The sequence below is a fragment of the Trematomus bernacchii genome, unplaced genomic scaffold (assembly GCF_902827165.1).
Source record: "Trematomus bernacchii unplaced genomic scaffold, fTreBer1.1, whole genome shotgun sequence".
Taxonomy (NCBI): domain Eukaryota; kingdom Metazoa; phylum Chordata; class Actinopteri; order Perciformes; family Nototheniidae; genus Trematomus; species Trematomus bernacchii.
The window spans coordinates 12312655-12456833 of NW_022987547.1; the positions used below are offsets into that span (position 1 = coordinate 12312655).

Consider the following 144179-nt stretch of genomic DNA (forward strand, 5'->3'; position numbering starts at 1 on the left):
GACCAAGAGCATCCTACTAAATGTTTCAGATTTTTTAAGTGCGATTTCTCAAAAATATGGGAGAATCATGTTTTTGTGTGGGTTTTGTTGTCAAATTCATCAGATCTTGTTTCCTAATGGGGGCTTTCAAATAATGTTGGTCATTAAATGTTAAAAATTGGACTAGGTGACCCTAATAAGGGGAAGATGTGTAAGTGTCATAACCGTGTGTTTGCCAGAGACTTAAACTGTTGCCGACACAGTATAGTTGGAATCATTTTGTTTACAGACACATTCCTCTTTTTATTCCTACTAACACACAATATCCTTGAATGAGAAGAGGTAACAAATATTGTATTCCAACGTTAAGGGCAACAGTGTGTTTTCTGCAATTTTTCAAGATCTGAAAATAAATTTTTGAGGGGGTCCGTGCGATGTTGACTTCTGGGTCTGCCTGGAAAAATATCTCTGTTTTATTTTTTACACCTCTATAACACTAACAATTGCGTAGATTTTTTTGTTATTGTCAATTTAAAAAAAAAAGGGACCACCAAACCCAAAGTGAGTGACTACCAACCCGGTAATTGGGAACTTGTCACAAGAGCACAAGACGGAAATTAAATGTATTTATTTATTAGTTAAATTAACAACAGTCAGGGACAGTGCACAGCCTTTCTGTGAATGTGAGTTATCTGTAGTCCCTATCAGATGTTGTAGTCACCTTAAAAACTAATTGTATCACAAAACTATATATTTTTTATAAAGTCTATTAGATCATGATTATTAGATTGGATGTACTTTACAGATCCCAAATTGGGAAATTGTTTAAATTAAAACAATGTTTGTATCCACTAGAAAACGCTTAAGGAGAATAAGGTTGCTCCACCCTTCACTTTAGGTCTCTGTTACACTTTGAAAGGGAATATTTTAAGGGAACACTATTATTATTAGCGTTTTATTATAGCACACAGTGTGTCGACCCACTCTGTTCTTCTGTCCCTAGGTAACTGAGTCTGTTTATATTTGCAGGACAGACCAAATCAAAGCAAAAGGAAGATGTGACAAACCCCACAAGTCTGAGAAATTCTAGCAGTGGAACTGTGAGAGTGTGTCTGTGTGCGTTGGCATGTTTATACACATGTTCTCATAAGTATCTCTGACTGTTTGTGTTAGTGAATCTCTTCCCTGAGCATCCTGGGTTGTGTTTGTGTGTGTGTCATGGGAAAAGACAAGAGAGAAAGAGTGAAGGTAGTGTGTTGTGTTTGTGTGTGTTGGCTAGTGTTTGTTAGTTTGACGGAGGTGTCGAACCACCCGGAGCTAATGGCGACACACAGCTGTGGCAATTTACCCAAACACCTCTCAGGAATTTAAAAGGGGGGATTACGAGGAAAGATGAAAGAAGAGGAGAACAACATCGTCAGAAAGGGAGATGTTCCGGGGTTCTTCAGCCTGTTTGTGCAACCTTTCTGTTCACATCATTTTCAGTCGCTCTCTTGTGTGTGGGTGTTTGTACCTCTGTGTGTGAGATGCTGCAGGTCATTATCATGTTCCTCCAACTCGTTTCAGGATGAACTTAAGGAATTCAGAGCTGAGGTGTGATATTTCGCCCAGCTGTGATAAACCAGCACAAAGTGATTCCCGTAACAGCTCAGAGAGGCTGTCTGTGATTGAACAGGGCTGCTGGTAAGTCTGTTATGTAGTGTTTAAAAAATAAGTTGTTTGACAATGCAAACATTTCATTGGTTTACAACACTGAGATTATTGAATGTTGTTGACAAATACATTATAATTTTTCTTTATTTAACCCTCAACATTTTATACTATCATCCTAAATAAATAGTTTGTGTCTTTCCTCCTGAGAGTTAGGTGAGAAGATCTTTTTCAATTATGATAATGTATAAATGCATAATCTGTAGGCAAAGGGAAAGGATTTCGGTAGCAGTAAAAGTCATACTTAATGCAAAAACATGAAAATCAAATCAACAAATACTGAATGATATGAAGTGCTTCTTTAATGTAAAATAACGTGTTTTTTTAAATTATAGGTTTCCTCAATTTTTTTAGCAATAAAATCTTCCATTACAACCTTAGTTTTGGCATAACTAGCACAACCTGGTATCACGGCAAGACGTGAACATGTGACGATCTACCATGCTGGGAGACGTGAAGATGTCACGATTTCGTCCCTTCAAACGTGACAGTTACACGGTATTGTTAACATGGCCCAACCAGTGGAGATATACCCGGAAATGCCAAGCAAATGCTACCTGACGGTCGGTTGTTATTGTCAATATTATATAATAATGATTTATTTTTTAAAAGTCACACTCGATTTCGCCGATTTTCTTGTTGCCCCAGCTGGTCGACACCTCTTTTAGCAGAAACAAAGGCTAATGTATTAAATCGATGTTAATCCATGTGTGTGGGTCATAGACTGTATATATAAAGGTGTAGATGTGGAATTAACGGACGTGACGTTGTGCGATTGCGTTGCCAGGCAAGAGCTTCGGTTCATGTTCATTTACAAACTCTTCAACTAGAACCGTAGTTATATTTAAAAACATTTTAGAAGGCCTCACGAAATACTTTAATGTACATTTAAATTTAAATGTGAAGGAATGTGTGTATAACAAAATACATCCGTCATAAAAAATACCGGAAACAGACGTAGGCAAGGTCCTCAGCTCGGTGATTCGATGGTTTATGGTGGGAAATGGTGTTTATGCAATGTGAAATCCGAAAACATTTTTTAAAAATAAAATAATACTTTATTCCGAGTGTGCTTGCTTTTCTCTTTGGAGGTCATCACATAACGGCATTGTAATACACGGTTCGGCTGCATTAAATATTACATATCTGCCGTAGTTCTGTATTTATAGAGCCCTGATGACAAGACTTCTGGACAAACAGGAAGCACTGCCGCCACAACTGAAAACGTGACGTGGATCATAAATACATCAGCAATTAAACAACATCTTAGATTTCTTTTCACACAATACGTCTCCTTGCAGTATCAATAGTAATTCGGCTGACTTTTATATTTGATCCATTTGGTAGATAGGCTGTATTTACACCATAACGGTGCACAGCTGATAGAAAGGCACATCTAGTGGTTAAAGCACGTTATTGAATTTTATTATTTTATTATTTTTCACAAAAATGAAACCATCAATAGCAAAAACAGAATTAACTGTCATTAGTTGGGCCCCATCCTTTTTCTACTGTACATACTGCCCCTAGGTTCAATTCTCACAAAACACAACATCCCCTTCCACTGCTACGCCGACGATGTACAGATCTATCTGCCACTCAATTCAAATGTTAACTCATTACAGCTATTGATGGACTGCTTAGCAGAGATCAAATCCTGGCTGAGCCAACATTTCCTCAACCTCAATGAGAGCAAGACTGAGGTTATCTTTTTTGGACCCCAACCTCTAGCCTCCCAGGTTGATATTCTGGGCTCCCTCAAAAATAATATCCTCCCCTCTGTCACGAACCTTGGAGTGACCTTCAATAGCGCTTTTAAATTCGATAAGCAGGTCAGCAGCGTAGTCAAAACCTGCTTTTTTCAAATACGACTATTGGCCAAGACTAAGTCGTTTTTATCGTTTGAGGACCTGGAAAGGGTTATTAATGCCTTTGTTACCTCGAGGTTGGACTACTGCAACGCTCTGTACGTGGGTATGGACCAGGCGTCAATTAAACGCCTGCAGCTAGTCCAAAACGCAGCTGCACGTCTACTCACTGGCCACAAAAAGCGTGACCACATCACCCCAATTCTGGCCTCACTACACTGGCTTCCAATTCGGTTCCGAATTGATTTTAAACTCCTTTTATTTGTTTTTAAAGCACTAAATGGGCTGGCTCCGGCCTATATAGCCGAACTCCTCTAGCGCTACACCCCAACAAGAGCTTTAAGGTCTGCTGACCAGCTGTTGCTGATAGTGCCCAAGACCAGGCTCAAAACCCGAGGGCACCGAGCCTTCGCAGCAGCTGGCCCGAGGCTCTGGAACACTCTGCCCCTCCATGTGAGGTCGGCCCAGACCCTAGGGGTTTTTAAATCTACTCTTAAGACACAATTCTTCTCCCTGGCCTTTTAGTCAGAGCGGAGCACGACTCCTGACTTTTCCCTGTGTTTTCTTTTTAAATATCTGTTGTAATTTATTGTCTTTTATTGTGATTATAGAAATGTGTTTTTATGTGATTGTAGTTATTACAATGTACATAACTACAGCACTTTGGCCCGACCAAAAATCGCTTTTAAATGTGCTTTATAAATAAACCTTGATTTGATTTTGATTTAGTAAACCACTCAAATAAAAAGATCATAAGTGGTTTTGTTTTACATATATTTTAAGGATAATAACAGCAATGTAACACTGTCTATGACACTTACTGTATAACACTGATTTGAAAAACATACAGAAAAAACTAATTCACTTCACCTTAATAAAGTATTTAAATATACATTTCAGGTGTGCTGTTTTGTTTAGATCATTAACATCTGGAGCTCTTTTAATGTCCTTTTTGATTATTGTTACACCAGGTCTTGTCAAAACCTTTATTCCATATTCAATATCCATTACTAAACAAAACAGCAATTCTACTCCACTACAATTCAGAGGTTAACCTGATATTTTTACTCCACTACATTTATTTTAGTTACTTTGCAGATTCTGATTAATGATGTGAAATATAAACAATCCTTAAATCAGGCTTTAGTTACACCTGAGTAAAATTCAGGGAAAGGTGATTGTCAAGTGCCAACAATCAGGAGAGATATTTGATAGTTGCTGCTTGAGAAGACTAAACATTTATCTGCAGATCCCTATAAAGTATATTCATTACTCGTTATTCTCTACTAATAGTTCATTAAAGACTGTATATAATAACTATTTTGCATATCCCTTTCAAGATTTCAAGATTTTCTAAGGTTCATTGACATATCATATACACAACTAATTCAATAACGTGCTTTAACCACTAGGCAGTGCACACAAGGTACACACAGCCATAATAACTTTGTATTATTAGTGTAGGACACTTGTGTATGTATAACATCTGAAGATGTGTAGTTTTATTCACGTTTTCACATAATTGTACAGGATATTGCTATATTATTTCACATGTTTTACTTCTAATATCTGATTTGTAAAACATCACAGACAGAAAGTTATATCCGTCATTTAACAGTAAGCTATTGAAATTCTGAATCCATAGATGTGTCTCCCATCACCCAAATCCCCTGACTATTCTCTCAACTCAGTATTTACATTCTTATATTCAAAGAAAATCAGTAATATCTTTAAAAACTACAAGTCCTTTTCTATCAGCTGTGCACCGTTATGGTGTAAATATAACCTATCTACCAATTGGATCAAATATAAAAGTCAGCCGAATTAGTATTGATACTGCAAGGAGACGTATTGTGTGAAAAGAAATGTAAGATGTTGTTTAATTGCTGATATATTTATGATCCACGTCACATTTTCAGTGCTTCCTGTTTGTCCAGAAGTCTTCTCATCAGGGCTCTATAAATAGAGAACTACGGCAGATATGTAATATTTAATGCAGCCGAACCGTGTATTACAATGCCGTTATGTGATGACTTTCAAAGAGAAAAGCAAGCACACTCGGAATAAAGTATTATTATTTTTTTTTTTAAATGTTTTCGGATTTCACATTAAACACCATTTCCCAACGTGCATTGCGGCTAAACCATCGAATCACCGAGCTGAGGACCTTGCCTACGTCTGTTTCCGGTATTTTTTATGACGGATGTATTTTGTCATACACACATTCCTTCACATTTAAATTTAAATGTACATTAAAGTATTTCGTGAGGCCTTCTAAAATGTTTTTAAATATAATAACGGTTCTAGTTGAAGAGTTTGTAAATTAACATGAACCGAAGCTGTTGCCTGGCAACGCAATCGCACAACGTCACGTCCGTTAATTCCACATCCACACACATGGATTAACATCGATTTAATACATTAGCCTTTGTTTCTGCTAAAAGAGGTGTCGACCAGCTGGGGCAACAAGAAAATCGGCGAAATCGAGTGTGACTATTACAAAATAAATCATTATTATATTAATATTGACAATAACAACCGACCGTCGGGGTAGCATTTGCTTGGCATTTCCGGGTATATCTCCACTGGTTGGGCCATGTTAACAATACCGTGTAACTGTCACGTTTGAAGGGACGAAATCGTGACATCTTCACGTCTCCCAGCATGGTAAATCGTCACATGTTCACGTCTTGCCGTGATACCGGGTTGAACTAGCAACACAGAAGAGAGATGGTGTGTGTGTGTGTGTGTGTGTGTGTGTGTGTGTGTGTGTGTGTGTGTGTGTGTGTGTGTGTCTGTGTGTGTGTGTGTGTGTGTGGTAGTAGCAGATTGATTGCATGAAAACAGGTGCCATTCCTCCCCTAACCCCACATTCACATTAACACTGATTGAAGTTTATTTTTCACCAAAGCTGCCTCTTCAAGGGGAAATATAGCCACAGGTATACTTGTGGGCAAGTGTTACTGGATTAGAGGGTGTTCAAGTGAACAAAGGAAAGAACAGGTAAGAGGATAATTAAAGTGCATAGAGAATTAACTTGAGGTCGGACTTCAACCACAAATGCGGCTCTCTCTTTAAGGTCAATGACAGATTAACTGTGATACGGCGATATCACAGGTATTCAGATATGGTGTTTAAAGGGTCTCATGAGTCAGCTTTGTGTTAGGAAACGTGAGTATTTACTGTAGAAAGGGTATTACTGTGTGCTCACTGCACTTGTACTAAAACCAACTCCCATTGTCATTGTATTTTGTTTAATTTTCCAATCACATAATTGATTGAACTAAGAACAATTAGCAGGGCCCAGCCGACCTCCCAAGCAGCCTCTGTGCCGCGGGTTTCACTAATGACTGTAATTTAAGTGGTATATAGGATAGGGTTTCATATTGGTGATGGATGGTGGTGTTTGGAGGCCTATTTTGTGTTGTGGTGGAGGTATATTAATCATTGTTAAAGACTGCTTAAATGCTTTCCCTATGCGCCCACGTGATTTAGACTCTTGGTGGACTGTGTGTGCAACACTGAGGAACCCACTGCTGCTGTACTCATAATGAAGCACCCACTCAACCTGCTGCCAAGAGATTTCAAGGTCACGGTGAGCTGTTATAGTCGGAGGGGGGGGTTACAAGCATACTGAAGGGCAAACTGAAGTACACACACATGCACATGCAGACACATGACAACACTGTGATATGGAGATGCCTCAGATGCATGTATTGTATCATTAAAAATCACAGAGCATTGGGCGATATGTCAAAATGTTGTTAAACTGCCAGTATATTTGGGTTGGTGTGAGTGCCGCGAGAAAATGCACAGTCGAGCCCCCACATGTCATTTTCCGCAAATGCAATTATAGAAGAGCTTGTTGATAAAAACAGCATAAAATCCCCTTTTTTACATTATTTATGTTTTAAACCGAATGTACCCATCAAGCCGTAGGATCTAAAATAAGCAAATTGTTGTTTTGGCAAATGTCTAACGAGGTAAGTGAAGATGTGTTCTTTAGTTCGCAGCCAGGAGAAAGTTAAAAAGGAGATGAATGGAGTCTCAAAAAGTTCAAATGAGTAATTTAATAAAGTATCGTTGTATTGGATCAAACAGACAAGTCAACAGCTGTGCACAGGGTGAAGAGACAGAGAGAGGGGGTGTTTCTCAATCGCGAGTATGCTTGCTTGGTAGCACATGTCTGTCGAGCATCTTGCTTCAGAAGCGAGGCAAGAATACTTCCTGGCATTCGGAAAACAAAGAGTGTTTCTCAATCGCGAGTAAAGCTGCTGCAGAGCCACTATTTCAAGCATACTACGTCATCGAGTGCCGCCGAAGTACTGTTCCAATCTCCAGCATACTTGGAAATCTACCGAGCCCGGCGTACTCCGTTTGGAGAAATATCGAGTCTGCACATGAGTAGACTCCGCGGTCTTAAAATCCCCACAATGCTTTGCGCACGGACCAATTTCCCCAAATCTGTGGCAGAAAATGTAAGGCGGGGCCTCTCATATGACGCACACCTGCACACTTGCTAGCGTGTTCCACTCTTTGTTTTCCGAATGGCAGGAAGTATTCTTGCCTCGCTTCTGAAGCAAGATGCTCGGCAGACATCTGCTACCAAGCAAGCGTACTCGCGATTGAGAAACACCCAAAGAGTGGAACAGGCTAGCAAGTGTGCAGGTGTGCGTCATATGAGAGGCCCCGCCTTACATTTTCCGTCACAGATTTGGGGAAATTGGTCCGTGCGCAAAGCATTGTGGGGATTTTAAGACCGCGGAGTCTACTCATGTGCAGCCTCGATATTTCTCCAAACGGAGTACGCCGGGCTCGGTAGATTTCCAAGTATGCTGGAGATTGGAACAGTACTTCAGCGGCACTCAATGACGTAGTATGCTTGAAATAGTGGCTCTGAAGCAGCTTTACGGTACGTCTACACAGCAGCGTTAAAAAAATCTTGGAGGTGGGCGTATCTGAAGCTTGGGGATTTTTGCGAACAACCAATCACATGAATCTCCCGCCCGCGACATACGAAGCAAAAAAGCCTGAAGTAAACTGGATATAAACTCCCCAAAACAGGCGAAAACCTACCACTGTCTCTGCCACCTCCCTCCATGCCTGGCTCCTCCGGTTTATATCCCGGTAGGTCTGGTCATAAAGCACCGGGTGATTGATTCGCTACCGCTAATTTCTCCTCCATTTTTTGGAATATGAGGAAATGACCTGCGGTATGTCTCTCCCAGCATACACGCCGTTTGATTGGCTAGAGCTTGAACTGTCAGATTTGCGTACACGGGATTTGATTGGCTGACGCTTCCACCTCAGCCTCAAAAGTTGAACATTGTTCAACTTTGAATCCTGAAAATCCTGAAAATCTCCGCTCGCCTGCCCACAATGCATTTCGGCGAAAAGTGAGGGAAAGTGACGTCACCCCATTCAAAGTGAATGGGCAGAAGCGTTTCAAGATTTTTTTAACGCTGCTGTGTAGACGCACCGTTACTCGCGATTGAGAAACACCCAGGATCTACGTGCATGCTGTGTATATCGAATTCCTTCCTCCTCTTCTCATTGGCTGTTTCGACGATGGGCGGATCTTCCTTCCGGCTTCATTCCTCTGTGATTAATATCGCATCAAATAAGGGGATTTAGACGTTGTGTGTTTGTTTTATAACTCCACAAGCCTTTTCTCCTCATATTCTCATTCATGACTTTTTATTTAATACATTCTAACAGCTGAAAACAAAGATATCGTAAAACCGGAAGTGACGTCATGTAAACAACCGAGTTTTCCTTCAAAATAAAGCTTTTCAAAATAAAACATTGCATTCATTTAATATTCCCGTATCATATTGATTTTAATTTCTTACATAAGATACTATAATACCACCGATTCACATTAACATGTGTGAATAAAAAACAAACAAGAACAGCAGCCCCTTCAACTTACAGTAAAAAAGCACCTGACCAAAATAAATATCAGAAAAAACAACAACAATAAATACTTTAAATTGCCCAACCCTAATGAGAACGCTGATTTTGGACAATTCCGCAAAACCCAAGAGATTGTCCAATGCCAATGTTTTGAAAGTTCTCCCCATGCAAGTATAAATATGGGAAACAGATATGGTAGAGTTAAGGCTAAAATGGTAAAAAAAAACTAAAAACTATTTGCTTCCAGTCTGAGGGTTTGAGGAGAAAACTGATAGCACCGGCTTCAGCTAGTTGACATTTAAAATAGTTTAGTTTACAGACTGTAAATGAACACATTAATTTGAGTTTGTTTAATAAGTACAAAACAATCAAAGAAATGGGATAATGTTCCAAACTATTTATTGTAGTTTTGCAATTTACCAGATTCCAATAAGAAATAATCTGGCACATAAATCAGGGTAAAACAGTTTATTGATGTTTTTACTTTGTATGGATTAAGCCATTGACAACAACCAATTCTTTTTTACCTTCAACCTCAGCGGATACCATGAAGCTGACTTCTTCCTGCCGTTGCACTGAATGCTGAAATTGCATGTAAATCTCTAAAAAGGTAATCCAGTTCTTAATATACAGGGCTCGAAGTATTTTTTGTTCTTGAAAATATCAAATACGCTCACAGATTGCGGTTGTTATCATTATTGTGCTTGTTTTTCGACATGAGGATTACAGAGAAGCACGCACAAAGCCTTCATATTCTTTACAGCATTCTGCAGCTCACAGATGGCAAATATAATCACTTTCATATACATACAGGCAGAGCGTGCAGAGAGAGAAAAGCAGTATTCCTTATTAAGAAAAATCTTCAAAGTGAGCATTCATAGAGAATGTCACTGTATTAGCTTTGCTCCAGCCGAGGCGCAGGTTTTTGTGCAGAACAGCTAGAAACATCATGAAAAAAAGCTGTTTGATTTGAACCCAATCAACAAACAACACGTCAGTGACTTCCTCCATCGCTTATGGTAAGCAGGAAGATGTGTGTTTGACTGGAAAAATGTAATTACCTAAACTTGAAAGGCAACATCAATCTGATCTCTTGTGCAGTGTGGGTTTGGTTTGCAATGCTAAAAAACACTGCAACACCTCTCCAAAATATCCTTAGTTACTTATTTCACACAAATAGATATGACAAACTTAGAGAAAAGGAGAAGACATATATAGTTTAACTATTCGGTGAAGACAACAATGCTTAGATCGAATGGTTGGATTAATGGTTGGTAGATGTTGAGCAACCAAAAATAAGATGCTACTATTGCATGCATATCACATAGTTAATCATACTGCACTGAGAATTCCTGCAGGCTGAAGAAACCTGTGTATTGTTGAAAGTTGTTGAATGGAAGAAGATTAAGATTAAGCGAAGAATACATAAAAAACAATTCTAGAAAAATGACAATGGAGGTTACAGTGTGGATGCCTGAATACTGTAATTAGCTATAAAGACAAACCACCCTGTTAAACAGTGTGCTGCATCATTTAAGTCAAGACAACAACACGTATGTAAACCAGAGGTTGGCCGTCTTCTGGCCTAAACACTATCAGAATCCCTGACTAACCTTTTAATATAGTTTTGTCATTAACAGGTATGAAATGATTTCTAATAGTCTATTCTTTTTTTATTTCATAGCATTTCTCTGTGTTGCGCTGCGTCCAGTAATGGTTGTTATTGTTGGAGCTTTTATCCAATCATATTTAAGTCAGAATGGGTTGCTAGGTCAAAGGAATCTGCCCTGAGGCCTTCAGAATCAAGACTGCAGGTGCTTGTAGTTTAAAATAAATGGAAATGAAACTGTTGCATTGACCAATAACATTTCGAGTTGGCAACACTGGGGCTATCTAGCAGGCGTAAGAGGACGTTGGCATTTTCACGTCTTTTGATTGGATTGTCAGCGCAAACAAAGCGTGTGTAGCGACCTGCTAGCAAACGGCATCTGTAGCGTCCTTAGCTGCCTGCACAAGGTAAAATATTTGCATTTAGTTTTTAAAGCATTATTTTCAACCAACAATGGCTGACAGGCAGCCAAGTTTTTTTTTCACAGATTTGGTGAAGCTAGCAAGCCTGTTGCAGCCGGGGAAAGGGTTTGTCCGACCACTTTCAATTCACGAGCGGTACTTTGGCTCAAAGCCTTCGAGGAGCACTGCTAACGCAATGCTTTTCACAATTGATGTTTGGAGCCACAGAGGGTTTGCAAACTTGAGTTGAGTCTAACCAAAACAGCAGCAAGACGCCAACACATGGCTGGACACTTACAAGCAACGGTGCTTTTAAAATCTTTTGGGGATACCAGAGTGGTTTTTGCTAGAAATATGACTGGACGGACTTTCAGCATTAGACTCCATTGTGATAGAACATTACTTATTATTGGAACTGAAGACTCTGATAATCTTAATCTGAGTAATTGAACTCTTCTCGAGGAAAGAAAGGAGGATGGATATGGTGTACAAATAATCAACTAATTGGTGAGTATAGGCTATAATGAACTCAATTTAAAATATGTTATATTTTATTAAAGGGGACATATCATGCTATATTTGAACAATATATTGTAGGGCCATACCTATATAAAGTATATAAATATAGTTTTTTTTTCAAAATACCAAACAGATCCTGCATTTTAGCCATGCCTCATTTCGCTCTATTTGCTCTTTCCAGCCCTGTTTTTGCAGGGGGCTGATTCTGTGAGCTGCAGCTGACCACGCCCCCCTGCAGGAGAGGGGAGCGTGCTTTGAGATCAGCTGCTGGGCTGTCAGAAGAGGGGGAGAAAAAGAGATCTCCGTCCTCCGTGTTTTATTCTTATATATGATTATATAGAGTCATTATTCATTTGTTTTAAAGCTCAATAAATAACAAAGAAGACCTTTGACCGGCACTTTTCTAATTTTGTCCGGAAGATTTAAACTTTAACGGACATGTTGACCGGCGAAAAAAAATCTAACTGAAACTCTGCCGCACGGTCCCCTCGTTCCTTGGAAGAGGCAGAGAGGTGGGTGTTTGTCATCTGCTGGTGGACTAACCGGAGAGAATTACAGTGATTGCATTGAATTACAGGAGCAAATGCTTGCCTCGGGGAGGGAGAAAAAGACCCACAGCGGAGAATAAACAGAAGGGCAACCATGGCAACCATGCGCGGGAAGTCTTCTTCGCTGCTTTTGTGGCAGACTACAGCGCCACTTACAGGCCTGGCATATGTACTACAGCGTCTCCAGCGCTTTCGAGCGGCAATGGCCGGCCGTGGCCCAACCCCACATTCCCCTGATAGGTGGAGAATTGACCACTAAGCGGAGCACCACTTCTGTGACGTAGAAAATAATTCAAATCTGGATCAGTCTGTATCAGATCCGTTGTAGCCCCGTTTTTAGAGATTTGGGTATGGAGGAAAAGAGAGAGGGTTGTGTTTCCTGACACTTGGTGAGTACCCTGGAGTACCCACCGGGGACACATATACTGCAAGGAGACGTATTTTGTGAAAATAAATGTAAGATGTTGTTTAATTGCTGATATATTTATGATTCACGTCACATATTCAGTTTCGGCGGCACTTCTTCCTGTTTGTCCAGAAGTCTTCTCATCAGGGCTCTATAAATAAAGAACTACGGCAGATGTGTAATATTTAATGCAGCCGAACCGTGTATTACAATGCCGTTATGTGATGACTTCCAAAGAGAAAAGCAAGAACACTCGGAATAAAGTATTATTTTTAAATGTTTTCGGATTTCACATTGCATTAACACCATATCTCAACGTGCATTGCGGCTAAACAATCCAATCACCGAGCTGAGGATCTTTCCTACGTCTGTTTCCGGTATTGTTCCTGTAATGAGAGATCACATTTATGCTACATTGAAGGGTGGAATTGACTACACATCTTCAGAAACATAATTTGCTTCAGATATAACTCATAGCAATATTGTAACCATTAAGAAAAGCCAACTGCATTAAAAACCCAGTTAACAAACACTAGGTAAAGTATTTTCCTTCAGTAATGAAGATGTAATTCCAATGTGGACACACCTGGGGTCGCTGTTCTGTCTGTTACGCTGAGCCATGCATTGTCTGGAACATAAAAGGGACGAAGAAGACGAAGTGAAGTGACGTACTTCCGGGTCAACATGAAAATATTCCAAGTTAAACATGCAAAAACAAATCGCTAAATAAAAAGATAGAACACTGGCATGTAATTTACGTTAGAATAAATAGAATGGTTTTGAATAATAGATGAGAGTAAAATCTACGTCACTTTACAGCCCCGCCCACTTTTGGGGAAACCAACGCTGTCATTTGAACGGCGATCAAGCCTGAAGCCACAGAGCTCTTCTGTTATTGTCCTTTCTTCTTAGAGGAAGTACAGAAACACGTAACTCTGGATTTGTTTTAATGTTTGAGGTGCAATAAACGACACAGCAGCTTTTTGGCATGCTACAACTATTATTTTCTGCCTCGCTCATGAGAGTAACAGCTGGCGAAATTACAGCCTCGCCTACTGATTTTAATTTAACCATATATCGAGCCCGATTGTCGATTTCAAATGTGTGCTCTAAAATTATAAGCAAGACAATAAATGGCAAAGATATGTAGAAAATAATCGTATTTGAGATACGTTCATAACAAACGTAACGTGGGAGAAAATACGTTGTTGAAAACGCTCCTGTGGGTCGTATTATGGGTCGGAACAATCGACCTATTTGGTCGTATTAGTTGGAGGACTTGTTGCCTCATCTCCACCGCTCCCATGTTTTCTTTTGTGTTGCCATAAGTTAGTCTCTCTGTGTTTGTGCGCTGGGCTAATGCTAATGCTAATAATGCTAATGCGAGGATAATAAAATGGCAGCTTCACAAAACCTTTTGGGAGTTTTACGGGGCGTGGTTTGCAATCCGCCCAGCCAATCAGAAATAGGAACCTTTTTCTCCCACGAAAGTCCCTGCTCTCTAGCAGGGACGGGAAAGGGGGTAAAAAGGTTCCTAAGGTAACTAATTTTAGTTCCGGATTTTGTTGGTGTGAACGCAACATTTCGGAACTATATCGGAACTAAAGTGGGAAAAGTACTGCGGTGTGAACCCGCCTTATGTGGTGAAAATAGACCCAGGGTGCACCTGCAGGCCACTTCACACTGCTATAAAGATGATGGAGACGTTTTCACAGTGAAACATCAGGTCATTCAAGTGTTTCTATGTAACATTCAATGTTTATGGCTAAATAAACATTGAATGTTAAAAACCTCTTTAGCTATTATTTATTAAGAGTCTACCGCTAAAAACTTGGTAAATTGAGTTATAAGTGACATTCATCCAAGAAGGATTGATCAGTTATGTATCACAGAGAAGATGCTTACTGCGTTGAATAAGTGCTACAGAGTGCACTTTTTGTTCAATCTTTCTCTCTTATGGGATGTATTTGTACACTGACCTCAGTCATCATCACGCAAAAAAAGAAAATCTTAAAAAGTGAAGTTAAAGTTAAGTGGATGCTCTCTTGGAAAAATGATGTGCGGGTTGAGCAGCATTGCTGAACGGTATTATAATCTGTATTTTTATAGACTCATATTCATTTGAAATTCAACTTAGGCGCTCCATAAAATCAGTATGAAGGTTATAAAAAACTATTTTTAAAGGTTGAAATGCAGTCACCAAAATCCCACACTTAATCTTCAAAATTGTAATATACAGGTAAAAATGAAATGTTTATTTAAAGTATGTAAATATGAGCACTTTGAGGTTCATCTGTTATTTCAAGTATAAATCAAAGCTACCGCTCTGTCAGCATCCCTGTGGCCCTCCATCCATCAGACCCAATAAGCTGCCCCCCCCCCCCCCCCAACGTACACAGTGTACCACCGCCTGCCTCCTGAAATGAATTACATTTCCTGATAAACAAAAGAGTCTCAACGTGGAGGATGGAAATAGCCTCTGAGTGCATAGCAACAGGGATGACAGGGAGACTGAAAAATAGCTGTTGCACGTACAACCATTTCTCAGTGATGGGGGTCAGAGGCTGAGACCCTAGTTAACACTGCCTGTAACACTGGGGTGCGCCAGACTCTCTTTTTAGATGGAAGGAAATAGAAACTGAGGGCTGATTGAAATGAGCATATACTCTAGATTGGATACTTATAAATAGAAAACCCTGGAAATGGACAACATCAGAACATAATGTAGTATTGATGTGTTCAAGTCATATGGGAGTTACCAAGAGGAAATTACGCCCGAAAAAAACCCGAAACTGATATCAAACTTGGCTTGGATCACGGATGCAAAGCAGCAGTGAGCTCACACTAAAGGCTAGCCCTTTTAAAGATATGGACAGAAAATATTGCTTAAAGGGTAGCACTCTGTAAGGTAAATTCTCACAGGTACAGCAAGCAACCAGACAACCCAAAAGTCTTCTTATTAATGGCATATCAAATATATTTAACTCTTTAGTAAATGATTTGTCAAAGAGGGCATGTTTGCTAATTTTCAGGTGTATATTTGTATTTTGTGCCTCTACTGTGAGATATTAACATGCTTTAATGTTCAGAAAGTGCAGCCCAGTCTTCTCTGATTGGTTAGCTGGCCAGCTATATTGTGATTGGTTAGCCACTTAGAGATGTCCCGCCCTTTAGCCTATAATTTGCAATGTGTTGAAGCACTAGCCAAGAAGCAAGATTGTTACATGGAAGTAAACAAAGGAGTCCAATGGAGGCGTTTCAGTGTGTGGGAGAGAAACTCCGTCTGGAGGGAACACAGGGATTTTAGCCTTTGCAGACCATTTACATGCACACAAACTATAACACACTACAAGGAAGGGAACACCCCCAAAACTATAATAAGGCCCCTTTAAACAGTTGTAAAATAAGTTTTCTTCCTTATACTACCTCCCATTCCACAATCCATCTGAAAAAACTACCCAACAGGTCAAACACTTCTACAGAAATTGGTAAAGATTGACTGCTCATGCGGCGCTCCTATATGTGCAGTGAGACGTTGTCATTTCAGGGTAAAAATAGCTCCAGGTCCCTGAAGCCTTGCTTCCACAAACCTTCAGAAATGGTTCCTAGAGTGCATATATATTTATTCATGGTGCCTGTCAAACAAAGAAGGTGAAAAGACCTGCTCTGCACTGACTGAACCAACCTCTCAAATGATACCACAAAGAAAATATATAAAGAGAGAGGAATGCAGCACAGCTTGAAGGTCACTCAGATCCAGCTGGCTCTCCTCCACTCCCGTCTGGACGTCGCCTCTGGAAAAGGTCATCCTCTTGTCTGAGCTTCCTTTGCTAGGTTTCGCTTTTCTCGCTTTTTTTGAATGACAATCCATTACACTCCTCTCTGCGGTCTTATCATAACCAGCTCAACCTTTGACCCTGGATTTCACAAGCTCCCCTGATACCGTGGTCACTCATGTGGAAAATACGGTTACCCGTCCAATATTTCAAGAGTTTCTGAGAAATGAAAGTGTGAAATAAGCTCAGAGTATGATTCATTTACCGAAGACTTGAGTGATTCACCCCGAGAGAGCTGATGGAGCGGGTGACATCATGAGCTGAACTGTCATTTCAAACTCCACGGTGATCGCTTGGCTTTGTTGTACAAGTGTGACAGTCTCATTGGGAACGCTTGACAGAGTTCTTTTAATAATTTAGCAGCAAATAAAAGCCATATTGCAGAAAATTGCCTTCACTGCACCATCAAGCCCTTACTGCTGGAATCTTGATAATGAAGTCATGGGTTAGATCAGTTTTAGAGAGCGTGACTTTAAAGAAAAACATTACATCATCAATTAAAGGGCTTGTGTTTCCTATTATAGACGTTTTCCATATAAATGCATTTGACTGGCTTCTGGCATAAACATGACAGCTCTAACATCACTTGTTTAATGTAATGGTGGCTGAATTCATAATTAGGACTCAAAGCATCCAAAACATTTCTTGGCGCTGTAAATGCAGAGGTCGGGAGGATTTATAGATGTTATTTCAACATAGCTTTCACAGTTTCACAGCATCCATTTTAAGATGTGTTCCTTGTGTGAAATGCACACAGGTTTTATTAGCGAACCACAATGACAAGCATGATAAATAAAAGAAACGACACTGCAGTCTGTTGCATCTGGAAAGACCTTCAGAAGAGAATGAGTCGTGCTTTCTGAGACCTCTGGCCAGACTACAGAATAGAGGTGTCAGGAGCTAATACAAAAGTAGAATTAAAAAGATAAATCTCTTGTCGCTGCCATTACGGATAGTCTGATGCTCCGAGCTGTGCTTTGGAGGTCGATAATAGCTTGAACTATTGTTGGGATACCTCTGCTCTATAGTGATTGTTGTATAAGATAACTCCTGTGATGTTTGAGAATGCATTGTGTCCATTTAAAAAGGTACAACATGTACCATTTGTGCATCAAAATGTCTTAAATCCAATACATGTATGTTCTATATTTTCTTCAGTTGTTTACTTACAATACCCAAAAGGTTTCCAACAATTTTCAAACCAATATAAATCATTCATTTTTAAACCAAGCCAATGGTCATGTGAATTTGACGCTCGAGTTGAAAAAATTGAACTCGAGCGTTTGATGCGGCACCGTTCAATCGCCTCAATCGCGTGATTCGCGGCGCGTCCACCGCTTCATGCTCGCCGTCGGAGCGAATTTGCGTCTGCCCGCGTCTCTGCATTGACTTTACATGTAATCGCGCCGCCCCCAAACATCGCATCGTGTCCGGTGTGAACGCAGCATTAGGCTCTTAGGCACAAAGGAGGGGTTCGGTCTGAGTGTCGCACCGCTCCGGTCACCCCGGATGTTTAAACAACTCGGGTGCACTGATAAAGCGGTTAACTCAGACACTCTTTTGGCTGACGTTAAAGTGGACCTATCATGCTATATTTAAATGATATATTGTAGGGCCATACCTATATAAGGTATATTTATACGTTTCTGTTTTCAAAATACCAAACAGATCATGCATTTTAGCCATGCCTCATTTCGCTCTATGTGCCGTTTGCTGTCTATGGGTCTGATTCTGTGAGCTGCAGCTGACCACGCCCCCTGCAGGAGAGGGGAGCCGTGCTCTGATGAAGGCAGAAGAGGGGGAGAAAAATAGATCTCCGTCCTCCGTGTTTTATTATATTGTTATAGGCCTATAGAGTCGTTATTCATTTGTTTTAAAGCTCAATAAATAACAAAGAAGACCTTTGTCCGGCACTTTTCTAATTTTGTCCGGAAGATTTAAACTTTAACGGACATCTTGACCGGCGAAAGAAAACCTAACTGAAACTCTGCCGCACGGTCCCCTTGTTCCTTGGAAGAGGCGGAGAGGTGGGTGTTTGTCATCTGCTGGTGGACTAACCGGAGAGAATTACAGTGCTTGCCTCGACGGGGAGGGATTGCATTGAATTAAAGCAGCGGGAGCAAACGCTTGCCTCGGGGAGGGAGAAAAAAAGCCACAGCGGAGAATAAACAGAAGGGTAACCATGGTAACCATGCGCGGGAAGTCTTCTTCGCTGCTTTTGTGGCAGACTACAGCGCCACTTACAGGCCTGGCATATGTACTACAGCGTCTCCAGCGCTTTCGAGCGGCAATGGCCGGCCTTGGCCCAACCCCACATTCCCCTGATAGGTGGAGAATTGACCACTAAGCGGAGCACCACTTCTGTGACGTAGAAAATAATTCAAATCTGGATCAGTCTGTATCAGATCCGTTCCAGCGCTTTCGAGCGGCAATGGCCAGCCGTTCCACTTTACTGACGTCAGTGAAGTGTTCAAATCTGGATCAGTTTTCATCAGATCCGTTGCAGCCCCTTTTTTAGAGATTTGGGTATGGAGGAAAATAGAGAGGGTTGTGTTTTCTGACACTTGGTGAGTTCCCTGGAACACCGGGGACACATATTCATGTATAAAAGACGTACAAAAGTGCATTTTGCATGATAGGTCCCCTTTAAGGCAAGTATATGCTGTCTTCCATGACAGTGCTTTCAGGGAAGAGAGCTCCAGAGGCTCAAATGGTCCTGTGACCAGAGCCTCGAGCACCAGCAGCAAGTCCCACTGCGGGGCAGAGGCGCGCACCACTGGGCGCAGCCTGCTGACCCCTCGCAAAAACCGCGACATCAGCGGCTGGGCAAAAACTGACCTGTCGCCAAATCCCTCATGGCAGGACGAGATGGCTGCATACACCTTCACTGTGGAATGAGCAAGCCCTCTGTCCACCAACAACTGTAAGTACGACAAAATAGATCCCAATTTACAAGATAGGGGCTCTATTTTTCGCTCCTCACACCATCGCAGGAATCCCAGCCACTTTGGCCTGTAACAGGCTGTGGTGGATCCCGCTCTAGCTGCCTGGATAGACTGAATCACACTATCAGACAATTCCTCCCGCCTCAGCCTGTCCCTCTCAGGAGCCAAGCTTGGAGAGGGTGGTCCAGAGTGGGTAACGCCCCGATTGCACCTGCCTCCTGAGAGATCGCCCCCCAACTTGGGGGAGCGCCCTGGTGCTACCAGGATGACTGACAGACGTTCCCGCCTCACTCTCCCCAGAAAAGCAGCTTCTCTGGCCACGGCTCGTGTGCAATGCGTCTACCCCCAAAGGCGGGTCATCGCTCAGAGCCATGGAACACCATAGTGCGCAGTGGGTGTTGCGCCGGCTGGCGAACAGATCCGCTTCACCACCTCCGGGTGAAGCGCCCACTCGCCTGGCAGGGGTCCGCCCCTCAGCATGAGGTCGGCCCCCCTGTTCTCCAGACCCGGAATGTGGAGGGCTCTCAGAGATAACACCACCTCTGCAGCCCATAACCACAATTTCCCCGCTGCCACTGTGGTGCCGTTGTCGCTCCTGATCATTACATGTTTTCCCTGGATTAAGGGTTTGAAATGTTGGAGGACTAATACTACTGCCCGCCGCTCTAGGAGGTCGCTGTGCCCTATAGCTTTCCCCAGGCAAAACGTAAATACTTTCTGTGTTTCAGAGCAATCTAAACATGAAAGTAAGCGTCCCTCAGGTCGATGGTTGTAACCCAATCGCCTGGCTGCACCAGTCCCAGTAACTGTTTTACAGTTAACCTCTGGAATTTTCTGCGTGCAATGTGGAGATTCAGACTGTGAATCCAGAAAAGGGCCTGAATCCGCCTGTCTTTTTGGGAACCAGGAAGTACAGGGAATAATGCCCCTCTGTCTTGCGTGCACACAGCAGACACTGCCTGTTTTTGCACCAAGGCCGGAACCTCTGCTGAGAGAAAACCTATCTCCCTCAGGATGATCGCTTTGCCTCTCTTATGCCTGCGAACGGAGGAGGGATGCTGCAAAACTAGAGTAAATAACTCAGTCTCAGCGTCCTATTCATCTACTCCTTTAACACGTAGCTGCGCCTCCATTGTGCGACCAGCTGTGAGGCCCCAGCGATAAAGCTGTGGTACTCTCTGGTGACCTCTCCCGCTGCAAAACCCCCCCCGCGAAGGGAAGCTCTGCCCATGGGGGGTCAACACAGAAAGGACCGACTCTCTACTGGGGTCCTTGAACGCACTGCGGCGCACTCTCACCCAAACCGTGAAATGCATCAAGCGGAGTTTTTACACTCGGCGTAAAATGTTTCCTAACCCTGCTACACCGGCCATAATGTCCCTGTACCCGCATAGTGTGGTTTATCACTCTCACCCGCGCATGCGCACTAGCTGCCTCCTTAACTGGAGTTACAACTTGGGCAGCGAGTGGGGAAACTGTACGATCAACATTATGTGGCTGTGTGGAAAGAAGAGACACTTAAAACTGGAATACATTTTATCTTTTTTTATTTTGAAAAGAAGACTTTGAAACCAGTGGGTCAAACAGGGAGGAGGCGGGATTCACCCTCACGTCCTGGCCGGAGAAATCACCTCTCTCCGCCGGGACGCTTCCTCCCACCGTCAGTCCACTCCTGGAGGACGGAGCTCCCCACCAGGTACCTCTTCGCTGCGGCGGAGCGGGGGTCGGAGCGGAAGCGCAGCAAAATACTTGAATATCTTATCCAGATATACAAGCCCTTCACGGTCACGCGACAGCGGGGGCAGGGGCCTTCTCCCCTCTGCCCACCCGGCTGTCTGCGGACTCTTTCCTTTTGTGTGGAAAGAAGAGACACTCAAAACTGGAATACATTTTATCTTTTTTATATTGAAAAGAAGATTTTGTAACCAATGGGTCAAACAGGGAGGAGGCGGAATTCGTCCTCGTGTCCTGGCCGGAGAAATCACCTCTCTCCGCCGGGACGCTTCCTCCCACCGTCAGTCCACTCCTGGAGGACAGAGCTCCCCACCCGGTACCCCTTCGCTGCGGCCGGGGTCGGAGGGGGTCGGAGCGGAAGCGTAGCAAAACACTTGAATATCTTATCCAGATATACAAGCCTCTCGCGGTCACGCGACAGCGGGGGCAGGGGCCTTCTCTCCTCTGCCCACCCGGCTGTCTGCGGAAGCAGATGGGCCGCTAGGCTATCCTCCAGCGGGGGCACACTGGGACACTCCGGGACACTCCGTGTCTGAGTGGCCCTCCACCTTGAGGATTCCTGCCAAAGTAGCCACCGTGGCCTTCATTTTCAGTGGCTGCCGCCACGTGGCTTCCACACACCGCCAGATGTCCGGCAGGGGGGGTGAAACGAAGGCCGGCTGTGCTGGACGGCCCGCGCCGTAGAAGCCCTGACGCAGGCGGCTCACCGGCGTCGGAGGTATCTGTGGGGGAAGTGGCAAGCCTGCACGCTCCGCCGCCCTAGCCATCACCGCCGAGAAGTCCTGACGAGCCGGCCTCTGCTGATGGCCTTCCAGGCGGTCAGCGGAAATCCCGGACGACGAGGTGTCATCATCGTCGTCCTCCTCTCTGCTGGGATGGCGAAGACGAAGGGCACTCCCTGCACGAGGTCCTCCATCTCCACCACGTCGAGCTCTGGGTCCTCCACTGGCGAGACGTAACACCCCTCGAACACCGCCACTCTGTGCAGGCGGCTGGATCGGGTCAATAGCCGACAGGCGCTGCAGACTGCCGATGGAGGCAGGTTAGCCGCCGCGTGGTCAGACCCCAGACACTCGATACACCGAGTATGGGGATCATCACTTCCGATAGAACCCGGACACGAAGGACACGGGCGCTCCTCAGGTGAGTCCATATTCGATTGTCCGAAGAAAACTTTTCCTTGTTCTTTTCTATCCTGTTATATATATCTCACTCAGTTACTCAAATAGCTGCTTAGCTGAAAGAGAAAGGGATAGCAGTGAGCGGGCGAGGCCGCCTCTTATGCAGTGGATGCGCACACATTCAGGTAGGCCCGCCCAGGGGGCCGGCTACGGGTATGAGTCTCAGGCGCTGTTTACACAAGGAGAAAACTGCTTGTATCTGCATAGTTTCGCGTGCGTATAGCCCTATTATTTACACGAGGCCGATAGAAACTGACCCCACAAACGATAACGGGTCCCAAGGTGGATAGATTTGCAAACGAAACGCTCTGGGGGGTCAACCGAGTCCGTGTAATCACCTCTATACGAATATTTCCTGAAAAAATAGCGATAGCCCCACCTCTCCTGCTCACTGCTGTAGCAACTATCAAAAATAGCTGTGTTAATTAAACGCACAAGGGGTTCTTGAATGAAATAATATTATAAAAGGCAAACCAGAATTGTTAACGCCCAATATACTCCTTAAACAAAATAAACAGAGTCAGATTTCATGCATTGATCCATTATATTGACAAAGGTGCGATCTCACCCGGTGTTTGTAGAGAATATCTCTCTTTCTGAGCCGTCCTCTCCACAGAGACGTGCCACACACTTCCTCCTGTCAGTAGCTACTGCTAGTGCTACTGCTACTGACCATGCTACAGATATTAGTGCAAAATCTACAGCTCCTCTACCACACCCATCAGCAACAAGTGGACATGGAGAATTACATGAACTACATGTTGCTAAATCCACCGCGGGGCATAAACAGAAGGGTAGCCATGGCAACATTGCAGCGGGGCTGCTCGGGCTGCTCTTCTTCGCGGCTTTTGGTGTATTTTGTTACAGCGCCACTTACAGTCCCGGCATATGTACTACAGCGTTTCCAGCGGCCTCGTTTGAACAGACACGTTAAATGAAACAAATGCATGTGAACGGAAGACTTTTTTGAATACGCATACTGTGCATAAACGCAAACGGTCCCGTGTGAGCGGGGCCTCAGTGAAAGAATGCGTGCATAGATAGGATCGAGGGGAGTACCCATAGAGTCCAGTCGAGGGCGGAGCCTGTGAGAGATATAACCACTTTGACCAGTGTGCTAGTGTTCTCTGCCAAAGTTTTATCTAGTGTCCAGCCACATTTTTACGATACGCCTTTAAGATCTTGACGTTTATATTTTATCCAAATGAGGGATTTTATTCTTTGGACTTCTGAATCTTAGGTTATCAGAAACACAAGCTGTGTAAACTTTAGTGATGTTTCGATCACCAGTTCTGATTGTGTTTGATCTCTCAGGATCGTTTCGCTCCTGGTAGAAACGTCCTGGAACAATGAACACTGAAGGAATCATAACCAATGGAAACTGACTGCAATGGTGCTGAATTCAACTCCCATGATCTCATACTACTGCAATATGCCACCAAACTACATATTTTGTTATTGTTTTAAATAAATACAAAACCTATTGGCAATAAAATACATATTTAACTTGTTGAGGGAGTTTAACTTCCCTCTGGTCAACAAAGAGTATGCAGAATTCACAGTTCTCCGCTTTCTTTCTCGGAAGCAATTTAAAAAAACACGATTTCACAAATACCCAAAGCAGCCACCCTCCCATCCTCTCACTCCCTTTCCGTCCCTGCAGCTTCAGCAGACACATGTGGGCGGTTATTGTTGTTTTGATGGAGCTAATTTGAATATGCGTCTGCGGCTTGTGCCTTTGGGTTTATTCTCCAAACAATATCAGGGGCATTTGTTTGTGTCTGAGCCTGAGTGACTCTCAGCAATCACACTGACAGGAGAATGTTTTTCATTTTAGATCACGGCAGATAATGCACATGCAAGCTCTGACAATAACCAAACTTGTTTCTGCTGAATGCTTACTAATTATCTACTCTACCCTCCCTTTTGTAATTCACATCTTGCCTTTGTGTGGCATTGCAGAGGTTGAAGAACTACTCAAGGGTGTAGCAGTATTGTACTATCCTGATTTAGTACATGTGAGGAATTCAAAAACTCAGACAGCGCTTGTTTATTCAAACTGACCTGGTTGTTCAGGTTGTTTTATTGTCTGAATGGAGAAGGCAGAGCTTGTTTCATGCCTCGGTCACATATATTATTCTTTTATGAAGGGAATCGATCAACATTCATTTTTGCAATTACGTGATGTAGTGGGATTGTTAGCAGAATGTATTGCACAATATAGCAAATTGCAAGTGATTTCAGACAGAGCCATTGCATTCAATGGTATGAACACAATGCAATTTGCTGTTCAGCTATTCCTTTTTAAAGAATACACTGGAAGAACAGGCAGGAACATTTCAAGTCGCTTATTGTTGTTTTTATTATTATTTCAGAATCAGAATCAGAATCAGAATACCTTTATTAGTCCCACAGAGGGGAAATGTACGTTGTAGGGAAGTGCGCTCATTTTACACATCATTGTCTGTTAACGAGTCTTGGAAAAACACTTCTGCAAATCTGAAGAAATTGTGAAAAGCCTGACAGCAGTTTCTTCTCCTTAGTCTGTATCGGTGGTCTAAGTGCATTGTGGGTAATAAAAGCACTTTGCTTTGACGAGGAAGAAAAGACTGTAGAAAAAAACTAGTTACGACTTACCGTATTTTCCGGACTATAAGTCGCAGTTTTTTTAGCTGTCTGGCTGCCCCTGCGGCTTATACTCCGAATCGACTTATATATTGAATTGTGTCTGACTGCGTTCAAAATACAGCCAATAGATGGCACTGTATACAATCGTGACAACTGAAAACTGCTGTACCACCGAAGAAGAAAAAAGTCACGGCAACCGGGAGGATGCGTGACGTAACTCTCCAGGATGTTGTGGGATGGATGGACACAGCATGGGCTTCAGTGACGACCGACACCATCCTGTCGGGACTCAGAAAGGTCTAATCGGAGCTGATTCTGATGGAGAGTCTGAGGACAGCCCGGAGCACGACATACTGCTTCATCGACACTAAACACTTTCACCGGAGTTGGCGGACTTGTTTAACAGCGACACAGAGGATGAAGACTTCAGTGGATAAGAGCGACTTATACATAGGTGCAACTTATAGTCCGTAAAATACGGTACTGTAACAGTTAGTGCTCGGTCAAACTTGCGCTAACCTTTGGGGACAGCCTATTGGAGTTTTATAAATGTATTCATACTCTAGGAATATTAATTAACAACTGAATATTCTGTGAAATGATTTCCTCTCTCTTACACAACAAGCAAAAAAGGAACAAATCTGCAAATAAAAACGTTCTCAAACATGACAAAAGATGTGTCTTTTTGCTATATCTGTTAGACATTAAAGGTCACCATTGTGCAAAATCCACTTATTCATGTATTTTTAAATATATACGCTAGTGTGTTAAGAGACCCTCTCTTTTTCTCCTGATCCGTTTATATCTAAAACCTGTCTGAAAATGACCTGATCAGATTTGTCCACTTTGTGGAACAACTGTTCCTTGGGTTCGGCAACCAAACACTTCACAGAGGGGCGTGGCCAGCAGCAGCTAATTTGCATTTAAAGCTACAGACACAGAATCACCACTTTTGAAACAGAGCTGAAACAGAGGGGATTATGGGATGCTGCAATGATCCGTTTGGTGTTTCAGCCAAACGCTTCAGAGACATGTTTTGTATATATCTGAGACCTATAATATATTGTTGAAAAAGAGTATAATAGGGACCTTTAATATATATCAGCAGCAGGCCATTGTGTTCCAGCTTTTCAGTGACAGTGCAGTCACATTCCTGCTTGGGGCAGAGAGCCCTGTGCTGCAGGAACCATCTGTGTGCCAGCCCAACAGGTTTGACTTTCCTTTCATCCTCTCCTAACACGGACACACCGCAGGGGTTAGAGGAGAAACTGCACACAATCCAGCCTCAAGTGAAACTCTTCCTGAGAGCCATCCACCTGCAGGCTTAATAAGAAAGCCCTTCATGTTTTATTCAACAGTCAGGTGTATTGTTACAAACTTAAAGAAGTAAAGGAGTATTTCAGTAAACCTCTGAGAGCTGTTGTGCTCTGTGATATAGAGTATACAGCCTTAACACTTCTGCTCTTTTCTCAAGCGCAGGGTTTACATGATCAGTTGCAGATCAGCAGAGCTCCGGTGAGCTTAGCACAATTGTGTTACACAGACCAAACCTGGCTTCCGGTGTATTGACTCCTGACCTCAGATATGTACTAGTGTGGATTTAAATGCAGCCTGCGTATTGTGCTAGTGTTTGAAAAGGTGCTAGTGTTTGAAAAGATCATAGATGGTTTTGATGCCGCTATTGTTCATGGATTTGTGTTTCAGTTCAACAAAAAAACAAAGGATTCCTTTAGAAGAAAAGCCTAAGCCAGGTGTATTGTACAAGTTTGTACATTTGTGTGTGTGAATCTGCGCCAGTATCGATGTCAGTGCATGTGTGTTTCAGCAATGTGTGTTGATCTGCCCACAAGTATTCAGCAGGAGTCACATGCACCAGCTTTGAAAAGGCTAACAGAGCAAGTGTTGCCTTTGAGAGAAGGGCAGTGTGCAATTTCATTGACTTTGGAATTGTAACAGCTAATAATTATAAATAAATATAAATCATTATATAGGATATACAGAGGAGACAGTCATGATGATGCCTCACTTTTTTGGGTTAAAACATGACAGTGAAAAATCTTAAAAACAACAAAGCAAATTAGTTTTGGGCAGTGTACATTTGTGTATGATAGATAAAGAAGCTTTCTGGCATGCACACAAACACACACACTCAGAGTGAAGGTTAGCCAAGGACTGGAAGCTATCAGATGCTGTGCTGTGATTTTTCTAACCTCCTTGTTGATTTACAGCAGCTGAAATGGGCACAAACACTCCGCCGCGAAGCAGCGCGATAAACTTATGAACATATCTCATCGCGCTGCCAAGGCTCAGCAAATGAAATGGATTTATCTCTAAATCAGTGACGTTTACTTCTAATGTATCCTTGTATCCAGCTGGGGCAAAGTATCTACATCCCATCCCTCATACATTCATGCAACCTCCACAGAAGGGCAAGGCTGTGAGAGGAAAGTTACTAAGAAACAACACTGACAACGTTTGGTTTAAACTTTGAAAGGAATAGTTCAACATTATGGGAAATCTGCTTCTTTTGGGCACTGCTGTAGTATTCATGTCCTTTTCATGTCATTGCAAAACATATAGAGTTGGTGGCTTATTATAGAGATCGTTCCCGATACCTGGGCTTTGGATCGGCAGACACCAAGTGCAAATCTTATACCAATGTTCATTTAATAAAGCTGTAGACCTAACTGTGTGGGAATGACTGGAATTATTACATCTTTATAGAAACATAATTGCATTATCAAATAAGTAGATGTTCATTTACTAAATTGATATACATTTTTAAATATTAAAGCGTATACTTGCAACTCAAGTAAGACAAGAAAAACTCTAAATTAATAGGCATAACCTTTAAAGTACAAGCCTTTTTAATGCTACAAATTGGTCAAAACAGTGAGAGAAGTAAAAAGTTCAGTCCATAATGTATGTATATAGCATAAAAACATTGAATTCAACTGAATACATGTTCCGCATTGACACCATACCCTTACCAGCTATTTGGTTATTATGGGCCCAAAATCCAATAAGGGTAATGGTGCATTCCTAACTGGAAGCTAACAGCTAGCCGCCTGGCTCCCTTCACAGCTAAACATTCTGCCTGCCAGCACCTCTATGCTCAGCAATAAATATGCTGTTTACTTGGTAAATGTGTAAACAACCAACTGTATAAGATATGAGCTAATTGCTTAAGTGCTGGTAGGCTTATTTTTGTCATTGGAGTGAACCAGAATAGCTATTTCTAACGTCATTTCAGTCTTTATGCTAAGCTAAGCTAATCGACTCCTGACTCCAGCTCCCAAAGTTAATGAACGACATGAGTGTCATCAATCTTCTCATCTAAAGAAATGATCAAGTCTTTTCTATAAATGTAGCAATATTTATTCAGGGCCAATTAAACATAAATGCAAAAGCAGCACAAAGAAAGTAACACTGTAAAAGGAATCATTTTAAATCAGGCTGAGAAAACTGAGAAAAGTTTAAGACCCTTCGGTATTGTGTTGCCCTTCAGCAGCATTTTGAGAAAAGCAGACAGGGCCCCGCTAAAAAAGTAAATTCCAAAATATAAAACACTTTGTCTCTGTCAAGAGCGATCGTTCCATAGAATATTTGTTTTATCTTCATAACTCCATAACAGAGACTCTTTTTTCAAACAATAAAACCCAGTCAGATTCTATTCAGCTGCGGTCAACGTATCTAGCGATGAATCTGAAGTGCCTCTAATCAAGACGAGACTACAGCAAATGGAAAGGGATGGGTGAGGGGGTTAAAACAGAAGAGATGCATGCAGGGCCAGTGCCTGTGTGACAGCTCTAACCCCGCAGTGCTGGGGGGGGGGGGGGGGGGGGGCAGCTCTGTTTCTGCAGGACTAAATTGGCTGTCAAGCTGCCACGACCCTTCACACAAGCAGCCCTCTCATATTTCTCCTGTAATATGAACTGCTGGGGGGGGATGCAATTACTGCTCCCTCTTCGTATGTCATCTCTGTCATGTATGAAGGTAAAAACACAGAGCTGCTCTTGTTATAATGTCTCCCCCAAAACTAATTTCCACTTGCACAACAGACACAGGTGTGGGGGATCCTGTTACCTGCACCACAGATAGTCAGGACTGCTGTACATCATATTACTCTTTATTGTTGCTCCATTTTGATACAATTCTATACTCACTCCCCTGAGGTCAAGAGCTTGAATGACATCATGTCCTCTGGTCCGTAGGTCTCAAGGCCTTTTTTTTATCAGTTATAAATATATATTTTCTCGGCTTAAAAGGAGACGTACAAAGCAAACCTTACTCTTCTGAAATCCCCGATAAAACAATTTAACTCAACTTGCCAAACAGAAACACAGTCTCTAAACACAAATTGGCTATCACGTGTCCCAAAGGACTTTTTAATGCATAGAAACAGTGTGAGGTAAAACAATTAAACTCTTTATCCTATACAGCTATATCTTCACAAAAAATGCATTTGACTTTAAAAGTGGTCAGGTGATAATCTGCATTTCTCTTATGGTAAACAAAGTTCAAAAAAATATGCAAAACATTTGTATTTTCTTTTAATATTTTGGTTATTATGCATCTGCATTTACTACATTCCTATTTTCCTTCAGTATATTCACTAGCAATTATTGTCTAATCTACATTCCTTGTTATTTTTAATGTAATATTAAAATCTTAATTTAACTTTATTATACTGCTAATTCAGAGAGTTTTGGTTCAGTCCTCAGCAGTTTCACATAATAAAAGTATATATTTTTCATGAAGATAACCATTTGCAGTGATTATCAATGGGATTGGTGCAGAGTGCAACAAACAGAGAAGTCAGAAATATTAAGAGACGGCCCTAAAACATTGTTGCTTTTGGTCTTTTCATAAGATTGGTTGACAATACCTAGAATGATGTGCTTTATTATGTATCAGAAAATGCCACTATATTAGGCAATTCTTCCTACTGGTTGTGATTAAAGAACATGTTTCCCTCAGACTGTGTTCCTGGTTGATGGTTTTGACCGAACAGATTTCATCTAATGCCTCATTGTAGAGGTAAAGAATTGCTTTGATGCATTTTGGCAAGACTATTACATTTCTGTATCATACTAAATTGTCCTGAATAAGAGTGTCTACTAAAAGCTTGAATATGAAATAGATTGAGAGCCGCCCACGGTGACAGACTGCTGTCTCCGCCCCATGTCTTCCCAAATGTCCTCATTAAATGTGCAGCTGTATGACATAGCACAGGTGATCGATGGCACGGCTCTCTCATACTCATGTGCTCCTGACATGATTTATCATTCAACTCACCCACCTCCCCACTCTACAGAAACACCTCATCTCATCTGCGTAGGTAACGGAGGCAGAGCTGCAACGATTGATCAACTCGATCTACAGAATAATAATCACAGATCTTTTGTTTATATCATATTAAACTGACAGCGTTTGGGTTTTGCATGAATAAAACATCTACCGGGGCCCTTTCTCATGTCATCAAATGTCCCATCCTCGACTCCTCGACTCCTCGGTCCTCCGGTAGTGACCCGGAAATGAATTTTAGCGCGCCATGTTGAAGGACATCTCATTTCTCGAAATGCACATCGAGGACCGAGCATCGAGCGTCGAGGAGGCTCTCTGGAGGAGCTATAACCGAGGATACACTGATGGGTCCTCCACAGTCCTCCACGGCTCCTTCGTGGATGCATTTCCGGCAACAGTGATGTTTCAAAGAGTCGAGACGCACGGCCGGACTGATCTCAGCCAATGACAGCTCTGCATGCATCCCCTGGATATTATTTTATTAACTGCTTTCATCGCGACGCGATGTTTACAGTGAGAACAGCTATGAGATCCGTGCAGAAAGCAGAGCAGTGTGTAAAATATATATCACTCAGTATAACAGGCCTACTCTCTTTATTTGCTTTAGTTTAGTAGATATCTACAAACAAAGTCGATATTTTTCTAAAACCATTTAGTGCTTCACATAATAAAATACACAACGGCTGTAGCCTGATTATATGCTTTAGGAGCTGTAGGTGCGTGTGTGTGGTGTAGGTGTGTGTGGTACAGTGTGTGCGTAGATGCAGCGGACAGACAGGTCTCAGTTGGTTTGGTGTCCTCTGCTTACTTGTAATACTTGTAAATAAAACTTTTGGCCCGTCATTTATTTCCCTCATTGTAGCGACCAGAGAGGGGGGGGGGATATATCCAGTCTCTGATAGTGTTACGTTATTATGAGAGTGCTCTGTTTGATTCTGAAATTGTATATATTTATATAAATATATGTGTGTGTGTGTGTGTGTGTGTGTGTGTGTGTGTGTGTGTGTGTGTGTGTGTGTGTGTGTGTGTGTGTGTGTGTGTGTGTGTGTGTGTGTGTGTGTGTGTGTGTGTGTGTGTGTGTGTGTGTGTGTGTGTGTGTGTGTGTGTGTGTGTGTGTGTGTGTGTGTGTGTGTGTGTATGTCCGCATCTGTAGCCTGTTATTGTCTCATTATACCGCACTGTGAATGAATTAAAAGTAAATATATAAGTCGTCATGAACACATCTGTCCATCAGACAGAGGGCTGCTGTGCCTCCTGTCATCATTAATGGACGTCTCTTTAAAATGACCGCTCAGAGGAGAGGAGTTCTCATTTCTCTAACCGCCTGCTGCTTCCCCTCCTCTCTCCTCGGTTCCCCTCCTCGGCTCCTCCGCTCGCATCTCCTGTGGGCGGGACTAAGTCTCGAGGAGTCGAGGAGGGGAGTCGAGGAGGAACATTTGAAGACATGAGAAAGGGCCCTGGACTTTGAGAAGCTGGGATAAACAACACACGCAACAATTGTAATCAATTAGTCAATACAATAATTCAATAAGGCAGATTAATCGATAATCAGTAAGTAACCCTCAATTGCAGACATATTAGAAAATGTTCTTCGGGTGAGTCGATAATGAAAATAATTGTAAATATAAAGAGCTGAAAGGCTAACTCGACTTATTTACTCTTCACTGGTTTTTACGTAAAAAAAAGAAAAAAGAAAACTGTATTCTTAACCCTTTCAAATAATGGATTTTGCATTGACAAAATCGGGATGGACAACATAGACAAAACAATGAATCCACAAAATAAACACTTATCGATTAATTGACAATGACACATTTTTCTCAATTGCAGCCCTACTAGGAAATGATCTGCAGATTAACCGATAATGAAAATATGTGTAAATTGCCGACCTGTACAGACAGACAGCTCAGAAAAAGTGAGAAAATGAATATGAAGTGTCTGTGGTAACCGTACGTTTAATTAGTTTGGGGTAAAAATCCGTCCAGAGTGAAAGGCCACAACTGAGGGCGTTCCCTATGACGCTCCCATGCAGTGAGTCGATCTCGTGTCGTTGACTCGGCTCTCAGAGAGACATTTCCACCAGCTGATGGATCACAACGCTCTCGCTCGCAAATTAAATAGGAGTGCTTCTCTTCAGCTGCCTTTTTCTTCTCCCCGACACAAAAGGATGTGATTCACCAACTCAACAGAGGTGGTATAGGGACTGATGACTTGTATGACACATGAACTTCTCACACTCTCATTACCCATGATCCATCATCAGCTGGCCCGTTCTCTTATACTGTAGCATCGCAGCGTGGAGCCCCAACCGATGAGTGACCACCAGATGAATCACAATTAAACACTTCTCCCGCTCCTCCGTCTCCTCCACCGTGGCAGCTATATCTCTGAGGTTATCAGTGCCAGACAGGCCGGCGTGTAAATGAAACGCAGACAGAGACAGGAGCTGTCAGTCACCCTGCTCAGAGTGTGTTTCCATCTGTGTCTCACCCTCCCAGCCATGGAGGCACGTGCAGCGACCTATCACCATCAGGAGCAGCTCCCATTCCCCACTTCCTCTCCTTTCTTCTGTATTATTATGTTCTTCATGAATAATATTTTATTGGAGCATGGTTCCTCACACTCATGTCTCGGGTAAAGAAAAAGCCATTAATAGGTCCAAAGAAACGCAGGGCACAAACACAGGAAATGTTTTTCCACGCTGGCAAACAACTATCTGTTTGCTGTTTGTCTTTACAAGCACAAGCAGCAGGAATATGTATTGTGTGCCACACACACACACACACACACACACACACACACACACACACACACACACACACACACACACACACACACACACACACACACACACACACACACACACACACACACACACACACACACACACACACACACACACACACACACACACACACACACACACACACACACACACACACACACACACACACACACACACACACACACACACACACACACACACACACACACACCCACAACACACACACACACACACACACCACACACACACACACACACACACACACACACACACACACACACACACACACACACACACACACACACACACACACACACACACACACACACACACACACACACACACACACACACACACCTTCTTTCGGTATAATGAAATGCAGATGCTCGTCTCTGCTTTCTAGCATGCAATCACAGGATTACCATGCGATGCTGCAGAGCTCTGTGTCTGAGTTCAAACACAACACATGACATGAATTAAATCCAATGTCTGAGTCATGAAAATACATTTCATGGCTCTGAGAAAAACGTTTTGACCTTATTGCTTTCCAATGAAAACTATCACATATTCTTACACTGTCAATCAGTTCTGGGGGTGAGATTTTCTGTGTAATTTAGGCAAAGTTGTCTCTTAAAAAGCCAACCAGAAGTAAGTCACCCATGACCAAGCAGCTGTCCATTTATTATAAAACGAGAATCCCTATGCAAGAAAACTTTTAATAGCCCTCAACTCTGTACATCAAAGTGTCTTTTATTGTATTTTAAGGGGATCCAGTGAGTGTTAAATGTGCTTCCCTCATTAAATGTCACTAACTTAAGCATATCCATGAGTCATGCTGGGAGGCTTTCCATAATGTGGGAGCTAAAGCGTTTTCTCGTGGTAAACACATGTATATAGAGTCTTAGCTCATTGCTGTTCAAATTCATTAAATCTTGACTTGAGCTTTTATAAGACAAATGTAAGGTACAAATACCAGTGGAGAAAAACAACATTTTACTATCACACATTTTAAACAGTCGGATTAATTATCCAAAGAGAGGCTACAGCAAGCTATTTGACCGTTGTCAAGCGTCTCTTGTTAGTAGGACTAACGGGATCTCTTCGGCGGCACTTTCTGCTGCTAATTGGGCCCCGAAGCCACCGCTATAGGCTGGTAATTGTGCCATTGTGTCTGCACATTTGCACTTCACTGCTTTGCCCTCCTGTGACTAAAATTCATACGGGGGCCCACGGGTTGGTAGTGTGTCATGCTTCTATGTGTGGGTGTATTGTGGAGAAGCGTGGGGGGCTTTTGATAGTAGAACATGTAAATAGCTTTTAGTTCACTTACTCTCTCAGTCTTTCCACTTGAACATTGATGGTGAGTTTATCTTCTACACAAGCAGTGTACAAATCAACCATTATATTAAAAACAAGAACATTGATGTATTGTACGGAGGGAGGCTCGTACATGTCTTGCTATCGCACATGCTCATTTGCATGGTTATTTGGAACCTCTCTGCTAATATGGTAATGAATAAAAGATACTGCAGGTGGTTTCACAATCTTCAATAAAAACATTTATTATAGAAGCTCAAACTTCACTTTCAATCAATATTGCCTAAGAACATGTTTTCCTTCCTACTATTGTAAAAGAATTACAGCGTTACGTAGCCTAAAGTCCTGAAAAAGTGTGCCACGTTTTTATCTTTTTACATAAAAGTAGATCAAATATGTTAAAGTGAGAATCTTTAAACTGGTTAATTAAATGAAATGCATTTATTTAGCACTAAATATTGAAGATAGATTGACTGTCAGCAGTCTCTCTCTCTCTCTGTAGGTTTCATTGAAGCTGCTAACACCACTGTGTGTCTGCAGGGACCCTGAGAAGATCTCACAGTTCTTGCTCACTTCCTGTTTGCTGTTCATCTACTTCTGAAGCCAACTCTCAGGTTGCCTGTTTATGTTGGCATCCCACGTGTTCGCTAATAAAGCCTTGGCATTGTAAATACTTTCTTTCATTCACTTCCTCCTTTCTTTTCTCTACTGTTGCAGTGTTAGGGTTTGCCAGTGTTTAAATCACAGGCCTGTAACAAAACATTTTGTTTTGATTAAAGGCACATTTCTCACTCAGATTGCTTGAGGCATGTACAGAATTGGCATACACATATTTGGAACATTGTGTTCTTCTGTGTTTTTAACAGTGGTACCCACCCAATCTCACTAATCAACTGTGGTGTATGCACGTTTCCTTTACAGTATTAATAGAAACAATCTATGGGGATTTTAAACACCATTTTAGTCTGAAACCAGAGGCCAGTCTGCTCTGATTGGTTAGCTGGCTGGCTCTGTTGTGATTGGTCGACCGCGATGTACTGCCCCTTAGCCTACCATGTGTTCATTTTTTTCACCATAATACCATTTAAAGAAAATTATGATTATGTCTCATTATCCCAACTTTGTGAAAAAGGTCATCATCTATGGAGACTTATTTATTTCCTGCTGTCATTAGCATCTCAACTCAGCTGCATTTCTGCATTACCTCCGATAGCGATATCACTATTGCTGAGTGCCTCAAAACAACTGCTGCTGGCTGCCTGAAGTATAAATGCATTTAAGAGGCCTGTTTCCGTGCTACAAAGCTTTGAAATGTGTTTTGAATTTAAGAGAAATAACATTTGATTATTGCCTCGCAGCGCACCACCGCTAGATCAATCATAAATGGCAGTGTGAACAACAAACAAACATGGAGCCTCAGTAGTTGAGCTGAGGGGAGGGGAAAGCTAATACAGAAAGATTTGAAAGCAATTGTTCTGTGATTGAAGTGCAGCGCTCCCCAGCCTCAGGCTATCAAATAAAGTCTGATCCCTCTTCCTCAATAACTCCCAAAATCTTTTAATGAGACCAAATCCTTTTAACTCATACTGCCGGAGTTATGAATATAACTGTGTATATGTGTTTGCCAGTTTGTGTGTGTGTTTGCACAGGAGAGCTGAGAGCCGTTTCCCCCTTCTGTCGGGGTGGAAAGAAGAGCAGCAGTTTCCTCTGGAGGAGAAATCACATCAAAGACATCAAAAGACCAAAATCACTGAGCGTCAGGCCGAATGAGTATCATCTCACAAGACCAATGAGAGTGTGAACTGCTGCTGGGATAAACCAAATACCACCTCAGAGATTATTAAAGCTGAACTGCAGATGACCTATAAATGAGAAACACTATTTGTTCAATGTATTGCACCTGACAGACTTAGAGCTTTAATTAAGCAATGGCTTCAGTCTCAGAAGTAAACGTATGACCTCAGTGTGACTGGGACATAACATTTTAATTCGTTTTTTAACTCCCATTTTATATGCTTATATCCCAGCCTGGTAATCTTATTAATAACAGGTGATTTAATTTCACAGCAAAGTGCCAGTAACTACAGATCCTTTATCTGCAGAGGAAAATGGTTCGTTTAGCCCTAAAATAACCAAATAAACACAAGAACACCACAGAAATGTTAGCATGGCTCTAGAGACTCTTGTTTTTAACAATGTGAGGGTAGCCTTTTCATGACCCTCCTTGTGACTGAGTGAAGCCCCCCACATGCTATAAAAGGTCACAATCTATCAATTCAGTTTACAAAGTCATCCAACCCCAGAAAACATGGTGTGTGCAACCTAACTCCATGAATACCATTTGCTTACAGAGCATCACATCATTTCACTTGCTTTGCAAAACAAACTATATGCAAGCTATCTCTTAAGCAATGCCTAACCTCAAGTGAATTCCAAATGAAAGGTTGCGATTGCTCTGCTCGCTTCTCTGCCATCCTGCAGCTTTTAATTAAACATTAATCACTGGGAAGGCGTAAGAGCCCTTTACCTCGCCCCCTGCTATTAGATTGTTTGGCACTGACGCAATGCACGGCATGTCTAAAGGAAACAGCCTAGGAACTGTTGCATTTCAAACATGAGATGCTTAAAAGAATGTGGGCACAACTGTTGAAGTACACCAAATATAGTATCTTCAAACTACTGGGTGGAGAGAGGAGGCCAAGACTACGATAATACTATTGCAAGTTAAAGTCACTTTTAGGAGGTAAAACTTGTGTAAATGTGTACCGAGATAAAAGTTAACAGTAAAGTGGAGGGAAGGAGGGTAAATCAAATGTATCTGACGAGGTTATATGATAGACCTGTACAGTAAAGGCTTCCACAATACACCATAAAGCCCATATATCCTAACCAACAGTACATTCCTGATGGCACTTTGCAGCCCTACAGTACGACTGATTATGTTTTAAACAGCTGTCCTCGGTGTAGCATAACTTAAAACAACCAGAAAACAGGAAAACAACTAAATTACACAAAACATACCAACAATTAAAAAGAGCTTGGCACACCATGGCATGTGCAACAAGCACATCAATCAATTAACCTGCCTCTTCTAATTGAGTCAACAGCAGAATATAAACACATTAAACCATAGAAGCAGCAGACCCACATTATAAAGCATAAACAGAGCAGCAGACTTTGAATGCACATCACACAAATACTGTTGTTCACCATCGGAGCTATAGTTTGTTTACCCACCTGTACAACTCCATTCTGTGAAGTCCTCCTCTGTTCCAGGTTCAACTTCTTTTCAGCAAAACCCAAATCATAGCAGTCCATTCAGCCTTGCTTCCCATGAGCTCCTTCGTTTGTTTGTGTGTTTTTACATTTTTAGTTAATTGAGACTGTAGTTACAACTGAAACAGCTAAAGTCTTCTAACACCAAAGTGAAGGTGGAAGTTTTAGGATGAACACAGAAGCATTTCAGCATTGAACTAGCAAGTTAGGTGGACCGGTGCACCTGTCGAGCACGCAAAAACGTGGGTGCGTTTGATTTGTGTGACGTCGCGTGCCCACCGGGTGGTGCATGAAACCCCTGAAGTGTTTGCACTTTCTGTGACCTTGACAAACAATTCAATTTCAGGATAGGATATGTTTTTATATGTTTTGAAGTTATAAAGATGGAAAAGGCTGCTGTGTTAACAACAATAACACAGCACAGAAATTCCACACTGACTCGAAGAGATTGTCGGACTACAAATTGTGAACATTTTAACCAATAACTCCGCCAATATGGCACTACAATAACAAAACTCATTTTAGAATTTGTACAGTAGGCCTACTAGTGTTTCAAATACATTGTTTCTGGTGTTACTTTGTACCCCTGTTTCTGACAGGTGTGTGGGTATGTTTAAAAACAAAAAACACAAATTAAGTAAAGTAAATGGATGTTTGGTGTTTTTTACTACGCCGAGGACTATGATGCTTTCCTAATTTGCTATCACAGAATAATTTGTTTACACAAACTTCACAACAAAACAACCGTGTTACTGTCATGAGACTGAAAGTATAGTTTTACTTTAACCCTCTGCTTTTATTGGCCCGGAGCAGCTACTTAACTTGTTTGGCCTTGGGGCCACTTTTTGCAAAACGACAGGAGGCTAGGGGCCCAGTATAAATCAGTTTTCTTTTCTTCCACAAGCTCTGTGAGACATGATGTATTTCTATGTAGCCTCGCACCTTATTTACATTAAAGGTACAAAAGAAAATTCCCATTGTGAGTCAATTTATCTCATTGTGAATTAGAATTGAAAATGTTCGAGGGGCCACTTGGCATACTATCAAAGAGGCCGTAAATTATGGATTACTTATAGGCACTAATATGTGACATACAATACAAAAAGCATAATCAATGTGTACTAAAAAATAGAACAATGACCTCCACATAAATGTCCAGTTCTCACAGCCATTAGGCTCCTTCCTTCTGTCTCTTCTCAGCGGTGTCAAACTGATTTCTTCTCATGCCTGATGGGTCAAAGGAAATGCATGATGACCCATTTCAGCCACGGGTGTTTAACTTGTTTAATCTGCTCTGGCATAAATATCTGGTGTACAAAGCTTCACTAACTCCAGTCTTTTTTTCCGGCTGATCACAGGGCAGAAGCCGGGCTGCTGTGTCTGTGACTGACAGCAAATGACCTCCGAAAGCTATAAATGCCCGTTCCTCTTTGTGCACGGCTGGATGGAGGTGTGGACTGACCTTGTTTTCACCCTTTTTTAATGACAAAGTGTTCATCTGCTAGGAGGGCCGGCTATCTGTTAACTGCTACTTCCTCTGAAGTTGGGAAGGTCGTTATCAAAGGGGAGAGACTAACATTAAAGAGCTCACGGTCCACTGAACTGAAGGATACTCATTAAGAGACAAGCTGCATGTACACATACATTCAGATGAGACAACATAAAGGATAACTGTTATTTCAACCTGGGCCGTACATTCCTCCTGGCAATAATAATAATAATAATAATATTAACCTTTCATCTGACAAGATAATTGCTGTAAATGTGATCATACAGCTACTGAACACACCCACACATTAGCCAAATGGATTCAGAAGACAAATGAGGCAAGTGGTGGAATTCTGTCTTGAAAACAGCCATCACCATTTACAGACGAACATTTTGGGATTATTTACAACATTTTCAGGGAAATCAATATCAGCTTTCTCCCAGAAGAAATGTGGTTTGGTAAAACTTTCATCTAATGGATCCTGGATATTCGCAGTTTTTAGCATTAACTGTGAAGAATGTAATGTAATCATCTGCAATAAAAGATACAGACCCCTCCAAAACTATTTGGAACAGCAAGGCCAATTGCTTTATTTTTGCTGTACACTAAAACAATTAGGTTTGACATCAAAAGATGAATATGAGACAAAGGGTCAGTATGTCAGCTTTTAATTCCAGATTCTAGATCTGTTAAACAACTGAGAAGATAGCACCTTTTGTTTAAACCCACCCATTTTTCATGTGTATTGCAACATGTGACTGACAGGTGTTTTTTGTTGCCCAGGTGTGTCCTGCTACATTGATTATTCAAACAATAAATAGCACTGCATGTCTACTCTCAGTTTGAGCTTTGGGTTTTGCCTGTGCAGACTGCATTTTTTGTTAAAGCGGTGTAACCAACATGAAGACCAGAGGACTGCCTATTGGAGAAAAGCAAGCCATTTTGAAACTGAGAGAAGATGGAAAATCCATCAGAGCCGTTGCACAAACATTGGCCATAGCCAGTACAACCATTTAGAATGTCCTTAAGAAGAAAGAAACCACTGGTGTACTGAGCATCAGACTTCAAACTGGACGACGGAGGAAAACATCAGCAGTTGATGACGAAACATTGTGAGAACTGTAAAGAAACATCACCAACAACCTCCAGAGGGCAGGAGTGAAGGTATCACAATCCAGCGTTAGCAGAAGACTTTGGGAACAAAGGTACAGAGGCTACACCAGAAGATGCAAACCACTCATTAGCCATAAGAATAGGATAGCCAGATTTGAATTAGCCAAAAACCACAGAGACGAGGCTCAAACGTTCTGGGAGAAAGTTTTATGGACTGATGAGACAAAGCTGAACCTTTACCAAAGTGATGGGAAGGCCAACGTGCGGAGAAAGAAAGGATCTGCTCATGATCCCAAACACACAAGCTCATCTGTGAAACATGGAGGTGATGTCATGGCTTGGCCTTGCATGGCTTCTTCTGGACGGGCTCAATGATCTTCATTGATGATGTAACACATGATGGCAGCAGCCAAATGAACTCAGAAGTCTACAGAAACATTTTGTCTGCCAATTTAAAGAGAGATGCAACCAAACTGATCTGGAGATCCTTCATCATGCAGCAAGACAACAACCCAAACACACTGCCAAAACAACCAAGGAGTTTATCAGGGAAAAGAAGTGGAAGGTTTCAGACTGGCCAAGTCAATCTCCAGACTTAAACCCTGTTGAACGTGCATTTTATCTGCTGAAGAGGAGACTGAAGGGAGATACCCCCCGAAACAAACAACTGAAAGAGGCTGTGGTGAAAGCCTGGAAGAGCATCACAAAGAAGAATGCAAACGTTTGGTGATGTCAATGGGTCACAGGCTTGATGCCGTTATTGCAAGCAAAGTACTTGCAACTAAATACTAAGTATTATTCACTTTTCACACTTTTTTAAGTCTGTTCCAATACTTTTGCTCACTTGAAAAATGGGTTTAAACAAAAGGTGCTATCTTCTCAGTTGTTTAACATACTGTATCTAGATGTAAATACCTGGAATTAGAAGCTGAAATACTGACCTTTTGTCTCATATTTATCTTTTGATGTCAAACCTAATTGTTTTCAGTGTACAGCAAAAATAAATCAATTGGTAGAGCTGTTCCAATAGCTTTGGAGGGGACTGTATGTCAATTATGATTTGAAGTGTAGAAATGCTAAGGCAAACTCAGTGGACATTTTCAAACGACAGCTGAAGATATATTTTAGATTAGCTTTTTTTATTATCAACATCCTCCTTTAATTAATTGGTCTTTTAATCTTTATTATTCTTTTTATTTATTGTATAGGTTTTTATATTTAATTGTATTTATTCATTTTGTCTTATGTCTTCCTTTATTTTACCGAGAGGGTTATCTATAATGAACTTTTAGATCATTTTTTATTTTATTGTACATTGTTATTAGCATACCTTTTATCTCCTTGTGTCCCTTCAATTGTTATGTTATGCCTTTATGCTGCATGTATAAACACAGTTTTAACTTTTGACCTGAAGTGAAAGTCTTGTTCTGTGATGTTTGCCATGTTGTGAAAGCACTTTGAGCTGCACCTGGTGTATGAAAAGTGCTATGGATATACATATTATTAATGATATAATAATCTAAAGAAAGTCCAGATGCCTTTGACAAAGCACAAATGGGGCGAAGCCTGCGAGCTAGTTCAGACAGTCAACTCCACCAATGATACATTAACACGTGACGCACCTCGTCCCTCTTACAACCAACCAATCACATTCTCCTAAACATGCCGCTCTATTTAAACTGCCAGGTCTTCCTGCCTCTGCCTCGCTATGCTGCTGCTGCCACTGCTGTGTTCACTTGCTATTGCTACGTTCATGTTCCTGCTGCTGTGTTTCATGTTGCTGCTGCTCGCCTGCCCCCCCACCACCCCAGCTCCACCCCAGCTTCCACCCCAGCTCCCACCTGTAGGCTCGGGGGATAGTTATCTAATCATCACTCAATGTTCTTTGTAAATCTATGGAGTGATGAGGCCCGAGCCTCGACGCCAAACTCAAACTATATGCTGCTTCTAATAAACATATTAAGAAACACGTGAGTTCTCTGACTGAAATATATGTAAATGTAAAAAATGTGGACTACAGGATCTCTTGAAACATAGATTTGTAATCTCAATGAGAAATATCCTGGTAAAAGAAAGGTAAATAAAATATAACTTTAATTAAGAAGAAGTGGGAAGAAGTCAGTCTATGAATCTACTTATTGTAATTACATTTCTGTGTGTGCAAAATCACACAACTCTTTTCAATGCAATGATTAAAAGAATGTATTATTCAGTTTCTGAATAATTAAAAAAACGTATTTGTTGTTCAAATTTGGTAAACATTACTGCGAGTCACACTGAGATTATGTTCGCTATCTAGACCCCATTTACACGGGAACGCAAACGAAACGCAAACGAACCGGATTCGGTATAAAAAAAGTCTTCCGTTCACACGGATACGGCTCAATAAACGTGTCCCTTCACACGAGACTGCTCAACCCGCTGGAGACACTGTAGTACATATGCCGGGCCTGTAAGTGGCGCTGTACTTCCGCCACAAAATACACCAAAAGCAGCGAAGAAGACCCCGAGCATGGTTACCATGGTTGCCTGGTTGCCCTTCTGTTTATTCTCCGCGGTGGATTTAGCAACATGTAGTTCATGTAGTTCTCCACGTCCACTTGTTGCTGATGGTTGTGGTAGAGGAGCTGTAGATTTTGCACTAACATCTGTAGCATGGTCAGTAGCAGTAGCTACTGACAGTAGCTACTGACAGTAGCTACAGCAGTGAGCAGCAGAGGTGGGGAGAGGCAAATGATCATATAGGACGTACACACGGAGCCATTTGGCCCCCCAGAGCGTTCCGTTTGCAGATCTATCCACCTTGGGACCCGTTATCGTTTTAGGGGTCTGTTTCCGCGGTTCCGTTGCGGCCTCAAAAGCAGCGGATACAACCCGTTTTGTTCCCGTGTAAACAGCACACTAGTCACCACAGGTTAAGGTAACTAATCCCTTAGTTTGAAACCTACACAACAGCATACCCATCCATTATCCATTACCCAATAGATATACGGCCTCTCCCTCACACGCACCACATGGACACCTAACTGTCCTCTATAATTAAGAGGGACAAAGAAGGAAAATGAGGGTCCTATTGAGAAGCAGATGGGTGTGTTGAACTAATGAGTGAGCCTTTTGTTGAGGATTACCAAGCCGTCACGGTGCAGGATCACAGAGAACCGCTCCCCCCTGCTCTCACGAACACCATCAGATGCATGTCACACACTCCTCAGGTACTGGAAGATATGGCCCTTAGTGTAGCAGTACCTCACCCCCCCCCCCCCCCCCCCCCCCCCCCCCCCTCAGTGAAGATGCATATAAAAATGACCATCAAGAAAAACATTGTCGGACTCTCTTCCTTTCCGAGCAGCTGATGTAGCCAAACGCCACACAGATAATCAAACACATTTTTCACTTCTCATACAAGCTAACACACAAAGCTTACACGCTCTCCTGTAATGCTGTTGTGCCAACATCATCACAGGAACAACTGATGACTCTGATGACAGAATGAATGGAGCAGTGCTGAAAGAATGGCCGTGACAAATGGAACACCGTGCAGCAATACCTCCAACAGGTGGTGTAACAGACGCTGGATGCGGTGTCTTCAAAGTTCCTATTCACCTTATTTAAACAATAAGACAAATAGCAAACATTTTAGAAGCATACAGGTGTTGGCTAACCATAGTCGGCAAGCTTAATGCAAATAATTACCAACTATAGTGTACAAAGAAAGGGATAAACGCAGAAACGCAGTCAACATGGATTTATTTGGATCATTTTGTATCGACTTGTGCACACCCCCAGGCAGTGTTAGTTGTTTGAATTAAAAGTATATGGATTATCAAGTTTATCCCTTTGGACATATTCTCACCAATAACATCAATATCCTCTATAGGAGAATTTTTTTTCTTTTGTTTACAAAGGGGGAGAAAACACTGTATGTGCTTGTTTTCTGTCTTTTTCCAATGAATCTTATATCATCTTATTACTTCTTCATCTGTGGTGACGCCTCCAACCTCAGTGTGGGAAAGTAGAGTCAGATGCACCCCAGATGTGGTGCATGTGTGCATCGTCAGTATTTATTTTAATTTCTAAGATAATTACTACCATTACCACTTGGGTATGAAATTGTTTATTTGTTAAGTCTATGTAGAGCTCATTGGTGGTTCAAATACAATAGTGCTTTACAGTATATGAGGGTGCCTAATGTTGCAGGTTTGATATCATATATTTCTTTGCCTTGAGAAAATGAGAGAAATGTTTGTGTTTTAAAGTCAGGGAAAACACTGTATGTCTTTCTCTGTAGTGTCACATCATTTATTTTAAGTATATCTGTAGAGGCGCCTCCCACCTAATTTTGAAAAGTAGATTTAGATGTTGCTTAGATGTGGAGTTGAATCGCCGTCAGGATTTATGTCAATTTCTTGATCATTATTACCATTACCCTTTAGGGTGGATCAGGGCCGAATTCACCATATACATTGGGGACACATCCCCCCCAATATTCAGATACGCTCAAAATGTCCCCCCCCCCCCAATATATAGCCTAACTGATATAATTTTTTTTAAATACAATTGCTATTCTATGACTTTTTTATTTTGGCTATTTGTATACTTGAAAATCTTTATTTTCTGTTATTGTGAACTTCACCAAAATGATATATTCTTTTCATATGTAAATTGGTTCCGCCTTTGTTTGTTTATGCATATCTTTATTTTGTACCCGGGGGTGTATTTCACTGTCGCACGTCCGAGTCCAGCTTCAGTTAGCGTTGATGCTCCAAGCATGTCAGTCATGTTTTAATTTGCCCTCCATCAGTTCTGGTATCTTTTTCTAGTTAGCTCTAAAGTAATCTATATTATTTTATTTCGTAATGGTAATGTTAATGAACCCTCCGGTTTAGCTTCTTTGTGTAGATAACTTGTAGTTCTGATGTTAAAACCGAACTTTTCAGGAATAGTAGCTAGGGGAGTGATTTGTAAAATATGCATAAAGAAAAAGTAAATCTGTTTACAGTTCTGTTTCATATGGATGTTGAGAGATGTATCCATAGATTTAGTCCCTAATGTTGCTCTCAAAGTGCACCAGATTGATGCATTTAACTTCAACATTTAAAAAAAAATCACCCACATTGAGGATGCTTCCGCCCATGCCTGAGACAGTTTCGTGAATACTGTTGTTTTTTGCCCCCACGGGCAGGGGCATGGGGTTTAACAGGTTTTAAAGTATCCCATGTGTTAGTGAATTTTTATATCTTTTCCTTTAGAATAGCAGGAAATTAGTATTCAAATGTTTGATTTAAAGGTAGGGTAGGTAAGTTTGAGAAACCAGCTTGAGTGCGCTAGAATTTGAAAATACACAACCGGAGAAAATCTGCCACTTCCTTACAGAGCCCCTCCTCCAACACACATGGACGCGCACATGACCAATGAGGGCACGAGATAAGTTTGTGCACAGATTCAAGGCTGACAGGCAGGTCGGCCATCCAGTTATTTTAGCCGGGCCGGCTAAAATGATTGGTCGTGCTTTTTACAGTATTACGGCTTTCACAGATGACATTTTTTTATGGATTTTTGTCAAAGCACTCCATATTCCATGGAATATAACAACAAGTGTATCTCGAGCCGGTTTCTCAAACTTACCTACCCTACCTTTAATTTTTGGTCCCCCCCAATGTTGACTCCATGGTTACGGCCTTGGGGTGGATGATATAACATGTATGAAGTTGTTTACTTGAAGTTCAGTGGTTGTCCTGGATAAGTATGAAAATAAAATTGCTGATAAACTTTTATGTCCTAAGCAAAGGTCACGTTAACCGAATATCTTCCGTCGGAAAAATCTGAAAGCAGTCCGTCATTTTGACAGATTAGAACAAACTCAGAACAGCGCCAAAGTTTCCCTGCAGCGAGGCTCCGGTGTTTTGCCGTGTTATGCTTGCCCGTCAAAAAGGAAATGATATAGTTTCCAAACCTAACTTTGCCGTACAAATCATTGAAATGTCTGTGAGTTTTTGCTTTACGCTGTGCGCGCTCCCGCGAGGTGCAGTGGGCATGCATAACACGGCGCTACAGTTCACGAGCCCGCGCCCCATCCCCCCCCCCCGTTGTACAGACCGACGGGTAATAATGGATTTTGACGGAAATGTTAAAGGTCCCATGGCCATTTCTACTGATCATAATTCCATTGTTGAGGTATACTCAAATAGATTTATATTGTGCAATTTTCCAAACTCACATTGGTTTCTCATACAGCATCTCTGTATAGTATGTGTATTCACTCTCTGTCCTAAACGGCTTGTTGGAGCTCCTGCCCCCCCCTCCCTGTGAGCCCAGTGGCCGTCTGCGAGACAGCGAGACACAGCGAAACCAGCCCGAAACCAGCCCGACACCCACAGCCTGGCTGGGAGTTTGTGTGTGTGCTCACACACCGACTCACAGCCTTGCCGCATCCCGCCGTCTCAGGGAGGAGAAATCGGCGGAGCTGCAGCTGAGAAAAGATTGAGTGTGTGTGTGTGTGTGAGGAAGTCCGCGGATTGGTCCATTTGGACCAATCCTCGGACTTAACGTAACGGCTCCGCGGACGTAATGTAACGGCTCCACGGATTGGTTCATTTGGACCAATGGGTCCATTTGGGTATTCACACGTCACAGAACCCAGGAAGAAAACAATGGAAAAAGAGAAATCTCCAACGAGGCGTTCTGGGGCAGCATAGACAGGTCTTTTCTGTGTTAGAGTTTTACTCGCTACAGGGTGTACTTTGAGGGTTTGTGACTTTGCAGACCGTTTACATGCAGAAAAACCTTCATAACACACAAGGGGACGGGTAATAACCGTAAAAGCATGACATGGGACCTTTAAGATCCTGTCCGTCAAAATGACGGGCAGCGAAAAAGTCTAGCGCCACCACTGGTCCTAAGAGACTTCTGTAGGCTACTAGAAATTCACAAAGAAATCCCTATAATAACAATGTTGGCAGAGTTTTTAATTAATGCTGCGTTTACGTCACAAGGAAGGAACAAATTTGCCATTTTCCAGCTTGTAAAAGCAACATCCAAGTAGCTGAGATGGATCCAACTTGGCTTTACATAGAATGGAAATGTAGGAAAAAGGAAACAAACATGAATGGCTTGTGTCAACCAAATCTAACTATTATAGGGGAAATAAATCCTTATTTAACCCTTTTCTTGTAGCTAATTCTGGATAAATATGAATTTCTGGTACATTGTAACCTTCACTGCCGATCTGACCTTCACACCTTGGCTTCTTGCTGGGACACTGAAGCTGTCTAATGTCTGAGTGCTGTAATTAGCATTTATTTTGGGGTAAACATCATTGCATTTGGCTTTGGCCCAGATGCATGAGACTGTGACTTAAAAGGGACACGATGAGTGAAACCAATTAAATCCAGGAAAATAAAGCTCAGAGCATATGTCACTTAATATGTCACTTCAAACGTAACACAGCATTCTTTGCAAAGAGAAGCTGCTCAAACATGTTTCAGGGAGTGTTAAATTCACACTGACATATTTTGTTTACGAGAATTTTTTTTATTGAAAGTCTAACTAATTTGGAGGAAGTTGTTGTAGATTTTATTTTCTCCTGCGGGTGTGAACAGTCAGTATATTTATTGAGTCTGGCGTGTCACTATATTTCACCCCAAGAGAAATCTAATAACCTGTATATATGCTGTATATTGTTCAGGGTTTCTCATAAAAGCATTCCTCACCGGGATAAGCTTTAATGGCTGTTATTTATATTTGGGCCGGGCAGGTTTATTCTGTGCGCCTACAGAAATCATTACACTTCCCCTTGGGAAAGACTTTAGCGACGCGTGTTTCACCCTGGCAGATGACTCAGCGATAATATGTTTCCCCTTTATTGGTTTTTCCTTTGGCATTATTGGTTACCTTCCACCGAGGTCATTAAAAAACAACTAGGGGAGAGAGACACAGGCCACATACAGTACTGGTTTCCTTACTGTGTAATGAGGAAGGAACTACTTCTGATTATTGAATCCACACTGAGCGAAGCTGCGGGAGAGAAACACTAAAGAGCTATTAAGTATGTAACACTATTTTAGTTGTAATATTGGGCTTGTAAGGTTTAGTAAAGGAACTCAAGGATATTTACACTATTGGCACACACACTGAAAAGAGATCCAACTTGATAGAGTTATCAGGAAATGAAAAGACTTTTATCATTTTATCAGGGAATGATATCAGAGTGTCAGTTGAACTGGAAGTACCCAGATGGCTGGTTGGCATTGATCATAGTTAGAGCCTCTGTTTGTTCAATAACACCTGTCAAACAAACACAAAACACAGCTTCTAAACATAGACATATGACATGCATACAAAACGTTAGTTTTTTTAATAAAATGTGCTCTTCCCTTTCTGCCATTTCTCCTCAAACAGCTGTTAATGGTTTTGAAAGTTTCCCTTAGGCAGAGCTGAAAAACTTGCAGAGGCACATAAAACACAGGAACATTTTCATTATATCCTACTTTATGGTCCATAAAATCATGGTAAAAACGGCTGCTCACTGAAGCATACAAACTGTTTCAAAAGTGATTATGTGAGGGCCCAAAAAGAGATGATGGAAGAGAGGGTAATCTTCAATTTAACAGCAAGTATAATGAGAAGAATGGTGAGTGAAGAAGAAAGAGTTCCAAACAGAGGCTTGACCACATTTCCTTTTTCTTTTTAGTGTAAAAGATCAGGAAGTGGAAGCAACACAATATCCTTTTATAAGGTTTGAAAACGCATTTTCAAAAAGATCTAAGCATATTAGAGTAGAATATTAGCCAGAGAAATAACGGTATGATCTGATTACAGTGCAACAATAACCAAAAATGTAATAAAGCAGGCGCAGACAGAAAAACAGTTGAATTTACAGCAGACCTCAGATGTTCCAGATTTGTGGTGCAGAGAAACTAACGACTATGTTTCTTTAACCCTTAGAAGTGAAACAGTCCCAGATGACATGAGAGGCCGTAAAACTGAAACAGATCAGAGGTATTTTGAGCCTTGAGTATTTTAAAATCAATACTTAAAAATGAGAAGAAGAAGTAGAAGAAGAAGATGATGATGAAGAAGATCAAACATTTGGTGGTAGTGGATGGTTCAGAGGGTAATGTTATAAAAAGAAAATATATGCAAATTACACCCTTTTGTACTGGTTCATTACGACGATTATCCACCTCTGCTCTCATTAATTTAGACTGAAATGTTAAGGAGTGGATAAAATACAAATAAGGTTTAATCAAGTTCATGTTAAATTATTAAAATCATTACACGGTAATTAAAGCATTGATTAGCACTTGATGTCATTGCAAATTGCATTTCATAAAGCAAAATGCAATAAGATAGAAAACAGGCTGAGGAGTGCGGTGACAGGGAACGAGTGGGTGTTAGTATGCAGCACCTTGTTGAAATAATAAGGCACACATGGGGGTAGAGCAGGGAGCCTGTTGATCTCAGGCATCTGCTCTTCTGTCTAAAAAGGGAAAAAGCAACAGAGGCACAGGTGAAGCATGTGAAATACATTACTGCTGTCAGGGAAAGCCAGAAAGCTCCAATTAGGTTAGCTCAGTTTTTATTTTTAGCCTTTTCTTGAGAGACAGGTTGTGATTAGTTGGGATGTTTATACCCATAAAAGTTTAATGTATTCTGAAATGTATGTAAAAATAGTTATGTATTAATAAAACATACATTTGGTGACAAAAATATTGCCTTCATTAATTCGATACGGATGTGTTTTTGGTGATTGCAATCTAGAGGTGCAGTCTGAAAGAAAATCATTAACATTCATGCACCTGCTCTACCAACTGTCACGGCTGGAAACTGCACATCTGTTGACACTGCATTCAGACCAGAGCCATAAAACTGAAGTGATATTTGTACACAGGCGTAACATTGGTGTTTGTGCTTCAACCACAGTTTTTTTATTCTATAATATTGTACTCTCATCTTCACTTAGCCCCATTTAACAGCCGAAAGAAAAACAAAGCACTGTGTCAGTCAATAAAAGTTATTTTTATCAATGCGGACATGTGCTTGTGCACAAAAAAAGAGACGTCTTCACATAGATACACTTTTATGTACAACACAACCCTTCACAAAGCACTGTTAAACTCTTTCGTACTGTAATGAATAAATAAAAGCACAGGCATATAAGGTAATACAATTACAACAACATACTGCCACTGCATTATAACCCATTAATAACAGTAATTACATGTATCTTTTAGTGTCTGTAAGAAGAAGAAGAAGAAGAAGAAGAAGAAGATACACTTTATTAATCCCTTACAGGGAAATGTCTTTGAAGGGACATCTAAAGCATTGGCACAGGGACCTCTTTACACATAACAATGCCCATGAGATTATATGTAAATATACAACATGAATATTCAAGTGTAATAGCTTATAGCATTAGCATGACAGCATCAATACGGCAATTTACTGTTCTGGGAACTTACAAATATAATTTCAGGACAATATATTCAACCCTTTACAGCTTGTATAAAGTAATGACAGAAACAATAGACAGAGGGGTCTAAAGCCATCCTAGCAGCTCTATGAGGCTGTACTGAGGCATAGTGGTGCTTTGAGCTAAATGCTAATGTCAGCATGCTAACATGCTTGCAATGACAGTGCTAACATGGTAATGTTTTTCATGTTTAACATCTTTCTTTAAAGGCCCGGACACACCAGCCCGATTTTGGGAGTCAGAGGCCGTCAGAGACCGTCAGAGGCAGTCGGGCATTCGCGGCGCCCTACTCAGGTTTGTGTGTCCCGCACCGTCGTCTCTTTACGGCACCTTTTCACACCTTCAACATGTTGAATCGGCCGCGGGAGGTCAGAGAAAGTCGGGACAAGCAATCACTCTGATTGGCTGTTCACACTACCGCTGCCTGCTGGTAAGGACAGTTATTGCCACTCGTCGACTGAAGTATTTGCGGTGTGTTCGTAGGCGGGCGGCGTAACCGCCGCAGGCAACGTAGCTGACGTAAAAGTCGGGAAAAGTCGGGACGCCTTCGGTACCGTTCTTTGGTCTCAGGTGGGTGTGAATAAATAAATGAATGAGAGAAATACAAATGTAGCGAATATAATTACATTTGTATAATAAATGGTTTAACATGTTTTCTTTCTTTCAATCTTCCTGCACCACATTTCTTTCCCCAAGGATAAGTGTGCTTAAAAATGCTTTCTCAGACTTTTGAGGATGAATGTCTACGTTCTGATAAAACCGACTTATTAGCACAGCTGCAACATCTCTCTTACAGCCTCATCTTTGCTTATTTCTCTTCACATGAAAAACGTGCTTCAGATAAAAATAAATAAATATTGGGGTTTGAAAAAACGTGGGACTGACGTTGTTGCACCTCATCTTTCAATCCTAATGTTCGGCTTGTACATAAACAGAAGCCGTCTGATAGACGAGGGGAAGTTTACTCGATGGTAAGACAATCACACTAGAGAGATACCGCCTGATGCTTCGCTTGTGATGGGTATACGCATTTTCTCTTCTTCTGTGGTAAACATAATAAATATAGTGCTTAAGGGACCTGAGAAAGAAAAGGAAAGAAGTAGGTATGGAAAGTAGCAGAGAGGGGAAATAGTGAGGCTGCAGGGACCCAGTCAATAAAGACCACACACATAAACACACACACAGAAAATAGACATTGTACACCCAGTAGTGCCTCGAGCTAAGGTGCATGACGCATGTGAGATTGAGTATGAAACACCCGTGTTTCTCGCTCTGTGTTCCTGGAAACTTTACACTTACAAAAGACCACAAAACATCTTTAAAATATAAAAGAAAAACATGACAAAAGACTGTTTCTCAGTGAAATGCTCACAGAAGCTACCCTGATTCCAATCCTGTTGCTTCATAAATGTCTTTAGATTTTTTCCAAGTGCTGTGTTGGCTGTTTGAGAGTCTGAAATGTTTCAACGTTCAGAGGTACACGATGGTTTCCTCACAGCCCTCCTCACCACCGCTGTCAGTCTCTAAGGAAACCAGAGCACGGAGGTCCAGCTGAGGGTCAGCGGGATGCGAGAGCAGAGGATACGGGTCAGCCCCGCTGGCTGTTGACGGCCATGTGTCCCCGATGTAGCTGTGAGGATCTGAGAGAGAGAAATACAAATATTAAACTGGAGGGAAGAACTGAATGTCATGTTATACATTTGAAGCTTCTTATGGGAATTTTGAATTGTTTTTAAATAAATGTCATCATGCTTTACAATGCCATAACCATAAAAAAAGTTATGCAATTGAACAAAACCCTCGATTTGCATAAAGTGATTTATTGGATTAAAATACATTTTAAGTCATTAATTTGCCTCCCTTTGTGTGCGGCTAGCAAGAGAGAAAACAGTTTTAGACTGCAGTGGAAATGTTGTTTTTGAAAGGCTAAATAATGGCAACAACTATTGGACTTCACAACACTCTGGAGTTATTTGAAATGTTTTGATCACACAAGACTGAAAAAGTCCTACACAGCCATCACCACTGGAATCTATTTCTATAAAGTGTAGAATACTAATATTAGTGTAGTAAAAGGAAGAAAAATGAGGTGCAGCATTTAAATGTTCATTTATAAGTCAAACGTTATGCATGAAGCTTTAAACTATTCTGTACAGCCCTATTATACTGTGTGTAGAAGACATGCATTGACCTTATCAATCATTCACTAACCAGTGATACATAATCACCAGGATTAATTGGTTAATGAGTTCAGTCTAATTGTTGCGCCCACTCTTCTAATCACTACCTGCATATAGATCAACCCCCCCCCCCCCCCGTTCTGCAGCGGAGCATGAGAGTGAGAATGAGAACAAAAAGAGGTTTTAACTATTTATCATATCTTTGTCAGCATCATCCATCGCCATGGTTAGGATTTCATGACTAACGCCTTCTCACATTTGACTGTTAACCAGAAGCGATGAGGAACATGGGTCCAGAAAGAAAAAGGAATTAACGAATATTTTACAATTGTAATACTGTGAACCATGCACATTCCTCTCTATATTTATATACTGCACATGTTTTATTTTTTGTATTGTGCTTAGTTTTTATATTTAAATGTATTGTAAATAAATAATACTTTTTTTTTTTTAAATAGTTTGTAAGATAGATTTCTATTGATCCCTGAGGACATTCGGGTGTTTAAGAAACCATTTTAAATATGTATTTGATAAATATTTTTTTGATAAAAATAAAAATATATTAAATATGTACTGCTGAAGTGTTTTTAAAGAAATGTGATATCTCCAGCTTCAGTTGTGTTCCCCTCAAGGATCAATAACATTACGATTTAATTAAAGGCGATCTGAAAGATAAATTGTTTTCATGTGTGGCCTCTAGTTGAGAAAGTGTGTGCTCTTACTTGTGTGTGCGTGGTGGGTGCTGTCTAGCATTAGGGCAGGTGTGCTGTCATGGTAACAGATGGCGTGAACTATACATTTCCTCATTGTGTCCCTGAAGGAAAGTGCCTTTGTTTGATTAATTATATAAGAGTCTGTTAGAGTGGATCTGTTAGCCACCATATAGGCCAGGCCTCTGATAGATGAGACATCAAGTGTGCAGCAAGATGATAAAAACACTCAATCTCTGTCTTCATCTATAAAGTAATACGATTTTAGCGTTATTAATATGTTGGAACACAGCATGCTATTAAAAGAAAGCACCAAAAAAATATCCATTTGTACGGGCTGCAGAACATTTGGAGAAATTCATATCAGTCTTGTATGGTTACCCAAACAGAAACCAGATGGCCGGGGTTATTAGAACGACCTGGAACATTGTGGATTCCCTTGCCAACATCATTAGATGCTTTGTAAGATACTACAGGAAAACTTAGTCTGTAACACTTCCTCTCTGAATTTGAGTTAAAGCTTTCTGGACAAGGCAATACAACACATCTGGTAAATGGAAAGAAATAAAAAGGATTTTTTAAAGCCATATGCGGTTGTTTTGACATCTTATGAGAATATATATTGTTCTCCTTCAGTACAAACGATCAGTAGCCTCTGTTATGACAACAAAACAACTTTAGGTTTAGGAAAAGCATAGGTAAAAATAAGTATGTTTGTTTCATATTTAAAAAGTTTAAGACACCCTATTGTGCTTTTTGGGGTTTCCCTTTTCTGTCGTTATATAGGTTTATGTGCATGTAAATGGTTTGCCAAGGCTAACATCCCTGTGTTCCCTCCAGAGGGAGTTTCTCTCCCACACACTTCCCCCCCCCCCCGCCTTTCCCAAAAGGATCTAATTCTCTGTATGTCAGTCTCAGTATTGAGAAAGAATAATCATTGGCATTTAACCATTACTGCGTAACCCAATGCTTTGTTAGAAAGTCACATTCCAGTGTATGTGTCACGCAGCACATTATCTATGTGAATGAAACTGCATACTGTAAAGAGCACCAGTCTCATCTCTCTTTTCTTCCTCAGCTAACTCATAATGCTCTCATCCTTTGTATGAAAAGGTGAGCAACAAAAAGCAGACACGACTCATCAGATGAAACGTCATCTCACAGGAAATTCCATCCAACTGGTTCACCGAGATTACATTGTGCAGGAACAAATTATGGAAATCCACTGAACGAAAAAAGGGTGTGTATTTGTGTGTGTGCATGAGAAGACATTTTCACATGCTCAGGTGAGAATGAGAAGTGAGATCGTGTTTTGATCAACGTGAGAGGCAGCACAATGGAGGATTTGCATTTGAAAGAGATTCCTCTTCTTTTCACACGATAAAAGAGATACCAGGTTCCTCTGCACAGCAGGCATCAGTGATCCGGTATGAAGAGGACTACACATCTGAGATTGCGCATAAAATACTCAAATGAGGCATAAAGGAGACATAAATCTAACAGGGATTTATGGGAAGAAGGCAATAATGATCCGATTGCATTTATAACATAATCGCCTGATCGCAATTATATGAGATGACTGCCATCATTTTTGCTAAATCGTTGGGTTCCAATTCCAATAAAAAGGGAATTTAAAGTTCAAACTGTGGCAACAAATAGAAAGTATCTATCTACTGGGTAACAAGTGCACAAGGTTCAAATATTGGGAGAAAGAGAGTTTGGGTCCAGCTCTCGCTGCCGTTGGACAGGTTCTTTTTTTTTTTGAAGAGGCCATATTTCACTCTTACAAAACAAGATGCTGACAGGAAGGTGCTGATAACAGATCTCTTTTTCTATAGCAGAGTTTCCCCTATGGGTTCAGCACTGTGTATGACAGCTCAGAGGTTAGTTATGCAAGTGTTGTAGCTTTCAACAAATGTACTAATTCGATTCATCTCATGAAAATGTTCAGATGGAAACATGGTAGCGTAGGTGATTTAATAAAAAGCTTAGTGTGTAGTGTGAGTTTAGCTAGTGTGTGGAAAAGAATGTGAGAAAAAGAGTGTCGGTAATAATGCTAAGAGAAAAATAACAGTTAAGTGTAAATAGAAGTGAGTATCAGTTGGAGGCAAAACAAAGTGTGTATCCCTGATTCATTTTTGAGTTCTTGAAAAAGAAAAATCACGCAACATTCTACCAATGCATAAGGTTAGCCTACACAACTGTTTTAGAACAAGTTATTAGAAATAAAACTGTGCAGCACAGCGAGAGGTGCAACACGGATTCGGAAAAATGTAAAGATGAATTGATACTCTTTTGGCAACGAACGCATCATTTGATGTGCAGCAGTTGAAATGTCCTACACAGATTGAGGTCTAGTTGCCAAGTCAAACACAAAAGCACTGTGTGGCACAAAAGAAACAGGCTTTTAAATTGTTAACCACAACTATTTGTGTGACAATCAAGTGTCAACTTAATATTCATGATGGTGACAGGTCTAATTGCAGGTCCTCATGGGACCCGCTGAGGAGTGCTTTGTGGGTAGATGTCAGCTGGAACGCGCCCTGGTGGTAGATGGCTGCCAAGGTTTCACCCCAGGCTTGTTAACGAGTGACTCAGGTTTCACTGGGGCTGGTGTGAGCGCTCAATAACGAGGAAAGGTTAATACGCTGATCAATGAGGAAGAGATTGTGCTGCCTGCTGTAGCCTCTGAACAAAACCAGCAACTCCCATCAGCCGCACTTAACTCTGACCCGGTTTATTAGAAAAGAGCAACACGACACGTGTAACCTGTAATGTTCCTGTGGAAATTAGAATGAGCGTGTTGCATGAATGGATTCGGAACGGGGACGGCGTAAACGTCAGAATGTATCCGACACCTCGCGAGTGAAACGCAGATGAATTCGCGTCTCTCATTTCCCTCCCCCCTTCTCCTGATGCGATGACAAGTCATGCTGTAATGAGTTTTATAAAGATTTCTTTAGATCGATGTCCCAATCAGTCCGCCATCGCCTCTGAACTGTGATTCACATGCTGTTGTCTGCCCTGCCAGTCGATAGATAGAGGAACCATTGATTTTCTTTCCCTTTGGCAGGTGGGGGCCCGGCTCACTGCTGCTGCAGGTGGAGGTGGTGAGGAGGGGGGGGGGGGGGGGGAGGTTTCTTTGTCAGGAGGCACTGATTAACTGAGAGGAGGACCGACAAGGCCTCACCAGGGATAGAGCTTTGAGAGCAGAGTATGTAAGTGTACGTGTACGTGTACGTGTGTGTGTGTGTGTACGTGTGTGTACGTGTGTGTACGTGTGTGTACGTGTGTACGTGTGTGTACGTGTGTGTACGTGTGTGTACGTGTGTGTACGTGTGTGTACGTGTGTGTACGTGTGTGTACGTGTGTGTACGTGTGTGTGTGTACGTGTGTGTACGTGTGTGTACGTGTGTGTACGTGTGTGTGTGTACGTGTGTGTACGTGTGTGTACGTGTGTGTACGTGTGTGTACGTACGTGTGTGTACGTGTGTGTACGTGTGTGTACGTGTGTGTACGTGTGTGTACGTGTGTGTACGTGTGTACACGTGTGTGTACGTGTGTGTACGTGTGTGTACGTGTGTGTACGTGTGTGTACGTGTGTGTACGTGTGTGTGTGTACGTGTGTGTACGTGTGTGTGTGTGTGTACGTGTGTACGTGTGTGTACGTGTGTGTACGTGTGTGTACGTGTGTGTACGTGTGTGTACGTGTGTGTACGTGTGTACGTGTGTGTACGTGTGTGTACGTGTGTACACGTGTGTGTACGTGTGTGTACGTGTGTGTACGTGTGTGTGTGTACGTGTGTGTACGTGTGTGTACGTGTGTGTACGTGTGTGTGTGTGTGTGTGTGTGTGTGTGTGTGTGTGTGTGTGTGTGTGTGTGTGTGTGTGTGTGTGTGTGTGTGTGTGTGTGTGTGTGTGTGTGCAGTAGGCTCTCATATGTCATGAGACATATGAGAGACTGGGTGAAACCAGTGCAAGCGGAGGTTTGTTTACATTCTCACAGGAAGCAGGTTTTCTCATTTACGTTGAGCAGCAGACAGGATGATACTGTTTCTCTACACCGAGGCACTTTAGTCAAGTAGTGTGGCGCTAAGATACAGGATATTAAACAAAACCAAACATTTAAATGATTAATTGAGCATAATTGATGCATTCATTAGCGGGAGTTTTTGCGTCCCTTGTAAGATGGTATCTGAAAACATAATATGGAAATTAATGAAGTTATGTGCTCAAAAATCTAATAAGCAGTTTTAGTTTTATTATTTCTTCTTATGAAAGTCATTGTGTCTACACTTGAGCAACAATTGATTTGTTGAATGATGAGAAAGAATAATCTTGATAATCGTTAAGTACTTCATCAAACAGAAACTTTTAAATTCTCTTTAGTTACAGCAACTAACTTGAGGATTTGCTTTGATTGCTTTGTTAGCTATTTCAGTGTGCTATTTCAGTGTTTCTCTGCCTGTGGTAGAGACCCGATAGATGCGTCACAAGGGGGTCTAAGGGGTTAACATAATGCTCAATATAAGGCTTTTTTCTACTCTTTGCTGTTTGGATAACACATTGACAGTTTTACTTCTTTGTGCCTCAAAAATGCATTTAAATGAGACAATCTGAGACATTTAGAGGTCAAAACATTTAACTTATAGACTTCGGACACCTGAGGCCTGTACTACGAAGCTGGTTCAACCTAACCTGGATATGTTTGAGTTAGCCGGTTGGCCCAATCCAAAACATACGCGCTCTGGGTAAACTGTACTACGACGCTGGTTATCAAGTGGATCGCTCAAGCCAGCCGTGTCCTATCTAGTTAGGTGCGCGTTCACATGAAAGGGGTGGTATTTGGAGCATTCGACCAATCTCAAACATGGACAAGCGTACTGACAGCGCAGCGTCATACTTCCTGAATGAAAAGTGAACTTTAATATTAGTCAAATATGAAGAAGTTAAACTTTAAACATCCATGACTTAAACACTTTATCCAGGATAAAAGCCACATAGCTGCACCTGCAAGGTGAATACAGCTGGTAAAAGAAAAAGCGTTTGAATGCGTACATTAACAGGTTTATGATATCACGAGTGGATCTGACTTTAATTAGGAGAATTTGACTCGAGTGTTTCGTCAACTTAATGTGTTGCTTAAAATAATACTTCTGTATACAGTATGTGACACTGTGAGTGTTGACCGGCCAGATACGGCTCAAGAAGCTGACTCAAATAAGGAAATATATGATACATTATGATGTGATATGATAATGATATGAATGATAATGGGACACATCGACGTCTGCACTCACAGTGCCGCGGACTGTACGTAATGTTACTCTGATCCGGTTACTTATGTCGTGGCAGATATTTAAGTAAGCTTTCTTAACGCTAATATTATAATAGTCAGATTGCTCTGAAGATGGGAGGGGATATTCTATTAATTTTCACGTTCACACAGTCAGTTGATTTTTTGCCGGCCGTCTTTCCTGCAACGGCAGTTTTTCTGTATTTCCTCTATCCTGTAATATGAATTGATAGCTTTAAACTCCGCACACGGAGCTCTGATTGGTCAGCAGGCGGTGCTTTCACTGAGTTGATCTCTTAGCCTGCCACCTAACCTCCTCCCGAGGAGGTTAGCCGCTCAGCATAAGTTACCATGGAGATCTAGCCCGCTAAAAAGAGAACCAGCGTCGTAGGACCGGAAAGCCCGAGATTTCCCTGAAGTTAGCCGGCTAAGCGAAAATCCAGCTTCGTAGTACAGGCCTCGGCTTAGACACTGCTTTACTTAAAGAGATCATAGCCAATAGGATGCATTAGAAGCAGGAGACAACAACATTTTTAAATATGGCTCCCCATGAGCCGGGTAATGGCCATTTAATTTGTGATTAGCTCTAAACGTCCTCTATATCAGATAACGGATGACCTCCTCACCTCTGGCGCTGTGCTGCAGCTCCAGCCTCCCTGCAGGACTGTACAGGTACCCTGTCCCTGTCATCCATCCCTGGGGGTCTGAGTGTGGGCTGTGGGGCGTCTTTGCTCCAGGGGGCGGTCTGCTGTTGGATTTTGCCAGCAGGGAGTTGAGACAGTTGTGAGCGCTGGGGTCATCTCTTTTGTGGCGGCCTTTGCGGTTGTTGATGGCAGAGCTTGTGAAGGCGGCCTCATTCACAAACACGGAGCCGTTACCGGCCAGGTCTCTGGACTGGGTCGACTCCTGGAGGAGAGAGGGCGAAGAAATCAAGAATACAGCGAACACACATTCAGAAGGAGAGCTTCTTTCTTGATGAAGAAAGAATGATGATTGGATAGTTTCTACACCTAAAAAACAATTCAACAGTTATCCTTTGAAATTCACTGGTGCATTTGAACGAGAGATCATGAAATTCATTTTATAATTTAAAAAAGTTAGTGGACCTTAATACATTTCTCAAAAAATCGAATTAAAAATAATTATAAGCGCCCAAAATCAATTGTCCCACTTGCCTATAGTGGTATCATGTATAAATAGATCGATACATAATTTTGGTTTTATTTGTCCAGGTTTGGATAGTTTTCTGTCTGAGATTCCATCTTCCAACCCAATACAATGTAAGCGAATAACATTTCACCTGAAATAATATATATAAATAATATTAATACACAGTCTTTACTGTGAGAAGTTTATTAGGGACTATTTATTCAGCAGAAATTGGCCATGAGACCTCTTTACAGTGTGTTGTGTGGATTGTGTTGATTCATGCAATTCTATTTCTGAAAAATACCACTTTGGTCAAAATGTAAATGCAAAACTCTCAGAGATTGAATTCTTAAGCTCTGGAGTCATAAATGGTCACATACACTAGATGTACAATAAGTGGAAAAAATGTAGATTAATTTGTGTGGACCCTTTATTGCATAGGACAAGGTATTACTGCTGCATCTCTCCACCTGTCCTCTCCCAATACCCCTGTCCACTGTCTCATCTTCACATAGCACGGCTAATTAGAAACGACCTGAGAACAGGGAGTGTGTGTGTGTGTGTGTGTGTGTGTGTGTGTGTGTGTGTGTGTGTGTGTGTGTGTGTGTGTGTGTGTGTGTCCATGCGTCATTCGATCTGTGTCTGACCCTGTGAACTGCTGCCTCTGGCTAAAACATTAGCAGGGGAACATTAGGACCTCTGCACGCCTTGTTCAGACCACTGCAGCCTCCACACCGACTAAAATAGATGAATTGAAATAAAAAAAAGGTCCGCCCAGAGCCAGGAGAGCCTCATCCCATCCAGCCTGTTAAAAAAGCCCAGGGTGGTGTGTAAATTAATGAGGGAGAGAGGGAATATTGCAACACGAGTCAGCTCATTTGTCTGTCCGTTGGAGTGCTCTCTGTGTGCGTCTTTTGAACGCTCACACCTGCTGAACGGAGCAGCACAAAGCAGCGCAGAGGTGTGTGTGCTGTATCGCTTGTCCACATGAGGTGCATTGAGACTTAAAGGGCACGGGGAACAGTGCACCCTTTATCCTCCCTGCTTTCCATCTGCGGGGGGGGGGGACATTTCACCACAGTGTTTTTCAAACAAAGCGTTGATAATTGAAGTCCTTTCCAACACGATTGATTGGATACTCGGGCTGCGTGCCTCTGGTTTTAATTATTTTGTCGGAGCTCTTATTTGCAACGGTTTACTTATCATCAATCATTAAGATGTTTATGGGTGAGTGGACCTGCAGGAGCACTAAGACAAATGATGCTGAAATTGCTCTCATTATCGCAGGTCGTACATCAAGAGGGGATTGAGCTGTGTGTGTAAGTGTGTGAAGCAGCGTAACTCAGGCTGAAAGCTGTCTGAGAAAAGCTTCTAGTCAATGACTCCAGCCAAGAAATACTCCATAAACTCTGCGTATCTACCGCACACTTGTGTCAGGGTCAAGAGCTTTGGACCAGGGGTGTTTTAATTGGCCCACAGCAAATTCTTAAAGTACAATGGAATAATAAAAGCCCAATAACTTATCTGCATAACAAGCTTGAAATAAACCCTTCCTATGTCCCCTACACTTATATCGCAGGTTCCTCAACAAACAATAAATATTAAAAAAAACAATAAAAACTAAAATAGTGCAAGCTCAGGTATTTAATACTGAGTCTGGTGGTTTTAGTCCTGATGCTGCGGTACCGCCTGCCAGACGGCAGCAGACAGAACAGTTTGTGGCTGGGGTGTGGGGGTCTTTGATAATCCTGAGGGCTTTCTTCCTGAGGGTGAGGGTCTAAGGACAGAGGGTGTTGCATTCATCTTCTTTACAAACTATAAAGTCCTCGGAGAAAAATGTAAAATGTGTGATATTGGGCTAGATAAATAAACTTAGATTGATTGGTTGATAAACCTAACCTCCAATGTTTGGACAACCCTGCTTTATACAGAATTGTTCTAAACCCTTGATCATCGCCCCGATTAAACATGAGAAGTTATATCAAAGTCTATAGACAGAGGAAACAGTTGTGAGTTGTGCATCCCCCTTACCTGCGTCCCATCCAGAGGGATGACCATGTGGGGGTTGACAGTGGGCAGGCTGCTCTGCCGGCTGTGCCTCCAGGTCTGCAGCAGGGTCTGCTGGTGGTCCAGGCGCTCCCTCTCCCTCTCCACGCTCCTCTGGCCCTCCCTGAGCCGCTCCAGACTCTGCTGGTACTCCTCCAGCTGCTCGTCCAGCTCTCCCCTCTCGCGCTTCAGCCTCTCCGTCTCCAGGTGGCACTGCCTCTCCCGCTCCTCCAGCCTGCTCTCCTGCTCCCCCTGCTGGCTCTCCCTGGCCTGGCACTCCCTCTCCCAGCGATCCTTCTCCTGGCGCAGCCGGTCCTGGAGCCGCCGAGCCGCCACCACTTCTTCTTTCCTCTTCTCCAGGTTCCGCTGCTTCTCCTGTTCCTGCAGGGCGTTGCCCCGGATGCTGGGAAGGTGCGTTCGCTGGGCACGGGGGGAGGGGCGCCCCGTCTCCTGGAGGAGGAGCCTCTGGACCTCGAAGCAGCTGTCCTGGATGGTCACTGCGGCCTAGAGCACAAAGATGGGGTTCATGGGAATATAAGGCTCAAGCACAACTGTAATTACATGTGCATCCTCCTCACAACAGGCAGAGATAGAAGAAGTGCTGAGATTATTAACTCAAGTAAAAGTAGCAATGCTACATGGTAAAAGTACTCAGTTACAAATAAAGAAAAAGTACTAGCAATGAAAAAACTAAATAAAAGTACCGAAAGTAAAATGACTCATTATGCAAAATGGCCATTTTAAGCCCCAGATATTTTACGTTAATTGTATTAAAAAAAAATCATTGGTGCATTAATGTGTTCATCACTTCAATGTGGCACTATGTAAAAGTGGGTTTTATTTGTATTACTTGATATACTGCTGTGAGGAGCGGAGACAGTGTGGCTGCATTACTGGTGTCGTTTCCTGGTTGCTGCGTGGGGTCTGCGAGACAGCGAGACATCGCGAAACTCAGCCTGAACTCAGCCTGAGCACCATGGATGCGGGGGGGTGCTGAGGGGCATCTGCGAGGCTCCACTAGCACCCGCACCCCCCCCCAAACGCAGTGCACCTACAGCGTAAGCGCGCCACAGTTTCGCCGCTGCGAGGCTCCACTAGCACCCCCCCCCCAGCGCGTTTGGTCCATTTGGGTATGGTCACGTCACTGTACCCAGGAAGAATAAAAATTGGAAAAAGAGAAATCTCCAACGAGGCGTTCTGGGGCAGCATAGACAGGTCTTTTCTGTGTCAGAGTTTTACTCCCTACAGGGTGTACTTTGAGGGTTTGTGACTCTGCGGACCGTTTACATGCAGAAAAAGCTTCATAGCACACAAGGGGACGGGTAATAACCGGAGAAGCATGACATGGGACCTTTAAGACGAAGCTCTTCACACGGTGAAATCAACTGGTAGAATGCGGTTTTCAGGTTGATATGCAAGAAGAGATACAGAACTTTGAATATGAAAACATCAGTGAAATCAAAACCTCAAACTCACAAAGATTGGCAAGAGTGCGCACACATATCGCCCTCATGCAAATACACACATGTTCTCCTTGCACACATTTACATGTTATACTTAACAGCAGTGTGTCAGTGTGTGTGGAGATCTCTATAAGCAGGAAAATGATCAGTGGAATCTCGCTCATGCTGCTACCTCTGGCTTCAAACAGCTGAGCTCAGCGATGGTTCTCTGTTTACTGCAGCTGGAGTGTGCAGGCGTATTAAAGCCTTTATCTGACTGAGAGTGAGAATAACAAAGCAAGTGTGTGTTCTCAGGGAAGGAGAAGGGAGGTGGGTTTGTTTTCAGACCTGCTGATTGGATAGTAATATGGATGAGGGCTGTGAGCGGGATAAAAGGTTAACTGTATGTTAAATAAGTCACTCACCTGCAGACTGTAGAGTAACTGGGTCAGGCTCTGGACACTTAGAGCAACCTGTTCATGGAAAGAGAAAATCTAAATACAACATGTATATTAACCGGCAGTGTTTTAATGCATGACTTAATAATGAGCTTTACAATCTACTCATCTACTCAGATTTTTCCACTCATGCCCATTTTAAACCTAATTCCTGCAACATGTGCGCCCCCTTGAGGCCACCTGTTGTCCCCTCACACTGTTTAGGATTAAATTAACGCTCTGCAGTTGACAATAAAATGATTCTCACAACTCGGGAGTCTTTTACCTCACAGGTCACAAAAAGCTGCAAACGGAAGCACAACTGCGGCATAGTAATTGGAATAAGTATTCATATTCATTTTTAATGCCGAATGCCTGAAGGAACTAAATGGACTTCTTCCTTTATTATGAGCTTATCAATAATGTATCACATTAAGACTGAAATGCAGTTCTAATAGACCGTACTGAATTATTAAAACAACTGTTGGCAATCTTGAGCCACACATCTGTGGAGAAATGGAAAGCGCTGAGGTTCAGATGCAGGCTATAATGACCTGTAATACTGCTGTAGCACAGTACAGTGAAAAACATTACATCATATTGCTCTATTAACTAATAAATCCACAACCTTTAGATTTTTTACAAGGAGGTCATATAACAATCACTGTACGCTACATAATGTTATATATATCAGCAGCAGTAGAACTACTAATAACTATAACTTAAAAAATAAAATTTGAAATACTACAGTGAATGAACACTCTGGTAAAGTAAAGGCCTTGCATTTAAATATAGTTAAAACTTAACACCAACATTAAAAGTGCTTATTATAAAGAATTTCAGTATAATATATATTATGGGATAATACATATTGATGCTTTAATGTGATTATCACTTTAATATTGCAGCTTATGAAGATGGAGCTGCCTGTAATTGCTGCATGGGTTGATTCATTTATACATTACATCATAAGTTATTAGTTGTCGACTATTGGTTATATTTTATATTTATCAAAATCTTTCCAAAGTAACATGTAACTAGTACTACATCTGTTGAATCAACGTATTGTAGGAAAACATTGAATTTCTCCCTCTGAAAGGTAGTGGTTAAGTATATCAATCGTGTACTTCTTTATACTTCTTAAGTTAATAACAAGTAACTTAAATTGTACTTAAACATAATGTATTTTTTTCACATTCCACCACACCAGTTTGTACCTTGAAGTCGATGTCATTGCCGTCTGGTTTTGGCAGCCCACATGGGGCCTGCAGCAGGAAGCCGCCGGTCCAGCTCCCCTCTCCGGCCCCCGGGGTCTTAGGTGAGGCCTCAGAGTCTGATGGGGGGGGGGCAGGAGCTGCCGGGCTGACAGGAAACACTGAGTCTGTGTCAGAGTCCGGGCTGGGGCTGGATGGAGAGCAGGCCTTAGAGGACAGTGTGGCTTTCAGGTTCTTAGCTGGGACACAAAAACAACAACAACTGAGTGCACTGCTCATCCATTAAAACTATTAAATATGAGACCGGGTTCTCCTGGAAGAACATAAAATTATACTGCGGTCCTTTAAAATGTATCATGATGGCAAGAGACTGAAAATGAAATAATTGAATATTTGGAATAAAAGTTAATTTCTCTTTTGTTACAATATATCTGAGCAAAATCCAAGATACATTTAAGCCACAGGATGAAAAACCTCTAATCAACAATGATGGGTTGCAAATGGCAATTAAATAAGCATGACCTTCATTTTAAAGATAACTACCAGAAAAATGAATACAAAATAAATCACCATTAAGTTAATTAATAAATAAATAATGAGGTCGCATTTCTTTATTTGATGGAAATATTATTGACACTGTCAATTGACGATGCCCCACACCAATACAAATGTTTAAGCAGTACATGAACATGTATTGGTTTATAAACACATCATTATGTAGTTTTGAATACATATTAGTTTTATTATAAGTTCTATAGTTTTAAATTATAAGTGTCATATTATTACCGATGTGTTTTACTACTTTGTCATTGGTTATCTGTTTATAACCCAGCCTCCACTTATGGGTAAACAAAGGAGGAGTGATAGTTGCTGATATTAAAATATTTCTTAATAATGTAGAAGACGTTATAATTTATGAAAAATACTATACATTAGTAACAACTTAAATATGTCCCTTTATCTGCCTACAAATACATAATAATGGGTTTTAAACTATTTGAAAATGTTTATAAGAGGGGTCAAAATAAGTGTATCTAATATTGTTCTCACTTTTCTGTCCTGTGTTGTTACAACCCAAACAGAGGTGCTGTGCATGTGTGTTTGTTCCTGCAGGGTACAGTAAAGTTCTCACCCTCTTGCAGAGCTGCAGCCAGCAGCAGGGCGGCCTGCGGAGGCTCCTCAGAGAGGGGCTGGACGAGGAGCCGGGGGTCCAGCAGCGAGGCGCCCCCCCGCCCCCGCAGAGTGGAGAGCGCTGCGTACACCTGCAGCTTCTCCTCCAGGCTGCCGCAGATCCGCTGGTCCTGGCTCAGCAGACTCTCTGAAACACAGGGTCAGATGGTTCACAGAGTATGGTGAAATGTTGACTCGGGGGTAAACAAAATATGAAGGAAAGGAAAGAAAAACAAAACAAAAGTATAAAAAATACCTTGTAACTTATGGATCTTCTGAATACGAGCCTCGGCAGCTCGCTTCTCCTCTTCAGATCCACTTGTGTATTCTTCTTCTTCCTCAGGACAGCTAAGCACAGAACAACAACATGTTTTCACAAATGCTGGAAAATGTAGCCTTCAATATTCTCCTCTTGGTATTTCAACATGTATATTTTCTATACATTTTTTTTATTGCCGTTTTATTTCTATTTTGAGATGTTTACATTTTTGAATTGTTTATTTCTACTCTTAATTCCCTTATGAGCAATGCCTTGTCTTTTATGCTTTTCCCAAATTGGGATCAATAAAGTATCTCAACTCATCATCTAATCTCTCGTTCTAAGTGTTCATTTGTACACACACACACACACATATATATATATAAAACAGTATTCCACACCTCTCCACAGCCTCCCTGATGAGCCTCATCCAGGTGTTTCTCTCCTCTTTGGATGACGTGTGGACCTCGTACATCTCTGGCCCGGCGGCTGAGGCGCTGATCAGGAACATTCCTCTCTCTTCATTTGCTACCTCTCGCACTATTAACTTCTGCAGTGCGATGACTGGAGGCTTCTGATCCTGAAGCACATGGAAAATGGAGATGTATACATTTCTCCAGGACGTGTTAATGGCCCAAGATCAAATACAACAGGTAATATGGTGTGAAATGATAACAGACACACAGCCGTGTTTTGGCTCTTTGAGATCAGACATAATTAATGTGTACATACCACTGCGGCAAATGTATACTTCTGGTCTTTTTCTTGCAAGAATATCAGTGTATCTGTGAGTAGGAGAGCCAAGACATCTATAGAAGGGAAAAAGCAGGAAAATGTCAGGAGTTTGATCATTTACTTACATAATGTGAATGCATCTAAACAATGCAAACAACATATTAAAGGGATAGTTTGGATGTTTTGAAGTGGGGTTGTATGAAGTACTAATCAATAATCTGTGTAATAACTGTGGTAAATGTTGGTCGGTGTAGAAGCAGACAGGAGTTTTATAATGCAGGCTGAGCAGCAAACTGCTGCTCAGCCTGCATTATAAATTATTATGAATTATGAATATTTGTTCATGCTGCTGGGCAGCATGAACAAATATTTTGGCCATCTCAAAGACAGGCTTACCAAAACAAATCAATATCAGTTTAAGTGTACTTAATACACCACTTTAATTGTCAGCAGACAGCCCTTTTCAGCGGGGAACTGAAGCCGTCATATCCATCTATTCTCTCGCCAAAGCCGAAGAATACTAAACTGTTACTTTTAAATGCAGTCTGCTGGCCTTGGAATGAGGATGGATCTGCTGCCTCTTCCACTGCAGTACATCGCTTTGATTCAGTTAATAATGCCATTTACTATAGGTATCATACGGAATTTCATACAACACACTTCAAAACCTAGATGGATAGATACCCCAAATGATTTGGCATAGCAGCATATGGGCAGTCAATCTACAATCTAGAGAATAAACATATTCTCAGTAATACATACATATATTTAGAGGAGTATCTAAAGTTTAGATACTATATAATATAGGTATTTTCAGATTCTAAACATTTTACAATACAGAATATACCAATCTACTGAACATATAAACATAGTGTATTACATACATTTGTTTTGCTTGAAACTAAAAGTATGTAAGTACAGTATGTGCAAATTGTTCATGCATCCCAACTTTCCCTTTAATTGAACAACAGGGCAGTGTCACCTTTCAGCCGTCCGGTGGCCGTCTTCCACAGCAGCAGGCCCTGGTGTTTGAGCATCTGTCCGGGCTTCATCATGTCCTGCTTGCGGAAAGTGTGTCCGTTCTTCAGTTTGGCGGCGCTGCGGTTCTCTGTGCGGTTCCACACCTCCTGCAGCCGCTGGTGCTGCTCGTACTCACTGACGCTCAGGTTCACGGCTGCTATCACCTCTCGGATCTGAGCCAGGGCTCTGGAGAGGTCGGCATGCTCCTCTGTTCCCTCTGAGGGGCAGGAGGACAAATACAGGATGACCAAATGTTATATTGTGTATTAACATATTGTAAAATGGGCTGTAAATTGACCATATACAGATGTAGCCAGCAGAGGGCAGTATATAACTGACCTTGAGTGTATTGTAGGATCCTCTCCAGCAGCACCGGGTACTTTGTTATTCTTTGGGTGACAAGCAAGATGCATTCTGGGATCTCCCGCCGCCTCACCAAGGAATTATTACCTTGTTGCTTTAAAAGGAAAAATCAAGAGTTATGCAACATTTCCCTCAGCAGAAGGGTAGTGGTGCTTTTGTTGCAGAATGATATATAACATAAAATCAATAAAATCGTTATAAATAAAAAAAAGGATCAAAGAAAGAAGATATGGGAACTTTTGTATTTCTCTAAACATTTGTTTGTAAAACATGCAGCATAATCAACAGGTTTTAGCTTCTCACTTGAACCTTTTCACTTTAATATTAGATTCTCAAAAAAGCTTGAATAGATTTTAAACCTACAGTATTTGACATTATTGTTTCTCTTTTAGGGCTGAGCGATGGTTGAACATATATGGTCTATTGTTTTTACTGTGGACTTGTTGGTGTCCTCAGGTCTAAAACACTGGACAAACACATTTTTCATAAATTAAGCTGAAGATACATTTTTACAGTAAAATACAAAAATGATCTGAGAAGGTTTCGTACCTTAATGAAGTTCTGAAATCTCTTGTTATGCTGCTGGAGCTCTTTGAAAAAGCTGACTGCTTCGTTGTGATGGCTGCAGAATTCTCCATACACCTGCTTCATTTTCACGCTGTTCTCGTCTGAAAACTGCAGAAAGATAAACACTTTATTCACATCCTACCTCATTTCTATTGTACCCAAGGTAATATACCCCAGAAGGAGAGCGGACCTGTTGGAGCAGGACGTCCCCTACTCTCTGGATGAGGTAGTTGCTGTGTCCCTGGGGCTGGGCGGAGCTCTGTCTCCGCTCCTTCATGGCAGAGAAGAAGGCGTGATGGAGGAGCAGCAGCTGATCCAGGCAGGGGAAGACCCGGTCCAGCGCCTCCGGGTCGAGCTGCACCTCCTCCCTCATGCCTCGCCGGAACACCTCGGCCATGATGTGCAGCGTCTGCAGGTGGTGCAGCTCCGTCTGCATCAGCTCTGCAGGCAAACATGGAGATGTGTGTGTCACATAAAAACATGCAATATATCCCTTACGAAATCTTAAATCCGTCACTAAATCATATCAACCAATTATCAGCGGTGCTAATTAAGTATATTTACTCAAGAGCTGTACGGTAAAAGTTTGAGGTACTTGTGTATGTTTATTTTCTGCCACTTATCTTTTCTTTCTCTTTTTCCCTTTTCTACTTCTTATTTTTGGCAAATATTGTACTTTTTACATCACTAAATGTATTTAACACTTGAAGTTACCAGTTATTTTTTACAGACATAACACGATGTGATGTGTATACCATTCATTTATTCAGCAGCACACACAGTGTCTAAAATGTGCCCCAAATTGACATATTACATCAATAAAAAAACTCTTATACAAGTACTTTTATTTTTGATACTTTAAGTACATTTTGCTGATAATACTTTTGTCCTAAAGTTTAGGTATCTTTTTAAACTCAGGATGTGGTATTAATACTTTTACTTAAGTAAAGAAGCTACTTTTTGCAATCACTGCCAATGAAATGTGTTACAGCAATCTTGAATATGACATTCTGACACTGACAGAAAATGACACATTCCAGTGGTTTTCCTTCTGCTCACCATAGATGACGTCCTGCCTCTTCACGGCTCGTTTCTCCTGCTTCTTGCAGAACTTGTGCTCCACAGTAAGACTCCACGACTCCGCCTCGTAATCCACAGCGTCAGTCGAGATGTCGTCATGGATACACGCATCCACGCAGTCTAGGGAGAAAAAGACATACCAAATCAGTTTTTCTTATCAAAACTGCAAGGTATTACATTTCTATAATCACAACATTAACTTCCATCTTAATGTACTTCTTTATCCCAGGGGATAATTTTATGTGTGTTAACACATCTCAGTCCTGGTGACAAACCCTTTCTTCATTATTAACAAATAAAATATTCATATAGTTGTATCGTGATTTAAGGTAATCATAAAGGCATTTCTCCCTCCACAAACAAAAAAACTCAATTAAAGTACATTTATTTTACATATAAATACAATCATTTACATATTTATGTTGTTTTTAAGTGCTGGTTGAATAATCAGACAACAGATGTTTTATCCACCTTTTTAATAATGAAAAATGTACATCCTGTTTTTATTTGTTGATCAGGAAACACACACTTGTCATCAGCATTGAGACTAATTTCTAAGAAAGTATGCATGTTACTGATTAAAAAATACATATTTTGTATATTAAAAAAAAAAAGAAATCACTGAAAAAATCTGATAAACAAACTGTAATAACATCTGTGTAAAAGATGTATGCAGCCAATCTGTTTTTCAACTATTTCCAATGGGAAACACGACAACATGTTTGTGCATGAGGACATACATCCCATGTAAAAACAATGTCCTTTATAGGAAACTGAAAACAATGAGCCTCATTCATCACATACCTTCTCCAAAGGATGAGTCAGTGGAGGTGGACGACACTGGAGTCTGCAGCAGCTCCTCTGATTGGCTGTTCGCCTTCCAGCCGTCACACTCTGTCTCTGAACCCTCACTGAGCCGACTGAGGAAAACACAGACAACCAATATTACCCTCAAATTGTCACCAATAACTCCACATTAATTATATCATTGATAACGTCTGAGAGCTTAATGACCTGTCACTGTTTGTGAAAGACCCAGAGAGGAGGCATGACTCTGCAGTTTCCTTCATGACAGGTAGAGAGGTAGAGACGGGGACACACAGAGGAGGAATGTCTCTCACTGTGAAATCTGTGAAAAGATATATAACAATAATCATCCCCAGAATGAAATGATACAAACAGGAAATGTCACAAACAACACCCTCGTGACCCTTGTGTTGTAAACTCACTCTGTGGGAGGGATGCTGTCCTGTTCTTCACTGTGGTAACAGCATACTTATCCTGAAGTTTCTAAGTAATACAAATGAGAGAGACCGGTAACAGAGTATAAACAATTGGCACAAGGACAGACTGCAGTAGATAAAGCAGTTCAAACCACTTTCTAACAAATACATTTCAACACAATATTCACCTTTAAACACGGGGGGACAGAATCCTTACAGCCCTTATGGACGATAGCAGTGCAACCTGGGAAAGAAATACAAACATTTGAGATAATGTATGTGGTTTTTAGGGCTGTGTTTCTTAGTCAAATAAGATTTAGAAAAATAATCAATAGTGGATTTCATTGACAAATCTGTGAAACTAATTTCTCCATAATAAATCATGCAAAAGCAAAACTTCACCAGAGATATGCTCATAATTAACCTGGAAATAAGTCCCTCAGCATGAAAACAGCTTAGAAAATAACTAATCCACAGATATCTTAATCAAATCAAACCAAAACAACCAATCCAAGGAGAGGGAAACCATGGTGGGTTTTGCAAAAAAATAAAGAATATACACTTTTACTCACTGGAGCAATGCAGCAGGTCCTTTCCAGAAGCTGGTTTGTCACACACCACGCACATGTTGGGGCCCAAACAGGAGCCTGTGTTGAACCGATGTCCATTTGGCTGCCGGTCCTTGGCCTCCCTGTCCTTCCCCTTCCCCTTTGAAAACCATGCCGGAGACATGAGTAAACAAAGAGGCCAGACAGACAGAGAAACTGTGACAGCTCTGAGCCTTAACTCATATTTCTCTAAACCAGGATGAGTTTGTATTTGCAGAGTAAACTCTTCCACATGTAGATACATGAGCCGGGACGGAATCCCCGCCTTTTGCCAAAGTATAAGAAAGTCCACCGACAAGGAAATGGAGCGTAGCATAAACAACAGATGCAGGTCGTGGGGGGGGGGGGGGGGGGGGGGGGGGGGGGGGGGGGGGGGGGGGGGGGGGCTTCCGGTCTCTGTGCTGACTCAACAACAGGGGATTAATCATTGAAAGGAAGGAGGCCGGACACCATGTTCGGTCTTTCACTGTGACCTTGAGTTATTCCCAGAAAACATTTCCTGGTTGTGTCTCCCAGAGTGTCCCATATTTCAAACCTGTGTCCAGAACTGGACTACTAGCCTTCACAACTGTTTTATAATAGTCATTATCTATAAATTATCCATACCTTTATTAAATAAATAAATATATATATATTGCAGAGGAGCACAAACGTCAATAAAAGCTAAACAAATGTTATTTTGAGGCTAATAAACCAAGCTGAGTCTAATATAGCATGTACAGCTGGCTTGTATGTACTGAAAGAGGACGTTTTGTGATGTTATTCCTGATACTCTAGTGGAATCTTTGACAGGTGTAACATCAGAGGCGTGGACTGTTTGTGTTTTGGGTTTTACCTTTGTCTTGTTGCGTGTGCTAGACATCCGGCTCTTGAGGAAGCTGAAGGTGCGAATGACTTTGTACTTCTCTGACTCCACCTTTGTCGGGATGTTGTACTTATCCAACTCCTCCTCTTCAATTCTGAAGAAAAAATGAAATAATGTGAGGGCAATTTGTTATCTATCACAAGGGTATATAACCAACAACAGTATAAACATATTGGTTGTTTTGCAGACATGAGGTAAGTGATCAAGTCACGGCATCCTGTTTTCTTCCTGCTGAGTCTACAGGACAACAAAGGCAAGTTTGACAGGTTAATGCAGGCGCAGGCACAGTGAGAAAAGTATATGTATTCTTATATGCTTATAGCACAAAAGCATATAGCAGGTTAGTTCATACTGCAACTTCCTGCCATGAAATGATAAACAGGTCATCCAGGGTGTACTTTCTGTTATAATAAATGTTTGATAAAGCAATATTTTAGTCAGTAAAATGTGTCAAAAAAAGTATTCATTCTCTGCGACTCTGTGCTGTGAAAGAGGAAATCGTTAGGAGCTGGATACATGCAAAACCATAACAGAGACTTTGGTGCATACTGTTAAAAGACAATAACAACCAAACTTTAGTTGTGCTGTTAGAAGAGAAGAAAGGGGATTAAACAAGGAGAGGAAATGAAACAGGGAGAGGAGAGGAAGAAGAGAAGAGGAAACAAGAATAAGAAAGAAGGAGGGAGGGGAGATGAAACAGGGAGAGGAGAGGAAGTAGAGAAGAGGAAACAAGAGTATGAAATGAGAGGAGGGGAGATGAAAAAAGGAGAGGATATGAATCAAGGGGAGGAGATGAAACAAGGGAAGAGCAAAAACAAAGAAAGGAGATAGAACAGGGAGAGTAATCGAAAAAAGAAGACTGGGGAAAAAAGGAGATGAGACGAGAATAGACAAGGACAAGAGGAAACAAGGAGAGGAGATGATATGCAACAGGTAGAGAGGAAGAAATGAAACAATACAAGGAGAGGAGAGGAGAGGAGAGGAGGATGTAGTTGCTGTCAGTTGCTGCGTTCATGCTGTAAGTCGTGGGTTAGTTTGCTGGAGGTGGATGGTTAAGGATGCTAGAACAGGGGATCGGGGGTCCACCCCCCCACATACTCTTTGAGGAACTCAGACAGGGTGAGATGTTGGAGGGACTCGGCCAGCTCCATGCTGCCCTCATCGTCAGCAGACTGCGCTCGCTTACGGAACCTAATCTCCCTGTGAAGAGCAGCGCACACACACCCACACACACTGATGAGTTAATACTGATGAGAAGCCACAACGGTCGAGGGGAAAGGCTCGAAGATAAAGCAAAGATGTGCTCAGTTGTCACCTGCATATCTTTAACACTACATACATGAATATGGCCTCTGATCCTAAAATATTCTACAGCTGTTAGTCGTCAAGGGTTAAACTAAAGAAACTTTAACTACGCTGCAAGAATAAATACAAAGAATGACTTTACTATGGGGGAGTTTAAGTAGATTTTGAAGCATTAAGAAAATAGCAGTCTTGGTCATTGTGATTGCTGGTAAACTTTTCAATTAAATAATTGTATTTGTTATGCATTTTGTTGTATTGCATATTAACTGGATATTTTAATTATTTATATCTAGTGTAACAGTTGTAATTGTGTGCATGCATTGTTTCAGTTTGTTGCTGCCTTCTTGTAAGCTCACTGTTAAACAATTGAATTTAATATCAATGCATATACAGTATACACGCATCAAGTACATTCTGTATATTAGCCCTACATTTGTCTAGTGTCCTCCACAAGGGGGAGCCCCTGAAGTGCAATGGATCAATAAGTGTATGTACACATGAAGATAGTAAAGATGGTGAGATCAGTCGGAAAACAAGAGGAGGAAATCCTATGTTATGTTAGTGCCAACCCTCTTTGGTCTGACAACAACCATATAAAGCAGCACTGTCACTTGTACACTTACATTTTATACAATTGTTCAAATCATAAACCGTCATTTGCCTGTGCATTGTAGTATACAGTACACTCATTTTGAATTGGGACATCCTTGATGCAGCTGATCATGTCTGAGGCAAGACAGCCATGGAGGAAAAAACAAGAGCATTGTGCATTTCAATAACAAAGCAGGAAGCCGCTCAGGGTCACGCTGATATCTGTGCTGTACGTCACTAGAAATCGTAAAGCCTCTGCTCCACAAGGACAAAAGAGTGCCCACTGTCACCAAGCAACCCGGTCGTCACGGTTACCAACATAGGTTGCTCCCCACGCTGGGGATAACATATTTGATGAAATGATCTTTGATTTTAATTAAGAGTTAAAGACCTGCTAATGTGAAAAGCTGAGTCATTTTGTAAAGACTGAAACACTGAAACTAAAAAGAGAGAAAAAGGCACGTGGAATATAAAGTCATAAATAATAAGATTTAATTAAATGATTTCAATTAAATAGTAAAGTAAAGAATAAATACCTTTTGTCATGTGACTGCTCTGATATACTGGAGGCTCTTTGCTCTGTGAACATGAAAAATGATGAGAAGTTATCAAACTAAAACATTTAAGGGTTTGATGGTTATCCGGGAAAAAAAACAGAACACATGACATTCAATATCATAAAAAACAAAGAACTATCATTATTAACCTCAAACTGTTGCAGCGAGTGAATATTTTCTAAAAGTTTAATTTACTTGCCAGAGAAGCATTTCATATGAGAGCATAATAATACATATATATATATATATATATAATAATCAATTAAATCACAACCGATATGCAAGACAACAGATGATCGGGGTATATGACATTACATATGAAGCTGCAGCACAGACAGACACAGAGTACAGACCCCTCAGAGACCCCGCAGAGACCCTTCACCAGGCTGCAAAGCAATCAGCTGGCTTTTTATCTCATCACTGCAAATGTGATTCCTTCTTGCACTCCCACAGCCATTCTGATTACTATAAGGCTGTCTCATGATTAGGGAAGTCATACACACAAACACACATGCAAACACACATGCATACAGACGCCAAGGTTAGTATGTTTTCATGATTCTAATTGACTTTGATTATTGCTTAAAATCCCCATTCTTGTTCAAACTTTTATCTAATTGTGGTTTCATTGTCCACGGTTTTGTACTCAAACTTTTAACCTTAACTTATCTTATACTCAACTTGAATGCAGAATGATGTTGCTGATCAGGTAGTTATATTTGAACCAGACAACAGTTTAAATATAGTCCTTTTTAAAAGGTGCAAAATTGTATTTGGCCACTTGGGAGCAGTGAAAACAAACCCAGAACAAATATTGTCACCTATGGCCTATATGGCAATCCTGACAGTTGTTTATTTACATGTTTGGCAGTTTCAAAGCAACCTCTACATTAATTTGAGTCTTGTTTAAAGCCCCCCTAATGAATGTAAGTCCAGCAATCACTTTCATTTGAGCTCTGATTTGGTCTCCACCACTTCCTGAAGACAGAATCTGGCATTTGAGCTGCTCACTGATCCACCATTTGCTGGTTGGTGTTTCTAATGGTACAAAGCAGGTAGCATACAGTTGGTCTACTTTTTGGGTGAAAACAGCAGCCTGCATTAGGAAATGTCATTGATAAGAGTCGAGGAAATTAACCACAAAAGTGAATTTAGGGGCCCCTTAACAAAAAGATTGAGATAAAACATATGAATATCTGTAGAGCTGGGGATATTTGCACTGCAAACGTTTCTGTCTTCAAATCAAATCCCTTGTTTCCAAACTTTAATTCAATCATCAGAATCAGCTAACAATAATAACCTTGACTCACACACACACACACATAAGCACTGACACTGACAGCGGCATGCTGAGCCTTGGCGCAGTGTGACGGCTGCAGGTGTCCAGTACTTACTACCAGGGTGGAGAAGAGACAGAGATTTAGACAGAGAGAGGGCCTGAAGGAGAGATCGGCTGTGGCTGACATTGTGGAGCCCGGCATCTACAGGACACAGTGGACAGAGCTCACACATCAACCACAGAGCAGCAGAATATCACAGCATACAGTCAAATCCAGACTGAGAGCTCTAAAATCAATGTGTGGAGGCTCACTGTGAGGATTTGAAAAGTGTTTTTGAATACTTCAAAATCTTGGAAAGTATTTGCTTTCTTGACAAGAGTTGGAGATGAAGATCAATATCACTCTCATGTAAGTCAGAGTCGATTTTCCTGGCTAAGAAATAGTGCATCATATAATCTCCAAAATAAACCAACATTTTGGGTTTTTGTATTAATTTAACAAAATAAATATATAACAGGTTTAATTAGCGAGTTTCACAGGTGCTGGTAGGCCGATATTTTATCAGCCTATGCTAAGCTAAGATAAGCTAAGCTAAGCTAACTTTCTTCTCCTTGTTCATATTAAACAGACAACAAAAATAAAGTGATATTGATCTTCTCATCTAAATGTCTGCAAGAAACCAAATAGGTGTATTTCCCCAAAATGACACAATATTATTACGGAAGTTGACTGCACTTTTTATTAGTAGTGTGATTATCTGCATTGAACAGCTGGGGAATGTAAAAAGTTAGCTCTGCACCATCCATTAGTGACACACAACACAAGTAAAGTTAGTTGATGAGAGCATTGTTAGTTATTTGTTAGACGACTGTACATTTCTGACTGTGTGTTACTGACCGGGGCTGATATCTGATGTGTGGTTGTCCCGCGCAAAACGAGCGGGACGCAAGCTGATTTTGGAGGAAGAGTAGGAATACGAACGCGGGCGAATCCCCTGGTCACCCAATTCCTGTGAAAAAAAGTATTTCAAAACCTAGAAACATAAGACTTCAAATAATGCTAGTCATGAATGATATGAGGGGAAGGGGAAATGAGTGTTAGAGAGAGCCTGATATGGTATTTTACCTTAGTGCTGGGTTCACATGCTGAGGAGGCAGATTGGCTGCGAGTGCCTGTGAGGTCATGGGTGGGGCGAGATGCTTCACTTTTCTCTTCACTTTTCTCTTCACTCTTCTGAACATCTGACGGGAGCGGGGAGAGCGGAGACTTTGGCTCAGTGCTGTCCTCTTCACTGTCCAGCTCCAGAGCCACCAGGCTGGGACTGGAGAAATAAAGGACCAGTTACACACAGAGTCACCTGAAACACTGCCTCTTGATTAGAGAAAATGTTCTACAATGTTTTATACCTGAGGTCGCAGGTTTCCATGGGGGAACTTTCTCTCTCATTGGTCGACTCAGAGGAGGTGGGACTTTTTAGCCGTGCGAGGGCCTGGTCAGCGAGGGAGAGTGGGGGAGAGCAGGGGAGAGAGGGAAGGAAGAATTCTTCTGAATAGGGCGGAGGAGTGTCAGTGGCTGCAAGGAAATCATCTGAGTCCACCGTGTCCCACAACCCGCTGTCCGTCCCCGTGCTGCCCCTCGTCACTCCGCTGACGCTGTACTGAAGGTCTGAATCTTCATCCTGAAGTCAAAATACACAAGTCGGATTAAAGAGTGCAAAAGGAAGCAGAAATGTATTTTTATAAAAGTAGCAGGGGAAGATTCCCAGCTACAGCTCACCCCAAAATCCACAATACTTAGATTGTTTTTGTGTGAGTAGCAGAGTGATGGAAATATAAGCCAAAAGGATGTCTGCCTTCTCTCAAATATAATGTAACTGGATAGCACTCAGCTCAAGGGCAACAAAGTAGATTGCCCGCATGTTCTCTTTCCAAGAATCAAGACCCAGTTACTGAAGATGATCAACAGACCTTGTTATGAGCAAAGTAGGAACTATTATCTTTCTACCGAACTACACCCACCAGCTGTAACACCTTGAGCAACAGGTCATGATTCCTGGAAAGAGACATTTGTTGAGTTTTTCAAATGCAAACATTTTAGCAAATTTATCACCAAAAGCTGGTTTTATTATACTTGAGAAAAAGGCAGACATCTCTAGGGCTGATACCGCCAACAGTCAGCAACTCACACTAAAACAATCTAGGTTGAAAAATAGCACTGCAGGTATGAGGACAAACAAGTATAGTTTATTTTGGGGTTAACTGTCCATTGAAATGATAAATCTGTGTTTAAAGGGAGAGGGTGATGTATGACCTGTGAGTGTGTGATGATCCGATCGCTGCTGTTCATCATGGAGAGTAGAGGGTCTGCAGCATGCTGCCTGAACTGGCTCTGCATGGGATGCCCATTTACTGTGAAAACAAACAGTACAATCTTCAGTGAAGTTTATATGAAGCCACTTATCATTACTATTATTCATCCTAACATCAGTTGGTTTAATATAAAAAAACAGCTCTCAATGTGCCATGAGTTAACCAGATTTCCAACCCGTACAACCAAAATACATTACAACCATTTAAATGAAAACTCTCCATCAGATATGCCATAAAAAGAGAAAATAAATGACCAAACATGTCATCATATATTTCTGTTAACAGTTAGCCTTCTGTTCTGCCATAATGTATTGATCTTTCTCCTATTAAATGTCAGGGATAGAGTAAAGAAAGGAAAATGTGATGAGACACTGCATACCTTCTCCCTGTCTGACCTTTACAGGTTTGTTTTTATAGAAACCTGCACATGTCAACCTTACTGCCAAACTGACCGTTTTCTAGGAAATGGATTATGGACTGGAGCCTTGTTCTCCTTCATAGACCACGTCTGGTTAACAGTAATCACTCTCTCTTTCATATTCATACATTGAATTATAAAAACAGGATGTGGGCAAATGTCTAAATTGGGAACTCTGGGAATGACTACAATTCACATATACAAAATGTTTTGTTTTTTTACATGGACCAGTCGTGTAATATTATGGTTTGTATGATTGCTCCTACCATCATTTGAATTAAAAATAACATGATTTTAATACCTTGGTTAGGTTTTGGGACTCTTTTTGTAGACTGAGAATATAAGACTCTTTGTCTTACTTTCTTAACATGGAAAATCTCACAAAAATACCTGCCGATATGGAATAAAGGAAGACATATTTATCAAATATTATGAATCAATGTATATTTATAAATGTTTCGATATGACAATTACTTATCCTTCACATTTTTTAAATCTGGACTCCTGTATTTAGTGTTTATAGAGTAAAAAGTACACTAAATAAGGCTTTTAAATGTGTATAGTGCAGTAAAAAGCACAATGTTTCCGTTTAAAATGTAGTTAAAAGTACAAACCAACAATAAAGCACAGCCAAAGCACCTTCAAAATGTAAGAAACTCAGATAAATAAGTAAAGAATAGGTGCAGTTTACATACTTGTGCAGACTAAAGTGCATGTTAACAAGAGCTGGTAATTCTAAGATAACAATGTGGAAAATGACCTCTCTTGATGAGAAGCCATTTTCAAAGCCCTCTGAGCACTTTCCCCTCAGACTTTGATGTCTGAGCGGCCGTGCCCACACTAATGTAAGGGAAATCCTGAGCATCACAGAGGCATTTCCTCTCTGCTCTCACACAGTGAAGACATTAGCTGCAGCTCAAACACACAAGGCAGACTCTCTGTGTTTATCTTACATTCTGTATATGTCTCTGTCTGCATGCTTCCATTTTATTTGCTCAAATCAAACTGTCAGTGTATGCAGCTTCACACACAGACACAGAAATCTCCCCGCTGTTTAATTTAAAGGATGGTGACAGATTGAAGACTCAGATGGTGGAATGATTGTCACACAGGCACGTTCCAACAACAGCTGAAACTGTTGCAACTAGACGATCATTTCGACAGATCTGGAAAAAACAATAACTCTGGATGACAACTTTATACCACAACCATCGTCAGGCGCTGTCATGACAACAACAATATTTAGCTCCGCAGGGAGTTTGATGCCTTGAGCAATACTGAAAAATCTGTAGTCCTGCTTAAGTGGAAGACATTGGGGTCAATGCCTCATGCCCCCAACACACACACACACACACACACACACACACACACACACACACACACACACACACACACACACACACACACACACACACACACACACACACACACACCACACACACACACACACACACACACACACCACCACACACACACACACACACACACACACACACCACACACACACACACACACACACACACACACACACACACACACACACACACACACACACACACACACACACACACACACACACACACACACACACACCACACAACACACACACACACACACACACACACACACACACACACACACACACACACACACACACACACACACACACACACACACACACACACACACACACACACACACACACACACACACACACACACAGTTTATTGCCTCCATTCAGCAGTTTACAACAAACTCTTCATTCTTCCACACAGGAAATTAGGACTCCCAGTATCCGTGGCAACACCTGAAACATTTGAGCATCCTCCTCAACGTTTTTTTACAAGCCAGTGACTGTTTGCGCTTAGCTGGGCTTCTACAATCTTGCGTGTTTAAGAGAGAACTCAAGGTTAATGTATGTGGCTCACCTAAAATGTCAGCTTTTGTAAAAAGCTACGAAATGTGAGCTTGTTAACATTCCCCCCTCTCAATTCAAGTACAGAGCCCCACTGTCCGATCCAGGGGAGTCGGGGGAGGGGACGGCAGGGAGACAGGCCAGACTAGGAGGGGGGGCATCTCCGTTCCTGACCCCATTCCTGCTTTTGTCCCAGTGACAGGGCAGATTCCTGGGCTGAGTCATTGTGGACGCAACCTGCAGCCAGACTCCAGGAGGATAATACGTCGGTTTAATCAAACAAAACTGCTCATTAACCTTCTCCAGAAGTGGATCCCTGTCTGTGTCTGCCAGGCAGTTAGTGTATTGATTTCCTATGATGTGATTCAAAACAGAGCTCTACATATTGTGCAAGCGCCACCAGAGAAAAGCTCCAGTCAGGGCTTCTCCTCCACCTTATTATCCCACACCCTGCTGCTCAGTACAGCCACAGATATGATGTTGTGTTGCTTTTTTATGTGTAACAGATTCATTATTTAAGACACATGGAGCTCCTTGCTTATACCTGTGCAAAATCAAAATATTTAACCAAAGTTTGATTAATGACATACGAATCTCCTCCAAGAAAACATTAGCATTAGCACATCAGGTATTCTGGATAAAACTCTTCATGAATTTAAACCAGATGCCAGTATTATTGCCATAATATTCAAATGGAAAAACTATTTTGGGTTTGGCTACGTTGGTATTGTGTTGCTTGAGGTAGATAAATTGAGAGAGGAGAGGAGAGGAAAAACACTTTATTCACATTTTGTATATTTAGAGGTACTTCAAATAAAGTGCGTTTTTTTATCTTTCTGAAAAACCCTTTATATTGTAATAAAGTGCTGTGTGAATTTATTTAAAAACAACATAAAACTAATTCTCTCGAGTAAAAATGTGTGCAAAATGGAGAGAAGAGGAGATCAGAGAAGAGAAGAATTACCAGATAATGAGGATGTGTACTCGTCTTCATCGTCGTCATCATCCAGAGAAAGGACAAGCTGCTCATCAAATACCTTTAAACAAACCAGAAATCACACAGAGGAAGCATGGCTCTTAAGAGAATTCAAGTATTGTTTACTTTGAGTAAACAGAGATACGATCACAGTGAAATGCAAGAACCAGGAGGAACTGAAGAGGCAAATCTATAAACATTTACAGCGACTCACAAATATATATGTGCATGTATACTCACGTTGTCCACCAGCGTGTGCTCCTCCACTCGGAGCTCCGTGCTGATGCCTGGGCAAAATACAAATGTTTAGCCAGAAGTTGATTCACGACAGGCTACAGCTCTCCTCCCGAGAAGAAATGTGCACATGGCACGGCATCAGCTCCTCTGGATGTGTCTTCACTTTCCAGGAATTAAAAAATGTTTTGTGAGATGTTGGAACAGAGCACACACTCCCCCCCCGTGAGGTTGTTATTGGGAGAGGATTAATGGACTGGGCTGAAGTCGGACAGGGTTAAGGTCAATACTGAGGTACACTTCCTGCTCTGCTTTATGAGTCGATACGGCCACGTGCCATCTCTATGGTTACTAAAAACAGTGACCAGGTAGGAGAGAGCTACCCAGAGTGTGTGTGTGTGTGTGTGTGTGTGTGTGTGTGTGTGTGTGTGTGTGTGTGTGTGTGTGTGTGTGTGTGTGTGTGTGTGTGTGTGTGTGTGTGTGTGTGTATGTGCGTGTGTGTGTGTGTGTGTGTGTGTGTGTGTGTGTGTGTGTGTGTGTGTGTGTGTGTGTGTGACAAGAAGATGCAGCATGTAAGATTTGCAGTGGTGGGTAGTGATGAGTTACATTTACTATGTTACTTGTACTTGAGTAATTTCATTAAACCATCTCAATCGTAAGAGTGGTTGTTTTGCAGAAATACTTTTTTCCCTTACCAACTTCTCCTTCATTTTAGGTATATATATATAACCATGAATAATGTTAATATCCGGTACATGGGACATTTTTCACTGTTTTCGGACATTTTATAGACCAAACAATTGAAAGATTAATCTAGAAAATACAGTCATCAGATTAATTGATGAATAGTTGGTATTTGCAGCCCTAGCTCACACACAATGGCAAGGATTTATTTTTCTCTGGTTTTAAGAGTTTAACAGTCATTACCTGCACATATCTCTCTCTATTTGGCACTTGAATGACACTTACTGTGCACTTCTCATTTGTTTTTATTGAGGATCTGTTTGAAAAAATACAATAAGTTATGTATTACACAGCATCTAATTAAGTTAATCTTTGCTTGAATAGTTTTTAATGGTTGTTATTCTTGCAGATAGTTATTTTTACATGTACTTTTACTTGAGTCAACATAATTATAAAGTAACAATAGTTTTGCTTGAGTACCGTTGTGTTTACTCTACCCACCACTGAAGGTCTTAAAGGATCTTCCTGTGCGGTTAATAGCCAGCCCAAGCATGTCACCAAAGGAAGAGAAAAACAATCTGCCGCTCAAGATTTCTCTGTACTCTCTGAGGAAGAACAAACACACGTGTAGGAGGAGAGTGTGCCTTTTATGGTCTCTTTCAAGAGTGTTTTCTTAGTCTCTTTAGGTTGTGAGTGATGGATGACCATACGGTTTGCTCAACTGAATCTGTGGGGATTGTTTTCCACAAATGCACGCAGACAGAGAGCAAATATCATAAACTGTTTTTGCAAGAAGAAAACACTGTCATGGCGTATTACTTGGTTATTGGTTGATTCTTTTATTTTATCAGAATCAAATAATAATTTAGTGTTGATAATAAAACAAGACGTCTGGGAAAATGTACCAAAGCCTAAGCACACGTCTTCAAATGATTTGTCCGACCGAAAACAGTTAAAAATCCAAACACCGTCAGCATTTAGAAGCTGCTTCATAAATGAGTTAAAATACTAATTTGTTTTTCAAATCAGTTGTATGTAAATTAAAGTAATGACTTATATTTTCAGCACTACACACAACTACATCATTGAGTCTAATGTCACTGTGGACTTTGACTGTGTTCAGGTGTACGTGTCTGGCTGTGTCCGGGGCGTTTGTTTTTCAGAGCTCGTGTTACACAGTTAACATAATGACAGCTAACGTGTGGCACATAAAGGAGAACAAACACAAAGCAGGTATCTGGATTGTGCTCACCTGTCCCTCATGTCAGATGATCACAGGCTGACACTTGATTAAATGTTCTTGCTTTAAATTAGTGTTATTGTGTACATATTCAATGTACTTTTTGTCTAAAAGTAGAAATTCTTAAAGTAGCATTGTACTTTGGATGCAGGTAGGATATGGTGAAAAGCATCTTGTGACAAACAGTCCTTAATAACCTGATTTTCAGATGAATGCAAATAAATCTAGAGTTAATAACTGTAAACGGGAATGTTATACTTTATACAGCACAGAGTTAGATTTAAATAAGCCACTTTACCTTCATCACTAGGAAGGAATTCCTTTTTGCCCGTCTTGTCTACCTCACTGTCAGCTTTGAGCATGTTGATCTGGAAAAAAAACAGATATGTTAACAAAATTGAACAGAAAAATATACCCAAACAAATCTCCAAAAACAGCAAAAAAAGAATACAAGACATACTGTAATGGGATCACACTAGCTGCAGCGCTAAATCCCACCTGATGCGTAAAGAGGGGGAGGCTATCGAGGTCACAAAACATGTCCACAGAAATACACGCCAACCGAAACACCACGTTGTTCGAAACAAGGCCATCTTTGAACTTTACCTTCATTTTGATTTCAACTACACATGTAAATGGTTGCGACGCAATCTTGTTACAAAACTGTCCACAGACACCAACTGAACCGCACAAACACAGAATCACATAGAGAAAACAATACCAGAGTCACTGCAGCCGCTTGTTGACTGGAAGTTGTACAAGTTGTACTATCAATGTGGACCTGTGTGTCCTTTCATATCACCGCTCATGCCCTCTGATTTATTATGCATTGTTGTGTTCACCGTTACCTGCTCAACTCTTATCAACATGTCTGACTGTATATTAAAGGGTGTGGGAGTCAAGGGCTTTCTGTTTACACAAGCCTGAACAAAACCTGTGCAAACGGCCTTATCTCGACAGCAACACACATAACATCATCAACAGAGACCCATGGGAATATTTATCAGCCCTTTCTGTTCTATATTGTGCATTAGATAGGAATACAATAAGGACGTTAAATAAAGGTGTTCCTGGTTGTTTGCTCTCACCCGTTTGAGGATGCTGTGGTCTGCCAGTTTGTCTCGGAGGGTGATGATGGCGTCCTGAGGGGGGGGGGTGGATGTACGTCTCACAGTCAGGGTCAGGGAGTCGGTCGCGGGACAAAACCTCAGCATGAAGGAGCTGTCGGCCCACACACAACACACACCTGGAGCAGGGCCGCCTGCAGGAGGACTGAGGAGGAGAGAGCAAGACGACAGAAAGTGAGGTAAAGTTCATTTACTGAGAACAGAAAGGAGCCTTCCCTATGATTCAGCCTTATCAGAAGTCTTGATTATTCAATTTGTAAAAAGGAGTAGCCTTACGCTGCAAGCACCCTGAACATGGCATGCTGTCCGTCCCTCTGAGCCAGCTGCAGGGGGGTGTCTCCCTCCTGATTGGGTAAGGTCAACGCCCTCTGACCTCTCGGTTGGTGGATTAAGAAACGGGAGAGATGGACTAAACCCAAACGCACTGCGAGGTGAAGGAGGGTCTCTTTGGGATGGAGATCGGCAGCTGGAAAAAGGGACAAAAATGAAAAGGGAGTCTGGCAAAGATATAACGTTAACTGCTGTTTTTCCTGAAATGTTTGGAGGAATCAAGATATATTGCATTAGTATTTTGGGATTGGTTAAGTGAGGTTGTTGCCATGTGTTAAATACTATTATGCTTAATATTACATACTATATTAAGCTTCAAAAGTATACTGTACAGCTTGTTTAGTGGGAATACTGATACAACATTCCAACTATCTGTTATTCGACGCACGAAATTATTTATTATTCCGCCGGGTTATTTTGCACCTCTTCTTCTCCCACATTCCACATTGCAGAAACTCCGTTCAAACATCAAAACGTTCAGCTAGGTCGGGAATCGATGGCTATAACTTTTCTCATTCCAGAGATACATCCCATAATTCATCACATTTTTAACATTGAAGTCAATGGAGAAACTCTTCAGACTTGAAAGATCTTCATGCGACTTCAACTGCTAACTGTTCCTTCATACTTTCACTCAGAAACCTCATTCCAACTTTAAAATGTCTTTCTGACATTATTCATGTTAAACAACTTTTAAATCTGATTCTAGAAATATTAAACATTGTTCAGACCTTGGTAAAGAGGCCTTCTTCCGATTTTAGAGTGCGTGATGTCACAGCTAGAGTGGAGGACAGATTTAATTTTGCCTTCATATTTTCTTTTAAACCTGCCATAATTCCCAAACCCTACATTCCTGAGACATAATTTTTCATGAGAAACGTAGGAAAACATCTCGTAGCTTGAACAATTAAAAATAATTAAGCAAAATAATTAAACAAAATGCCTCTTGAGGGCATGAAGTGACAAAAACTTTCAACATGTCTCCATTAAACCCCATTGTAAGTTCAGACTCATATTTCCCCACCACAGCAGCCGCACACCTTTAGTTAATCTGCCAAAAAGGCCACATTATTAACCAGAAAGTACACAAAAAGTACATTTCAGATGCTCAAGTTCCTTGACATGCTTCACGCTTTGAAATTTCACTGATATCTGTTACGATTCTTCAACAAAACGTTCACATGTAAGAGGTTTATCTCTCATTCAGAACAATGCAAATGCTCTCCTCTCACTGATTACTGCACATCACCATGGAAACCTTTGATCTCTGGACACGTCGTTAGCTCAAATATAAACACCTGTGTCATGGAACACGATGATGTCATAACTCCAACTGACATGCTCAGAGCAGCAGACTTCAGATAATGGTTAACACAGCTCTACATCAAATCTGATGTTATGTAATGTGGTGTTACTATGGCAACGCATCCCTCGCCATAAAACAGCACCAGACTTCAGATAATGGTTAATGGTCCGGCCCTCAACAGCTCTATGTCAATTATGGGGTGTCATCATATGCCGTTTCCATGTAAACGCATCCCTCGCCATGAAACACGATGTCGCTGTAACTCCAATGGACACGGTCCGATCGTCCCCAAACTTCGCTTGTATATCACCGGTCCATGCCTCAACAGCTCTACGCCAAATCTGAGATCTCGCCAAAAAACACGATGTTATCGTAACTGATATGAAAATGGTCAAAACACCACCAGACTTCAGATGACAGTTAATGGTCCAGCCCTCAACATGTCTATGTGCCATTAGTGAGTTTTCCTCAAAAGCTGTTGCCCTTGCAATAAAACACGATATTGCTATAACTCCTATGAAAATTGTCAAAAAGTGCTAAAACTTCACGTGTGCTAACAGTCCAGCCGGGAAGACATCTACGGGACAGTTTTGAGATTTATTCAAATGCCGTTGCCATGGCAACACAATGCTCGCCATGAAACACGGTTTTCTCATAACTTCAGTGAAAATGCTCCAAACAGCCCAAAACTTCACAGGTTTGGTAACGATGCAGCCATCAACATATCTAAGCGTATTATGCGGTGTCATCAAATACCGTTGGCATGGCGACAGATCATTCGCCATCAAGTTAGTTCAATAGTTTGCACTTCAAATATTCTGCTGCTTTTCCAAGCTTTTTTACTTTATTTTCTTCTCTTATCACACATTCAAGCCCCCAGTGTTCATGTATCATTTCAATCTAAATTCTTCACTGTCTTCTTACACATTACATTTCAGCATAGCAATTCAGCGTCAGCTTTTCAGCATAAAGCATTCCCACTAGCAATTTCTTCAGGAATTGCATTCTCTAGTTGTTTATGTTATGCATTTACGTAAAAAAGAAAAAAAAACTTCTTGGTTGATATATCATTTTCGGAAACCCCTGAACATCAGTATCAGATTATTTGACTACTCTATTAGTAGAGAAAAATATAAGCCACGTATTTGGATAATCTGTCATCGGAAATGCTGAGTTCAGATTCTCAGATATAGAGATATCCTGCTGTTATCGGTTTTATATCATATCAAACTACATTTCTTCACCTTAGCCTTTGAGAACCTGAGATGGACGTTTTTTTTTTTTTTTTTTTACAATTTCCTGACATTTTATAGAACAAAATATTCATCGAAAAAGAAAAAATGTTTTAGTTGCAGTCCTCATCGATATCACTATTGGCTTTAGAAATCCAATATCAGTCAGGCTCACTGTGGTTTACACAGTGAGCCTGACTGATATTGGATTTAAATAAATAAAGTAAGACTTTTCCTCCAACCCTCAGATTGATCAAGGCGTGGTTTTGTACACACGCTTTCTCCACTGTGCTCAGATGTACAGATATTCTGCTGCATATGTACGGCATGTATGGCATTCAGTGTTTCCCCTAGGTTTACTGCCTTGGCAGGATGCTGCTGGAAAAAAAAAATTTGAATTTCTTTTTTTTATTGATAAAGGCTTGAGGTTAAAAAATAATAATAAACGAATTTGAAACTGGGGGGGGACACAAACAGGCAGACAGCAGAGCTCGGGGCAATAATGCAGATTTGTTTGACTTTTTTACACCTTGTTGTTCTCCTCCGCTCTTGTCTCTGATTGCGAGTGTGTGCATTCGTGTGTGTGTGTGTATTCGCGTGTGTGTGTGTGTGTGTGTGTGTGTGTGTGTGTGTGTGTGGGGGGAGGGGGGGGGGGGGGAGCGGAGAGGAGCCCCGCCCTTCAGAAACAGAGCGGAGGGAGAATGTGAATACGCAAAGCAGTGGACACTGAAACATGCACATACATTGGATAAATAACATAGGCGTTTAGTTTATTTAATAAAAGAGCACATGTTCAATGTGAAAAGTGACCGTAGATAGATTACTTCAGTTGCAATTTGGTGCTAAATATATATATTTTTTTAATTAAATTTTTTTTTAAAAAGACAATGGTAGGGGCAACACTGGCATTAATAAAGCGTACAGATGGAGGAATGAACTCTGGGTCACGCAAAGTCTGTAGTATATCGATAATATATTATCTAGAAAAACTGGATATTTCACTGAGCCAACACCTGCTGTGAAACAACCGATCCTGCCTCCTGTCACGTGTGCAACGGAGTATAATGATGCATAAACACAAAGGATACAGGTGTATAAACAGCCCTCACTCACTCTGAATGACTCTTTAACATGAAAGTGCTGATATCATGCTGCAGCAGGGAGGCAACCGCTTCTGATGATCACTGCTCAGCACAAATCCTCCATATACACCCTTTTTGTTTTGTAAGCACGGGATGAAAGACAGCTTTAGAGTCGACTCAAGGTATTTTATCTGTACGCCTTCCCTGTAAGTGCGGGTAAGAGCTGAAGGTTGCCATGGTGCCTTTTTTCCCCACCCAGAAGAAATGTGCAGAATAATTTAACTCTTATTTTCTCTGTTTTCAATGTGTTGCCGGGAACCCCGGGGGGAACTGAAACTCCCCGTCACCTCCACAATGGCGCCGTTAATTGTGACCCAGTTTCACCCAACTGAGAGGAGTGAACACTGATCATGCTCTCCATGCAAAGTTCAACAAACAAGAATGTCATTGTCGAACACACCAGTAAATAGTGCCCAGAGGGACTATGGGCCGACAGCTACTTTGCATTTGCAGCCTGCCCATGTTTTGCATGTGCAATGGCTTTTTCTAAGCAAGCCATGTGCAAATACCATACTGCTGTTTAAAGGTGGGGGTAGGTAATTCACTTTTTTGTTATATTCCATGGAATGCTCTTAACATCCCGATAGCAATGAATATATTAAATGCTTTAACAATAAATCCATAACAAAATGTCATCTGTGGAAGCCGTAGCGCTGTAAAAAGCACGACCAATCATCTGAGCCGGCTCGGCTAAAAGTAACTGGATGGCCTACCTGCCTGTCAGCCTTCCATCTCGTGCACAAACTTATCTCGTGCCCTCATTGGTCATGTGCGCGTTTGTGTGTGTTGGAGGAGGGGCTCTGTAAGGAAGTCTGAAGGAAGGGGCAGATTTTTTCGGCTGCGTACTTTCAAATTCTAGCGCACTCGAGCTGGTTTCTCCATTCTTACCTACCCTACCTTTAATGAAAGGACAGCCTACGACTGTATGAGGCCTTTTAACCAGGCTATATACTGGAATTGTAAGAAGGCAATTAGCTGTATTAGCCAATTATACCTTTCGATAACAGGTCATGTCATCTCTTAAAATGCACCCATGTTAAATCAATACCTTTTTTTGTGTAAGGCCCTCAGTTTGTTAAAAAAAATGCTTTGTAATAATGAACCATTATAAATAACTAATTCTGAGGCCTTTATGCAAGAAAGCACTCTGACACAGCAGTGGTGTTGAGCAGTGGGAGTGCAGTGCAGAGGAGGATTGTGGGAGTGGATTTAACGGACACAGAGGTCTGCAAGACAACTCTAATCTGGCTGAGGAGGAATAATGGCAGTAATTGCTCCGTGTTCTTCAGAGCACACTGGCCAGCTGGCTGGTCCTGCACATCATGTGATGAAGATGGTGGGTTTCTAAAACCTCTGAGCACTAAGAACAGCACTGCGGTGACCTAAAGGCATTATGTTGTTTGTTTGTTAGGGTTCATTCACACAAATTGTAAAAATAAAAACGTCAACTATATCCGGCTATGTAGATACGGTGATTTGATTTGATTTGATTTGATGTTTCCACGTTATGAGGAGTATAAAGTTGTACAAAGTTTTGGGGAAATGTTTAAGATCTGTCTTCATTATCTCTTACTTTTCCTAGGTATATATATGTTAAAAGTATTTCTGCAATTATAATTGGACTACCCTACTTCATAGCTCGATAAATGAGCTTGCTAGTTCAGCATCTAAATTGTATAATTTAGAGAAATAGTTTACCATTTGCACTTTTGATCATTTTAAGATCAAAATGGCTATAAACATTACACATGAAATAATGTGTGTGTAAATAAAAGGTAACTAGTTTGAGAAACACTATGAAGATATATTTTCATTATTAATAAAAAACATTTCAATATGGGTCATTTTTTATCCACTTTTGGAAGAGTGTAGATCTAATTGAACTATGCATCTATAGGTTTAAAAAAAAGTCTCCTTTAGTCTGGATACATAACAGATTTGACCTCAAACCCTATGCAAGTGAGACAAGAACTGTGGCTGGATACCACAGGAGTTAAGTGACAAAATATGTGTTTCTGAACCTGTGTGAACCAGCCTTTAGGAACACCTCCAGGATGTGCATCCCAGCAACAATAGAACAAAACAAAGAAAAAAAACCTCCTTTGGCAGTTGAATAGTTGGTAATCCTCATACTGTATCTGCTGACCAGAGGGGATTCCCTGATATATGATCTCTGCAAATGACCCAGGAAGAGGCACAGCACCAACCAGGATGTGAGTGGATGTGTGGCTCAACTTACTTTAATCTTCTGAGCATGAAATAAATCCACATGTATATACCCTTGCTTTCTTTCATACACTAAAATATGCAGACCCAATTCTGCTTTAGAAGGCATTAAAACCTGAAAGGAGTACAACAGTGGCTCGTACTGGCTACAACAATGACCTCTGGCAAATAAAACCCACAAGATCGCAGCTTGTTACTTACACTCTCATCTCCTGTTTCATTACCTTCTCTCGGCTCACTGTCAGTGTTTTTCCACTGCTGAGGGTAATCCATGTTGGCCAGAGCCTGTGTGATCTTCTCGTCCAGCTGCCTGAGACCAGCTTCATCAGCTGAACTTTGCCCGAGTCGCATATCCTCCTGATCGCTGTCTGACCCCAGAGCGAAGGGCTCCTCGTCAGCTGCCTGCGTGGAAAACCTCTTCAGGACCTCTAGGTAGCTGTGAGGGCCGAGCTGCTCCCTGTTTGCACTCAGGTACTCTGCAGCCTGCTGGGCAACATCCCTGATGTATCCAAGAGAAGCTTCACCTTCACATGGGTTGACTTGGTCCTCTGCGTAAAAGTAGGGTGTCACAGAGGCAACCTCCACAAGGGCATGGCCTGTGGAAGATAGAAAGAATCATGATAAGGGGGTAGATAATGACAAGGCCAAAAAGTGAAAACTAAATGTTTGATTGAAGGACATACCGGGAACTGTGTAGCAAAGGCTCTGCCCATCATCTCCTCTTTTTGCTGCAGTCACATGTGTGAGATCAGAGCCTTGCACAACAATGTAAAACTCTGCATTTTCAGGAGCGTTCGCCTGAAACCTTACATGGGCCTCCACTTGTCCCTGCAATGAGAAAAAGAAAATCCAACTATTTAATTGCTTTTACAACTTAAAAAGGGGCCCTATTATGCTTTTGGGTTTTTTTCCTTTCTTGTAGTATGTTATATTGGTTTTTGTGCATGTAAATGGTCTGCAAAGGCTTTAATACCAAAGTTGTCTCCAGGGGGAGTTTTCTCTCCCACACACCCCCCCCCCCCCTGCTTGAAACACCTCCATTGGACTCCTTTGTTTACTTCCTGAACATAGTGACATCACTATGTAACACTCGTGCTTCTATTGGCTAGCGCTCCAACACATTATAGGACATATAAATGTCCCACCCCTTAGCCTAAGCAGTTTACCAATCACAATAGAGCCGGCCAGCTGACCAATCAGAGCAGACCGGGCTCTCCTTTCAGGCATGTCAGTAAAAGCACAAATTGAGCGTAATAGGGCCCCTATAGTGTAAAAGGCCTTTCATAAACTGCTCTCTCTAGAGGAAAAATGTATTTTCTTATCAACCTCTGACACAACATAGAAGGAGCAAATATGGGGCAGCCACCAAAAAAGGAAGAAAGAGAGACACAAGTCATTTTCCCACAATAGGAGTGAACGGCATCCTTAAAATGAGGTTCATGACTTCTGTAACATCAGTGACCTTGTTATTTTTACTGAGCTCATCTGAACTCTGCTTTGACCAGCATCACTCCCAAAACACCCACAAGTCATTTCCTCGAAAAAGATTTTAGAGGGGAAGATCAACACAGACCAACTGAATTTCCTCTCTTAGTGTTCTCTCCATCACCCACATTATTCACTGATATGAAGTGCCTCTTAGTCACTGACAGAGCAAAGTGAATGTCAATAAGATTACCAAACAGGAAGAACGCAATATTCACTTCACTACCCAGTGTTATTTTTCCCTCCAGAGCCGACCTTTTCAAGAGGGTATCACTGAAGTTCAAGAGGGATCACATACTTGGAGTTCAATGCTTGTGCACTATCCTTATCATCTGTTTTTCTTGTCCTCAGTTTAGGGTTTAATCTATTGATTTATTGGACCATCCTTCATTTGTCCTTATTCTTAATACTTTAGGCTAAGGCATTCATTATGCTTAAATGTATTTAACAGGGCCTACATCAACCAGGAATATTTTGTTCTCAAGCCAACAGCATTTGTTGCTTCGTAACTGACTCTTAATTCTTGTAACATTTCAGAGTGAGGACAGCTAAATAAAAGGGACTGAAGCATAAACAGCTGATAATTACAGCTTTGAGTGTGGGTGGATTAAATATAATCATCATTATATTTTGAAACATGAAGAGTCTTGAGTGGTTGTGAGGCTGTTGGGCACAGCCATGCTTAAAGCTAACGTCAGGACGCTAACATGCAGGGCTAGCTTAAATGCTCATTTATAGCAGGAATAATGTTTACTATGTTTGGTCTGATAATAAGCTATCATTTGCTAATTAGCACAAAATAAAATATAGATGAGTACTGATGGGATTGTGAATATTTTTGCCGGTATAATTGTACTTGATAGTAAGCTGCCTGCTAATGGACACAGATACAGGCCTAATTTTCAAAATGCCTTTTGTTAACACCATTACTGTACAGGGGAAAGATTTCACTGCACAATCTCATAGAGACCATCTTCCATCTTCACCCTGACTAACCAAACAATCATATCAAAAGTCTATGTTTTAGTTTGGGCCTTTCAAACTTAGGTCACTCTCCTTTTTATTTGCCTTAACCCAAACATCTGGGAGCTTTCCAGAGTTTGTTCTGGAGTCCGGTCGGCGGTGATTCAGAGGTAGAAATGAAACTGACCTCCTGTGTTGGCAGGCTGTTAGTTTAGACTGATAAAAGAGGTCTGACTCAGCCTCCAGTTTCTCAGCTTGCTGCGTGCACTTTGTGGTTAGTAGCACTACCACCACTTAGCAACCACTTTACACTGTTAAGGATATCGCTGATAATTATTCCAGCAAACTAAAAGATAAGATGTCGGCCTAAGGTTTGTGCAACCTTTTTGATTTCTTACAAGGCTAGCAAGACACAAGGCTCAAATAGAATTTCATTACATATATTAAATAACCATCACATTTGTGTCCTGTACCCATTACAAGTAATATTATAAAATATCCCAGGAGATTTATCAATTGTCTATGTCCACTGCTTTATGTTTTGGAAAATTGTCTTCCAGTTAGTAGATTTAAATGCGTTGAAAAACACAGAAACATGTGTATGTTTATTTTTGTATATCTTTTGTTTTTGTTTCCACCCCTACAATGAGGCTGAAGTTTCAACTTTATTGTCCCAACCATCTGCAGCAGCCTCAGACGATATTGTTCACACAGGTACAATCTGATCAGACAGAGTTTGCTTGATCCTAACTTCATCTCCTGTGCCTTGGGGAAAAGGGAAGGAGGAAGGCTGGTGATAATAAAAACGACTGATGTGATATGCCCTTTGCTGTGGGGCTTGATCATGAGCTGATCCAGTAACAATGAAATATTCAACAACTTGTAGTTTCACCTCATGCCTCTCATATGGGCAGTTCTCAGGTCAGATGTAATGTGTAAATTATGGAACATGAGGAGGTCTATCGCATATGCAATAGGAGCTTGATAACAATCTGAAAAGGCAATCACTTTGTCTGGTGGTAATTCAATAAATATATGTTAATGAGAGTGTTATTTTGTACTTTATTTGTCTTTTACTGTTTAATCTGTCGTATTTATTGTCTGGACGTGTATGCTTTAGTAAGAATATGCAAGATTACCATAATATAACATAATACCTGGTGCATATTAATATTTGTTTTCACTAGAAATCCACCAGTGTTTATAACCCCCATGTTATTGTCCTTTCAGTGGGGAAAAACAAGGTGGGATCTGCTGCCTGTCGTCTCCAGCAGTCATCAGCTTTAGAGCTCTTTGCTGTGATCTCCTGAGTGTAACACGCAGGTGACGTCAGGGGAGCAACAACACTGCAACAACAAAAACAGCTCCAATAACAGGCTGACCTGAGTGAGAAAACAGCCTGACGTCAGAGGTTGTTTTTTTGTTTTAATTATTGGCCATTTTAACAGCATAGTATTTCAGTTTAGAAACGGACACAAATTACGTTATGTCAATGAAATGTGTTGAAATCCCCACACAGTCACTATATATTATTATTTATTTTAACAGTTAGTCTTTGTTCCAACCAGCTGACATCTCAGGTAATGACTTTTCGAATTATAAGAATAATTCAAAGGGAAAATATTTTAAGTATTTCTACGTCACACAGTGCTGAAGTGACACATTAAGTACGTACATCTAAGCTTAAAGAAACTCAATGGACCGGAAGCTGATTGGAGCCTTGAGGGTGACAGCTTTAACTGTACTGCAGGCCTGTTCTCATACTCAGCTGGGACACATACCTCGGATTTAATCTGCTGTGAAAATGAGATACTAATAACTAATCTTCACATCAGAAAGATCTGTCAGTAAAGCTGGCGTGGTGCCGCAAACATTTTTAAGAATAGGACTGCCAAGAACAGACTCAGTAAAAATACTAAGAAGTACCTGGAGTTTGTGCAAGCTGTTACTGACATTAATCATTATTACATGTATTTCAGGTCTGCAATATTAGAGAAAACTGAGAGCACGTCTATTTGTTCAAGTATTTTCTTCTATTATGATTGACTGGCTTCTCAAACATCTAAAGGCAGGGTGAGGTTTTGTTTGTTTGACATGTGAAAAGCATGGCAAACACAACCACCTCAGCACTTAAAGGTGAACAAAATCATAAACCATGACAGAGAGATACCCCCTCGTTCAAAGAGCACTGTGAGATTACTGTCACTATCGGATCATAGTTACGGGCAATTGAATAAATATGGCACAAGAAGGATAGGGCTAATCTGTCTCCATTTTGTGAATATGCAGTTGTGCTGTGTTGAGATAACAGCTGCTGTAAAAGAAGCAAGATTTAAAAGACTGTATTGGAAATAGAAGTAATTTGAGAAAAATGCTAACGTCTACATGCTAGCATGCTGCTGTTAACAGTGCCAAGGTGTTTATGTTTAACAGGTGCAATGTCTTATGGTAATAATCTATGTTTATTGTGTTAGCATGCTAAAATTCACTAATTAGCACTTAACAATACAGCTTAGGGAATGTCATTTATTTGGCAGTGCAAAGTCAGCTAATCGACAGATAAATTAAAGATTTTTTCTAATAAACTTCTCTGCAAAACAATTTACCTGCCAAAAAAACTAAGTTGAGAGACCATGAAGGTTTGAAAAAAATGTAAATCCATCCAATAGTTGTTCAGGAAATGTAGCCTATACCTTGTGGTGGCACTGAAGGAAAAGTCAGGCTATTACTAAAATCAGTAGGAAACATCCTCTGGGGACCATAATTGCCTGTACAAAATTCCAATGTAATCCCTTAGATAGTTATTGAAGTATTTCAGTCTGAAGCAAAATGGTGGACCCACTAACAGTCTGACAATGTAATAGAGCTGTTGGCTAGATGAATTTGTTTTTTGGGATATTTCTCTCTTAAATCTGATGTGAACTTCTCACATTTCAGTGACATGAGTCTTCTTGCAGGGGGATTCATTTTACTCACACATAAGCACATGGACGGACAAAATCACTGCACTGGAGCTCAATAAAACTTCGTCCAAGACAGGAACTCCCACTTCCTGCCTGCAACTCAATGCAGCCATTTATCCATTGATCTGGGGGAACAGTACCTGCTATGGGCCTGACACTATGTTGTATGTATGGTGCACTATAACACTTCACTAAGGGTGTTACAATAACAGCTTTTATAGAACAGCAGTGTGGATTGGCTCGCCTGCACAAAGCCTGGCATTGAAATCTGGATCTCATTCAGCAGTGAGAGTTTGTGCTGTTGAGCTGTGACCTTAGAGGGTGGAGACGCCACTTCCTCCTAATGGAGAGGTGTATGCGAGAGTGGTAGAGCCCATAATGATTCACATGCCTAGGTTTTTAGACTGGACCTTAATCAGCCTCTATGAGCGAGGGAAGGCAAAGGTTTTGGAGCGAGCCCCCCCCCCCCCCAACCACTTAATCCTCTGAAACTGGTGACACAGCAAAACAAGCAGACACTCTGCTTACCAAAAATCTGGCAACGCTTCAGTGAATGGCCCACCCAGACTTCCACACACACACACAGGAGAATAAGGGCAAGAGAGTGAGAGAAATGGAGGTTTGACGAGTAATAGAAAGACAGATGGAAGAAATGAAAGTACCACAAAGAAACAGAGTTATATTATGTCAAACAATAATCCAAACACACCTGCATACTGTGCACCCTGACCAGTGTTTTCAAATGGAAAATGTGTATTTATTCAATTAACACACTGGTCGGTGCACTCCTTCCAGGAAAACCCACTAAAAATAGGGGATATTCTTTCCCTTGTTCACTACGAAGCGTAGAGGGCCTTGTCATTCGGTGAGCAGGCTGTGTAAGGCCTGGCTTCCCCGGGGACTGAAACCCTCCTGGCTTAAGTTTCATCTGCGACACAAGGCTTGCTAGTCAACCCCAGCACAGAGGGGGAGTCAGGACTGAGAGAGAGGCAGGAGGAAAAAACTAGAGTGCTCTAATTCTGGTGGGAAAACACAGAGTGGGGTCTAAATATGGCAGACTGCTATTCAGAGTTCATGTACTCACTCAACCACACCCTAAAAATATCCAAATTGACCACCAACACATCAGACACTTACAGAATGGAGCAAAAATATATGAGCACTTACATATAGAGGCACCTCTCTTCTGTTCACGTCCATTTTAACTCCATCCGCCAGATGCCTAGGGAGGAAATAGTCATGTTACTGCAACGTCAGGATAAGAAAAAACGAACCATTCAAAGTTAATAAATCATGACATTTATTTTATTGAAATTGTTTGTTATTCATTCAAGGAAAGGAAAAATGTGTGCTGCAGAAAGTAAGTAAAACCAAGTGAGCACTTATCATGTTTATAAAACAGTAAATTAATCTGAGGGCATTTTCTGGTGAACAATGTGTACTATATATGTACTATATATATTATATATGATCCTCTTCTTAAAGAGGACATATTATGCTCATTTTCAGGTTCATATTTTGATGTTACAGAATTTTTTTACAATATAGGCGTTTCAGAAAGGGGCGGAGTGTCGTGAACTTTGTGATTTAGCCAGACAATCACTAAACTAGGACAAAATAGGGCCCCTTTAAAGCCTTTAGGTGATTGGTTTAACCTGTACGGGAGAAGCTACAATAACAACAGTGTCACACTCATGCAGGATGCAGCAGTGGAGGAAAAAAAAGTAAGTGTATGGTCAGCACACACCAGACCCGCTGTGACTTCACTCTCAGCTTGAATAGTGCATGACTTCAAAGCTGCACAGTGGTGTCAGCTCTGCAGGCTGCACTGTGTCTAGACACTCATTAGCATGAGCTGGTGCCGCTCAGACAAGCCAAAACTGTTTTAATTCTGCAGCTCAGTAGTCATCAGAATCTGTAGTCATCACTTTTTCAAATTTTTCGGCCAAAGCAACTGTTATGCGAGCAATGCTAGATGAAAACGATGTTCCACCATGGTGTTACCTTGTTCAGAGATAGGCAGAGATAATGTCAAAACATTGAAAACAATCAAGTACCTATTTCAAGACTTTTCCCAATATTATCAATACAACCCCTTATTCAACATATTATGAAATACAATAAAATATCCCACGATTTTTCATTTTGACACTTGGTGTATACACTTTAAATGTGTCTAAAGTACAATAACCTAAAATCCTCTGAACCTCGGTTGAACTGAAGGTTACTTCATTAAAAAAACTATAGTGACACAGAAGACACAGTATCCATGGTAAGTAAAGTCACTTTAAACTAACTGGTGTCCTTAGGGTGTACCTAACAATAATATCACTATCCCTCTGATATTGTATCTTATCAATAGAAGTGAATGCCACAGGCCTGGGCGTCTATCTCCTGCTTTTAATCCTGCTCATATCAATGGGGCTAAATGATTGTAATTCGGAACTAGATAGGGTTTACGTTTCATATTATAGAATACACATTGTCGGTTGGCAGGTTGCGCCCTATACCATCAACAATATTCTGGTATGCTAGTGTTTATGCAAGGTTTAAAGACATAAGCTGATTCAACACATAAAAAAAGGATCAAGATCCATCTTGATTTAACCTTCTTGAGCTCAATAACACACTCTGAATCATCTATTAGTCAAAATAACCATGTGATCAGGTAGCCAAAGAACAGGAGGAACACACAGAGATAAAGAATCTCCAATCCTGATGTCCAGTTTTTCTCGTCTGCGCAGAATTTGTGTCAGTCATTGTCCTGAGGCCGTCTTCAGCCTCTGACATGTTCAATGTGCTGAATAAGAAACCTGACCTGGCTGGTGGCCACACACTCCAGGACAGAGCGTGAGAAAAGAGATTACACATAACAAGAGAACGAACACTGTCACAACGCATTTGGGAAACTCATTTAGACATCTTTATATGTGATGCAAATATTTTCAGACGTGAGCAAGCTGATCCTGTTGTCCCGTAAAAAGAATTCAGGGGATGCATGATTGAATAATTCAATTCCTCTCACATGACAAGCTGCAATCTGTTATAGGCTGTATGAATAGGTGCACTTTTCTGCTTTCAGCCTTTAGGTAGGCTACTACACTTTAATGTGGTACATGTTATCATTTGGTATATGGACTCACTGAGTAATGTCACAGTAGCTTTTTGTGATTAAAAAAAAGATGTTGAAACTTTTTTTCAGACCATATTTTGGCATATATTAAAACAAATGGATATAAGGTAAACAATGAAAAACAGAAACTTTTTTTGTAAATAACCTAAATGCTAAGCCACTGCATGGACAGGTCGACTATCCCAGAAAGAAGTGAAAACAGGATTTAGATAAATAGCCCACACATTATCAGCACTCTAACATATCCTTCAGGAACAATGACTCTACTGCTTTCACCGGGGAGTGAAACTCCAGCACACAGTCAAATACAGCCAGTAAATGCATCAAAGCAATAATAAAACAGACTGCAAGACCACAACATGGACAAAGAGTCAGGAACAGTGAGGCATTGAACTCACCACGTTGTTTTTACGGTTTACCTATGAACGCACTAACATTTGATAGTTTATAGTCGAAGTCAACTTGTGCAAAATTGAAAAACCATCATAATATCAAAGCGCAGTTGTTGATGTAAAACTATTTTACGCAGATTTTGTCAGCTGAAGATGAATCATTACCTGCTGTCGTCTCTTCTCAGCCCTCGGTGCGATCCGTAGAGAACTCAAATCGCGCAACTTTCTATATAAGTTGTTTTTCTGTTTGGTTATTTGCTTAATAAGCACCTTTCGCACCCTTATTCCGCATTACGGTTTGCTCCAGCTTTCTCCGTCCCTTCTCTTCAGTCTGTTGGCAGTTTGTTTGCAGGTGTCGCAGAGTTGTGTGAGGCTGTCCTGTGGTCCCGCCCCCCCCACACACACCGGGCTGCAGGACTGAAGTCTGTCAGGGGGCACAAACGTTCCTATAAGCGTTATATGTGTTTATTTGTGTCCCCTTACATGCTATGTCTACTATATAGACTGAGTTTAAAGCGACATTTCATACTTTATTATGATATGTTTATCATGCTGTGCACGGGTCAGTTGTAATTTCAATTTCCTCCAATCAGAGATGAGTTTGAGTGACGTCACTTTCACCTATGTTCATTTGTTCGCCCTCTGTACTGGATCGGATCCTACACAAATACTGTCACTTTTTTTGCAGTTGTGGAAATGTACTAGGTGAACTACATTTACTCAAGCATTGAAAAATTAAAAATAGGTTCTTATTTCGTATATTTATATTTCATACAAGGTAAAGCCTACAGTACATACTTTCTTACTAGGACTGATTTGACCAGTAGTTTGTGTTTGTGGTGGTTAGCATTAGCATTTACATATAGGCTACCTTTTTACTGATTGAATCACTTAAATGTAAATGTCACTGTGGTACTAAGCAGGGAAATTGAGAAGCATTAATCACATTCATCACCAATTATTCTGGGATTATTGTAACCTATAAAATATACAATAGATCTGAGACTATAGATATGTGTCATCATAACTGAAAGTGCTTAATTGAGTAAAGTTTAAAGAGTAGAGTAGAAGAATACCCTGTTTCATATCTGCTCACTTTGCATGACAGTTACTCCTTGTGCTCTTATGTTGGATGGAAATCTCAGAGCAGGTCTCTTTTGGATTGTAATCACAAACAGATATATGACAGCAACAGGAAGAGAGGGGAAGACTTTCCCACCCTTCCTGCTCTCAGATTTATCCCACTGATTTATAATGAGCAACAGATTAAATGTGTAAAATGAGGTCACAGCTGACAACAGTGCTGCCTTACTTTAAGCACAGTCAGCAGTGTGAGATAATTTGACTGTTCCCCCCGCACAGTGTTGTCTTGTTTAATTGGGAGATGAGAGGATTATAGGCCATTTGGGACTGGATCACATCTCTTCATACTTGTAGCACAGCAAGTGACTGGGCTGCCATCTGTTGGCAAAAATAGATCAGCAAATAAAATGTGAATTAAGTAACAATACTGCCATCATGTGGAGGTCTTCCTGATAACATACATAATCTTAAATGTCACTAATGTGACATTTATGTCTTTAAATAAAATACAATATGCACCACAAATTGATGTTCAGAGATGTGAAACATGATCTGGTGTATGTTCTGCTCATCTGGTTTGCAGTGCATGTGATCCAGGTGTCCTGTAGATGGCAGGAGCAGAACACATTGAAATTAATCTCATGATGTCATAAGAAAGCAGCTGAGATCAGAGTTGCATGTGATCTTGGTCTTGAAACCAACGTCCTCATTGCAACTGCAGCTTTGTATTGCCCTTGGTGTCATCACAGCAGTATGCATGGACCCTCATCATTAGGAGACTCAAAGGACAATCAAGTAAACAGTAATAACAAGAGGCAGCAGGGCAACCATATGTATCTATTTTTCCCAGTGCCTGGTGCTGTAATCCCAAGAAAACTGCAATTAGACTGTTTCAATCAGCCCCCTAAAAAGACATTCCACACACAGTCCAATAATAACATCTTAGGGATTGCTGTTTGGTAATTTTACTTGAACAAACACACAAACTGAGCCTCCAAAGCTCTGTTTGACCTCTCAAACACACTAATCATAACAATTCAGACCCTAATTAGAGAGTGAATGATTTTAATTTTGCAACACATACCTAGCATGCAAAGCATGTGTTTCTGAATTTGTCTCTGTTCTTTACTGAAGGAAGATTTCCTTCTTACAGAATTGCCCAATTTCTGTGTTTTTATTTAAAAGTAGGGAAAACAGAGAAGTGACTTGCTAATGTGAACCTCACATAGTAAGTCCAAGATCACTTGAGTTTAACAACATTTACAACATTAACCTCACTTGGGAAAATTGCTGATATAAAGCATCACACAGGAAAGCTATACATACCAAGCAATAATTAAACTTTATATTTAGAACCAATGAATGGGATAAATACTCCAGGGGCTTGAACTTGTTTAGACTGCAATCCTCATCACCAATATACCGTTTTGTAGGCCCAAGACAATCACATACAAATGAAAAAGAAAGAAAGTTATATTTGAATGGATGGATAGGTGGATGGATATAGTTTACACAGAGTGACTGAAGCATGGCAACCCCCTGATCTCCTCACTTCTGACTGCACAACAATAACAACAAAAGGCTAATCCTGTGTTTATGCCTTTCAATGGGGGGATTTGACAGATTATGTGGAAATGTTTGCTGTAACCTCTTAATCAGATTAACATTTCAGGGCTTTGGGTAAAGAACCTCTGCTGGAAGGAACTTGTAATTCTCCATCATTCATTTGGTAAACTGTTCTAAAATAATATTGAACAAGCTCCAAATTGTTCTGCTTTGTTGAAAATGTATTATATAAGCCCTTTCTCCAGAATAAGGTGACCATGAGGGATCTCAGGCCACTAGTTTATTTTAACAAGATAAATGGGACTTTTTACATAGTTGGTCTGCTAGATAAGACTCATAAATACACGATCAAATTCAATAATTAAATCAAGCTATTTAAATAAGTTCAGGTCCCACAATATTTGTCGACATTTCCAAATCATAAGTAATTTAAACTTTATTTTTGTTAAAATGTTTATCATCCTGATCATCTTCCTCCATAGGTTAAAATGCAGTTATATGGCCAAAAAGGTAAAGTAACTAAATAATACACATACTATTCAAAGACTATTTGTCTTGATAAAAATGTTTGTCCACCACCTACCTACTTTTTACACCTTATATTCTTATCTAATCCACCGCATAGGCTGCTCCTGATCACTGTGAATGAAGAAAAAGCTTCTCACTCAGAAAGTGACACACAAGAATATACAAGAAAGAGAAGTCGTTTTGTGTACTCTACCTTCGTTCGTGTAATATCAGACACTAAACCTAGTGTAGTGTTTTGACAATTTTGAGATTATTTGTCTATCTAATCCCTACCATTATTTAAAGTTTGCTCCCAATGTTAAAGCACATGATACGATAAACAAGCGGCCTTGGTGAATCTGAAAAAAAGTGTCTTCTTTCTCAGCAAAAGCCTACTTTCTATCTGAGGGCTACACAGCTCAACGGAACTAAAGACAGGGAGGCCAATAGTGGATGCACACGGTAGTGGACGACCAATTGCGCATGCGTGATAATATCAAAACACCGAATAAAGAGGGATGCTGCATGAGGATATTTCAATAAAAACAATGCCTGGTGGAGTAAGACATTTATGAATTACAAAATAATAACGTTATTTAATTTCGTTTAATGTGTGTTCATGTTCATATTTGTTTGCCATAGCTCGTTAAAAGTTATTAACTGAAAGCAACGATAACAACAGCTAGTATGCTAACTGATAGCTAACAGTCAGTTATTAGGTTTTTCACATGCAATTTCAGGTAAAAAAGGATATGTTTTAATGTAATGTGACTAATTGTGTCTTCTAATATATATTATGTTCTGGTTTCAGGCCTGCAGTGTCTACAGTATAATCTCAGTGTGACAGCTCGCTGAATGGACAACGTTAACATGTCAGCCTCTGGGGGGACAGCGGAGGACATGGAGGGGATCTGTGTCATGCCGGATTTGAGCAACATCAAGACGGAGCAGTCGGTGGGTCCAAGCCCAGTTAACACAGGCCCCCAAAATGTGGCCATGGGCATCAAGTTCATCCTGCCCAACCGCTTTGACATGAATGTCTGCTCAAGATTTGTGAAGTCGCTCAACGAGGAGGACAGCAAGAACATCCAGGACCAGGTCAACTCTGATCTGGAGGTGGCTTCTGTTTTATTCAAAGGTAAGACTCAATTTTATGAATCTTGTGATAATGCCTAATGTATGAGCAGAGGTGGGAGAAGTACTCAGATCTTGTAGTAAAAGTAGAAGCACCAGTGTTAGCATACTCTCTTACAAGTAAAAGTCCTGCAATCCTAATGTTTCTCAAGTAAAAGTACACAAGTATTGTATCTACTTAAAGTAACAAAAGAAAAAGTTATCATTCTGCAGATTGGTCCATTTCAGAATAATATGATATGTTTTATAATGATTGATCATGAAAGTGTTCTCAAAGCTGGTAAAGGTGCAGCTAGTTTGAATGACTTTGTATACTGCAGGGTAGCTTGTGAATTTACTCCAGGTGGAACTAAAGTCTGATTTAAGAGTTGGTTGTATTTCACATCATTCATCTGTAAAGTAACTAAAGGTATTAAATAAATGTAATGGAGTTAAAGTACACGATCTACCTCTGAATTGTAGTGGAGCAGAAGTACAAAGTAGCAAAAAAATGAAATACTCAAGTAAAGTACAAGTATCTTACAATTGTACAATTGTACTTAGTTACTTTACACCACTGTGTACGAGGCTTTAACTAACCAAAGAATGTTTCTCCTCTTTCAGCTGAGTGCAACATCCAGACCTCACCTTCCCCGGGTATACAAGTGCGCCATGTGTACACCCCCTCCACCACCAAGCATTTCTCCCCCATCAAACAGTCCACCACACTCACCAACAAACACAGAGGCAATGAGGTTTCTTCCACACCTCTTTTGGTGCATTGTAAGTAGTACAGTTGTGTTAACTACATTTAACATGAATTAAGTCAAACATGTTAATACATTTAAAACAAATCCTCCCAGCTTTGTCCATTCATCAGCTTGCAGCCCAGGGTGAGATGGTGTTTCTGGCCAGCAGGATTGAACAAGGTAAGCAGCCAATATGGGTTGTCATGCTGGTGAAATGATCTTAAACTATACTCATCATTTTTTATCTTCTTTAGGGCTTTTTAAGTGATTAAGAACATAGTGGAAAAAATGTCACTATAATCTCCCAGAGCAATATCTTTGAACATCTTGTGTCAGACAAACATCTTGTGTCAGACGAACAATCCCAAAACAAAAGATATACATTTAATAATCAAATATTAAGAAAAACAGTGTAGGTCATTTTAATATTTACGATGCAGGAACCAGAACATAATTGGCATTCCCTTCATCTTACATTTTTTTGTTCTAAGTCACTGCTGCCAAGGTATAGTGGGTTAGATTATGAAAATATTCATGTAATCACTTTTCTTTTTATGTTTCATTTGAATAGAGACTGTGATCAATCACCAAGATGAAGAAGGCTTTACCCCCCTGATGTGGGCCGCTGCACATGGACAGATCGCTGTTGTTGAGTTTCTGCTCCAAAATGTACGGAAACCTACTCGCATGATTGAATTATATCAGATATATACAGCTTGCTTTATTGTTCCTATGTTATTGACTCACTGGCCTGTATCCGTCTACGCTGTAGGCTGCTGATCCCAACCTCCTGGCCAAAGGCAGGGAGAGTGCCCTGTCCCTGGCCTGCAGTAAGGGGTACACTGATATTGTGAAGATGCTCATTGACTGTGGGGTTGATGTCAATGAATATGACTGGGTAAGAATACTAAGCTATACTATGAAAATGAACGCTGGGGGTTGCTGTTACCTGTGGCTTGTTGTGATGTTCTCTCTGTGGCTTTCAGAATGGAGGAGCCCCTCTGCTGTACGCTGTTCACGGGAACCATGTGCGCTGTGTTGAAATCTTGTTAGGTGAGTATGCACTGTTTACTGAAAGTTACACCTATGATCAATATCATAGATGTAACTTATCCAGCTCCATTAATAGACTATACGTGACAAACATATCCTGTTTTTATGCCTCACTTGTCCGATAATAACGTTTTGGAATGTTTTATATCTTACAGAGAGCGGTGCTGATCCTACCATTGAGTCGGACTCTGGATTCAATGCAATGGACATGGCTGTTGCTATGGGCCACCGGAATGGTATGTTAACCCCGAAGCGTGACACACTGATTTAACACTAAGTCAAATTGGTTTTTCTCTGCTGCTTCTTCATAAAGTCACCTTTTAGTATACACTTGAAATGACACTCGGCTCCGTCGATAAAAAAATGTTATGTTTCTCTGTTTAGTTCAGCAGGTGATGGAGGCCCACTTACTGAAGTTACTGATGGGAATCAGAGAATGAAATGTGACAGTAAGGAAAACAAATGCTGAAGGGAGGACGCTGGGCTCTGGACAATCATGGAGCACGCCCGGCTGTCCGTTAACAGGAATGTTTTGTGCATTCAGTGGACATGAAAGTCTGTGCTGTGTGGAGTTATTCACATCAACCCAGCATGCACTACACTCCATTTTTAGTATCCTTTACCCTGCCAAATGTGCAGTGTAGGTTTGATTTTGCTTTAAGTAAGCATGATTGTTTTGTTTTGAGTCTTTTAATATCAGATATGACATTATCATCCAAGAAGTGTTTTTTTAAACTAACTTATTAACCGTAATAAGGAACAGTTTTGAAAAGAAATTAATGTTACATGTTGAATTGCCTCATGTTCATACCGTCTTCATTGTGAGCACATTTCTAAAGGTTCATTTTGCTCCTCTAAGGACTACAGTGGGTGTATCAAAAATACATTATAACATACTAGTTGTACGTTTATGATGCAGCCAAGCTGTTCGTTGATCCTAAAGATATTTGAGTTGGTTGCCCTGAGTTTATTTATTTAATAATTTAGACGTGTTTTGATGTGAAAACGTCATCGTATTGCTGTAAGTCTCTTGTTTTTGTATAATGTGATTCTAATGTCTGCTGTGTTGTGATTTTAAAAAAAAAACTCACCTTGGTAAAACGTCCCACAATAATGTTATTGTGTTGCTGCTTCAGTTTTATACCAGACATAAATGGTTTAAAAAGAAACAAGTTGTACTGCCCTCAGTGTCCTCCATCATTCTGTACTGATATCAAATCGGATTTAGAGTCTAAACAGTGGTTTGAGCCTTTAGAGTCTAAAGGCTCAAACCACTGTTTAGTCACTGAAATGAAGCTGTTATTTAATCCAAATATGTTTTAACCCTTAGATGCATAAGTGGGTCTTTTTTGACCCGGTGAGGTTTTCTTAGTAATTACATTTTTGTATCATTTGATATTCCAGCTATTCTTCAAAAAACATGTTTTGGATACATTTTAAGAAATTGTAGTTTTTGTATTACTACCCCAAGCTTCCTTACATTTTCAAAATGTAAAAAAAAATTCTAAAATTCTAAATAGTGAAAACTTAAATATAAAATATTTCTAGTGTGAACCAAAATATAATACTAAATATTATACAAGTGATTTTTCTTAACCAAAATGACAAATGGCATAAAAACACATTATTCTAATGCGGGTCCTTTTTGACCCACTTATGGAAGAGTGTAGGGTCCAGTCATTAGTCAAAAACACTTATTTAGTAGTTGAGTTCTGTATCTAGGAGCAAGGTATATACACTGATTTCAACACTTTGATAATACAGTTAAAAGTGCCTTATAACATGTAAAGGAAAAAAAAATTATCTTAATATGTACGTGCCAAAACAATTTTTTATATACAAAGAATTATAGTGTGAGAAAGAAATGTTATCATATAGGTAAGATCTATACACAGAAATATTTTTAAATCTTATTTCAAAAGTACCTCAGTAAGTTTCTCATTAGCCGCGTTCACACCAAGTACTTTGCCGTACTTAGTGCCGGCACTTATTACCCCAGGGCACTTAGTACAGAACGCGTTCACACCGGAATAAGTTCCCTGAGGGAAGATTACGCAAATGAGCCACTGACGTCACTTCGCCTTCTTCTGCTTTGGGTTTACTGGCAGGCCGCAAACCACTTCACGGCGTATACTGCCACCCGGAGTCCCCGGCCGGAAGTCCCCGGAGTTGGGGACTGGCTTCTCTTCCGAGTAAATCGCCAGAACGCCGACACCTCATCTCCACCGCTCCCATGTTTTATTTTGTGTTGCCATAAGTTAGTCTCTCTGCATTTGTGCACTGGGCGAATGCTAATAATGCTAATGCAAGGATAATAAAATGGCGGCTCTACAAAACATTTCAGAGTTGTACGGGGCGTGGTTTGCAATTCGCCCAGCCAATCAGAACTGGGGCACTTTTTTCCCCCAGGAAAGTACCATCTCTCAGCAGGCACTAAAAATGGGGGTAAAAGATCCCGGCTTGAAGTACTCTTTTTGGTGTGAACGTGACATAAGGGGTACTAACGGAACTAAACGCGAAAAGTACTCCGGTGTGAACGCGGCTAATGTACTCATTTAAAATAGAGTTATATAATAATGGCTGAACAATTTACAAGAGGGCAACTTTAGTTTTTCAACTGTTTAAGTGTTACTTAATGTGAGAGAAAATGCAGACGTTTCTTTTGACAGTAGCACATGTTTATTCCAGATATGTTGGTTTCAGCGAGGCCACAAAGATCAAGGTTCATTAAGAGAGGAAAAAGATGTACAGCAGGAGCCTTAAACACAACATTTTACACACAATCTCTCACTAACTAGACCACAGAGCACAACAAGCATCTGGAGAGTCTGATGGAAAAGAAGAAGTGGAATGAGGACTAAAATGCCTTAACGCTTTAATACTGCTACCCACCCCGGTTTTAATACTTAAGAGTACTATTTAGAAAAATGACTCAAAAATATTGCACTTCAGAGTAGGCAAGTACTTTGTTCAGGTGTTACATTTTAGAGAATGCTAAAAGTTGACAGAACTGTAACTGTTAGCCTTCCACTTTAATAGAGACAACAAAAAAAACACCTTGAGCCTCACATGGTCCTGTCAAGTTCTGACACTTCAGAGTCCCGTTTCCTCTAGTTAGCTTCATCCTTGGATGCTTCATCAAAATTCTCCACCAGGTCTGAAAAGACACAAATTCAGAGGTAAATAGATTCACAAAGACTCAAAGGTACCAGAGCACAGTTCAGGTGTTTATCTGAAATGTGATACTAGGTGCAATGAAATCCAATTTTCTTTTGCCTGATCTTTCCCCTCTCTTAAATCGACCGCAATGTGCTGCACAGATGAGGCCCTTACAACTTCTGAAAGCAGCTGTAAAAATGATGGCGTAAATCATCAAAAGGTTGGCTTCAATTACTCCACGAGAAGTGAGAAATCTGCCTTTTCAACGTTTTGGCTCAAAGGGTCGAGGGTTCAAATGGAAACAATTCAAAAGGTCTGAGTAAACATGTTCCTTCAGTGGGAGAACAAAGAGGAAACGTAACTCCAATAACAACATGATGGTGATGGCTGTTAACCCTGTGCCATCAGGCCCCGACGGCTCCTATTGCTGAATACATGTGTAATCGTTTGTTACATTAGTGAGAGCCCAGGCTACAGGGAGAGGAGTCCTGGGAAAAGCTGAGATTTTAGTAATGGCAACCTCATGTGTTTGGCCTATTGTCCTCACAAAGAAAAGCAAACTGGATCTTGAGATCTTATAAACAATGAACATGAGATTCAAACATTGCACCATTAATCTGAAGTCATTGATGAATTCCCTTCATTTGACCCCCTTCACAAGCCAAATGAAAACAAACGGACCATGGTTATTTAACCGAGAGAAAGGAAAACAGTGTTTCCCCATTATGGACAAGTGGGAAGGAGTATCTCCATAAAAAGACTGCAAAGGAGTTTGATGTAAGAGGACCACATTTGACTTGAGACGTGTTGAAGACATCTTTAACGTTGCATGGTGGAACTGACTACGGTACATAGACAGATGAGTGTAATGAGACATTGAAGCACTCACCTGGAACATCATCATCTTCATCCTCTTCTTCTACTGTTGCAATTGGCGCTCTTCCATCTGAAGCTGCAAGAACAGAAAATACCTGTTAGAAGCTTGAAGAGCAGTTTAAACGGCCACAAAACAATCATGACTGAATCCAAAAGGAAAGAATCTCTTTAACCCTGCGAGACCCGCGTTAAGACCTTTCTTTATTTGTATACCTTTATGTTTCTCCGTAGAAATGGTCATTTTAGCAGTACATTCCCAGAATCATCAACACTCCTCTGAAAGTGTGTATAAACAGTTTGGATCCGTGTGTGACATCCAATGGAGCAAATAGGAGTGTTCGATTCAGAAAAGGTCGCTAACAAAAATGTATGTTTTACATACAGATAGACTAAGCAAATCCAACATGCAAATAGGGTGAGTCTTCACATCTTTTACAACTCAATTGTTTTATACACATAACTAAATGGCTTTTATGGAACAAAGGGGGTTTGAAAAAAGGGTCGTTTAGCAGTGTTCACTAGTTTAAGAGGGAAAAAAGGCATGCCACTAGCTTAAACCATTGCAAAGTTATGACAGTTTAAAGAGGGCATGGTTTTTGGACTTGTATATGGCCCAGTGAGTCCCAGATGGTTAAACGAGTTTGAATGAAATTACACCACAGTTCCTAATCTTGCATCACCTGTACAGGTTTTAGTATAGTAGGTTACTGACCCTGTTTGGGCAGAGCCTCGGCGAGTCTCCGGAGGCTCGTCAGGCTGTCGGCTCCCAGCTGGTTCAGGATGCCCGGCAGCATCTCCGTCAGCTGCTTGGTCTCAGCGTGGCCCGTGATGGTGAAGGTGTTGGCTGCCAGGGAGGCCTGCACTTTGGGATTGTTGAAGTGGATGACTGTTCCTTGATTTGTAAACATGTTAACCTGTAATGGACCAAAGAGTTACACTGTTAAAAACAAAACAGGCAGCCCTGAAACAGTCATCTTAAATCACAGTGGGACGAAAAGTCATGCTTACCTCCTCAATCCCAGAAATGTTGTTGACACCAAGTTTCTTCAAGGAGAACTGAAGCTTCTTGTCATCTGCGGTGGCCGTTCTGTGTACAACCTTCTTCTTTCTGCGAGCACTGCCCTGTGGGGACATTCATACAAACATATTATGAATATGTATAAGTAAACCTCCAAGCATCATTTATGTTTCAATAGGTTTTAGGCTGCATTTGTAATAGTTTTGGCACCAAGCTTAAAGTAAGCATGACTGAACACATTAGGAAACAGCAGACAGTGCTTTGCACAAAATGTATTACTTCATGGAACCTATGATATTTGAGTTTCACTTACCTTGCCGCCGATGCGGACTTGTGCCTGTAGTTTAGCTAGTTTTTCTTGATTCATAATTGATTCTTTCATCTGAAAAAGAAGAAAATAAATAACATTAGTTTATTTAGGTGTATCTGTATACTCACAGCCTCTATGTTTAACACACTTTTAAAACGCACTTTGGATGTTTGATGATTCACATAAGTATTACCGACACATTTAATATTTTGTAAATATTACATCATGGTCAAGAAAGATAACCGTGTAAGGGGTAAAAGATGAAAATATGTCAAAAAAGCAGCCATCAAGACACAACGCAAACCATACAAGTACAGGCTGTAACAATGTCAGACAGCAAAGCAATGGAAATGAGACTTCTCTACCACAATGACACTTTGACTGGTGTTGCAATAAATAATTGCCAAAGGGAGATTGCACAACATTACAAAGAAATGTGACTTTCCTATTGGACGTTTTTGACAAACACTCATGCACATTAACAAAGAAGAGCATGTACATATAACCATGTATTTAGGTCTCACCGTCATGATCATATTGCTACAGCGAATGTCGGCCTACTAAATTATAATATTACTGTATCGTGTTCATAACACCCGTGCAAAACAGTCATGCTAAACATGAAAAGAGTAAATCACATGTATTTAAAACATAAATACTACAAATGAAAAAACGTTATGAGCTCTCACGAAAGCTAATGCTTCCCCTTCCATGTTGTCTGTATTATGGACAACAAGCTAAGACAGCCCCATAACAAAACACTGCGTTAGGCTAAGAAATAAGCCAAAAACACCACAGGTAAAGACAATTACGTTTAAGCTAACACTAGATGACTAATTCAGCAAATACTGCCCCGAAACAAGGTGTGGTTTAGCTTTAATGCGAGAACTTGTAGGCTAACTGTAGCTAGCTTCTGAGCTAGCTGTGAGCCTGTTGAGTGGACGGCCTGTCACACAAACTGCGTCAGTAACGTTAGCCCGGAGGATTTCAGCCATCTAGTCAGAAAAGGCTTTCGTTTACCTCTTGCCGTCGGAACGGGGGGAAACAGTGCGGGGAAGAAGGTATTTAAAGCTCCTCACTAACCTGTAAACTAACAGCAGACACATGCGGGGAGCAAGATGGAAGCGAGAGAGAGGAGGGAGGAAGTGACGTAGGGCAAAAAGCGCTAACTGGTGGGGGGGTTTCCATTCCCTGAGTTTAGCTTTGCAGGCAACACTTCCACTTTATCAATGAAATGTCAAACTATGTGGAAAGCTGAGCGCATATTTGGGGTTTGGGCTGCCCCAGATTTAACACATTTTAGATATTTAAATGTTTATACACGTATGTTATTATATTTATGTTCTAAAAAAACAACAACAACATTGTTAAAGGCTACAATTTAAACAAAGTGTTTGCAAGCACTTTACATTATTCAATGAATGTACCATACATATCCATTATTCATCCTGGCAAAACAGTTGCTGTTAATGTCATCTTCATGCGTCTGCTTCACTGTAAATCCGAGGCTTTCTTCGTTCTACATCTCCATGACTGAAAGCATTTTTTACTTTAAAGCACATGCAGGTGCACAATGCAGACATTTTTGAGATAGAGCTAAGTGAACTGCTTTGAAGTGTTCATCTTGTATTTGTGTATTTTCAGTGCTACAATCTTTTAACTCTGAGGAAGATGCGACATAAAACGTGCAATCTAGCACAGGAGTCGCCCTAATAGGCACTGTAATAAACACCAGCCTTTGTAACATTTTCAGGCCAATATTTAATTGAACTCTCTATATAAGATAGGTATGACACAAGTATTTATAATACCTTGTTAGTTTGTGTTGTCTGGTAACACTGCGGATAGAATAAAACACAGAGGCTGAGGCTGCAGCTGATAATTCCTTTAGATGGATGTAATGGGTTGTGGAAATATAGTCACCCAGGCACCTGTGGAGGAAGAGCAAAAATATTTTTGATTATAAACCTTACTAAGTGTATACTGATGATGATATATTTGCAGTTTACTCTATGCATATGCATGATAATGCCAGAGCCCATTTACCAGATAAACTTATTTTAAGATGAACAGGTACATTAGAGGGAAGACTATGTATTTGATATGGTTATGCAAATGTTGTAATTTGACATTAATTGCATCTTCATCAAAATAATGTTTTTGTATATGCAAAAACACCATATGCACCCAAATAGTTTTTAAATGTGTTAATTAGACAATTTCATTATTTTATAAATGTTTCATTATAACAAATAAGTCAAATGTCCATCTAAATGTGCAGATACACTTGTCCAATCAGAAAACCTTCACTGTATGACCCTTTCACCTTCAATGATCTAAGTACAGTTTGCTGCGGTCAAAGTAATACAGTTTAGGTGAAAAAGTAGGAAAAGTAAGTGTGTGCTGTGCCAGTTGGATCAAACAGGGGAATATGATATCGATGTGTGCCCTCTCTTTGAATTCAGAGGATATTTCACCTCAGATCAGCTTTACTCCAATAGATCGGGTACTCGGGTGTGTGTGTGTGTGTGTGTGTGTGTGTGTGTGTGTGTGTGTGTGGTGTGTGTGTGTGTGTGTGTGTGTGTGTGTGTGTGTGTGTGTGTGTGTGTGTGTGTGTGTGTGTGTGTGTGTGTGTGTGTGTGTGTGTGTGTGTGTCTTGTGACTGCATTGCATTTGGTCTATTGAGTGTATCTGTAAAGATGTGTGTCTGTGTGATGTTGAACATTATAACTTAAAACATGTATAGAAGCATTTCCTCTGATAGACTGAATTTAAACCTAACAGTGATGTCACAACATCAGCATGAAAATAATTGTATATACACACATATGCACCACATGGTGCATATGTGTGTATATACAATTATGTAAAAACCACACACTACAAAACGAATAATGTATGGCTTGATATCCAACATTATATATTAATATTTATAATAATAATTATAGAGGTGTGATAAGTAAACGTTTGCTTTGTGTATTGTTTTGTCTTTTACAAACTTGAATAAGAAGCACCTATCACTCCGTACAACCTTGAAGACATAAAACATATGTCATGTTTTTAAATGTAACCAACAGATGTTAGACAATATACAGACACCATCAACTAATATGTCTTTATAAATAGAATATATAATAAAAACAATATTTAGTATCTTTTTCCTGCTGTTCCTCCTGCAGTCCACCTCAGTCTCTGTTGGTGTGGCCCTTGGTCTCGCCTCTGCATGTGATTCATGTGATACACACGGATCGCATGCCGCAGACCCTCAGACGGACCGGGTCGGTGACACTCGGGTTTTGTCGGAGCAGCAGCAGGCAGGGATTGCGTTGAACCAGCTAAGTGCTTTCTTGGTACCCCGTGGCACGGAAACACCCTCGGATCTCAGAGGGGGAACTTAAACACTTTAGAGGTGGTTTACCACACATGCGAGAGCTGTGTTGCAAGTGTCGGCTCAAGACGAGAAAATATAATCGCCTGGTCTTTATTCAGTTATGTGGATTTTTTTTCTGATAGTGTCAGACACTTTCGCTTAATTTGAACCGTTTTGGCTCCGAAACTTCACTTTTATTAGAGTGAAATGCACTTGCTCAATTTTTTAAACAGTTTTCTATACATTTTTAACTCGAACAAGAATGAAACCATTCTTTGGAATCAAACTGAAGGTCTGATGTTGACTTGATAAAATAAATACAAATAAAAAGGTTAGCCACTCAAGACGTCGCTGGGCTTTCAAATAAGGTCTGAATAATAAAGGATAATGTAGAGGCGTGTAATAACTTGTGTAATGTCCATAAGGTGTTTCTTTTTAAAGAGGCACATCCATTTTTTTCGATGAATCCATGATTTTTGTTAACACTTCTTAAATCATTGCACAAACCGTACGGCCTATTGATAAATGGCTTCAAATGTATCATAGCAAACGATACAAACTTGTTCCAACAATGACTCCTCTACATTTGGAAACGACACTGATTTATTCACCTATGTTTAAATATATGTTTGAAACATTAAATTGAATAATTCAATTAAAAATAATAATTTTTTTAAAGTTTCTATCAGATCATTTTTTTTCCATTGAAAAAACAATAATCAATACTGAGTTAGGCTATTGACTTATTTTAGTGCACTTATACTTTCTAAAAAAAAGAAAATGCAGAAGCGATGAATAAAATACAGCCTTCAATCATCTAAATGAAAAATAACACTTACTGTTCACAAAACATTTAGATAATATTGGTTTCACCCTAAGAACTTATTAATTTTACAACAGAACAATTACCCTGCATACAAACAAATACTCATTTATAGGGGCCAGAAGAATTAGAGCTTGATGACAAAGCACTTACACTTTACATCAAACTCTTTATTAAAAATGGATAGGGAGGTTAGTGAGTTGATGGTTGTGACAGCTGCAACAGTTTTTCACTTTTATGGGCCGTCAAGTGTTTTAATTGTGAGACTCTTTCACCACTAGATGGCGTTGGTCCAATGGGAACCTCAGAAGGTGACTGACACCTGAACAACTTGTGTCAGCATAAGCAGCTTCAGGTAAATATGTTTTATTTGAAGTATAAAAGTATTTTTTACGCCTAGTGCATCTATACAAAACTGGGCTTATGTTTTTAGATACAAAAAAGTAAACTTTACATAAGTTTGGTAAAGTTTAAAATATATGTATCATCTGATTTAAGTCAGCAAAATGCAATCATTTAGTAAATGCGTTTGCTTTGTTTGAATTGTTTTCGCTATTTAAAGCAACTCTTGATGTTTCACCTAACAATAAAAGGAAACTACGTTAAAATAATTTTCGGCCAACTAAGTTAATAACAGTTTTAAAGGCAGATCTGAACGCAGCAAGATGGCGTTAAAAATAATATCAATATACAACATAATCTATAATCTTACTTTTTTTTTTACCTCGCTTTTATTTCTTTCTAAACTCAGTTTACTCATCTCTGTAAATTAACCATGAACCGAATAATAATGTTAATTCAACAAACATCACTTTACATTAGGTTGATTAAAGGTCAATTAGGTAGATATATTACGTGTTTCAATGTTTTTAATGGCATCTTTTGTTTATTTTTTTTATAGTTCACATTTTGTTATTTTATGTGATTAACCTGTATAACATGTATTTTATGTTTTTAGACACTCATTTCAAATATTCGTTTCATTTTCCTAACTCCATGAAATAAAGAAAGATGATTACAAATGTACACTGTGCTCCAGACGCACGGCAGAGGCCTTCTATATCTGGGGCGTGCATGCTCTGCGTGACCCATGACTGATGCGAGTTAACAGCTGACTCTTTTCCATTACAAATGGCTTGCGGATAATCTAGATAACTACCGGATCACGCAAACTGAGCTGCCTGGATACGGTGCACCAGTCTGCGGCACTATTTCACAAGGCAGTCATGGTAAAAAAAAAAAGAGAAACAAAATCACCAAATAAATCTATTTTATTTTAGCGGACACATTTTTTTATTCCAAGTATTTTTTTATATATTATTTCTGCATATTAGAACAAAATTGCATGTGATTCCTTAATGTAACACACCAGTAACTAAGCTTAAATAAATACAACGGTTGTCAAGATATCCACTTCGATTTTAGCAATAACCAGTAATTACACTTTCTGAAAAATCTGTTATATCTTCCAACATCTATTTTTGCGCAAAACACTGACTGCGGTAGAATAAAAGCTTCAGATTAATGCGGACTACAGGCCACCGTGAATGACCACTAAAAAGGATGGAGGCCACACCAAACTTTTTTTTTAAACCACTCAGTTAATTTTCAAAGACCTTTTGTTTTGTGTTATTTAATTTTTTCTCTCTCTTTTCATTTGCCTCGGTGACGTTTCCTGTCCATGTGACCAGGGCGGCGGTATAAATATCGGGAGAAGATCCGCCCCCTCTGTTATTCAGGTTTGGCCCCGTTTGCAGGTTTTCCCGGCACATTTCCCTTGCCTGATATCGGGACCGTTTGTTACAGTGGGCGATACAAAAAAAACCTGAAAACATATGGAAATAGCGAGAAAACAGGGGGACAGCTCTCACCGACGGCGACACGTGGTCCTCTCCTCTCCCCCTCCTCATATGAGTTTTTGAAGAGGGAGGGCATCTCATCGTCTTCCTCATCTGGCGTCGGAGCGCACAACCGTGTGTGAGCCATGACTCTGAGCTCAGAGATGTCGGATGCCTCCATCCTTTCGGAAGAGACCGACATAGACGTGGTCGGCGAAGGGGAGGATGGAGACAGCCAGACGCGCTCCTACGTGGACGAGGAGGCGCAGATGCACGACGGCATCCTCCTGGACGGCTCTCATCCTCCGTGCCTGGACGGCTCCACCTCCTCCTACAAGCCGGCGGGCAAGAACACCCTGGTGAAGCCCCCTTACTCCTACATCGCCTTAATCACTATGGCCATCCTGCAGAGCCCCAAGAAGAGGCTCACTCTCAGCGAGATCTGCGACTTCATCAGCAACCGCTTCCCGTACTACAGGGAGAAGTTCCCGGCTTGGCAGAACTCCATCAGACACAACTTGTCCCTGAATGACTGCTTCGTGAAGATACCGAGGGAGCCCGGGAACCCTGGGAAGGGCAACTACTGGACCCTGGACCCGGAGTCTGCTGATATGTTTGACAACGGGAGCTTTCTGCGGCGCAGGAAGCGCTTCAAGCGGCAGCAGGCGCAGGACTTGCTGCGGGAACACAACAGCTTTATCCCCGCGGCTGCTGCGTACGGGTACGGACCGTACGGCTGCGGAGGATACGGCATCCAGCTCCAGTCCTACCACACACACTCTGCACTTTTTGCGTTTCAGCAGCAGCAGCAGCAGCAGCAGCACTCCAGGCACTCACACACCGGGACCATTATCCCCGCGCCCTCTTTGATGACCACGGACTTAGCCAGGACTAGGTTTTATCCCCAGCTCAGCTCCAGCCTGGGCTCAGCCAGCGTGCAGGCTGCAGTCCCGGTGCAGAAGTCCAGCTCCCCGGTGCAGAGGTCCCCCTTCTCCATAGAGAGCATCATTGGGGGGTCGCTGAGCCCCTCCAGGACTTCCCCGGCCGTTATCCCGGTGTTACCCTCCTCTCTGGGGCCTTCAGCAGCCGGCCACCCCGCAGAAATCTTCCCCAGCAGACTGTTGAGCGGCTCTAGCGACTGTTAAATGTCTTAAAAACTTTTCCAGAGACTAAACAGCAACAATAACAAAAAACGCCCCTCTTCGAAGGTAGGATTATTTTTGTATGTTTGTTTGATAGCACGCAGCTGAATGATGGACATAAAAAAGAAATCACTATTTGTGCCTATATTCATGCTGTTTAAAAATATATATTTATGTTCATGTTTTTCGGTGTGAATCAGACTACCACTTGTGTTTCCATGGAGTAATTCGTTTCAGTCACTGTTTAGGGCGTCTCAGGATAACGATTCAATGGAAGGGTTATTAATGATCACATGTTTGGAGAATAGGCTGATAATGTATTTGTGTCAAACACATCCATGTTTTTTTGTATTAGTTTGGCAAATCAAAACGTTTTTTTTAAGGTTTTGATTTGAACTTTGTATTAAAAAAACACAGAGAGCAAAGTCATACATTTATAATAATAATAATAATAATAATATGCAGTGTGTGTTTATTTCAGTAATAAAACATTGTACATTTTTTGGCAAGTTTTGTGTAATTGAAGTGTGATCTTTTTACACAGTTTGTTTTTCAACAAGAATAAATTTCGTTTTGCAAAAAAGGTAATTTGTTTGGAAATACATGTATTAATTAACATAGAGCCTGCTGGGCCTATTACCACCACAGGGTTTTAAAGTTAGGAAGAAATGAGGCTACAATACTGCAAAAATATCTCAAATAGGAAGTTATTTGTCCTTGAAAACTTTATTTGAACTTTACATTGCTGGGATTATGCTAATGTTCTCTCAGCTGACAGTAAACGGATAACATCTGTATGGCTTTAATGGGGATTTTAAAGTGTTTTATATTGACACAAAATAAGACTTGTATGTCTTTGTTTTTGTGATCAGGTTGTTCAAATGTGGCACATTATCTAAAGTCAGTGCTGTATGCTTTGGAACATGCGCACACGAGGCCTGCGTGTCCATCTGACCTCTCTCACACTCATCCTCGTAATGACGGTGACGGTGAGCGGACAGGAGGGTGTCACAGGGTGAGCAGGCTGCATTTTGCCTGCTCCAGGTCGGTGATTATCCCGGTGCTGGTGTCGACAGCTGGCCAGCTCTTGAGAAAACAATCCTCGTGTAATATTTCATTATCTGCTCTTATTTGACACAGTTTTCTAACCAGAGAAAAGAAACTGCAGTGGAGTCTTGCTCTGCTGTGCCACAGGGGCCAACAGGGTCTGCGTGGGCAGATATGTAGTGCAGGTTAAAATCATCTTCACCCACTTTACATTTTTTTTGTGTTTACTCCCATTTATTTTACAGGAAAGGGCATGTGGTGTGGTGACACAAGAAGCCAAATAGTGTGCCACCTTTTACGCAGAAAATTACGCACCAAAAAGAGCCACAGTAAAATAGGGTTAGTAACACACTGGGATTATCAATGCACAGTATATTTACTTTCTATATGTGAAAGTGCGAACTGTATAGTAGCAAGAAGTGATGAATTACACTTAGAATACAGCCTACAATTAGTTATATAAAATACAAATAATCAGTTTTAGAAAATACCAAACAAATTGGTTGTATTTTTCGCCCTCAGAACTTTCTCATTCATTTTACTACAGAAGGGTTCCCATGCATACAGACAAGTACTCATAGGGGCCAGTAGAATTGGATTACGTTATATTTTTATATTACTATTTTCAAAAACATATTTCTTTGTGAAGCAGGTGCTGCAGGGCTGGAGCTCCTGTGTGAGGCTGCATGTGTTTCCTTTTAATATTTCACGAGTTTGCATGCAGCCTTTACTGTAGCCGCGCTGCTTCCGTGACTGGATGTGTGCGCGCGGCCGCTGCGCGTGTCTGCAGCCCTGATTCAAGCAGCGTGTGTAGTAGATAGCTAAATTGGTGCAGCGCTTAGAGCCAGTTCAGTAGGCCACGGGAGGACAGCGATTGCGTGATGATGTAACACGCAACCAGAGACTGACAGGCACACTCACACACACACACTCACACACTGAAGGGAAGGAGGTCAGTTGTACTGTATGGACTTGTTTACAAATAGAGTAGGTTAAACAGGGAACATGCGAGAATAAATAATGCAATAGGACCAGTTTTAATGACGTGTAGCCGATAAGATTATATTCCAATTGCGTTTAAAATAATGATACATTATAATATAGTGCTTTTCCAAATTACAATAAGAGTCCAATAGGTATTAACAGTGTGTGTTTGGATAACTACGGTGTTTATATTAGCCTTGAAAAGCCTATTTATTATGCCGTTTATACACACATAATGTGTTTTACGCATTAGATGTAATATATTGAATACTGTGATCCTATCATGGTGATTTATGGTCTAAAAAAAATGCTATTCTCTTTACAATGGTGCAGCTGTCTGCGGTCCTGTCATATTCTGTAGGATTTCCTGTACTCAACTTAAAGTTAATTTAGCAGTCTTTCCTCTGTCTCATTGCTGTGGTGTTAGCATATTTTCTAAATAATCGTTTCTAATAATAGGAGTTTGTTAATGCGAATGAATGGATGTTTCCAAACGTATCCTGGGCTTCAAATTATTTAAAAATCATACTTTGGACACACGGATTTAATACAAAGCATTCTTTCGCCATATTGAAAACACGTTTCATTATGAATGAATGAAGCAGACTCTCTCCTTTATGCCTCTCAGGCCATGCTATCGTGGTATACAGCTACAAGGCTACATTTTGAAATAATCGTATTTAAATGATGCCATTTTGAATAAGAAATAATGTATCTGAAAATAAATCCTGACTCAATAAAATAAATAATAATTATATTTTTGAAGAAAATTGACGACGACGGCAATTTCTATTATTCTTAGCCAATGGGAAACGTGCACTCGTTTGGTTGATTAAAAAAGGTATTACATAAATAAATATACCGGGTTGTATGGTAAATCACCACAAAGGTCTTTAAGACTTTCGTCCTGATAAAAACGGACTATAGGCTAGCCATTGCTAATATGCATTATTAATGTAAGTAGTAGTAGCAGCCTGTATTGGTAGTATTAGCAGTATAGTAGTATCCCACATCATTCAAATGTATCACTCAGAGATATAATACAAAAATAATTAAACAGGCCTATTATTTTAACCTTGTTGGGTTTAAAATGGAGCAGTCAATATTTAAGGGCATTTATTTTATTGAATTTATACAAAGTCAAATCAGGTGCAATTCCTAAACGTCATTTCAATCAGAATGCTTTATTGGCTACTTTTGTACACAAACCTCTTATAGTACACATATTTTAAAGAACAAATCACAGAAAGATATATATAAAAAGAAAAACATAATTTAAAAAAGCTGAACAAAGAGTGGTAAAAAAATATACATAGAAGGTTTGTTTTTAAGAATAGGGACAACATGTATTGATCCAGAGACTCAGGGTTAGATTTGTTAAGTGTTTTGTCAGGGGCAGTTTACCATCAACAGCAGAATAGGTGGGTAATCAGTTAGAAAAGGAGCTTTTCATGAAATGTCATGGATCATGTGGGCATCAGCCTTCTTGAGCATGACTGAAGCTCAGTTAGCAGTTTATCCTGCTGGGTCACAGGTCATGAGGAGAGGGGATAAAGCACCACACTCAGCCCATAAAACACATTCGGCTTTGGGTAAATGTGTTGGGTCATTCAACACTGTGAGAATAATCTATATTTCAAAGGAAGTCGTAAAGACTTTTGCTACTATAGTAAGAAACTTAGTGCCAGTAAACGGCACATGTTGGACCACCTTTAGACACCTATATGAATAAATAAGTATTAACCCCAGCAGCTGCACATCACGCCACATAGCAGTGTTTGTAAAGACAGAACACCAGCAACTACTGGGAACATTTAAAACAATTTGGACGTGTATTTAATCTGTGAAAACACACGCAAAATAGGAATACACATTTTTCCTGGCTTAAAATGTGTGCTACGAAATAAAAACAATAATCACTCGTTTCAAAAAACCTTTTTGCCCCAATATGCTTAAATACATCAGTCTGTTGTTTTAATGAGGTTTTATTTTTATTTAAAATAAATAGCAACAATGATGTAAAATAGGATTTTGTAATAAGATTGTTTTTTTTATAAGAAATATTCTAAGGTACATAACCTTTCTAACACCATTATATAAAAATGTCAACAAATACAGTTTCACTAATAAATCATAAATGCAAGTTGCCCTGTACAGTCAAAGAAGTTTATTCAATTGAGTCTAATTAAAAACAGTTTATGAAGCGGTGTAATAGTTAACATGTTGTGTTTCTGGCCTCTTAATGCCTCCATCAAATCTTTCATTATTTACTAAGGTGCACTGCAGTGTGAGCGGAAGTCCTCAGTGTGGTAAACCAAGCTATTTATATGTTTTTAATTGTTCTATAATTAATAACACAAGTTAAAAATGAACATCATCATAATAATCTTGAATTACTGTGCAAGTCAAACAAACCAATAATAATGACTGCTGTTAGAAATATGGTTTTACCCCATCATAATACAAATTCAACATATCAAATTGTCTCTTTAACATTTAAACAGCAATAAAAGCATAAAGTATGAATAAGTAAATAAATATGTCTTGAAAGAAAGATTTAAAGATCTTATACTAATCACAGAGAAAGTATGTGTTTCTATCTTGACTCAAGTTTGAAATATGTGTATTGAAACAAGTTGTCAATATATATGCAAATGTAATCATTAAGCTCATTCATTTACTTTTTCCATTAATATTTAAGCCCCACACGAGAACAAATATATGTGTTTCTTAAATATAGATATATAATGAAAAATAAAATTGAGTTTTAGGTCATTTTTCCAAAATGAATTTCTTTAACTAAAAAGATGTACTTATTACAGGGATAATTCACATTGATCAGCAGCACTACGTGTGTCAGTGTTATCCCTCGGACCAGTGGGTTTTCATCAGAAGCAAGACTAATGTGCCTTAACCTCGGATCCTCTGCTGAAGTGAAATGTCTGGAAAACAGAGGAGGAATATGAAGAAAAAGAGAGCAATTGGAAAAGGGGCGAGTAAAAGGAATTACATTTAAAAGTAAAAAGAGTGAATACCTCCCAGGGAGGTGCAGAATCTCTCCATCTGCTATTCAGTGTATGAGCAGGCGCTACACTTATCCCCTCTCTCTAAAGGGAGCTCCGCTTTCCACCCCATTAAAAAGTTTGGGAACTAATGCCACCCCTGAATACTACCCTAATTAGAGGCTGCTCAGAGCTGCAAGGACCTGCTACACAAGAGTGGCTTTGGGATGGATTCTGCTTTCCCCCTTTTGTAACGCCATCGTTTAGCTCTCTCTTTTTCTGACCCATTACAACTTTCTTTCTGTCTTTCTTCCCTTTCTTCTTTCGGTGTCCTCTCATCAGAGCTTGCTCACAAAAAAAGGAGAACCAAGCTTTCATCATGTTTTAGCACTTTTGATCCAGACAGAGTGATGGGGAAAGTGCCTAAGCATACAGGAGCAGCGTTTGAAGGTAACTAATAGTACTTACAATTTTGAGGGATTTGTACTTTATGTATTTCAATTATATTTTTACTTTGTACTTCAACTCAACTACAATTCAGAGGTAGATTGTGTACTTTAACTCCATTACATTTATTTAATACCTTTAGTTACTTTACAGATTAATGATGTGAAATATAATCAAGTCTTAAATCAGACTTTAGTTCCACCTGGAGTAAATTCACAAGCTACCCTGCAGTATACAAAGTCATTCAAACTAGCTGCACCTTTACCAGCTTTGAGAACACTTTAATGATCAATCATTATAAAACATATCATATATATTATTCTGAAATGGACCAATCTGCACAATACCTTTACTTTTGGTAGGGTTAAAGGTGGGGTAGGTAAGTTTGAGAAACCGGCTCGAGATACTCTTTTTGTTATATTCCATGGAATGCTCTTAACATCCTGATAGCAAGGAATATCTTAAGTGCTTTGACACAAAATCCATAAAAAAATGTCATCTGTGGAAGCCATAGTACTGTAAAAAGCACGACCAATCATTTTAGCCGGCCCGGCTAAAATAACTGGATGGCCTACCTGCCTGTCAGCCTTCCATCTGTGCACAAACTTATCTCGTGCCCTCATTGGTCATGTGCGCGTTCGTGTGTGTTGGAGGAGGGGCTCTGGAAGGAAGTGGCAGATTTTTTCCGGCTGTGTATTTTCAAATTCTAGCGCACTCGAGCTGGTTTCTCCAAAATGACCTACCCCACCTTTAAGTATATTTTGATGCTAATACTTTTTACTTGGGCAACAATTGCAATGCAGGACTTTGACAACTTTTACACTCTGGTACTTCTACTTGTAGCCTATACTCAAGTACAAGACCCCCCCCCCCCCCTGTACAGAAGTGATGGTACACATGATGAGCCTTACAGTTTCAGCTGTACAGATGCATGAAGTGTTTGACAGAGAATGAAAGAGTCTGGCTCCAGGCCGCTGCAGACAGAGAGGAGAAACACTGAGCTTTCACCACCTCATGAAGTACAAGCTTACGCGTCCTTGCACATAATTTATTTAGCTGAAGACTTTCAGAGGTGTTTTTATTTGTTCTACATCTTGCCTGTCTAACCCCGGTGTGAACCCGCAGATCCGGGATCTGCTGCAGACTTATGTTGCTGCCTCTCACTGCATTTTTCACTTTTTTGCCCTCCACATGTTTGCTTTGGCATGCTATCCGCTCATGCAAACAACTGGGGCCCGTAGCTTATCCATCACGCTTGTGCAGAATGTGATGATAAAATAACAGGCGGCTTGAAACAAACCATTTGTTACAGCAGAATTTATTATTCTGTCCACTTGAAACAAAGTACAGAGGTTACCTAGACATCTCCTACTTAGGTTACAACAATAAATATAACAAAAAGAAGTTGGCTGCACAAAGTCCAGCAGCTGTGTGATGTCACCGCAACATCCGCCGAGTGTTTGCATCCCACACATCATTTAACATCATCGCGTTACCGTTCAGAAGGCTCTGCCAGAGGAGCACTGCTTTTCACTACCAGCTTCAGGCCTGATTAGTTACATGCAACAACGCCTTTCAGTCATAAACACTTCATGGAGCTCCTGCAGCCGTTCATCATGGTGACGCCCGCAGGTAATCCACACCGAAGCTGCAGCTGACACAAGGCAGGACACAACATCTCCTCGAGCCTCTCAACACAGACTGCCAGCCCTCTAGAGCGGTACACTAACAGTAATATCACAGGAAGTATTCAGAACTTTCTTTAGATTGAAAGAGCTGTATGACATCTTCAGCTTTAAGAAAATGTATAAAAAAGAATAATTAGACAGTGTGAAGATGTCAGGTAAACTGTTTCGGTGAAGGTACACTTAAAAAATGAAACGTTGACTTTAATTAAATGTATTATGTCAACAGTTTCACACAACTGTATTAGGTTAGTTGAGAGCAATAATATTACATTTAAATAGGTTCAACTTAATATTATTGCTTTCAACTAACCTAATACAGTTATGTGAAATATGTTGACATGATACATTTATAAAACCAACATTTCAGCTTTTCAGTGAAGATTGCTGTGTTTGTGTAATTGGTTTCATGATACTGTATTGGTTGTGATCAGCTGGGATTGACATCTACTTTTGAGTAAGTGACAGGTCAAATAAGACTTTCTTCTCCCTGCTTCTTTCCATTATGGGCTACAAAGAATATGCCTAAAGTGTACATGTTTTGTTTTATAATAAATGCCATGAGTGGAATACAAAATCTAATACATATAAAACCATAACAAACACAGAGATAGAAAGCTCTAGCCTGGTGTTTAAACATATGTAAAGACTTGTTTTACTTCCTCAAAAAGCTTCCAAGTTTGAAACTTCAGTCTGTATCCTCTGCCTTATGTCACTGATTTCTCAATGACGATGGCCTTGTCACTCAAAGGGGAAAACATCAACAGTGGAAGCCACCCATGCAGGCCCATTCACTCCTCACTTTTCCTTTTCCTAAATATCCTTCGCTCTCTCCTCCCCCAAACATTCCCTCCTGTTTGTATATTTCTTGGCCCCCCATCCTCCTCTCTCTCTCTGCAGCTCTCCGCCTCATTGACTCGACCACAAAGTGTCTATGGCAGATGACTCGATCTCTGAAAGGGAACAGGGAGACGTGGAGCTGAGCATTTAAGTGGTGAGCTTCAATCCGCCCCACCTCTCTTTCTGTGTCACTGTGTCTTCCAAGGCTTTTGGAAGTCTGCCTGATCTGTCTCCATGTTTGACATACGTGCTCTTCTCACACAGCAAACAGATCGACACACAATTAGAAACAGAGATGTTACGATACACTCACAAGCACCCCGACTCTTGGATGTAGGCTTTGCCAAACTGTGAGCCACATAAAAGACAAACCCATGACCCTCTGCTATGTATTAGGGATGTGAGGCTTTGACTTTGTGATCACACACTGCATGGTTATGTATGACATTGTCGAGGTGAGGGATATGCCTTAGAGACACGTTCTTAAATTGTCAGCTGCCCTCTGAGTCATGACTCGATAATGCCTGGAAAAAGATCAATTACTGGGGGGAGTGAGAGGAGTGAGAGGAAATACAGTAAATGGGAGTATTTGAGTGTTCATTTCCCAAGCATGTTCTAATGTATGCAGCTAACAGTGGCCTGGAGGACCTTCTGGAGATTGACAGAGGTTGTTTCACCAAACCCACCTCCATTCCCTTCTTTCCTCTCCACAGGTTTGATCAAATATATACCTAGAGTGCAACAACTCTCAAAGGAAGGAAATAAACTGTAACAACACTGTCTTGCTGAAAGCCTTTGTCTGTAGTGCCAGTGCTAAAACATATAACTGGCAAGATCTCACTAAAGTGGAAAAAAGATTCTGTTCTATTTGATACTTCCTCCCAAGGCAGTAGGCACTTCCTGTTCCCCGTCACAACATTTTCAGGGGCCTCTATCAAAGCACAGGGTCCATTGGCCCCTGTGCTCCAGGGTGGTCAAGCCCGCCAATTCTGAGCAGAACTCTGTTGGATATGTGAAGTGTCTCCAGTGATCGGTAACTAGATACACATTCAGGGCACAGCAGGGTTCTGCAGACCTGCTGAAATGTAGCCTTACTCTGATGTTAGCAGAGGTTACTTTTACAGGCTGATTTTGTATGCAAGTCCACTGCTAACACAAGCTTAATAAGTACCAAAAATCTAAACTCCTACTCAATTCACAAAAATTGCAACATTAGTAGTAAAGAGGTCCGACTTGTGTGTTTACCGACGTTCCATAAAATGAAACCTCTTCATGTATCCAAGTTACATCCATAATCACTCTATTTCACGTTTTATCAATGCTCAGAGTGCCTCACTTATGCTCCATTTTGCCCTCTCATACAGGGCAAAGCTGGAAAAGTGGCTTTTACACACCCACATACCATCAGTGCACACATACTCTTAAATGGGAACACCAAGACTAATTACCACCGCCCAATAGTGGTAATTCAGTTTGATCATTATGCAAGCGGACTTTTCTCCAAACAGCAAAATATCTGTTATAGCAGGACCCAAATGATATTATACATTCATCTACTCACCAAAAGATGTCCAACTGTTGTTATAGTTACAGTATAAAGCTTCCCTGGTGATTTGTTCATCATGGGACCATGTTTATCCTGAGTTGATTGGCAGCTCCTGCTCCTTCTCCTTCTCCGTGGTGTCGTTGGAGTTTGAAGTCACTTTACACTTCATCACAACTGGAATCGTACCTGGAAAACGTGCGACAATTTTGGTCAATTGATTAATTGTGTGAAATGTAACTGTAGCTATAGTTAGCATGCTAAGGTAACCAGCTAACCAAGTTCAATATTCCTCACTTGTTCTTGCCAGTCTCCAACGCTAATTTTTTGTCATTCAAATCATCAACTCGATATTTATACTTATATCTAATTTAATATATTATTGTTAAATATGAAATATTTGTTATTATTGAAGAAAATCCCCTGGCGATAAGCCATTGCAATGTTAATTTATGCAATTCATTTCAAATGATATAGTATCCTGTGAGATGTTACCATGTGAAATGGTTTTGGTATTTTCTTCCATAATTCATAAAGTTATGAAAGGGGGGTGAGGTTCCAAAACTGCATCTCTTCAGATAAAATACAAGTAATTATCAATAATGAAACAAAAATGTATATAATTAGACAATTTTAGGGTCGGGTTGGCACTTGGAGTATTTCGTTTTGTGACCTAAGTATTCTTTTAAAAACCCTCCTGTTGTCTTCGGGTCAAATCTGACCGATTCACTACTTTCATCAATCATAACTTTTACATTCGATTGCATTAAGGCTTCATGATATCCTTCACAGTAGACATTTGAACATATCAAATTGCTGATCACCACTTTCATTGCATTTTGGATGATTTAGTCAACTTTGTAACACCCATGGTGTTCCCGCTCAAAAATGACCGCCATAAAGAAAAGGAATTAGTAACCATCCGGATCAGATAAAACACACACACACACACACACACACACACACACACACACACACACACACGCACACACACACGCACACGCACACGCACACGCACATGCACACACGCACACACGCACACGCACACGCGCACGCACGCACACGCGCACACGCGCACACACACACACACACACACACACACACACACACACACACAGAACAATTTGACACATGTCCCGCTCTTATGTGCCCCTCCCCCCACATGGATCACACCTGGCACATGCAATACATGTTCAGTGTCTATTCTTTGTATATGTACTGCAGTTTTTCATGTATACCAGTAGTCTGATACAACATTTACAGTTTGAAAGGGTGTTAAATTAAATGTGGTGATGATTAATGGTTTTTGTGTTAATGTAATAGAAGTTAAAACAGGACCGGTCAAATTTGACCGCGAACACCAAAGTAAGGGGGGGGAAATTAAGACAATAGGAGGGTTAAAACCTGCATATGCTCTAATTTAGACTTGTTAGACTCTGTTCTGGTTTCTTAGTTTTTGTTCAAATTAAGCAACTAAACGATCAAAAAAGAAAACAAATGGACAGCAGCAACTTCAACCCTAACTATGTATTGCATCTAAAACATTGTGACATTCTCATCTTCCTGAGATAATATTTGTGGTGGGTTTTGCTGAACATGCAGTGCTTCACTAATTGTGGTCTGCAGTATGTGAAGCCTAAGATAACATTATCAACATTTGTTTTAAAGTCGGTTTCTGTTTCTTTAGCCGAGGAGGTTTCTCAAACGATGCCCTGAGTAGTCTTCAGTCGCTGTTTATTCTTTACAGATTCATGTTCACATTCAGCCAACGCACACATGGTAGAATAATACATTTGGAAACTTTCAACAGAACTGGATTAAAGAGAGTTCTTGTTTTTAGAGTAAAGATATTAGGCGCTAGACAAACATGGAGGAGTTTTGACAATGAGTGAGACGGCTTAGAGGAAAATGGCTTTTAAAGGAGCTTGGTATGTTTCCTTAAAGTCATTTAAAGGAAAACAGCATGTGTTCATGTCCATTCCTCAAACCCAGGGTCCCAGAATGTGAATTAGATCATAATAATAATTAATATTATTTATTTGTATAGCATTTTTATACACCAGGTGCAACTCAAAGCGCTTAAACAACATGGCACACATCACAAATTAAAACAGAGAACAACTAATTCACTTCAGGTCAGTTGGTAAAACCTTTTTGCACATATGCAGCGTATTAAAGGTGGGGTAGGTACTGTAAGTTTGAGAAACCGGCTCAAGATACACTTTTTGTTATATTCCATGGAATGCTCTTAACATCCCGATAGCAATGAATATTTTAAGTGCTTTGACAAAAAATCCATAAAAAAATGTCATCTGTGGAAGCCGTAGAACTGTAAAAAGCACAACCAATCATTTTAGCCGGCCCGGCTAAAATAACTGGATGGCCGACCTGCCTGTCAGCCTTCCATCGGGGCACAAACTTATCTCGTGCCCTCATTGGTCATGTGCACGTTCGTGTGTGTTGGAGGAGGGGCTCTGTAAGGAAGTGGCAGATTTTTTCCGGTTTAGTATTTTCAAAATTCTAGCGCACTCGAGCTGGTTTCTCCAAAATTACCTACCCCACCTTTAACATAACAGTTTAAGATAAGAGAAGATAAGATGGACCTTTATTAATCCTCGTGGGGAAATTCAGGAGTTTAAGCAGCAACAGAGTAAGAGTGAAAGTACAGTACAGATTCACACAAGATTAATACAATTAAAGATACAAATGTAAATTATATACAGATAAGTAGCTTTTAAAACAAGAAATACATGAAATCAACATATATATATTTGAGTCCGAGTTAAATATATTTACATGTATGTGTGCAGGTCAAAGTTATTGTGCAAACAGTGCAGATGTGATGTACAATACGTGTTACTAAGGGACACAGGAGGTTAAAGGTATCATAATACAGAAACACATTTGTTGTATCCCTCTCAGTAAAATAAAGGAAGACTAAATGAATAAGTACAATGACAGAAATAATAATAATGAAATTAAATAATAACAATAAAAACTAAATAAATAATAAAAGGTTAAAAGATGAAAGACTAATTCCTTCGAAAGGGGATGTCGCTAATAAAGTAAAAACCTATAAAATAAATAAAACATTGTAAAAATAAAGAAATAATGAAGATTAAAAGACCATTTAAAACGGGGGCGTCGTTAATAAAAACCTCATCTAAAAATATGTGTCTTTAGATGTTTAGCTCTCAGAGAACCTGACAACATATCAGCAGGCAGGATACAGACAGCTGGGACTCCTGCCTCTGCGCCTCGTTGTTTCTACAGTATAGCTTAATTGATTCTCTGGTCACACCGGTCTCCTCCTCTTCATCTCTCCATCCTCCCCGTCACTCTGCACTCAGGTGGAGCGAGGCGTTGGGGGTCCAGGACGTGGTCTCAGTCCAGCCTGAGCACACATGCTGCACAGATCAGTGTTTCCATTTCTCTGCCCGTCACCAGAGGGGATAAGGTTACCGTGTGCCGAAGAGGGAAGAGGATGAAATGCAGAGCTGGTTGGATGGTGCTGGGATGTGATGAGCGTACACACACATCTGTAAACGGTGATGCTTTGTTAGCTGTGGGACCTTTCCTCCTTCATGAACCTCACACTTCTTTAACCCACCGCTCACCTCACTTCTTTTGCAACTATGGAAAACCATAGTCTATATCTATGGTTTAATAGAGTCAGACAAATTCATCAATGTCCTTGTGTCTCTCAAAGTATAGAGTATAATAAGAGTTGACACTAGTTTATGAATATTTATGAGATCAAAAAGCAGCTATTACTTAGTATTGAGATGCAACAGTTAACTTATGAAAAAAACGAATGGCCCGTATAACTTTACTTCAAAGACTCTCCTGACTGTCTGGAGGACAGAATATTACCTAAACAAAACTAGTAATTCTCCAGTTGTGAATGTATTCCCTTTCCATGGATGCTAGAAATGGGTCTTTTATGAAACTTAGGACATGGATTAAAAATGGTTTTATAACAGCACTGTGGACAGCTTTTATTTTCTTAATCTTAAATGTAGCATGGCTCTGTCTAAAGGTAAACACAAATCCTTTACCATACAAGCACATTTAAAACTCCCTAGCAATTCATCCAAGTAGTTACACTCATGTCCTCATGTACAAAACGAGAGTAGCTTCTCATCCAACTATTGGCAAGAAAGTGAATATGCGTATTTGCCCAATGTCAAACTATCATTTCCTGTCAGTTTCACTTTTCTCAAGGTATCAAAGACAAACATGACCTGCAGTCCCATTCAAGCTCATCCAGGAAGTGAAGAAAGCATCGGCTTTAACTGAATCAAATAAGCCTGACAAATATGTCAGATAATAAGCCGTCATTACAGTTCATTATGATACACATCCTTATGCTTTCAAAATACTTTCCACTGTTGTAACCTTATTTTCGAGATCAAAATAGCTCAAGCTGACAGTGAAGCAGCCTGACAGATTGATACTCTCCCGTTAATGCTTAATAACTTTCCCAGTCTAAACAAATAATCAGCCCCTCAGTAGCCGGGCAGGGGGATTCATGGGGCTATCAATTCACTCTTTAGGGATGAAGGAGGGAGCGAGGGCTGATGCCAGTGGAGGAGTGGAGAAGGGGCTTACCCAAGAATTTATCCTCCTTGTCTTTGGCTGCTCTGAGGGCGGTCAGTGTGGTGACCTCTCCCCTGCAGGAGGGGTCCGCATGTGACCCCTGTATTCCCCTGCATCCCCTTCCAGCCCCGGCTCAATGCAGGCCATTCATGAGTGTGTGTTTATCCTAGTGATGCTCCTCAGGGACGGCCTGCTATGGCATTTTATGGAGCCTGAGGGGCAGAAGGAGGGAAAAGAGGAGCGAGATGGAAGCGTTTAACTACTTTACTCACACTTACCCACAATAACATTTCTACTCACCCCTTCACCACTTGTTTGCTTTTCTTCTCCGTGCTCTGGCGTTATAATACACTTGATTCCTGATATTCTCTCATTCAACAAAACACCTTTTGGGCTGCGTAAATGTAGAAGGATTGATATGCACTGAAGAATAACACAAACTTTCACTCTCTCACACTGCCTTACACAAACATACAGTGGAGGCGCACCCACCAGGAGGGAGAGGGAGAGAGTGAAGGAAGTGTTGAAATATGTCTTACGGCGCTTAACCAAGTGAACCTTGAAGTTATTTAGCTTCCTCCAAACCAAGCATCTGGGTCTACCCCCAAAACCCCTGCAAACCCCCCCCTCGCCAACAGCGGCCTCCAGGGACGAGCCGTAGGACAGGGCGGAGGAGGAGATGAGTCCACTCTGTTTTCACAGCTGAGGTCATTAAAGTTGTACGTGCAGGATAAGACAAAGAGCAGGGCGACGGCTTCAAGACACATTCTCATTCAGAGGGATGAATCTGCAAACTCATGAGCGTCTGCATCATGTTGTGAGTAATCCACAGCATGTGTGTGATTGCTTGCATACATGCATTATGCTTTGTGCCATCTTTTTTGTTTTAAAGGAAGTGTACTGGATGTGAGTCTGGCTGACGCGTGGCGTAGGGACCGACCACCCACACTCTCTAACACTCATCAGGGTGAATGTCTCTCATATCATTTATTTAATACAGCAGTGCAGGTGATTTTATGATGAATTCATCCTGGAATACTACCAGCACAGACACGGGACATGTGTTCCATTTCATCATGTCTCAAATACTCTCTCTGACCGTTATGATTTAGCCTGTGTATTTGTAGAAGAATTTAAGCTTAAAAGTGAAATGAAATAAAAAAACGTTGCTCTCATCGCTTCTGCACACACAATTGGATTTGATCTCCACCCACAGCTTGTGAACTACCTTTGGAAACAGTGCACCATATTTTTCTCACGAGCCAATCAGAGCAGTTCCCCTTAGCCTTTTTTGGGAAACAATACAAACATGATTTCTTTGTTAAAGAGCGTAATTCTTCATTGCATTCATTTCCAATAATGAAAAACAGTAAGAGAATAAAATATATGCCAGTTAGAACAGCAGTGATACACTCAATATATTGTCACATTTGTAGCAGAGTGCACAGTATTTCCATATTGGTTGTAACTATTGGAAAATGTGTGAGTCTTCTTCCATGTGCAGTTTGATAATGCTTCACTTGAAGATACTGTCCATACATTTGTCTTTGTCAGATAATCAATTCCTGCTCCCCAGCGTGTAGAAAGGCCACTGCACACACCAGGCTGTTTTGCCATTCTCAGTTAGGCTCATTTGTTGGCTGTAGACGGGTCAATTACAGTGCGAGTGTTGTTGTGTTGAAACAACATGTTGTCATTTCCTTTTTGGGTTCATCTGTGTTGGTGGTTGTTTTTCCTGTGCTACAACAGTCTTTTAACAAACACCAAAACAGATTGCTCACATTACTCCGTCTCATTACAATGGCTCCCACATCGCATTCAAATCATTTAGTTATTTATGCTAATTACCATTACTCAGCAAAGCCCTAGAGTACATTTAGTCTGTGGTCACCTGACCCAGATCTCCTTACTGTCTCACCAACTTAACCTAATGATAAAGGAGATTATGCAGTTGCAGAATCTGAAGGAAAGGTAATCATGTTATAATATGGCCTTGACCTTTGTCATAAGCTGTATCATTGCAATTTGCCTTTTTTTGTCCTGTGGGATTTATATATATATTTTACCATTAAGGTCTGTGTTTTAGTGTCATGTTCCAGCCTTTGGACCACTTTGCAACGTTATTTTTTAAACATTTCTATATAAATGGTAAATAGGCTGTACTTATACAGTGCTTTCTCACGTCTTTACCACCCCTCAAAGCTTTTTACATACTACGAGTCATTCACCCTTTCACCCCTCGTTCATGCAGAGCAGTACCACTTGCTCTAGGGAAGCTAACACTCACACACATTCATTCACCGTTGACCATCGGGAGCAACTCAGGGTTAAGTATCTTGCCCAAGGATACATTGACATGCCGTACTCCCTGGCCACTGGCTATATTAACAAGTTATGTAAAGTTATTTCAATGATTATTTAATCCCATTTTTTGTATGCGTGTTTCTATGTTGTTAGTGCTGCACGAAAAACAAAACAGTATTTAGTCATCACATCAAACAACTGATGAGTCACAATCAGCCTCACAGCAGAGGAAAACAACATGATTTTCTATTATTAAGAAGATACAGTATGAAATGAATTCTAAATGTAGGAAGATGAGTAAATATACATAGTTGTTTCTTCCTGTAACATTGCTCTTTAAGCAGTAGGAGCACATCACTGAGGAGGGTCTGCTCCATATGAAGGTGGTTAAAATGATGCCTCAGGACGTTTGTTTTAAAAGCCCCATAAGGAAAGCTGTTTGACAAAGACGAACCACAAGCAAAGCAAAACAAACCTGCACTTTAAAGATGTTTAAAACCAGACGCTAACACAACTCCCAACCAAACACGCAGCTATCATAACCAAGAGTTTGGAGTTCTGTTGAAACTTCTTACACACATTTGAGAACAGTGATGATTTCCCCTCCATTTTGGTGTTTTCTACATGCTGCAGTCCTCACAATATAAACTTTATGCAATACCGCAACCATTTTGCAGGATCACATAATTAGAAGGCGAGTGGCCATGATTGTAAAAACAATTAAACAGACCTGATATTTTAGGCACCTATCTGAACAAACTTTAATTTACTTAAGGCACTGTGTGTGTATGTCCTCCATGTGTACTTTACAGCCCTGCTATCTTTAGTTCCTTTGGGAATATCACAAGAATGCCGAAACCGGCCACTTCCATAAAACTCCTGCTATAGTCCTCCCACTTTGAGGTTTCTGGCTTTAACATGCTCTGACATACTTCAGTAAATATAATTGACTTTATTTCTTACGTTTATTTCTATACCGAGCCCTGTTCTTCAAAAGGTTTACATCTTTTTTGCTAAGCCCTTTTTAGTTGTGGAGTTCATTGCCAGGGAGCCATGACCTCATGCTGTAATTTTAGTCTAATTCTATTTTGGGGGAAACTCAACTGAGCGGGCCCTTGATTCAAGACCAAAAAGGTTAAGAAACTACCACTGGCTAATAGCAGAGGTATGGATGCTAAAAAAAATAAAGATAACTTTTTGACCCTCTTTACTTCCTCTTTCAATTGCGCCTCTCAATCATTTTTTCCCTCTAAAGGGCCAGCTGCACATCTTTCATTTATGAGATATTAAAACAAATTGTTTTAATAATGATGCCATTCAGTTGCTCTGAAATCAATTTTTCACGTATAAAAAAATCAATTGACACAATTGACACCTTAAGGTACAGTTTAATATATTGATAAATATGCTAAAGTAAATATGCTTTACTTTTGATAACACTCAAATGTGTATATGGTTAATATGAAGATACCAGCAGTCAGCTTACTTAGCTTAGCACATGTTTAGCGTAGCAAAGGAAGAACTAGCCTAGCTCTTTAAAGGTAACAACATACACCTAATTGTGCCTCTAAATCTTACCGACTATCTTGTTACATCTTACTTGTTCACACCTAGAGCCAAGTCCAAAGATGACTATTTTACCTTATTTTAAAAGAAGTAAATATAAAGCTGCTGGCTAATGTAGCTTAGCATAAAATCTGGAAACAGGGAAAACTCAAGCCTGATAATGTGGAAAGGTAACTAAATCCGCTACACAGCACCTCCAAAGCTCACTATGTAAGAGCACATTTTACTTCAGGGTGATTCAAGACGAGGAGGAGGAAGCGTTGTGACTGTATTAATTTAAAAAAATGTGGTCGACAATTCAACATTTTATGAGGGGTTTTGTGCCTGACTATTTATTGGCTCTCTTTAAAAGGCAACTTTCTTTGTTTTTTGTTTTTTACAGTCAAACATCTAACTCTTGACAAAAATGCAAATAATCTTATTTCCTAAAATGTCAGTCTATTTGTTAAAGGGCAGATGGGTTAGTTTGCCCCATCCTACTTTTACCAACATGGCAACCAACTTGAAAAATGGTTCAATTAGTGTATCAATTGGCATCCTGTATTAGAGAGACCTCTATTTCCAGATAGATCTGATTTGCCATTTGAATTTACAGGGTCCAGTTCTCCACAGAAATATGCATATTTAAATGTACTTACTTTTACAATTTTAGCTGTTCACTGTGGCTGTGTGTGCTAATTTGACCTTTTATTTTTATTTCAACTGTACATTTTATTTTAGTTATACTAGCGTTGCATTATTAGTCCATAAACTAAGCTTAGCTCAGTGTTAATTATATTTCACTTTTAAACTACATGAAGATTTGGCAGGCATTTATGAATTTGTCTGAATATGGGTAAAAAAGATAATGCTAATAGCCTTTTCAACAGTTGCATAAGTATTAACATGATAAAGTACATGGGGGAGAAAGAAAACAAACATTTCCCAAAATGTTGAACCTTTCCTTTAACAAAATGAACAGATCAATAACACTGACCTACACAAACAGGGCAATCTAGAAAAGAGTTCCCCAGGGTGGAGAGAGCACAAACAACCTGAGAGCACTTTCAGATGTGTTCCTGCTTGAGAGGTCACAGGACTGTAAGCTGCAGCCTGCTTCACAAAGAGGAGGTCTCACACCATCTTGGCAGAGGAGAGAGCTGAGAGGAGTACGGGTTGAAGTCTGGGTGTCAGTCTGCTGTAACTGATTCAGTGGTAATGAACCCGCTGCATGGGCAACGAGCCAACGAGCACAGAGCCACCAGCAAAACACCCTCAACTGTTGGAACAATGGGCCAAAAAAGGACTATTTTCAATACAAATTCTCTATCAACTACTAAATGATTCTGTTGTTGATCTTTTAAAGGATCTGTTTATGGCATTCGACATCAGCCACTCAGAGCGTTGTTGTTGCCCTGATGTGAAACTCCTCCAGGGTTGTATAAAGGACTCCTGAATCATCACTTCCCATCAGCTCTCACTCTAAGAAAACCATGTTTTCTAACCTCCCCCTAGCCCCAAATCACATTTATCATTGCATAATGTGTCTGCTTCTCTGTTTCCATCTCAAACACACACACACACACACACACACACACACACACACACACACACACACACACACACACACACACACACACACACACACACACACACACACACACACACACACACACACACACACACACACACACACACACACACACACACACACACACACACACACACACACACACACACACACACACACACACACGACACAGCCCTCCTCCCTTTTGCTCTACAGACAGCCGGTCTTCCTCTCCCAAATTCATTCATCTCAATCCTTTGTCACTGCTGTTTCTCATGCTGTATCCCCACCATATAACACATCAGGTCATATTTCCAGGCTTGGAACAAAAGGAAATACATTCAAGTACATTAGCAAGATGAGCAAATGGGTCCATTTGATATCATGAAAGAAGGGGTAATTTTAAAGATGTCAAAGTGTGCTTTTGAGAAGGAATATGTTTGCCATTTCCGTGGGCGTACAGTACGTGTTTTGTGAGTGGTCATACATACGAGGCACATCTCGTGCGTAGAGCACTCGGGGACACTAAAGCCACACGCAGCGTTTGTGAGAGATTATTAGAGCGAAAGATATCAGTCTGCCGCTCTGGGAGGACGTTCCTCGAAAGATTGAACCAATGAATGGAGATGGAGCCAGTATGTGTATGTGCACCATAGGGCTAAAGCGTGTGTGTTTATATACTGGGGGGGGAGGGGATTTAGTTATAGTATTACTGGCAATCAGATAAACTATAAGGGTAACAACACACACGTTGCCATTGTGACAATATTATGGCAGTGATAGATTCAGGGCCATTATACTATATAAACATACAGCTGATGCACTAATAAATCATTCAAGTGCAGAGCAGCGTCTGCTCACACTCATTCTTCATTCAAAACCATCATAGAGCAACTCTGTAGTTTCTTAGTTTGATTTATAATTGTATTTTTTTTAAACTGAATTTTTGTTAAGAATATATATTATTAAACATTTATGAATGAATATACTCACATGAACTAAAACTGTTTCTAAACGATCTTTATCATGTGGTTTACATTGTAATCCTTAGGTGCAGAGGTTTACCTCTGAAAGGAATGCAATTTTAGGAAAGAAATATTTAAATTTGACCTTCGAGTACTCAAATATAAAAAAGAACTTATTGTTTGTTTACTCGAATGCTTGATCTTCTCTGTGCAAAATGATGTATGTGCAAAGTGTTTTCATAATTATCTGCTGAAGGGGTAAAGTGTTTCTGTCACCCAAATGTTGAGAACATATACCAAATGATATAACTTCCCATTTCAAGTGCCTTACTCATTATGTCATTGTAAAATGGCCCTTCCAGTCTTATATTTTTTTACATGTAATTTCTTAGACGCTTTTATCCAAAGCGACTTACATACATTCAGTACTGTGGGCAATCCACACAGGAGCAATTTGGGGTGAAGTGTCTTGCCCAGGGACACAACGACATGCTGACTGCAGTGGGACTCAAACTTGCTATCCCCTGATTCGAAGTCCAGCACACTACCCATTGAGCCACAGCCTATTATATATAATAAGATAATAATATCTTATTTATATGACTTTTCATTTCAATGTTTTGTTGGGTATCAAGTAGTTCCCAACTGGAGGTTTATAAACTAGATGGTACATGCAAAGGACCAACAAGCCAAAAGGGTTGGGAACCTCTTGTTTAATCCACAACATCACATGGTATTATACAAGCTTATCATTATGTTTGACATGTTGAATCTATTTTTACGAGTAGCATTCAAATAAGTGTAGCATTTAGGAATAAAAAAGCCTCTACTTTTTGTTGACTATAAGCATAAAGTGGCATAAAATGGGAGTAAAAGTACTTGCACCACTTGTTTTATACCTGCAAGACTGCTGGTTTAAGACAAGCCACTGTGAGACTTTGAAATAAAAAGCGGCTCAGCAGTCAGTTGTTACTCCAGCTGCGAGACTGAAAAAGCAACACAGGCAAAACCGAGGGAAAAGTACATCAATAACACAGCTAAACACACAAGAAAAATCCTTTGTCTCACACACACACACACACACACACACACACACACACACACACACACACACACACACACACACACACACACACACACACACACACACACACACACACACACACACACACACACACACACACACACACACACACACACACACACACACACACACACACACACACACACACACACACACATTGTGACATGCACAATACTGTTCTACATCTGTTCTGTAAACCTGCAACATGTTTGTTTCTCTTAAGGGGAGGACTGGAAGAGAAAAGGCCAAAAGAGAAAAAGGGAGAACTGAAGCGGGATAGACTTGGAGGGGATGGAGGTGGATGGGTGGGGTTATGTGAGTGAAGGTAAATGACATTGGAAAGCCCAGCCTGATTCCAAGTGCCCCCGCTTTGAAAGTTTGCGTGAGGCGGCTTAACGGAACGCCGGGTTGTTTTTCCGCCTCACTGCTTTCTGGACTGAACTATAAACTAAAGACGACATCCTCTCATTAGTCTGCCCTCTGTAGCAAAGCCAGGCCATTTAGTGTACCCAAAATCCCATTGTTTAATTGTGCGGGTCAAGTCAAAGGTCAACCAAAATATTGATGAACTTTTTTAAGGAAGGAGGGGGGAGCAGTGAGGCTTGAAGCGGCGGGGAGGCAGGCGAGGGCAGAGGTGCAAGGGCCACAAACACAGCTGTACGGAGAACATACACAGCCAGTGCACTGGGAAAAACCCACATTTCACACTCACATTGAAGTTGTGTGTGAGTTCACAAAGAAACACACCTTCATAGAGATTTAAACTATGCTTGAAATGACAGTGAGAATTCCCTGTCTCTGCCAAAAAACAATAAAGTCTGAGAGACAAACCTATTGAAAGTAACAGCAGCATGCAGGGCTCATAACCTGGAGGAGATGGTGTGCACTGGCTGAGTGTTATGGATTACACTGTTTGTTTAAATCCATGTTAGGTGGATTATGCTCCTTCACTAAAGAGGGCTGGCCGGGGTCAAAGGCCAGTGAGGCAAAGGCTGCTAAGAAGGTCCTCAAAACACAGCTTTCTCCCTGACCTGAGGGAATTTGTGCAGACACCACTCTTTGTACTCGTGACCCAGGTTTGTGACGACTTAAAAGAGTGTAAAAGTGCAATGTACTCAGATATGTGAAAGTGGGAAAAATATCACAGTCAGGGGTTCATAAATAATCTGCTAGTTTGAAGAATAAATGAAGTATTTCTGCACGCAAATAAATACAAATAAATCAAAACAGGAGGTGCAATACAATATATTAAAATAATGACTTTTGGGCCTTACATATTGGTGGACTGTTTCTCCAAAATCGAAAAGTATTGTGAATAGTATGTGATAATGTCTCATCGCAATCTGGATCTGGATTAATTTATTTCCCTTTTCTCTTGTGCAATAAAGTAACTTGTCACAAAGTAAATCTTCCTTATAATGGCATAGAGTTCTCAACTTGTTGCACAATTTAAAATCTTATGTTTTCAGATGTTATAATCATGATAATTGTATATACATTTGGGCTAAAGGGAGAACAAAGGTCAACCTTTGCCTTTCGGGTCAAAGTTCAGATCATTGGTTGTATTGAGCAAATTAAATGAAGATAATTGTACGTCAAAAAGACATACAAAATTATAGAGGTATATAAAAAATAAATGTTTGAATTGAAAAATATCAATTCCAGCCAAGTTAAACCATTATTACTATTTTAAAGATATATACATATTTTTTATTTTATTTAGGGTAAAATGTAGCTTGCCACAGTGCAGACTTTGGGTTGACCCCCGCTCTGCAGTGATATCACCATGCTTGTAACTGAGAGGGATTTAAGCTCTCTAAACAAAAACAAAGTGGTCACTTTATGCCCCGGGCGCGTTTCTGGTGACATTTAACAGCAAGGAAAGCTATTTCCTTTACCATTCAGAGCCAAGCGCTCTTAATTGCTCAAGAAGTCTGCTGCAGTTTGGAAAACACTTTGTGATATTCCCTGAGCTTGATCTCTGCGGTTCACTTGAGTCTGTGTTTATTCCTGTGTGGAGAAAATTGGTTTACTCGAGTTGTAATTTTGATATGACACTAAAATATTCCCTTGAACGCGCACCATTTGGAAACCTTTGTAGATCTAATGGCCATTCATTATGGTTTTCCAGATAAGTTTATGTTGTCATTAAATGTGACTAAACACAGAAACAAACATTTCCCAAACGCACCTTATCTTCTCAGTCGAGCAGCCGGCTGTAGGACGCTGCTCGGCGAACAGATCACATGGCCCGCAGTCATCACCGGGACTGCACCGACTGGATCATTTCACCGATAAACATCTTGGGAACGTTTCTTCTTGCAGACTGCAGATCGGCCAGCCGGGGGAAAACAGGAATGTCTTGATGCTTTGTCACAGCCTGCAAACATCACCATGCACGCACTGAAGCAGTGTTTCTGTGGAGAACTCAGTAAAACTCTCACTTCTCAAGTTATTCTAACTTCTCAGCCACATCTGAACACTTCTTTCTCTTTTTAGGGGAACAATCCACCAAGTGATCTTTGCTTATGTCATTTAATGTGAGGAACAGACACATCACTGCCTTCTGTCAGGAAACACCTTTTGACACTCGAAATGAAAACTCTTTAAACTCCACTGTGTTTTCTTTCCCACAATGCAATTAAAATAAATACATTCCAAATTAAACTTCTTAAAATGCTGGGTAT

General features: G+C 40.7%; 4 protein-coding genes across 9 annotated transcripts; 2 read left to right on the plus strand and 2 right to left on the minus strand.

The window, feature by feature from the left end:
- Positions 1-51629: 51629 nt before the first annotated feature.
- arhgef28a (Rho guanine nucleotide exchange factor (GEF) 28a) lies at positions 51630-101646 on the minus strand. 4 transcript variants are annotated; one of them, XM_034123286.1, is made up of 36 exons: positions 101436-101646; positions 98913-98967; positions 93018-93162; positions 92559-92930; positions 86375-86564; positions 86060-86243; positions 85270-85339; positions 83054-83100; positions 82802-82874; positions 79446-79543; positions 78542-78813; positions 78261-78456; positions 78033-78144; positions 77250-77336; positions 75835-75877; positions 74501-74602; positions 73373-73496; positions 72502-72637; positions 72118-72173; positions 71936-71996; positions 71721-71835; positions 71511-71626; positions 70686-70826; positions 69817-70067; positions 69609-69734; positions 69036-69153; positions 68659-68913; positions 67674-67750; positions 67343-67521; positions 66939-67030; positions 66645-66830; positions 65516-65751; positions 64287-64334; positions 62405-62923; positions 59851-60130; positions 51630-52678 (listed from the first exon to the last, which is right to left on the minus strand). In XM_034123286.1, exons 2-36 carry the CDS (start codon positions 98943-98945, stop codon positions 52509-52511), a joined length of 5310 nt encoding a protein of 1769 aa, XP_033979177.1. In that variant the 5' UTR covers positions 98946-98967; positions 101436-101646; the 3' UTR covers positions 51630-52508. The 4 variants fall into 4 exon arrangements, with proteins under 4 accessions (XP_033979177.1, XP_033979179.1, XP_033979180.1 ...); XM_034123288.1 differs by lacking the exon at positions 77250-77336; XM_034123289.1 differs by lacking the exon at positions 74501-74602.
- A 3253-nt stretch (positions 101647-104899) lies between these two features.
- Positions 104900-108506, plus strand: ankra2 (ankyrin repeat, family A (RFXANK-like), 2). 2 transcript variants are annotated; one of them, XM_034122680.1, is made up of 9 exons: positions 104900-104986; positions 105238-105564; positions 106164-106322; positions 106403-106468; positions 106860-106957; positions 107061-107186; positions 107275-107341; positions 107497-107577; positions 107726-108506. In XM_034122680.1, the coding sequence occupies exons 2-9, from the start codon at positions 105282-105284 to the stop codon at positions 107779-107781; spliced, it is 936 nt and encodes a 311-aa protein (XP_033978571.1). In that variant the 5' UTR covers positions 104900-104986; positions 105238-105281; the 3' UTR covers positions 107782-108506. The 2 variants fall into 2 exon arrangements, with proteins under 2 accessions (XP_033978571.1, XP_033978570.1); XM_034122679.1 differs by having other exon boundaries at positions 107731-108506.
- Positions 108507-109997: 1491 nt separating this feature from the next.
- Positions 109998-113884, minus strand: btf3 (basic transcription factor 3). Of its 2 annotated transcripts, none has more exons than XM_034123441.1 (6): positions 113788-113884; positions 112708-112776; positions 112385-112498; positions 112089-112290; positions 111390-111452; positions 109998-110498 (listed from the first exon to the last, which is right to left on the minus strand). In XM_034123441.1, the coding sequence occupies exons 2-6, from the start codon at positions 112774-112776 to the stop codon at positions 110452-110454; spliced, it is 495 nt and encodes a 164-aa protein (XP_033979332.1). In that variant the 5' UTR covers positions 113788-113884; the 3' UTR covers positions 109998-110451. The 2 variants fall into 2 exon arrangements, with proteins under 2 accessions (XP_033979332.1, XP_033979331.1); XM_034123440.1 differs by having other exon boundaries at positions 113725-113804.
- Positions 113885-118650: 4766 nt separating this feature from the next.
- On the plus strand, positions 118651-120397 carry foxd1 (forkhead box D1). Its single transcript, XM_034123339.1, has one exon. It carries the CDS (start codon positions 118882-118884, stop codon positions 119878-119880), a length of 999 nt encoding a protein of 332 aa, XP_033979230.1. The 5' UTR covers positions 118651-118881; the 3' UTR covers positions 119881-120397.
- Positions 120398-144179: the final 23782 nt, after the last annotated feature.

Excerpts from the sequence above, each read along its gene's own strand:
- arhgef28a (XM_034123286.1), bottom strand. The coding sequence starts at position 98,945 with ATGGACGTGAACAGAAGAGAGGTGCCTCTATAT. Across the intron at positions 79,544-82,801 it reads GTACACATCCTCATTATCTG|TAAATGGGCATCCCATGCAG; the intron begins GTAATTCTTCTC and ends TTGTTTTCACAG. Across the intron at positions 66,831-66,938 it reads GAAGATCCATAAGTTACAAG|AGAGTCTGCTGAGCCAGGAC; the intron begins GTATTTTTTATA and ends CCTGTGTTTCAG.
- foxd1 (XM_034123339.1), top strand. The coding sequence starts at position 118,882 with ATGACTCTGAGCTCAGAGATGTCGGATGCCTCCATCCTTTCGGAAGAG.
- btf3 (XM_034123441.1), bottom strand. The coding sequence starts at position 112,776 with ATGAAAGAATCAATTATGAATCAAGAAAAACTAGCTAAACTACAGGCA. Across the intron at positions 112,499-112,707 it reads AAGTCCGCATCGGCGGCAAG|GGCAGTGCTCGCAGAAAGAA; the intron begins GTAAGTGAAACT and ends ATGTCCCCACAG. Across the intron at positions 112,291-112,384 it reads ACATTTCTGGGATTGAGGAG|GTTAACATGTTTACAAATCA; the intron begins GTAAGCATGACT and ends GGTCCATTACAG.
- ankra2 (XM_034122679.1), top strand. The coding sequence starts at position 105,282 with ATGGACAACGTTAACATGTCAGCCTCTGGGGGGACAGCGGAGGACATG. Across the intron at positions 105,565-106,163 it reads GGCTTCTGTTTTATTCAAAG|CTGAGTGCAACATCCAGACC; the intron begins GTAAGACTCAAT and ends CTCCTCTTTCAG. Across the intron at positions 106,958-107,060 it reads TTGAGTTTCTGCTCCAAAAT|GCTGCTGATCCCAACCTCCT; the intron begins GTACGGAAACCT and ends TCTACGCTGTAG.